The sequence below is a fragment of the Perca fluviatilis genome, chromosome 9, assembly GCF_010015445.1.
Source record: "Perca fluviatilis chromosome 9, GENO_Pfluv_1.0, whole genome shotgun sequence".
Taxonomy (NCBI): Eukaryota; Metazoa; Chordata; class Actinopteri; order Perciformes; family Percidae; genus Perca; species Perca fluviatilis.
The window spans coordinates 8468487-8612665 of record NC_053120.1 but is presented as its reverse complement, the minus strand read 5'-3'; the positions used below and the strand labels follow the sequence as shown (position 1 = coordinate 8612665).

The 144179-nt window shown below is 39.6% G+C and overlaps 1 protein-coding gene across 2 annotated transcripts; it reads left to right on the top strand.

The window, feature by feature from the left end:
* Positions 1-73412: 73412 nt before the first annotated feature.
* On the top strand, positions 73413-126286 carry brinp3a.1 (bone morphogenetic protein/retinoic acid inducible neural-specific 3a, tandem duplicate 1). Of its 2 annotated transcripts, none has more exons than XM_039811859.1 (8): positions 73413-74042; positions 74367-74674; positions 94041-94231; positions 97042-97226; positions 114346-114451; positions 114896-115132; positions 118202-118424; positions 124682-126286. In XM_039811859.1, exons 2-8 carry the CDS (start codon positions 74421-74423, stop codon positions 125796-125798), a joined length of 2313 nt encoding a protein of 770 aa, XP_039667793.1. In that variant the 5' UTR covers positions 73413-74042; positions 74367-74420; the 3' UTR covers positions 125799-126286. The 2 variants fall into 2 exon arrangements, with proteins under 2 accessions (XP_039667793.1, XP_039667792.1); XM_039811858.1 differs by having other exon boundaries at positions 73414-74042; positions 74364-74674.
* Positions 126287-144179: the final 17893 nt, after the last annotated feature.

Genomic DNA, 144179 nt, shown 5'->3' with positions numbered 1-144179 from the left:
AATTGCAATTGACATCTGGAGGTTTATGAACATTGCTGATTTTGTCAGGACAAATGTGTTCTACCCTTGTAGTGTGAAACATATACTGAAGATATGTTTTGAGAATGATGAACAATAGTCAACACTCAGTTCTAATCAGTATCAATTCCTTGCTATCATTATTTGGTTCTAATTGTACTGCAGTGGATCTCTTAAAAGTTTCTTTTCTCCAACATCAATGTTGTGTGTTGCTGCACAAACAAGTGCTGCAAGCTGCTCCTCCCTCTCAAGTTCTTCTTTGGCACAACAAGGGTAAAAAAACCAAAGTATGATTCACATTTGTGCTGCAATATCCCTCATGAGTGAATGCAAACAGAAAATATTTTAGTGTGCGATGACTCCTCATCTATGCTACATCATTTAGTGTGCCCACCACTACTTTGGCTGAAGAAGAACCCACAGGAGAGAAGGTTGTTTAATGTGAGAGCGACAGAAAATGACAGTTGTGACAGCTGATATGCCAAGCTTTAGATACAGCAAATGACTAAAAAGTGAGTGGCACCATTCTGGAACAAAGTAACCTCTTTGATTGCTTTCTACATAACAAGGAAGCTATGTAGTCAGTCAGAAGAGATATGTCGGAATAGTGGGTGCAACAAAGAGAGACAAGTCTAAAAGTTGAACTTTAGCAGGCAGGTGTCAAGAAAGTTCCAGGTTTAATGAATACACATTGTGTTCAAGGGTTGCTACAAACTGTTGTATGCTTTCATATAATAATATATTTGGGAGATTTCATTCATCTTTCAGCCTACTGACCATAGAACCAGAGAAAAATGTACGGTACATAAACCTGACGGGGGGGGGGTCGAACAAGTAAGAATTAGTTTTAGTAAGTACTGTAATAGGGGAAAAACAAACTTGGTTCATCAATTGAATTTTTCCTGACAACTAGCTCCTTAACACTCAAATGGGCTGTTGTTACGACTTTTCTAAGTTTGCAGAAGTTTCAAGAGTGTAATGTTAATCACAAATGAGCAGTAAACAGCACAGCTCGGAAATGTTCTTGAATTGAACTTTGCAGGGAGTTTATGGAATTAGAATTGTATCAACTTTGTACATTAGACAGCAATAATGAAGTCATTATGTTTGGGTAAAAATTCAAATGGAAATTGGCCATCAGAAACACGTAATGGGATAGCTCTGAAGTCTCCGCAGTAATGAAGAAAGAGAAGTCCCTTGATTGTAAAGTGTATGCAGTAATGGTTCAAATTTTAACTTGTGCAATTAGTCATGCCCACCTTTGGCCTCTGTTCAAATCTTGCCTTGGCCACTCCTTACATGAATGTCCCTGCCCAAATTAAGTCAAGTAAGAACCAAATCAATTAAATTAAAATAGATGTTCTGTTTTCTTTGCATTCCTAGAGGAACAGAGTCTTTAGTGTGATTTTCTTTGAGTTCAGATGAGGAAAGCACAGAACCGTTTCCCATTATGACTCAGCAATACAAGACATCTTCCAGGAGGAGACGTTTTGGAGACAAGAGAATGCCTGCATTTACCGATAAAGTCGTGTTGACTGTTTGCCGCAGCTTCGTCGTTTTGGCCGTGAGCAGAGCTTTACCTCTGTATCAAAATGTAAGAAGTGACTCCCCCACAAATCTGCTCACAGCACAACAATCACAACTTGAGATGAGTGCCAATCATGTCAGCTTTCACGTGTGCAAGGGGGATACAAAAAAATATATACTCTGCACCAACCTATCAGAACCGAAAGGCTGACAGGCAGACGTAATCTCCCCAGGAGTCTGAGCTCTGTACTGTGGATGAAGGATAAGGGGAAATGGAGGGGTGTGATGGAGTGCTTGGGGGTGGATAAATGGATGGCTGGAAGGATGGATGGATTTAGGGGAGGGGGTGACAGAGGGAGGGAACTCTAATGCCCTCGTTCTTTTGATTTTAGATAACTAGTGTCTGTGTAGTTATCCAGAGTGATGAACATACACGCCCTATACACACAAATGCATACGCAGAAGCACACGCACACTCTCACTAACGCAAAAAAATACACCCACATACAAACTCTCACATACTTGTCAGATAAGACAGCTTTGCATCAGGGATCACTGCTCACAAGTCTAAGACCAGTGAAATCCCGCTCGAAAATCCTGCTGCTATTGATGCCAGCGGGGAGTCCTGTGAACAGCGCAGCGTGCGCCTACACTTTGTGCGTGATAAAACAAGCGAGAACTGTCATGGCCGATAAGGAGGGGCACTTTATCTCTGTATCAAGCCTTATCCTGATAAAACCAGTCATCTACGAGGGCACACAGACAATTTTATGAGCAGCAGTGGCTCTATACTGCACACCGTGGGACGGATGCTGTTTCACAGCAGCATTCCAGAGTTCATTTTGCCTTTGTTGCTGATGACAGCAAATGATCCCAGGAGAGCTTTTTGATATGCCCGTGATACGCATTTTATCTGTATTTGATCTCTTGAAGACCACCAAGCACATATTGTGTACTTGAGGTTATCCCACACACAAAAAAGAAATGTGTTTGAAAACACTTGTGTTTGAATTCAACTCACAACTTTTGCACTGTGACACTAACTTCCTCTTCTGACCCTTGCTGTTCTGGACTCTACATGTCATGCCCCCTAATAAAGCAGAAATGTCAAAAAAAGTAAAAGAAAGGTTACTCAGCTCTAGGTTCATTTCATAACACAACAGCTCTGCATATGTTTTAATATATTCAAAGGCATTTCTGTATTAAAATCCTAGACTTAAGATGTCAAAGAAAGTCAGATGATTAGAACTAAGGTCAAAAAACTTGCAATAGTGAACATGACATCAACAATATATTTTTTTTTCCAATGTAGTCTTGTTGAAAATCTTTTATTTCCATGATTGGGTACTTCAAACCGGTGTACATTTCAAATTCCTCGGCCGCAAAAGGTTAGCATGTAGCTATATCAGTTTCGGGTCCCTTTTAATCTGGTTGCCGGGAGAGGAATGATCCTAAACTACCATACTGTACTTGTAAATGTGTGGGAAGAAATCCCAATGTGGTAAAATGCAACTATTACTAGTACATTATAAAAAAAACTTGGTTGTTGTTTTTTTTACTGACTTTGTACAGAGACTCTCTAGATGATCTGCACTTTGACTAAAATTTTGTTGAAGTTGGCTTTTTTACCATATTTTTTTGGTATGGCCAGTTGGAAAGGTCATTTTGGCTTAGTTTTTTCTGGAATTATTGGATATACTGGGATGACTTTAGGGTAGTGTTGCTTTCGTCAACAAAAATTATGACTAAATATCGTCATCAACGAACCTTTATCACGTGACGAAAACGAGACGAGACGCAACGTAAATGTTGGTCATGTGACAATATCTATAATAAAATGTATAATGCAATATTGTTGACGAATAAAAACAAGACTAAATGTGGTTTATAAAATAAAAACTATGCTCAAATGTCTCTTCATTGTCATTGACCAAAACGAGACGAGACGAAATGTTATTACGTTATTTTGTCTCGTTTAGTAGCATTATTATTATTATTATTATTATTATTATTATTATAATTTTGCTGTATTTCTTTTCCCTGTGTCTCACTTCAGGGGCTGCATCAGGTCGCACTCAGCTCCCACTGCGCAGATGCAGGCAATGTTACTTCCTCAAGCCATGTTGTGACATTATTTCTTTTAGAAGATACAGCGGTGAGTTAGAGAATGAGACGAGCGTAAACGAAAACAAACAAAATTAAGTCTGACCCAGAGAAACGGACCGTGGCCAGCCAGCCGGAGTTCGTCTTTGGGAGAAAAAGAAAAAATGGTATTTGGAAAAACTTTCATTACATAGAAGTGGAAAAGAAAACGGAATGTGGGGAGAAATGCGGCCACAAAATCACAGGAAAAAACACCACGAACCTTAAGAGACATCTCAAGACATTCCATAATGAAATTGAGATAAGTCAAGACATTAACGTAACGTTACTTTCTATTTTAAAGCTCATGCCCAGGGCCGGCGCTTGCTATAGGCGAACTAGGCGATTGCCTGGGGCGACAAATGTGTTGGGGGTGCCCTCTAGTGTCGCCCTTAGGCCTACTTCCCATTAATCATAGAATTAGAATAACGCGAAATAAAACATGTTTATTAAACATGATCATCCTAGGGCGCCCCCTCAGCCACACGTTTACTTGTCAACCTGATTATTAGGTTGAAGCAGGGATGATTACTGTCGATCGTTTACAAACCGGGGGCGTACGTACGGGCAAGTGCCCGCTGCTGGCGCGTTGATCGGAGAGGTGAAAAATGAAGCGGTCTAAACCCTCTGGTGCACAGGGACGAAAACGGAAAAAGGAAGACGAAGAAAAGAAAGCCAAGTATAGAGGTAAGTCTTCTCATCTCAGCCATTAAAGTGTCAAACGAAATAAATTTAGTATTGTGCATCACCTAATATTTGACGTTTCATTGCTGTCACTAAGCTATCGCTAGCTAGCAAGTACTAAGCTAGCTATCAAGCTACTTTGCTAGTTTGCTTCGAATTACTAGCAAATGTAACTTCACTGATAATCTAGCTACATGGACGTAAATGTCAAAGACCACCGGTATCTGGATAACATATGCTAGATATGAAAAGTACAGTTGCTCTTTACATTCATTATAAATGGCATAAGTTCTGTTTAGTGAGTTCATAGCAGGTGCATACACACACAGTAAACATTTTGGTGATAGTGGTGGTGTTCACCCTTCTGTACAGTTGCCCTCCAGGAATATACTAAAATGTGTGTTTTTTAATTTAATTTATTTATTTATTTTAATTGGCCAGATGCACTCAGGCAATATTTGCAGAAGCCGGCACCTGCTGGAGAAAGGATGCCTAACCCTTCATTTTCACCTCTCTCTGAACTTGGTAAATACAACTAGCTAGTACTATTGTTTTTTTTTGTTATTGTTATTATTGTTAGCAATTATTACTTTTATCACATCACATTAATACTACTAATTGTAATCAGTATTATTTAGCCTTGTAGCAGCCTAATAGTAATAACAGTAATTGTAATTTATCTACTACAAGTTACATGGTCAGATAAAATGTATTTGTACAATGCAACTATGTGGTAGGATGATAGAACTGACCAAATGCAATTATGTAACAAACAGCATGGATAAACTGTGTTTAAATACAGCTGCAGGAGAAGGGACATCCAGTAGTAGTGCTCCAGGGACCAGTGACAGACAGGCCAGGAACCAGGGCTGGACTGGCCATCTGGCATACCGGGCATTTTCCCGGTGGGCCGACGGGCTTTTGGGCCGAACCGCCGATATAAATAGGCCTTTTTTTATTTTTTGGCCGGGCCGGCCCATAAAGAACTCACTGCGGCCCATTGGTTAATTTTCTTTATTGGCACTGGCCTGACCCAATCAAATCCAGGATCCCCCTTCCCCATTCCGGGCCGCAAATTTACGAATCCCACTATGGCCACGCCTCCCGGCCCTGAGACACGAGCTGTAGTTATGCTGGAAGTTTAGCATTTACGTTAAAATGGACAAACGACCACCAAAGTGCAAGGGAGGTGCAGAGAAATTACAGGAGAAAAAGATTAAGAATCTCCATCCGTCGCAAAACCGTCGGGACATGTTTGGGGCTGTAGTAGCTTCTTCAACATCAGCATTACCTGAAGTAGAGGGGGAGGAGGAGGAGGAGGAGGAGGAGGAGGAGGAGGAGGAGGAGGAGGAGGAGGAGGAGGAGGAGGAGGAGGAGGAGGAGGAGGAGGAGGAGGAGGAGGAGGAGGAGGAGGCTGGCTATACAGAGAAGCAGAAACAGATCATGACAGGGAAGAAGCCGAGTGACCATGACAGGGCCATGGGAGCGAGTGAGGAAAAGATGGAAGAGAGAGTAGATGACGATGTGGTAAGGAGTAGACAAATTAACACGGACTTTCATGAAGTGTGTGTGTGTGTGCACGCGTGCCACGTCATAATGATAACAAGCAGTTTGGCTGTAAAAAATTGTGTTTTGCTAATGCAGAATTTGAACAAACCGTTGAAAGCATCCAAACACTATCAACATTAATACAATTCTGTTGAAACAGTAGAAACAAACGTGCCCCAACAATAGATTTCCCCTTCAACAAGAAAAAAGGATCTCCAGACTCCATAATACAAAGTAATATGTTGCACGCCGGTGTGCAGAAGTTAATATATTGAGATTCTGAGTCAGTATTTTAAAGTTTGTCATTACTTTCAGATTCCTAGTCAATATTCTAAGTTACTTAGTCAATATATTGAGATACTAAGTCGATACTTTGAGATATTGAGTCAATATATTGAGATTGTAAGTCAATATTTTAAATGTTCTTATTGGTTTGAGATTCTTTGTCAATATTCTGAGTTACTAAGTCAATATATTGAGATACTAAGTCAATATTTTGAGATAAGTCAATATATTTAGATACTAAGTCAATATTTTGAGATAAATCAATATATTGAGATACTGAACAATATAGTGAGATATTAAGTCAATATTGAGATACTAAGTCAATATTTTGAGATAAATTAATATATTGAGATACTAAGCCAATATATTGAGATTTTAAGTCAATATTTGACAGTTTCTCATTACTTTGAGATTCTTAGTTTATATTCTGAGATACTAAGTCAATATTTTGACCAGAGGTAGTGGTGACTTGAACTTCTACTATATCTAAAATAATTTTGTAGACCTACAATGGATTTTGCCACTAAATGTTGGTGTTAACTTTTTTTATACAATTTCACAAATTTCTACCCGGCAGAGGCTGATTTACCAAAAGGATCCTTTTAAAAAGGTGTAGCTACTTTACAGTTGATTATTACCTGATATTTAATCTGCATATATTATTATTATTTTTTTCAAAAAGGAGCAAAAAAACTGACATTATAGAACGGCTTGTTAATTGCTAAGGCAAAATTAAATGATTTATTAAAAATGTAACAACAATAACAACCACTGGATAGGAAAAGGGTATTTTACAACAACTTTGAATGCAGCACAACGCTGGCGGGGCGAATTTCAAGTGAACGCAACATCTGTGTTTTTCCGACAACAGCAGCGGCACACTGTCATATGTTCCTCTCCAGTGAAATACAGACAGACACACTTTTACACCGTTTAGCTGTCAGAATTTTAACTGTTTACTCCAGCTGCTAGCTAACGATAGGCTAACGTTACTATGCTGTTGTTGAGTGTAGTGTTAACTAGCGTAACATGCGGCGATGTTTAGGTTGCCTCTAACGTCCGTTTTTTGAGCATCCCAGAGAAGCGCAGGCATTTCAGTGGCACCGCGTTGCAATTCGGTCCGGTAGATAACGGTCGTATAAGGCACGGTGCCGCTGTTAGCACCGGGTCTCTCCTTTTCTGTCAACGATGTGGCGAGGAGGTAACGTTAAGGCGGAGTTAAGCCAACGTTAGCTAACTAACAACCGGCAGGTTCACCGTGCTTTCATGCTGCATTGCTTCCAGAGAACGAGCTGAAAACGGGCTGGGTCTAACGTTAGCGGTCCGCTGACCGGTATTGCGGGGGAAAGAAATTATCGTTTCAAATCTGTAACATAGACGTAATGAGTGGCACATGATGTGAACTAACATGGCATTTTAGTTTGTTTGAGTTTTAACATGTCCAGTGGGACAAGTAAATTTCTCTTCCACTTGCCCTACAAAAAATCCACTTGTCCCGGACAAGCGGACAAGCCTTAATGTCGAGCCCTGCGATCTATAAAATCAGTGTTGATATAAGCATCAGTGTTCCTTGAATGGCTTAATTAGCTTCTCTTGTATTGGTGCTCTTTTCCAGGGTATATACTGTACTACTTTCAGCTTTATTGTAGCTTTTGGGAAGGGTTATAGTTATGGTTATATTATTTAGCAGACACTTCTGTCCAAAGTGACAAAATATGAATCTTACAATAGTTAAAAATAGTTAAAAATTAACAGTAAACTGTTTTTAAAGTTGCTAAGCCAATATTAAGCAAAATAGTAATAATATCAATAATGACAATACAATATCAATAATAAAAACTAATAAAAATACCATAAATATACAAATCATAACTCTAAGAATGAATGAATTATTAAGACCAACAGATAAGTCTTGACACCCCTCTTGAAGGATCCCAAAACAATTAATGACCCAGTTTACTGCAAAACACAACTTGCATTGAGTTGAGTTAATTATTAGTAATCATCTTTTGCCAGATCCATACTTAAAGTACAATAGAATAGAGCTGCAACTAACGATTATTTTCATTGTCAATTAATCTGTTGATTATTTTCTGGATTAATCGATTAGTTGTTTGATCTATAAAATGTCAGAAAATGGTGAAAAATGTGGATCAGTGTTTCCCAAAAAGTCCAAGATGACGTCCTCAAATGTCTTTTGTCCTCAACCCAAAGATATTCAGTTTACTGTCCCAGAGGAGAGAAGAAACTAGAACATACTAACATTTAACAAGCTGGAATTAAAGAATGTTTACTTATTGTCTTAAAAATTACCCAAACCGACTAATCGATTATCAAAATAGCTGGCGATTAATTTCAAATTTGACAACTAATTGATTAATCTTTGCAGCTCTACAATAGAAACAGGTTAGCACGTATTACAATGCATTAGCTTGTTTTCTTAAAGAAGTTCAACCTCATTCATGATCATTTCACTTATTATATTAAACACTGCTTGTCTGGCTATACAATATGCTTGAATACAGATGAAGGTGAAGGGACATCCAGGACCACATCAAGCACTCAGGGCACCAGTGAAACACAGACGACTGACACCAGGGACACGCAGCCTGAAACAAGTAAGACCCTTGAATACTATTTATTCAACCACAATTTAAAACTTCTGTTACTTGTTTCCCAGTAAAACCAAGTTGACATTCTTCATTAATTTATCTCAAACACTGCTGGTCTATTATACTCTATATGCTTTGCTATAGTAATGTATAGCTTTAGCACAGCATAGTAATGATGTACATTTTTTATATATGTACTGTCTGTTGTATTATACTTATAAGATTATTATATATATAAACAGCACAAACAAAATAAGAACATTTGATGGATATGGATAAAATGAAGAGTACATTTGTTATTGCATTTTTGCTTGACATTGTGTACCCCTATTAAAGCATTAACATCAATTTTGCATGTATGCATTTGCCTTTAGGTGAAGGAACAACAAACACAACATGCTCTGCCACTACACTGCCGCCTGCAGACACCTCACCCTCCGCAATTCCTGATATCCAGGGAGCACCTACAGATCCTGCTGACTGGCCAGCCCTCTGTGATGCTGTAAGGACAGAGTTAGTTAGCAAAGGACCATTCCAGACCAGTCCAGACTTTACATTTCCAAAAAGAGATGATCGGAGAAGCTGCCACCACAACCACTTCTATAGGAAATTAGTAAATGGGGAGAAAATCAAGAGAACCTGGCTTGTATATTCAAGGAAAGAAAATACTCTGTGGAGAGAGGAGCCAGCCATACAACATACTTATCAAAGGATACTCAAAATGAACTAATTGATTGCATTGGTGAAAACATTTTACACTGTATGTTAAAGGAGATAAAGCAAGCCAAATACTACTCAATTATTTTGGATTGCACCCCAGACCTCAGCCACATAGAACAGTTATCAGTTATAGTTAGAATGGTTGCAGCAGATGACACAGACACCCCTACAGTAAAAGAACATTTCATGGGGTTCCTTGAGGTGGAATCATCCACGGGAGAAAGCCTCTCCAACCTTATTCTGAGAAGACTGGAAGAGTTTAACCTTCCCTTTGAAGACTGCCGGGGACAGTCTTACGACAACGGCGCCAACATGAAGGGAAAGTCAAAAGGCGTTCAAGCCAGACTTTTGAAACAAAATCCCAGGGCTTTATTTGTCCCATGTGGAGCACATACATTAAATGTTGTTGTTGCGGATGCAGCAAAAAGCTCCACAGATGCAATTAACTATTTTGGCTACCTACAGAGCATCTTTACACTATTCTCTACCTCCACACAAAGGTGGACCATCCTAAAGCACCACGTCAAAACTGTGAAATCCTGGTCGGATACAAGATGGGAAAGTCGCATTAACAGTGTACAGGCTGTGAGATTCCAGACAGCAGAGGTGAGGGAAGCCCTTCTTGAGGTCAGGGAGAAAGCCACTGATTCTATGATTAAAACTGAGGCACAGTCTTTGGCTGAAGAGGTTGGGTCATACCACTTCTCCATTTGTAGTGTTGTGTGGTACGACATGCTGGCCAAAATTCATCATGTCAGCAAAGCATTGCAGTCAATGTCTATGCAACTGGATGCGGCTCTGAATCTCCTGAGGACAACTGAAGCCTCTCTGGTCAGCTACAGAAGCACTGGGTTTGCTTCTGCTCAGGTATCTGCAAGAGATATGTGTGAGGAGATGAATGTGGATACTGTCCTAAAGCAGAAGAGGCTGAGAAAAACCAAAAGACAGTTCTCTTATGAATCCCCTGATGAGCCAGAGGGAGATGCGCTAAAGAAATTGGAAATTTCCTTTTTCAATGCCATTGTTGATGTGTCAGTTACATCACTGCAAGAACGCTTCAAGCTCTTGGGTGATGTTGAGGACAAGTTTGGAGTGTTGGTGAACTTTCCTAATTTGCCAGAGGAAGAACTCGCAAAGGAGTGCGAAACCCTCAGAAACACTCTGAGCCACGGTGACCATAAAGATGTTGACGGAAGGGAACTGGCACTTGAGTTGAAAAATTTCCCAGTGTTGCCAAAAGCTGGCATGACGACAATGGAAATTCTGAGTAACTTGAAGGAGAAGAAACTTGAAGAAGTTTTTCCAAACATGTGGGTGGCCCTAAGAATTGCTGTCACACTACCTGTGACAGTAGCTTCTGCTGAAAGAAGCTTCTCTAAATTAAAATTACTTAAGACCTACCTGAGGTCAACGATGAGTCAGGAACGCCTCAATGGGCTTGCACTGATGAGCATCAACCAAGAGGTCTCAAGCAAAATATCATTTGATGATACCATCAATGAATTTGCCATTAGGAAGTCCAGACGAGTCAAATTTTAATGCTGCGTCAATATGAAGGTGAATAGAAATGCCAGAAACAACTGTTCATCTTTTATTATTTGAGATAGGGATAGAACTACAAGAACTTCAATCTTTTAATTTTGTGGGTAATGCGTACACTATCCATAATAGCACTTTTGTTTGTAAAGGGTATAGTTAATACAGTTTATGGGTCATAATTTGCTAAGGTGTCCTTGCAGGTGCTTAAGAGTGTTTTTGCACAGTTTATGGAGTTAATCCAATTTGGTAAATATCCTTGAACATTATTTGTAGCATTTTGTGTATGAACAATTTATCACAGTTGATCCTTCAAGTCATAATTTACTTGTTGAAGTGTGACTATAAGAGCATTTTTGTTTGTTCATCCATTGTTTGAGTCATAATTTGTTAAATATCATTGGCCATTCTTCTTATTCTCTTTCTGTATGTGCAATTTATTAGAGTGTATTATTTAAGTCATAATTTGCTTGTTGAAGTGTTGGAGTGACTATAAGAGCAAGAGCATTTTTGTTTGTATAGTTTCTGGAGTTCATCCATTCTTTGAATCACAATTTGTTAAATATTCTTTTATTTTTATATATACTTTTTCAGTGTCCCTAAAAGCACTTTTATTTCCACAGTTAATATTGTTCATTTCATGTTAAAATCCTTTAAATATCTTTAATTTATGTATGGAGGTAGACCTTTTTTTGTTTTTTAACTTTTTAAGATTTAGATTTCTCCTATGAGCACCTTTACACTTCATGGAGTTCATCCATGCTTTGAACCAAACTTTGAGTGTGTAACACATTATTTAAAATAATAAAAAAGAAAAAGATATGAAACTATTCTGGTGTTTGTTGTCCATGCATCATTTATTGTTTAACAGCAATGTAGAATAGTAGAATGATAAGTGGGTGAAAAAACTGCTATACAAAGTAAAGCAGTTAAGTTAATATGTTTCTTCAGTAATGTTAAGTAATGTAATATCAATTAACATGGCAAAGCTCGCTATGGCAACGGGGGGGGGGCACAAAACTCAATCTCGCCTAGGGCAACCAAAAGGCTAGAACCGGCCCTGCTCATGCCAACTCATGAGGCTGTGGGAAATGTGTCTCATTTTAATGTTTGCTTTAGACGTTAGCCACTGAGACTGACGTGTGTGTGTGTGTGTGTGTGTATTTGTGTGTATTTGTGTGTATTTGTGTGAGAGAGTGTGTAGGTTCTTAGTTCCTACCTGACTGAGTCCATGTGTACTAAGCATCCCTTGTTGGTCAACATTTTGGTTTTGTCTATACTACTACAGTGCCTTGCGAAAGTATTCGGCCCCCTTGAACTTTTCGACCTTTTGCCACATTTCAGGCCTCCAACATAAAGATATTAAACTGTAATTTTTGTGAAGAATCAACAACAAGTGGGACACAATCATGAAGTGGAACGAAATTTATTGGATATTTCAAACCTTTTAAACAAATAAAAAACTGAAATATTGGGCGTGCAAAATTATTCAGCCCCCTTAAGTTAATACTTTGTAGCCCACCTTTTGCGCGATTACAGCTGTAAGTCGCTTGGGGTATGTCTCTATCAGTTTTGCACATCGGAGACTGACATTTTTGCCCATTCCTCCTTGCAAAACAGCTCGAGCTCAGTGAGGTTGGATGGAGAGCGTTTGTGAACAGCAGTTTTCAGTTCTTTCCACAGATTCTCGATTGGATTCAGGTCTGGACTTTGACTTGGCCATTCTAACACCTGGATATGTTTATTTGTGAACCATTCCATTGTAGATTTTGCTTTATGTTTTGGATCATTGTCTTGTTGGAAGACAATTCTCCGTCCCAGTCTCAGGTCTTTTGCAGACTCCATCAGGTTTTCTTCCAGAATGGTCCTGTATTTGGCTCCATCCATCTTCCCATCAATTTTAACCATCTTCCCTGTCCCTGCTGAAGAAAAGCAGGCCCAAACCATGATGCTGCCACCACCATGTTTGACAGTGGGGATGGTGTGTTCAGGGTGATGAGCTGTGTTGGCTTTACGCCAAACATAACGTTTTGCATTGTTGCCAAAAGTTCGATTTTGGTTTCATCTGACCACAGCACCTTCTTCCACATGTTTGGTGTGTCTCCCAGGTGGCTTTTGGCAAACTTTAAACCGACACTTTTTATGGATATCTTTAAGAAATGGCTTTCTTCTTGCCACTCTTCCATAAAGGCCAGATTTGTGCAGTATACGACTGATTGTTGTCCTATGGACAGAGTCTCCCACCCCCGCTGTAGATCTCTGCAGTTCATCCAGAGTGATCATGGGCCTCTTGGCTGCATCTCTGATCAGTCTTCTCATTGTATGAGCTGAAAGTTTAGAGGGACGGCCGGGTCTTCGTAGATTTGTAGTGGTCTGATACTCCTTCCATTTCAATATTATCGCTTGCACAGTGCTCCTTGGGATGTTTAAAGCTTGGGAAATCTTTTTGTATCCAAATCCGGCTTTAAACTTCTCCACAACAGTATCTCGGACCTGCCTGGTGTGTTCCTTGTTCTTCATGATGCTCTCTGCGCTTTACACGGACCTCTGAGACTATCACAGAGCAGGTGCATTTATACGGAGACTTGATTACACACAGCTGGATTCTATTTATCATCATTAGTCATTTAGGTCAACATTGGATCATTCGGAGATCCTCACTGAACTTCTGGAGAGAGTTTGCTGCACTGAAAGTAAAGGGGCTGAATAATTTTGCACGCCCACTTTTTCAGTTTTTTATTTGTTAAAAAAGTTTGAAATAGCCAATGAATTTCGTTCCACTTCATAATTGGGACCCACTTGTTGTTGATTCTTCACAAAAAATTACAGTTTTATATCTTTATGTTTGAGGCCTGAAATGTGGCAAAAGGTCGAAACGTTCAAGGGGGCCGAATACTTTCGCAAGGCACTGTAGGTACTTATATTATATTGACTGGATTAAATAGAATTGCATTACTAAAAAGAGACTAAAATACAATTTTCATTGACTAAAACTAGACTAAATGTCATACATTTTCGTTGACTAAAACTAGACTAAAATGTCATCAGTTTTCGTCGACTAAAACTAGACTAAAATAGTCTAGTAATTCTGACTAAAAAGACAAAAATGCTCAGACTTTTAGTCGACTGAAACTTGACTAGACTAAAAAGAGTATAATTGTGACTAAAACCAATAAAAACTAAAATGACAGCTTGACACAAAGACACAGCTTAACTAGAATTAAGCTGCTTACACATATAGCCGATGGCCGACCGTTGACAGAAAAGCCAGTCGAAATGATCGGTCTCCAAAAAGTGTTGGTCCAAAAAGTGCCACAGAACACACCAAAAAGACGAGACGTAATACATCTCAATAACAGCAGGCGGCGCTACTCTGTATTGTTCCCCAAGAAATGAAAACCGGCAGCTGATTGGACGAACGCGTTACATGGATTTGTTTTCTCTGGAAATTCAAAGCCAGACTGTCATGGCGGCCATTCAGAATACGATCTCATATTGTACTAAAATAGTTCACTGAAACGTGTTTCTGAAAACATTTTAAGCGAGAAATAGGCCGTGCAGTTGCTGAATCTGTCTTCATTTCAGCTCGACAAAGGTCAGTTTAAAAGATTTTCGTCAGATTTTGAGAGACTCTAGTCACGCTCATCCCGCTCGTCATTTCCGGGTGAGTCCCGACTGCCCTGCCAGCGACTGAACATGTCAGGTCGGCCAAAATGAACGCCGACTGCCCCCCAGACTGACGACGGCACGGGACACACCGAACAGACTCGAGTCACTGACCTCGCCAGACTGTCTAACGGCCGATAATCTCCTTGGTGTGTCAGCACCTTAAAACTAAAATTAAAACAGGCCGCCAAAAACAACACTACTTTAGGGCACCTTGGCTTCAGCCAGTCATAAAGTGTCAATAGGGATGGGTGTGAAGTGGTTTGAATGGGAAAAAAAGTGCCATGACCACTACAAAAACACACTAACACCCCTCATGTGCCCTCTTGCTCAGTGCCTGGTGTTGAAGTGCTTCAATATGGGGCGGTTGATTATTATATAGTTGAAATACTTAAGTCAGTTACTTTTTCCTAGGGGTTTCAGATGGAGCACTAACACAAAGTATGTAAGTGGTATAGAAAAAGATGACACAGGAGAAGTAGCTTTCAGAGGGTAAAATGGAAGCACATTTGTGATGTCAGATGGACAAGGAAAGGACAACTGTATGATATTTCTGAAACACATCAAGCAACCCGGTCTCACTCGAAAGCGTACAAATAACACGGGTTTCTACCTGTGAAATACGTGCATTGTGTACGCGAAAGTGAAATTCTACGTGCATTACATACGCGGAGCGCTCCAATTGAAGTAATGGGGACCGGTGCGTTTTTATACGCATGCAGCTCGCGTCACCACGTTGTGTGTTATCGCGAGAACAGCATCACACACAAAAACATAGATATGGTTGGGTTTAGAAAAATAATGCAGGGAAAGGCTTTAGTAACACAAGAAAGTCACAAAAACACACTAATAAACGATTGGGTTTAGGGAAGAAACATTGGGGAAGGCTTAACAAAAAAACACTACAAAGTTGCAAAAACGCGCCACATAAACACGCTAATAAACGGCCTAACAACAAAAAAAAAAACGCATGCTGAAAATCGCCAAACACGTGATGCTGAAACACGGGATGCTGAAAATCGCCAAACACGGGACGCGAACCCCAGTCTCCTGGGTGAAAGCCCTGTGTTTTACCCATCCACCACCCTAACCAACCTCCCACGTCCCTTTATACTATAAATGCAGTGGTTTCCATTACTGTAATTGGAGCGCTCCACGTATCTACTGTACGCACAATTTCACTTTCGCGTACACATTGCACGTATTTCACAGGTAGAAACCCGTGGTATTTGTACGCTTTTCAGTGAGACTGGGCTGCATCAAGCATAGATCCAGTTATGCAAGGTTAGTGGCTACATACAAGTAACACCAACAACAACAATGGAAAGAAAGGGTAGGAATCAAAAAAACAGCAAAGCTTTACACAAGGGCTTTTATTGGACATTGTGTTTGTTCTCTTCAACACCTTTGGATCAGTTTCAAGGTTCATTAAGATGAGTGACAACTTGTCACATCACAAGTGGTGAAATAGTAAGTTGACCGGCTAAGGGAAAGGGGTATGCAAAAACAAAAAAACAACACTGTGAAGCTTTACATCAATAATTTGCAGCAGAACTTGCAAATACAATCTAGTGCCTTTCTTTTTCAGTGGTTCAATTTCTTGCCAAAGTGTGATACGAGTGATACTTTGTACACAGGTGGCAGGTTTGCAGAGAGGGATGCTTTCGACCTGTAGCCTTTATTCCCTCGACGCAGCACCGAGCACAGCTGTGACAGTCAGGAGAGTTTAAAAATGTAATTTCCGGAAATAATGCATCAATTAAAATTAAATGCCACCCATAAACACGGACTAATCTTCTCCTTATTTGCATTTTGTAATGTATTATTCCAAAGCATTTATCATAGCATGACTGAATGATTCCTGTGCTTAATATTAAATAGCATCACATCCATCCATCCATCCAACCTTTCACTCACTACTCCACCTTTACAAATAGAAACAGAGTACAGGGTCACCATCGTTAGATAGGGATTTATTATACACAAGGACATTTTTGCATGACTGTCACGGCATAACCAACCCTGAGACTGGTTCGCTCACCTTTTGTCTAGGTTTTACAACAAAGCTTGATTTTTACTTGTGCATTTGAAAACCACAGAAGCTAATGCTACACCGCCAGAATGGAGGCACGGATTTGGGCCTACCTGGCTTCCCGACTCCGGAACCGAGTCCTCTGCTGCTCTGCGGGCCAGCACGCTTCTCGTTCCCTTGTCAGTCAGCGTCACATCGGTTGTGAACGATTGTAACGGTTCATTTGGTAAACATTAAAGACATGGATATAACAATATCAGGCCTGTTCTTATAAACCATACGTACATATAGCTACGAAAAGTAAAGCACTGTAATTTGTAAGCGTTTTTTTTCGCTGCATGTACCACAATATCTGCTGCTGTATAGGAACGTTGTGTGCCGCGTACGAAGGAGGTTGGGGTGGATGAGTGGGTCATAAAACAACGCTTTCAAGATGGGGAGACTAACCCCCTAACCCTAACCCTGTTCCTTGGAAGTGTTTTAATCCAAACCATAACCTTTTTCCTAAACCTAACTAGTCGTTTTGGTGCCTAAACTTAGTCATTGTCGCATAACGCTCACATTTTGTGACCTAAACTTAATCGTAATCTCCTCCGAAACGACCGGCAGCTTACGGTGCTCTGTACCCGGCTCACAGTCACCTTTTATTGGGTTAACTGAACCACCAACTACCAATGTTACGACGGAGCACCATGCGGAGGAGCAGAGCCGGCGTCGCGGAGCTCTGTAGCGGCTTAAAACAACTAGGGACTGCCGCTCGTTGTCAGGGAGCTTGTAGCCAGCCTTATTAGCCGGCCTTATGTAACCAGCCGGCAGTCACCTAGTTTCGTAGGATATATTGGTGGTGTGCATACATTCTTGTACTATATAATATGGACCCGTTCATGAGAATGCGTTGCAATATAGATAGGGGGAAACGTCTATTAGCTCAGGAAACGCTAATCCTCTCATGCAGCCTGTTCCCAATGTCACATATCCTCAGACTGAACTTTGCCCTCTGTTTCACTTCCCCTTTGTGAGCTCTGTGATGCAGATAAACCACCGCCCACCTCAGATAGCCGGTCAATTACACTAAGCCAAATTATGATGTGACAATGACCATGAAAGCAACTTCATCTGTGTTCAAAAACTGCAGATATGTGTTTACTTTCTTGTAATCACAATCTAGTATTCCTTTGTTTTTATTTTAAAGATAATTTTTTGGGCATTTTTAGGCCTTTATTTGACAGGACAGCTGAAGACATGAAAGGGGAGAGCAAGAGGGGGGGGAATGACATGCAGCAAAGGACCGCAGATCGGAGTCAAACCTGGGCCCGCTGCTTGGAGGAGGTAAACCTCTATATATGGGCGCCCGCACTACCAACTGAGCTATCCGGGCACCCTAGTATTCCTTGTTTTAACTGGAAGTGTATTCCAAAATTTGCCAGAGTAGCATCCCTCAAACACATCACCATCATGAGAACTATGAAAAATAAATAAAAACCTTAAATAAACATGAAATCAAAAAGTACATTCTTTGACAACAGTTGTCCTTGAACGGGCAAATTCTTGGCATATCTATGAATGTGTTATGATGAAAAGCCCACAGTAGACCATCAATCATTTGCCTACATTATACCATAAATCTGTTGAATGGCTGAGGTAATGACATTCACTCTGTTAATACATATCAATCTGTCAAACGGACTAAATAAACAGAAAATGGCATAGACATTAAATGAGTTATGCTAAATCATCGTGCACGGTATTTTACACATGCCTTTTCATCTCGATCAAATAACCACAGCTTAATTTGAACTAATTGGGCAGTGGTGGCCCAAACATAAGGTCACTGGTTCAATCTTATAACCAGTAGGAAAAGGGAAAGTGAAAGTCAGTGGTGTTTGCCCACTGATGTAGTGGCCTTGAGCAAGGCCCTCAACCACCTGCTCAATGTCCAATTGATCATACAGGCAGCTAAAAATAAAAATATAAAAAGATAATAAACAAATATGAGACAATTTAACTGACACTTAATCTAAATAACTTACATTGACTAATCTTCATTTTATTGTATTCAGTTATTTTGCCTGTGAAGCACTTTGTGACTATGTCTGTTATAGGTGCTGCATAAATAAACTTTACTTACTTACTGACTACAAATGTAGGAAGAAACTTGCCGAGAGAGAGACTTTTTGTAGTTTGGGGTTGTGTTCAGAGAGAGAAATGAGCTTGGACAGCAAGTTTCACACACTGGAGACTCAACATTTCTGTCATCCTGGACTATAACATTAAAATGGTGTACTAATTATCTTGTTTCCACGTACTGCTTGTGCCAAACTGCAAAGTAAATCATGGCCACTGTAGAGGCCTTTACCTCCGGTCATCTTCCAGTATTCCTTGATACCAAGATGAAAACCAAGATTGCTTTCCAGGGGACTTAAATTATTAAACAGCAACATGAAATCTAATTCAGAGTGATAAATGAAATAACATTAAATTAGAGTCCGAGTCTATGCAACCCAATCGTTGCTTGGAGGGTACAGAAGTAATGGTGTGTGTGAGTAAGTGAATGTGTGTGAGGGTGTGTTTTGATGAATGTATGCCTCTCTCCGGTTGTGGCTGTAGGCTTGATTGGCTCCAGAACATTGCCGTCTCCCTGGCATTGACTCTCCCTCTAGCATGACAAAGGCCAGCACTTTGTCCATTAAGGAAGGAGAAAATGATAGGTTTCTGACAGACCTTTATACCAAGGGAACAAAGGTGAGACATTCTCCTGGAAACATATAGATTATATAGGCTCTATTCACATGGGAATAAAAGGACCTGCGGGGGTTCAGCAATTTCTAATATTTGCAGAAATTGTGACTTAAATCCTGTACAAAGCTCCCAGATATATCTGTAAACTATAAGATCAAAATTAGCTATCAGATTTTTAGCAAAACAGTGCATCAATCAAGTGTGAATCAAATGCTGTAACTTCAGCTGTGCATTTTATTTATTTTTATTGTTAGGTGTACTGTTATACCATCCTCCTGTCAAACAGACAGTCGGGGGTGGACTTGCCATCTGGAGAAGCGGGAGTTTTCCCTGCGGGGCAGTCAACCTGTGAGACTAGCAACAGTTATCCCATACCATTTGATTTGGCATTAGAAGGACTGGCTGCCTCCATACAGGTGAATGCAAATTCATCATATCTGAGGTGTCCGTCTATCTGCCCCCGCCAACTATACTTGGTACATTTTGTCTTTCACACACTAAACTGACAATGACTGTTCTGTGCATACTTTGCTTCAGCGTGACTGAAGCAAAGTAACTAATGCTGTATTTAGGTGAAATTTAATTTAATTTTAATGTTATCATTTTTATTGATCCCTAGTGGGGAAATTACAATTTACACTCTGTTTGGTAGAAATCACTAAACACAGGTCTGAAATACACACATGCTAAAGCTTAGATTGGGCCCAAAAAATCAAGCCCGACCCTACCCGAGCTGGTGCACGTTGTGTCCGAGCCCGGCCCGGCCCGACACATTAACTGTAATTATGAGCCCGAGCCCGATTTAACGCTGTTTTTTTGTAAACAGCGTTATTTGTTTATTCAGAATGGAATGGATCGCAAATGGATCCGAATGAAGAAACGTAAAAAATACTCAACGCATTTCTCTGTCAGGGCTTGCCTCGCCCTCAGGGGTATGCTTGGAGAAGTAACAAAAGAGGACATTGAAGGCTGACTATCATCTTTTCTGCCATGTCAATCCTGCTACATGTGTCCGAACAAAGCTAACACGTGCTCAGGACCTATTCTTGCACAAATGGAGAGATGTCAGAGTGAGTGGGCTGCCAGTGCTGGATCAGCGCCTTGAGTGGTTGGAGGGGTAAAGTGCCTTGCTCAAGAGCACCTTGGCAGTGCCCAGGAGGTGAACTGTCATCTCTCCAGCTACCAATCCACACTCCGCACTTTGGTCTGTACGGGGACTTGAACCAGCATCCCTCCGGTTCCCAGCCCATCTCCCTATGGACTGAGATACTGCCACCCCAAAAAAACTACTTTGGCAGCAATTACTTAGCAAAGGAGTGTTTTTTTTAATTCAACAAACACATTTTGTTATCAGAGTGTTTTATTTAAAAGAAGCTACAAATTGAACATATAAACAATATAATAAAGCAAACCAGAGGTGTCCAGAGCCTAACATGACTCGATGAAAGTGACAAATTCCTGAGTATATTTCATTTTATGTTTAGGTCAGGTTAGGGCCTACAGTATAAATAGTACTTTTTAGTTCCATGCATATATAGTTAGTTATCAGTTTTTACTTATGTGTGAAATTTAACAGCACACTTTGCCATGTGAACATCCTGGTGTTGGAAAAGAAATACAACTTCAACAGCGGGCACGTGTGCCCAAGAAACATCGTTGGGTGCACTACAGTATATGGTTGCTGAAGGGCCACTTCTGTCTGTAAGATACGGCAAGCTACAACACCAGCCAACAATACCAGGTTGATGCAATAGCAATAGCCTTGACAAATTCAACTAAGCTTCTGAAGACCCTCGGCTCGCACTCTGCGGACCTTGGAGCTGGTGGAGTCTGTCAAATGTGACGGAATGTCTGAAAAACTTCTCAGTTCTGTGAATGTGAATAATATACTGATTTGAGAGCAAGAGACAATAATGGAAAGAAAATACTTATGATGCAGCCTCCTCTGTGGTATGTGGAGATGACCTGTGACACCAAGTTTCCACCACCAGGGATGATGCCACTCAAGAAAAGTCTCACCAGTTATAGTGGCAATTTTGTTCATCAGCAACTGAAATTGAAGAGGTGGACTGACTTCCTTCTGTGCCACTTCCTTACGTTTCCTTGTGGGCTGTAATTCATCACTCAATTTTAAATCTGTATTTTTAAATGCTGCCACAGATCTAATTTCCGACAAAACAGCAGTTACATGTGTCCAAGCCTTTCTTTGGAGAATCTGACTATAAACAAGAAAATTAATAACTGCTTGGTGTTGCACTGTTTCATTAATTTTAATTTTAAAATATTAACTTTGGGATTTCCGTTGGCGGAGATACTGTATGCGCCAAAAATGTTTGCCCACATGTTACCTTAATATAACAAGGAATAAAGTAAGTAGGGCTCTCTGAAAGGATTGTCTATGCTCCCTAAATTGCCAAGGTGCAAGCATTATACATTGGCCTGTAACATTCCATATATGGAATACTTCGGTCTGTATGTCATAGTCTGTATGGACATACTTTCAGAAGTAGAGCAGCGGGTGCAGAATCTGTGAGCTGGTGGTGATTGAATATTTCATGTCATAAAGCCACTGGAGACATGCAGTGGAATCTACCCTGGAAAGTTTTGAATATATTTCCAGCACATACACTTTTTGAGAGATCTGTAAAATATTGACCTTACACTTTAAAGTTAAATATTCTATATACAGCATTCAGAACCACTAGATGTCGCACTAGAGCACCAGCAGCTCAGACCAAAACAAATGGGTGCATTAGCAAGGGGGTAATGGGTGCAAGGGGGTAAGCGTCTGTCAACAACCCATAGCTCCTATGGCGCCATTTTGATGCTAACAAGAACTCACCCTCCGTTAGCATTCCATTGACTGCCATTCATTTTGACGTCACTTTGAGAGCAAATAACTTTACATCTGAAGCGTTTAAAGACTTTATTTGTCCATTGTTTATTTCTAAAGAAATGCGAAATGTATAAAAGGATCCATTACTTTGTACCTCAAGTTATGGCTCCGTAGCAGATGTTTTTGTAAAAATAGGCTAACGATTGTGTCATAACCACGCAACTTTGTGTCTCATAGTAGAGGAATTACCGTATAGTACAGGAGAAGCTTGCAGGCAGTTTTGACTTACATTAGCTGTTTAAGTTTAATTACTAATGTTAACTAGCATTTTAGTTAACAATAGTTAGCCTTTCCTTACAATACCCTTAATTGAGCAGCATCGCTTTAGTGTCAGATAACGGCCATACTATTTGGACTTTGGGTTAGATTTTTTGACAGTTTTAAGTGGTTTTGATGAACAATATAGGAGAGGATTTTGGTGATGATTGATTGTTGTTTAGGTACATTAAACCACGTTAAGCTTTTTCACATTAGGACTTATAAAGCCAATGAGAACCGTGGAGAGTCAACCCCCAGCCGCTCCGCTGCCCTGCTGTGAAGCAGAAACGCTTTATGTCAGATAACGTCCATAATAATTGGACTTTTGGTTAGATTATTTGACAGTTTTCCATGGTTATGAGGGGTAATATAAGAGAGAAATTTGGTGATGATTGATCATTGTTTAGGTACATTCAACCACGTTAAGCTTTTTTCTTACAATAGGCTCTAATAAAGCAGAAACGCTTAATGTCAGATAACGTCCATAATAATTGGACTTTGGGTTCAAGTTTTTGACAGTTTTCAGTGGTTATGAGGAGCAATATGATAGAGAAATTAGGTAATCATTGATCATTGTTTAGGTACATTAAACTACGTTAAGCTTTTTCCTCGCCATAGGGCCAATGATGAAGAAAACATTAACGTGAGATAACTTCTACAATCGTTGGATTTAGATTTAGTTTTTTTGAAAGACTTAAGTGTTCATGACAAGATATGAACATAATAAATCTGGTGATGATTGATCGTTGTTGAGATACATTAAACCACGTTAAGCTTTTTCGTTAAGCATTTTTCTAGATATGCCGCCTTCCAGGTGTTTTTAAATTATCTCATAATTACGAGATCTTTTCTGTGACTGATTTTGCTCTGGTGTTGTTTGTTTCTATTGTTCATTGAGTCATTTGTCCAGAGTCCTTTCCATTTCACTGATGAGGTGCTCTCCACAGTTCCTGTGATTGGGTATGCTTCATTTGATCCTTACCTGCAACTCCACTTCATTATGAGCAGCCAAACATGTCAAAATAATTCTACAGCTTTATTTACCGCGTCCCAATATACTTTCAGTCGGAACTGCCCAGCGAAGTCATGTGATTGCGTACATACTGTCTCTTGTGCATGTGTTCTGTGGGCTGCATGTTTCCAGTTTTACCACCACAATCTTCTTCCACTGTGACTCACAAGCTAATCCATCTGCTATAGATCCACTAAAACAAACAGACCATATTAACTGCATAGATTCAACAGCAATTTCACTGCTCTTGAGAACACGCCACATTTCCTTTGGAGTGCATCACTAGCCTAACGCACACATGCGTGTACACTACATCCAAGCTGCAGAGTCTTTTGATCTGTACTACGCTTCCTAGAGGGCAGGTGAGTCATTCAGCCTTTCACCGCCTGAACGTATGTGTTCTTCTGTGTCTAGCTCCTGCTTTTTTATGCCCTTTCTTCTCAACCTTCATATGCCCACCTGAGTGAAGAGGCCTTACCACAGGGTGGGGATCAATGAACTGCTGTGTTGTGCTCAGCCAGCTTAGGATCTTATTTAGAAGCCCTCCAGGTGGGTAGGATCAGTGGCGCACAGAGGGAGAGAGGCAAAGCCAGCATCCATTATTTATTTCTTCATTTAACACTGGCAGCAGGTTCCTCACCCACTTTTATTTGTTCAAAGAGTAGTGGTGTATGGGGTTAATTCTCTACAGGGGTTAATATTGGGAACATAATTGGATTCCTACACCAGGACAGATAGGAGTTTGAAAGATAAGGCATGTGTTGTAAACACACTAAGCCCTGTTGCTGATAAAAGATCTATTTGTGCCGCCTGGTCTTTTGCTCTTTTTGCTCTAATGTCTAGTGCATGCCAGAACAGGGTGGCCTGGTGAAGCTTATTGATCTACTTTTACATCTTCAATTAGAGGAATGACGAATTAGTCCTTGCCAATAAACCATAACTTATTGTCTCCATCACTGTTGGCCAACTCACTTGTCCATCCATCGCTCTTCTTCACTGCTTATCTGTCCAAAAACCAGATGCTGCTCTAATGAGAGCTTAAGAACAAGCTGCTTTGTGCTGTGGGAGATAAAGCTCCTCAGAAGAAAAATAGGACTTCCTGCAGGTAAAAAGTGGAACTTGAGTGACAGCTGCATCTGTATCTAGGATTGCTCTGTGTATAACTTTATACGGCCTGATAGTCCTTAGAGAATGTATTTGAGGCAAAACTGAAGAAAACTTCTGTTTCACTTTTATTTTCTGATATTCAAAGTGAGAAGGAATACTTTTTCTGCATTCTAACTTAATTAGTAAGACTGAATTTCAATGTCTTTTAACACTCATAACAAATCCATGTCTCATTATAACAATCCAATTCATTTATTCAGCAGCTGATCAAAACATAAATTTAGCATGATTACACCAGCTACTAGCATCATATTAACAGTACATTACCTTGCAAATAGCCTGGCGGATACAAAGTTTATTGTCAAAATTGCAAGATAGGCCTGAACTTAAAATACAAAGTGGAGAAAAATGCCATGCCAAAACACCTCTGATGTTAGAAAAGATGACTGAACAAATGGATGATGAAATGTAGATCATTCATATAAAATTTTTAGGTATCTTTGCTTTGTAGAAATAGCACAAATTCATTTTATATTAGGTGTAGCCACATGAGACTTCAAGGCTTTTGAATAATTGTTTTACAGTGAAAATAGCTGCTTCTATAAAAGGGAATTCATTTAAATGTGCACCTTTTTACACTGCCTAAAGGGCCAGTGCTAAACAACTCCCTTTACTGGGATCCTGCAACTAAAAATGCTAAATGATCTGTTATTAAAATACTTTACCTATGATAATCACCACCACTGCCCCCAAATGGTTGAGCAGTTACTGTTAAACTTTTAAGCTCTAATTAAAAAATAGAAAATAAGAAGAAGAAGAAGAAATGCATTCAGCAGCTGCGCCCCCAGGGATGAGATCTGTCTTCCATTCTGTTGTAAATAGAGCACACCTAGCAGCTCACTGTAGAATAATCAGGAATTAGCGGATAAATGCAGCAACTGTGAAGAGTAATACGAGCCTGCATTGCTCCTGCACCCTGAGTTTATAAAGCGCTCTCCCCCCAAGCTTGTGGCTATGCTTCTGTTTGAATGCAAGATTTAAAAGTCTCTGGAGAAGCACAGTGTAAGAGGTGTTTTTATGTCAAGCTATAAGCTTCCACTCAAGATATTTTATACCCTTTTAGATTCCTTCTTTTTTCATCTCTGAATGCATATGAATTGTGCTTTGAAAATAGCAGGGTGGCAGTGTGAAGCTCTGATTGCTGCGTAATAAATGAGAGAGAGAAACCACTTGCGGTGCCACAGGCTTTGACAAGTAATTAAGGGCAACTATGCCACAGCAGACAATGAATGGTGGGCCAAATATTACAAATAAACTAATTCAGGCACAAGACATTCTACAACAATTACCATATTTGCAGCAACTGCTGCCTGTTTCTTTCTGTTTATGAATAACAATTCAGTCTGTTTTTAAAAGGGGAGAATTATGCCCCATGACACACAGTATTTCCATATTGTATCCTTTGTCACTCTTGCCACAGTGGATACCCGCACAATTTACAGCCTCTATCTGTAATCTGCAGCATTCCACTGGCAGTATTAGGCGCTGGTGTGAAGGTGAGGGACACAGAAGAGGCCATGGCCACATAATCACCCTCACATGTCCTTCAGCAGATGGAGTTCACCCCCTGTGCTGACAACAGTCATCATAGCAGCTCTGGACAGCCTCGCTGGAAATTGAGTGTCAGGTATTTACCTGAGCGGATTAAGCAGTGGCCCAAAGATTGTACTGGTTATTTCTTTAATCCTTGCAATTCTGCTACAGTGTTGCTGTCCTTCACTACCATGTAAACACTGCCACGAGCAGTTTGGACCACACACATTTTGTATTGTGGTTGTTGTTTTTTTCATAGCAGCAGACATGACCAAACATGTTACGGCATGGAACTCTCCATTATGTTGTTTCACAGTACTATTTGTGAAATGGGAAAATACCACAAATCATATTATGTGCATATTGTAGTTGTTGGAACCGATCAGTATGTTTAAACTGATCTTGGACAAAGAGGGCACATGTGGCCACCACATGGCCTTCTCAGACATAGAGATGGGCCTTCAGTCAACCCAAAAGCCCACAAAAGTCACACTACTATGTAAAAAGTCTTAAACCTGGTGTATCTATCTTTGGATCAATCCTAAATTCATTTATAATTAGATTTCAATCAGGAGACTTCATTTCTGATATGTGATGATTTATTGTACATGTGCGTGAAATGTACAGTACAGTCTTTGGAGATTAGACTCCACCATCATTTAAAAATTCTGAGAAACTTTTAAAAAGGGGTAGGGCCGAAGTATGAATCCCCGATGGAGTCTAGGCACTGATGGTGGCGTGAGGGGCCCGAGAGTACGGTGGCCGGGAAGTGCAATGCAACATTACAAAGAATGAAACACTTTTACATTTTGGAAAACAAATTTACATTTTGGAAAACAAATTTACATTTTGGAAAACAAAATAACATTTTGGAAAACAAATTAACATTTTGGAAAACAAAATAACATTTTAGAAAACAAATTTACATTTTGGAAAACAAATTTACATTTTAGAAAACAAATTTACATTTTAGAAAACAAAATAACATTTTTAGAAAACAAATTTACATTTTGGAAAACAAAATAACATTTTCGAAACAAATTTACATTTTAGAAAACAAATTTACATTTTGGAAAACAAAATAACATTTTAGAAAAACAAATTTACATTTTCGAAAACAAATTTACATTTTAGAAAACAAATTAACAAGATGCAAAACACTTTTACCAGTCCCGAAACAAATTTACAAATGACAGATTCTTCACGGAAAGGGAATGTACCACATACCCGGAAGTGATGAGGTGTTGATGGCGCCAGTCAATTTGTGTTGTTGTGAGTGAGTATATGGCGTGAATGAAGTTTATGGTGACTTTACGTGTGGTCGGTGTTTGGAGTTTTTATATGACGCGGACCTGACGGAAACACAGGAACGTATCGACAGCCGCGCCGGTTCGGAAGCTACAGCAGGGGGCAGCTGAGTCCGTCTGCAGCTGCAGGACCTGGAGCTCACTGCCCATTCCTGGGAGCCAAAACCGACACCACGCGCGCTGGAGACCCAGGCCGTATTGCTGGGCCCGCTGGAGGGAAGGGAAGCCGGGAGAATCAGATCCAGGACTAAACGGAGCGGACTGTCACAGCCTGCTGAAGTTTAAATCACAGGTTTCCTAAAGGGAGTCTGGCGGGACTTCGGACTGTGGACGACGAAACACGACTTAAAGTCTCGTTAAATAAATAAATACATGCAGAAATAAGTGAATCATTAGTGGGGAGTGGGCCTGGTCTGTTTAAACTTCACTTTGAAGCAGAACCTCTTAGTTCAGAAGGGTGAAGTTTCCGTTTGTACTCATATCTGTGAACTGATTATAATACATATTCTTTGTATTAACACATTAATTAGTCTCTTTGTCTTTTTGTTTAAAAAAACTAGAACATCGCATGAGATTTTGACGATTTATAGTGATTTTATTTCCGTTAGACCTTTGCCTACATTGGCGCTGATGCATTAAGGACGGCTCATAGACAGTATATAAGGCAGTGCCTCCCCTGTTCCAAGATGGTGGCTCTATTGACGCATTCGATCCATAACTGCCGTAGTCAAGGCGACATGTGTCAAAACCTCATCACTTCCGGTATGTGGTACATTCCCTTTCCGTGAAGAATCTGTCATTTGTAAATTTGTTTCGGGACTGGTAAAAGTGTTTTGCATCTTGTTAATTTGTTTTCGAAAATGTAAATTTGTTTTCTAAAATGTTATTTTGTTTTCCAAAATGTAAATTTGTTTTCTAAAATGTAAATTTGTTTTCGAAAATGTTATTTTGTTTTCGAAAATGTAAATTTGTTTTCTAAAATGTTATTTTGTTTTCCAAAATGTAAATTTGTTTTCTAAAATGTTATTTTGTTTTCCAAAATGTTATTTTGTTTTCCAAAATGTAAAAGTGTTTCATTCTTTGTAATGTTGCATTGCACTTCCCGGCCACGTACAACAAGAGGCCTGCCGGAAGAGGACCCAGGAACCGTGAGGGCCGAAGACCGGAGGAGCAGGGGAGGAGGATGGTGGTGCTCGTATCCTGAAATGACAACTGAGCAGCAGAAAGAGAGACAGGTTTAAAACAGGGAAGTCGTACAGTGATTGGCTCGTGAATTTCATGGCCGCTTCTGATTGGTTAAGACTAAAATGAACACCTCTACAGCTGATCCATTCAGTGGAGTGAGGAGTGATTATGTTTAGGAAGTCATCCTGAAAGAACTTGCGCTCAGCTCCATTTCCTGTTTGATGAAAACCTTTTGGAGATACTATTTTTGTTGCTGTTATTAACAACTTCAAATTGAGACCTCAAACTTTTTTATTAAAAAGTACTGTAGAAAGTGGATGAAAACACTTGAATTCCAGTTAATGTCATTTCTGAGTCACCAAACTTGGCATGCCATATATTGTTTTGTGTTTTTCTTTCTTTTTTCCCCCAGGATTGGGCTTGTTGTGACAATGCCTTGAGCCAGTAAATAAGGTGAGTGAAAATTGAGCAACAACAGCCTTGTGATTGTTGTCCACTTGTTGTAGGGTGCTGCTAACCCCCAAATTATTTCTAGGTTCCAGCTGCAGGCTGCAGTTTTCTTAGTAATAAATTCTGAATATCAGCAATATCAACTATCTACACTTTTAGAAAGAAGAATAATATCAGCCTTCCGAATTCTATACCAATCTGTACCTAGTTTGAACTGTACTGTAAAAAGTACTATATGCAAGTACAGCACACTGTGCAGCACCCAAGCTGGCACATTGTTTTATTTTGTCTTTACTTGGTAAGTTATGACGACTTCGGGGAGGACAGCAGTGTCTTACATTAGGGTGTTGTTGCTATGAAGGATGGCTGATGTTGGTTTCATAATATAAAAGTTTTCAGACAGTCCTGCTGACCAACAGTGTATGGGTGCAACCTCATGAATCCTTATTTTTTTCACACCAAAGAGTGTTATGTACATCAACAGCTTACAGTTGATCTGATGGATTTGCCAGTTTAGTCTATGAAAGATCATACCAGATTACACATTAAATTGCAGCTAAACATTTTGCAGTTTTGGATGTGTACGTTTCAGGCAGCCATATTCATTGTGGTACTGTATGAAAATCAATTACCAGACTTGAAACTTGCTTGAGCTCTGTAATCCATCACAGTGAAAGTCAAGTCTGCATTAATATTTGTCAAAGTTAAATTACTGGTGTTTAATAATAGGGTACAGACTTTTCCAATCAACATAATTACAAACTCCTGCATGGTAGAGTAGAAAAGGTACACCCTAAATTATATAACATGCTTTTGAAAATGATTGGCAAAAGTATAAAGTACAGTGATAAGGAGCTTTTCCTGTGCATGTTCTTATCAGCTTTTCTAAAGAAATCCAGTGAAACGTATCCTACATTGTGTGTTACTGCATTTAGTCTTTTATGAAACATTACTATTTGAAGTTTTTTCCTTCCTAATGCAGAGCAGAACTTTACCTCAGCCAATGAGGTTATGTTTTCTGTTCGGTTTGTCTGTTTGTTATTGTTTTTTGTTTGTCTGACTGACAGCAGGATTACAGAAGAACTATTGGCCTGATTTTCGTGGAACTTGGTGGAATGGTGTAGCATGGGCAAATGAAGAACCCATTACAGTGTGAAGTGTATTTGAATCACAGGGCGCATACACAAATAATTTTTCACTTTAGTTAACATTGCGAGATATGGCATTTTTGCTACATTCACATGGTGTCGGAATACTGGAAAAAAAATTGTTCCTGATCATATTTCAATGCTCACCTAATCCTTTGCCCTCCGTTGTCACTGGAAACAGCTATCAACAATTTTTTTAAATACAACACGTCATTTTAGCGTCCATGTTGTTTCCACATTATGACTTAAAGCTCATGAACATACTGACGTTAGAAGAACAACTTTCCAACTCAGGAAATGGGACCATCCAATGAGCAAGTGAATGCAGCATTGGCCTTGGCAGAGGTCTGCATTTTTGTTGTTTTAAACATGAGTTTGCAGAGAGGGCACACTCTACATCCTCTATATTGTAATCCAATTACACAAAAACAGTTATAGAGATGGAAAATTCATATTATACATTTCCAATTTCCTTTGCTGTGTATTAGTGCAATTGCTTTTCGCTGCCACACACACATACACAGATAGTCTTAATATTTGCATGAACATGGTTTCAGGTGACCAGGACGTAATGCTCATTATCCACACACTCATCACCATAGGAGTAGTCTCTATCCATGACGTTCCACTTCCGGGATTGCTCTGTTGCCGCCAGAAATTCTGCCTGATGACACTCTTTTCGGCCGGATGTCCTTAGCTTCTGCTTTCTTTGTGTAGGAATTTTAAACTCCGGTGGATTTCTGAGGACTATGGTTAACTGCTCCTCAGATCTCTGCAGGGTAAATCCAGACAGCTAGCTAGACTATCTGTCCAATCTGAGTTTTCTGTTGCACGACTAAAACAACTTTTGAACGAACACGTTCCACCAAAACAAGTTCCTTCCCGAGGCTATTTTGCAGCGGCCCCATGGCTCTGTCCAGCACTTAGCGCCGCCCACGATGATTGTGATTGGTTCAAAGAAATGCCAATAAACCAGAGCAGAGTGTTTCTCCTATCCTGGAATGCTGTATGAACTAGCAAGACCCTCCTCCTCAGTGCTGTGAAAGAAGGTCTGGCAAAGCGAGACTACCATAGGAGCGACCCGGGGTCAGCTTTGACGGGCCTGTGACTCATCACCGAGCAACAAGTCCACCTACCAGCAGCAGTTGCTGTGTGTAGTTATTGTATGTTGCGAGAACACCACAGTCTTTAAGAGGGGAGCCAGTGAGGCACATATGCAACATGACCACAGCAGGGGGCCAACAACACTCAGCATGGCACATCTCATGGCTGCAGTGACAAACTTCAATTCAACCCCCTTAAAACCTAATCCCGGGTTGCATCAACCACTGTGACTGCTTGCTTTCTGAATACTATTCTCATGACAGCATCACATCCACACTGAAGGTTTAGGAAGGCATTAGTAAAATTAACATTTGGCAGCTCATAAATGTAAGTGAGGAAGCTTGTTATGTCTGTGTTGTTACTGCTTTTTGAAATGCATACGCATGCAGGCGAGGCCCTCGCTTGGTCCTTGGGGCATGGCAAATAACTCAAAACTGTATACACTTTCATTCCCGCACTGCACATTAACAAGAACGATGGCAGCTGATGCATTTGAAAAGAAAAAAAGAAATGTAATTGAGACTGGGTGTATTGGACACTCAGATATTAATTTCTCAGAGGGCAGGGCTTGCTGCGGGGCATCAGATAAAATGTAATTAGGCCCACATTTCATTTGAGAGCTTCTGTACTGCAAACATAGACCTGAGGTGAACTCAGGTCGCTGCTTTGATGATAAGTAATATTGGATGCCAAGCGATGTATCAATCATGCCCGTAGGCTAGAATTTATAATTGGTATTCCCTACTGTAGACTGTAAACAGCTAGAATAAAATGCATTGATACCTTATTTGAGACATGATACTTTACTTTTAGCACTATTTAAAGGAACACGCCGACTTATTGGGACTTTGTCTTATTCACCGTATCCCCCAGAGTTAGATAAGTCCATACATACCCTTCTCATCTCCATACGTGTCGTAACTCTGTCTGGCGCACCCACCGCTAGCCTAGCTTAGCAGTGATTTGCTCGCAGAACTCCAGGCAAACTCTCTGCTTCTCACCACGGGCCTTATCAGGTGCTGCGAGCAAATCACTCCACCCAAGTAGCAGAAGTAGCAGTGCTTCACCTTTCTTAAAATACTTCCCAATATGTATACGGTTAGAAGATGTCTGTGTCTCATGTGACCTTGTTATTTGTACACGCTGTGACTATACACATCACAACATGTAAATAGGAAAATGTTGGCGTTATTTTGTCACTTATTGGGAACAGTAGGCTAGATGGAGCCGATTACCTCCAGGATCTAGGCTAAACTAGGTTAGTCGCGGGGGCGTCAGACAGAATTACGACACACACGGAGATGAGAATGGTATGTATGGACTTATCTAACTCTGGGGGATACGGTGAATAAGACAAAGTCCCAATAAGTCGGCGTGTTCCTTTAAGCATACACCATCATGCCAAGTGAAACACAAGAGAATTACTGCCCCATAACTGTCCCTCTTAATTCAGTTTTAGTGATTCAACAAAGTGCTTTAAGATAGTAGCAGCTATAGTGACAAAGTCAAAAGAGTAATCTAAACCTTTACTAAGTAATCTAAACCCAAGGTCCATTTACTCATATCATCATATCATACAAGATACAAAATTCTCAAATCTTTGCTCTACAAAATTATGTGAATGTATATCAACAGTTAGGGAAACATTAGTCGTTTTTCCTTTCATGTATTTTTATGCACATTTTGAAGTATTGCAGTAGAAAAGCTGGATGGAACCGCAACTAACTCATATGACTGATCAGCTGATTCTGCTGTCAGCGTCTTCATATTCCCATAACGTGTCTTCGTCTCAGGACTGCGTGCAACTTGGCCAATAGTTACGGACATGAAAGAACAATTCAAACTTTCTAAATTGAACCAAATTCCTGAAGACCTTGCTTCATTTTTCTCTCGTAGATTTGTTAAATGCAGTCAGCAACCTGTACTTATTCTACTCTGTTTACTGGCAAATTACAGCCTGAGGAAACGCTGTAGGTTAGTTTATTCTCCCCAAACCAGTTGATGGAATCTCACCTAATTTGCCTTTCTTTTTTGCAACATTTCAAATGTTCTCTTAAAATTTGCTTGCCAATTTAATGCGAACACAGCTACTATGGTTTGGGTTAAAATGACTTCAATGTTAGGGGACCTCCATTTTCATGGTTACAATAATAACCTCTTGTATGTGTATCGAAGATGCTCCTCTGTGTGAATCAAGTTTTACATTTTCATTGAATTGTTTCTCACCTTTCTAATCGGGTGCAATAATAATATCTATATTCACTTATATACAGTACAATGTATGTTTACATTGCACTTTTGCAATTCAAACTTTATCTTACAGCGGATTTCTCTTTGTATTGTTCTTGTACTTTATATTTTATAAAAAAAACATATGTAAATAGCTTTATATTTCCATCGTACTTTTACTTGAATTTCTTATACTTTTTGTAGAACTGACTCTAAAAGCAATGGACACAAATTCCAATGTACTTGTATGCATGTTTGAAAGAAATGTTGCCTTGTGGTTAGATCAAGTGAGTAAGTGAACCTTGGGTTGAGCCTGTTTTCTCAATGGCTGCGTGAGAACAACTGGTCATTGCAGTCTTCAAATCAACTGGTTTTAGAAGTCCCAAGGTCAAGGTATAAATGGTGGGGTGATCAGGCTTTTGCAGTTGCTGCCCCGAGACTCTGGAACAAGTTACCCCCTGATATTTCCACTATTACATATGTAGCTCTTTTTAGGTCCAAACTCAAAACCTATTTGTTTAGAATGGCTTTTAATACTTAGTTGGTGTGACAATGTCACTCTCCTCCTCCTGTTTCTATGTAACCATTTCTGATTTTACTCTTTTCTATGTTTCATTCTTTTTGTTCTATGATATGTTGCTTTATTCTTGTTTTCTGATGGGAAGCACTTCGGATACCTGCTAGTTGCTGTAAAGTGCTATATAAATAAATGTTGATTGATTGATTGTTTCAAAGGTCAAGAATGGTACATTTTGTTCATTTCCACAAAGCATGTGTGTCAATGACAGTAAAGTAATCTAAGGCAGCTTTTTTCATTTTTTTCTAAATGGATATAACCCTAACCCTTAAACCTAACTTTATTAATCTATTTACAAAATATAATTTTGTACATGAAATAATATACACAAATTATATAGGTTTTGGTCAGGTTAAGTTAATCAAGCATTTGGAGCTCTGACTGAAACATTTATTTTTAGACCATGCAAGATCAAGCAGGGTTTTATGTCTTTCATTTCATATCCTGTATCATTGGATCCACCTATCGGTCCTGGACATACAGGTATCCAAAGATTTTCTGTCGAAGATTTCTATTGAAGTAGCTACCAGGGCTCTGCCATGCTGCCAGAAACTTATCTGCACCACCTGGTCTGAACGTGTGAAGCCCTCTGTGCTCCAGAGACGTCACAGGCTAAGCCAAAGTCAATTACTTGTTACCCTCAATGGCTGCTGTAAGTGGTCCACAATCATTATAATCTCAGGTTTCAGATCTTCATGGAAAATACATTTTCTTCTCAGAAAACAAAGAGTCTTACTTCAAGCTGAAATCCTGAATAGCAATATTATGAGAAGGTCAATTGTACTGGAGCATATAACATTTTCTGAATGTCTTACCAGGAACATTGCTTGGCTTTGGGTTCACTTCAGGACAAGTGACTTTCAGGTAGAACAGAAATAAAAACATCTTACGTTAAAATGCAAGACAACACAATGCGATACAATAGCATATGTACTGTAGGAGATTGTATTATTTCTCCTTGCTTTAATAACTCTAAAAGAATGAAGAGTTGAAGGCAGTGATACAGCTCAGTGTTATGAAGCCATAAAGCTTTCTACAGCCGAGTTCAACATTTACAAGACAAATCTCTAAATGTGCCGGTTTGATTTGATTTTCTCTCCGACAAAAACACAATGCAAACATAATAATGTCAGATGCCAAGATTTAATATCAGTATGTTGGAGCAGATAGTTCCTAATTGATTGTTTACTATTGATTGATAATTAATATTAAGTGTTTAGTATTTTTAGATTTAGTGTCATGTGGGTTTTAATTAATTTCACAATTTTGCCTTAACTGTGTTATTATTTAACTTGATTACATTTATATCTATGGGTATAGCATTTTTGTAACATCAATTTTAAGAATAAATTTTCTTTCTTGTTTAGTAATGTCACACTTTTTTATTTACTAAATATTCCTGCAAATGGCAGAGTTATCTGCTGGTTGGAGCCACAAGGCACTTTCTTAGCCCATTGTGCAGAGTAATGACATTTATCATAAACAGCTGCCTGCTTGTGCCACATCTGAATGAATTCCAAAGTACTTGCCACTGTACTCCTGTAATATCATACGGTAAGTTATATTTCCACTGATAAAAAATAGGCAAATCACTGCTTAATCCCAAAGTCATACATTCAATATTGAATATAATGTATCTCACATTTATGTTACAGCTTACATCGCACTTGCAGATTCAAAGGCATTTTGTAAAGCGGGCAGATGCATTAATCTAAACGCCACAACCAACCTCCCCCCATTCCCTCTGTGCACACAAAACAATCTACAATCTGTTTCCCCCGTGGTGGCTCCTCCTGACTTATGCAGAACTTAAATCTTGCCAGAGTAATTTATGACTTTCCCTTCGCGTTGGGTGAATCTCCATTCTGCAGTAAAAAGAGCCAGCATAGAGCCTAAGATCCCACACATCATTACACAGTACAGAGATAATGCAACCTGGCTGACAAGTCCTGCATGTTTGCTCTACATATCGAACTTTATCTATGTAGTTATGAGCTAATTTGGAAGGAATCCTACCAGGTCTTCAACAGTGTGAAGATTATGGCTCTGACGCTTTCATGGGTCACTGGATTCACACAAGTTCGGTACTTCCAGAGGACTGGAATGTCATCGTTTGCCTTTCCTGGTGAATCACAAGGACACAGTGAATCATGATTAGGTGTGATATGCCTGTGGATGCGGTAAAAAAAAAAAAGCACAGCAAGTTTGGAACTGGCAGTTATATATGTCCCAGTGAGTCATGAAACAAACCTGAATTTAAATAGGAATATTATTTGCATGTTGTTAAATGTATAGGCTGAATGTGCAAATACTACTTATGTGTGATGAGCTATTGTCTGGCCGCATCGGAAAAAGGGTTACTGTGATGCAGCTTTAGGGGGCATTGAGGCGCACCACCCCCTGTCCTGAATTGAGCAATTTGGAGTTGTGTTGTCCACATTGTTCAGCTGTGATTGGCTTGCGGGACACTAATAGCCACATTTCGCATCATTTCCAAATCAATTGCTGTGGCCTATTTGCTCAACGTTTGTGAACAAACAATCAATGTAACTGAGAAAATAAAACATGTTTTTTACTGTGTGGATACCTTTCTGCAAGTGTCAACAGGGAGTCAAGGTTAGGACAAAGTGACCAACAAGTGATACATACAAATGTCATAGCTGAAGGCCATCAAAAAGCTGTCTATAAAGTAGGCTATATATTATTTAATCTAAATTGATTGAGTCAGTACAGTTCCAAAGATGGAACAATACATATAAACTAGTGCCTCAATTTAAGATCATAGTGACCACAGAGTTGATGTAAATTCAAGTCAGTTGCACAGGATTTGTGAGATCACTGTCAAATAAAAATATGTTTGACCATTTATTGCAGTTGTCGTGGTAGAAAAAGAGAATATAATTTAGCAAGAGAAACAAGGGGGATGACAAAGTTACGAAAAGATGGTAAGAGATAATAACAATGACCAGCTACAGAAAAGAAATGTTCATGAAGAGGGATTTCTAAGAATCAGAGATTGATATAATTATTTTTACTCTCATCTGAACATTTTAAATATTAAGAGTGGCAGTAACTTTGCATTATAATTTACAATTTACTGCAATAATATGCACAAGTGAATTTCTTGACAGAATAATTTTGCAGATTCGACCAGTACTGATTCTGTTAATAGGCATGATACATCATAGTATACTGTACGCCTAGTTCTTAGACACAAATTAAGACATTTTGTCTTCACAGACCTTAAGATTCCAAGTTTTAAATGTCAGTGTTGGTTACACAAAGATTCCCAGGACCTTTGGAAATGTTTAGAAAATGTTTGCTCAGTGCTAATTTTATCATATTGGTATGTTAAAGTTTAAGTGCATAACTTTATGATATTAATGAACGTTACGTTCAAGCCGTGGCCAAATGAGTTGCTACAAAGCTAATTAAGACTATCAGCTCCACAAAACTCTCTCTGTATTTCTCAGCATGGCTATGTTCAGAACATTGTGTCTGGCGAGTAAAGATAGTTACCTCTTCTGAAGTGTGCATGTTTTTTTAATCATCTGTGTCCTCCTTGGCTACTAGCAACTGCGCGATCACGGCAGGCTTGGATCATATGGACGCGCCGACCGTTTTGTTGTCATTACTTAGAATTCATCATGGGGGTGACAGAAACTACGCACTGTAGCTTTAACATTAAGGAAGGCACATCATTCTGTTGTCTTCAGAAAGAAACCCAGACAGTCCAAATGGCTGAGTTTCACTTCTGAAAATTGCCCTACTTAGTACGATACTTTGATAAGGATTAAGGCCCACATTGTGTAGTGTTCTACATTTTTCAACAAGGAAACTGATGCCAGTATGATTGCAATAGTTGCTGCTGTCTCTTTGATTCATTATCAGCCTCAGTACCAATACCTCACCAGAGGTCTGGAGGTCAAATGCATTTCAGGTGTTTTGTAATTTTGAATTCCTTATTGATCAACGTGCATGCATCTTTAAAGTAAAAGTAAAAGTTGGTCTTTTTCCCATAAAAAAACATTCTGCATTGGAGCTTGTACCTGCAGATGGCTACATTTTCTGTTAGATCATGTGAAAGAGATTTGTTGCTGTGTGCCAGTGTCACACTACACATGGAGCAACCTGGATTTAAAGGTCATTCTCTCCGATTGCATTTTCACCATTCACTGCTGAGAGACGTGGCGGTTTATCTGCAGGTGTTTCAGACACCAGGATGGTCAGGAAGATGAGACGGCCATCTTTCCTGTAAGTTACTGATTACTGATGATTGATTTCAGAGACAGAAACGGATAAATACAGAAAGGGAAGTTACCGTGGAATGCTTCTGTGTCATCCAGCTTTCAAATAGTAACTACACAGAAATATGGATTATCTTGGCTGAATTAGTATTGGTAATAAAAGGCACACAGAGGATCTGGAGAATGCAAAGTAATGACAACAATAGAGAAAGGGGGAAACGAGGGGAAACGCTGCCTGCACATTCGTTTTAATGGAGTTTGCTCAAGTTACATTTCTTCTTGCACAATAAGCAATTTTTGCCCAGTCGATAAAAGCCGCTGAAAAATTGTTTACTTCCCTTGCAGGTAAATCATTTCAAAATTGGCTTGATATTAAAGCATATCCCTGAGAGCATGTATGCTCTGGATGTGGGTGATTACAAAGCAAACTGCGGCAACCTTTCTGGACATCATATGGACCCCTGTACTCTTTCTAATTAGGTCTATATCCCTCCAGGACACAAGATAATGGCCAGGTGTGAATGAAATTTGGAGGTGGATTTATGCCCCGGGTCTATGTCAGATGCTGTGTGTGTTAGGTGAATGAAAACAGTTCATTTGTAAATCTTGAAGTGGGAGTAAGTCATGTTATTAACGCATAATCTTGTTCCTGCCCTTAGTAGTGTCCAATGGCTCCCAAGAGCTGAAAGAAATAGGTATGGCACTATTGTTTACTACTTTTGTGCGACACTCTATTTACATTACATTTACATTAAAATGAAAAAGGGATACTCAAAATATGTCGCTATGCTTATACTATATTTGCTTTAGTACTGTTGATGGACTCAAATCAACGTCCGACAATGAAATTCAAGAGGAGCTTTTCACAGCTGGCAAAAATTTAAGCTAATTGTGAATGTTGATGAGACAGCTCCAGGAACATCTGAGAAAACAAAATGTTAAATATAAAGTCTTTGGGAAAAACGTTCTGCAGCTTAGGCGCTCATCTTTTCAGTGATTAAATGTCATCTTGATGAAGTTACCCATGCTGCAATCCAAACTGATTTTTAGCCACACTTTACAGTCTGGCTCCTTCTGTACAGCTGCTAAAATCTTGCTGTCATGGTGACCCTGTTTATTCTCCTACTCCTTGGACACAAACACACTCAGACAGCCTCAGGCTGCCTATACAGTACATGATCACCGGCAGAATCACTTTGCAAACGGCACGCACCACTGCTGTCCTACAGAGAGAGGGATAATGGTAAACCGTACTGCAATGTTACCTTGAGTGTTGAATCCTGCTCAGATTTTAAATTGTTTTTATTAAAATTAGAGTACAGCTGAAGGAGAAACTTAAAAATGAAGGGTGTCGTTGACTCCAGTGATTTCGGGATCGAGTGTGATTTAATAAGTATCCATTTTCAACAGTTGATTGAAAATTATATGATGGCAAATCAGCAATGAGCTGAGCTCTAAGCATTGACTGCCAATCATCAAACAGCGTGATCCCATATTTGTGTCTGGAATGCATTGCATCTCAAAGCGTTCAGCAATCAAATATCTTGTGGTAATGTGTATTGCCTTTGGGTCTGTGGCTGATGTACTGTATTTTAAATTTTTTTTGTTCCCCTTAATTTTTACCTGCCTCTTTGTGGCCAACAATTACACTCAGATCTGCCATTAAAGAGCCTTTAAAACAACCTGCCTTATGTATGCCATAGGGTCCACAGCTTGTCTGCCAGAAGTGTAACATTTAGATTTAGAGGGACTTTTCAGTACACACTTGAACAGCCTGCAGAACGGTTGTACCAACCCTAAGAGGATGGGTCTAAAGAATTTTTAAGAATTTTCCATCAGCTTGTTTATGGTGTTCTTCCAACACAGTCTCACGGCAGTTTGTGAAATGGTCACGTCATTTTTAATGTGCACACAGACATATTTATAAAAAAAAATTCGTGATGGTCAGCATGTTTTTTAAACTAATGTATTTCAATGGGAAGCATCTTTTGTGATCACAGCGCGATTCTGTCAGTTGGGCGTGAAATAAACACGATCGCCGAAAATTCCATGATGGGCCCACGGAAGAATTCCGGGTTGGGTTTAGGAAAAGAAGAACGGGGAAAGGAACGTGACACGTGGGACACGATCTCCAGTCTCCGGGGTGAAAGTCCTGTGTTGTTTGACAACCAACCTCCCTACGCAGATTTTCGGCCTTTCATACTACTTGCTACCGTAGTCGCTCTTAATACATTAGTTTAAAAAACGTGCTGACCATCACAAAAAAAACCCGACATAAACGTGTCTGTGTACACAAATCAATAGATTAAAATACATGACCATTTCACAAACTACCGTGAGACTGGGTTGGTTCTTCGTAAGGAAAATGTCTGTCCGTTTTGCGTTCTGTAATAAGCAATACATGCACAACTAAAGAAGGATACATGCACAGGATATATTTTATGGTGGTCACACACAGTTGATGCCACACATTGCAGCCCTATTTACTTCTCACTGAAGGAACAGATTCTGTATTTCTCAGTACCCCTCTGAATATCACCACTGCCTCTTTTCTGAAGCCTTTCAGATATCATTCTTACTGAAGGATTGGTGTTGCTAAAGGATGTTTTTCACAATAAGGCATGGCGCATTACCATAGCCAGCCTCGGTTTACAGCCTGCAAAATAAATATTTCCCACTGTCAATAAACTACCAGGTAAATGAGGAATGTTGGGAAGATTTAAAGAGTGAGGAGGCGAGTCAGATAGTCCTGATTATTGAGTTGTACATTTTCTCCCTCACTGTGCATTTGTCTTGTTAGCTGTTCATTAATAACAAACCGTGCTTGGGAAGTAGTTTGTCAGCCCTATCGCGCCGGTCTTTTCTCATATACGCCATCATTCCAAACCCTTAGTACAGTACGTGCCCTCCACTATGACCCATAACTCCAACTTAATCAACCTTGTGCGGAGAGCACAACGAGTACATGAATCACAGCAACACATCAGCAGGATTTCTCCTCTCACAGAGGGGTATACAGTAAACAGACACCACCACCACACATTCATGTTTTGAAATATAAATTTTGAAGCAAACACACACAACCACACATGAAAAAAGCTGCAATATCTATTATAGCTTTTCAGTGCTCTGATGGATAAAGCACAGGCTGTGCCAGAATTATTGCTTCAGTGTGTTCAACACTGCAGGGACCTCTAAAAATAAATGAGCAAGCAGCATGTAGGAAGTGTCGTTGGATGGTTATTTAATCAGTATTCCTGTTTAATAATACCGTAGGCTCCAGTGTATGTCAGTGTTGCCGTCATTGCTATATGAACGCGATTGGCACGTTAATGTCTTTTAAGGGAAACACACACACACTCAGTAGCTGTTGGCGTTTGTTACCTGCTATTACCTGTACTTGTTTAGTGAGGGATGGAGACATGGAAAGAAGCGGAGGATAGCTTTGCTCTCTGCCAATACTCAATCTGCGGCTGTTTGATCATTACATTTAGTGTTTGCATACCAAAAAAAGAATTATTGAAAAATCAAGTATTATCTGTTTTTCTACAATCTTCATACCTGGAAGAGCTAAAAAATTAAATAAAATAAAAAAACAGCCAGAGAAACATGGTGATAGTGGAACAAAAATGCAAGCAATATTGACGATGATGATAATAAGAACAAAAGGGAGAGGAAATAAAACAGAAGAAAATGAGGATACGGAAAGAAAAAAGAATACAGATGAGGTAAGGAGAGGAAAGAAAATAAAAAGAAAGATAAGGAGAAAGAGAAGGAAAGCGGCATGTAAAGGAGAAGAGGAAGGAACGTGGAAATAGAAGAGGAGAGGGAGGGTAAATGAAAGGAAATGGAAGAAAAAAAATACAATGAAAGATGGAGCAGAAAAGGAAGCAGGCAAAGAAGAAGTGGAAGAAAAAGGAAACGAGAGAAAAGGGAAATTAAGGTAAAGATAAGGAGGAGAATGAGAGGACAGAAAACAAAGATAAGCAGGAGGTGAAGACAACAAAGACAGGAAGCGAATGAAAAATGAGACAGAAGGAGGAGCAGAAGGAGAGGAAAGAAAAGAAACAAGTAGAGGAGAAAAAGAAGGAATTAGAACTGAAGAGGAGGAGAGGAAAGAAAGAGAAGCTAAGAAAAAAATGAAAGGAGAAGCAAATAAAGGAAAACAAGAAGGAAAATGAGACTGAAGAATTGAAAGGAGAGAGAAGGAGAAATATACAGAGACAAATGAGATGACAATAATGGAAAGAGAGAAAAGGAGACAAAAGAGAAGACAGAAAGAAAGAAGATGAAGATGCACTGATGGGGAGATGGAATGAACAAACTGGTGATTTCCACCCCTAAGAAATACCAGAAAAAGAAGAAAGAGAAGGACACAAATCAGAAGCAGGAGAAGAGGAAGTGGGCCAAACAAGAGATGAAGAAAATGGATGAAAATTCAACATCAATATAAAGACAGTGTGCATGCGTGCATGCGTGCGTGCGTGCGTGCGTGCGTGCGTGCGTGCGTGCGTGTGACTTTGTGTATTTCTGTGCATCTGGTGGAATTACTAGCCCTTTTAAAATCTCTTGTTCAGATTCCTTTCATCTCCAGTAATCCCTTTCTCTTTGGAAGTGCAGATTAAGTCCATGTATGGCCGACGAAAGTCTTCATCCATACGGAAACTCCATCACCTTCAACTCTCACCGTTAGGAACACCCAAGCAACCAAAACACTGGGTGCCACGCAGACATGTTCGCATGTGCCTGCGAAGAGAATGTTTATCTTGTTCTTGTTCTGTACGAGACAGACGGTGTCATTACATATGCCGCTGCCATCGCTGCCAGCAGCACAGCCAGGCACCTCTGGTTTCCATGGAGGTAATCTGCAACGGCAGAGGCAGGCTAGATTATGGTTAGGAGATGAGACTGTGGGCTGGCCACGGGCATCCCCCCAAGCTTTTGTCTGTCACGCTGTTTCACTGAAGCGCAGGGCACCTCTTTGGGGGATGAAAGGATCTATCTGTCTGTAACCGAGCTCGCAGAGAGGATGAAATGGATTTGGCTGGAAAAAGGCTGGGCGCGGCTGGTGAAACATTTAAACATCTCTCCTAGACTCGAGTCGGAACAGGTGTCCAAGGCAATCATGTAGCACTGAATGAAAAAGACAACAGGCCCCACGCAGCTGACACAGAAACCTCTGTTAAGGGTGACAGCGTAGCATGCGTACAAAGCCAAATGGATTATTGTTGTACAGCAATTTAGCATTTTCAAATTCTGTATTTCAACCGTCATTTCCTCGTTTTTACAGAATTCTCATTCAGGATGACTTTTGTTTACCATGAAAAAGCAAATGTGTATCAGCAAAAGCAACATCATTAACCTCGTATGCTGCTACATTTCCATGATACCATCTGTCTACTCCCAAACTTCATCACCTCTGTGTCAAGGCTCTCTGTCCCTTTTGACAGATTTTCTGCAGACATGCCTAAGCATAGAATTCTCCAATATCCATTGCGGTCAGTGTATTCTGTGAAGCATGATTTGAATTTACCACAAACTGTTTTCTGTCTTGAAGTTCCTTGAGTTATTCTCATTGAATTCATGTACCTTCAAATGCTGAAACTACCATTTACAAACAAATGGAAAATACAGTATGTGTCGCCAAGAAAAGGTAGTATTATTCTTCAACAGGCCATGAATCCAAGAGAGCTGCTTCTGAAAATGAAAAAAGAAAATACGACAGGTATAAATGCTTTTTAGAGATACTTTTATTTATGTTGGAAGTCCAAAAGTTTGCAAAGTAATGACTGCAGCAAAAGACATGACATTTTGATTTCATTTAAGATGAAGAGAAATGACAGCAAAGGGAAGCACTCGAGAAAGCCAAATAAAATGTTTTGTTTGACGGCAGAGAACAATGTAATAAAAAAGGAGGAAAGAATCTACCTTGCTCCATCTATAACAGCATATCATTTTATTGAATGTTCAGTAAAGAAGATTACTGTTTCATCAAGCTGCATTTCATGAGGTGTATATAACAGAAAACAGTATGTGTATTTCATAAAACCAAGGTATCATGCAGTGCTTGAAAACTGTGCGTGCCCAGATGGAGGACAAAGTTTGCCGACCCATCTACTTCTGCAGTTTTATATAGGTCTAGTGTGAAGAAGTCAAACCCCTGGAGGATAGTGTGTCAGTGGTATGCATTAGGCAGGATCTTGCCTGTGGGGTGAAAGCATACAAGGTCGGGAAAAGCATTTGTGTTGAAGTTGCTTCAGTGGTAATGAAGTTGCCAACAAAACTGGGCTGCAAGTCTTTTGATTTTCTCTCTTAATGCAGTGTATGGTCTTCATCTATACCCATTAGAGCAGGCTGTTCTCATGAACCATTCGTATATACAGCTACAAAAAGTAATGCACTGTAATTCGTATGTATTCCAAGTTTATATTACTGTGTGACCCCCCCTTTGACTGCTGCTGTTTGAGACCACAAAGATCCACATAGGGAGGAGGTTGTGGTGGATGGGTGGGTCCTGAAACACAGGGCTTTTAAGCAGGGCAGTGCAGTTTGTGTCCCAGAATAAGGTAAGGGGAAAACACAAGACTTTCACCATGGAAACGTGTGTTTGTGTCCCTAAAACAAAGGGCTTTCAAGCAGGGGAATATAGTTTGTATCCTAAAAACCCAAGACTTTTACCCAGGAAATGGGGGTTAAGTGTCCCAGGAGTACTTTTTAATGGGACCGGTGTTTTAACCCAAACCACAATCTTTTTTCTAAAGTCGTTTTGGTGTATAACTGTCGTCGCCGCATGGTGATAATCTTATGTCGGCTAAGCTTAAAGTGATGATTCTGAGTAATTCACCCTAGGGTCCTTTGCACCATGACCTCGAGCCAAACAACCCCCCAGAAGCTTTTTTCACCTGGGTCTAACATTGGGCGAGTTAGCGTAGAGTAGCGTTAGCCGCTGAATAGCTTAGCGCAGGGCTAATGGACCCACGTTTGTATCTCTTAAATGACCCCACTAATAATGACCGAAATGATACCAAAGGTCTACACTAGTATATATAGGTTATGCACTCATAAAACGATGGATTGGAAAGTTTGTAAGTACACCAGAAGTTTATGTAAATAACACTTGCCTACTGGCTTCTGCTCTCTGCTGTTGTTGTTGCTGCTGTGAGACGAGTGCTTAGGGACATCTACAAATTACAACACCGAAAGAGATGCAACAAAAATATTTTTTTAATTTAACTTATTTTTAAAGTAAGTGCTGTAATATAACTAGCAGGAGACAAGTAATAATTGAGGTAAGTTTGGAGACATTACCTTATTTAATCATTAAATTAATAAAACATTTTTGTTGTATCTCTTTTCGGTGTAGTAATTTATAGACGGCCCTAAGCACTCGTCTAACTGCAGGTAGCAGCAGCAGCAACAGAGAGCTGAAGAGAGCAGGCAAGTGTTTATAAACTTCTGGTATACTTACAAACTTTTCAATCCATCGTTTTATGAGAGCATAACCTATATATACTAGTGTAGACCTTTGGTATCATTTCGGGCATTATTAGTGGGGTCATCTAAGAGATACAAACGTGGGTCCATTAGCCCCGCGCTAAGCTACTCAGCGGCTAACGCTACTCTAAGCTAACTCGCCCAGTGTTAGACCCAGGTGAAAAAAGCTTCTGGGGGGGTGTTTGGCTCGAGGTCATGGTGCAAAGGACCCTAGGGTAAATTACTCCGAACCATCACTTTAACTACAAAGGCCAATGACAAAACGTTACCTCGAGGAGACCGGTACCTGGCCCACAGTCACCTTTTGTCAGCCCAAACTTAACTGTAAAAACTGCTAAATTTTACTGTCATGTGACCTATCAGCTTAACTTCATCACGTGATTGGTCGGCGGTCGGCGTAATTTCATATGATATCGTACGAATTGTTGTGCATGGGTTTTCGTACAATATCATACGAACCAGTTCATGATGCCTTGATTAGAGACGGTAACACTTTATAATTTTGTAATTAATTATATTTTATCATTAGTTTAGTGTCATATACAATAATAAGTTTATATATTCAGATAGATAGTTAATACTTGGTTAATAATTGTTTTGTAAACCATCTATGAACATTATTTGAATGGCTATTATAAAGTTGCAACTTATACTTATAACAATAAGTTAGTGATTAATAAATGGTTTATAAAGCATCAAGTAACATTATTTTGGACCCATTAAATCTTTTTTGGTGATCTATAAAAGAGATGATTATTTGATTATTTGAGCAGTGATAATCGCTATCTAAATAATGTTTATGGATGCTTTACAAAGTCTTTATTAACCATTAACAAGGTATTATTTTCATCAGATGCATCTTTATAATAGACATCCAAATAATGTTTATTGACGGTTTATAAACGATTTCTTAATCATTAACAAAAAATTAATATAATTTATAAAACGTTTAAGTTTAATTAACTATCAATTTACCATTTATTAGCGATGGTTGTTATAAGTGTTACCCATTTGGGTTTTAATGCAGGATTCAAATTTGGTTAGCTTTGAGATACACATTTGTGCCACTAGCCATTTTGCAAACTATGGGATTAGTTTTGTGACTTTAATTCCAAGCAAACCTTCTCAAGTATCAAACAAAAAACACTAACTCAAGCAAAAAAATTGTCTATCTACAATTTCATTCAATTACATTGCATTTCAAGCATGATTACTACACATTTGTTGTTTCGTTGTGTTAAGTTACTAGCTAGCTAGCTAGTAAAGCTTTTTTAAGTTAGCATTTAACGTTAGCTATACTGCTAAGGTTATCTAAAACTTGTAGCCACCGGCTACCTTACTGAGCTAATTTACCATGGGAATCATGTATTCTTCGTGAGGCCTTACTCAATGGAGCTGTATTAATTATCGTCTTCTCTCTGTAGAGACCAGGACCCTAGCAGAGCTACGATGCTCTCCCAGGTAACCTTAGGTTAGTAACGTAGCTATATTATGGTCTATTAGGAAAAATTATTATCCAGCTCACTAATACTAGTTAGTATTCTGACGCTTCTACTGCCTCTGGAGCACCGCCGATGGTCCGCCGACTCATTGCTATCTAGTCGGCGGATATATATATATATATATATATATATATATATATATAGGCCTGATAATACACAATGCTAGGGTATTGGTTAAGTTGTACAATGTAGAAGCTGTCAATGTAATATATTATATATAGAGTTCGACACATACATTAGATAATGTTCCATCTTTACACACTGTTTCTTCTTTCTTTGCACTACCTTAAGATGGCAGATAATGGACATATTTTTTAGCGCTGTAAATGTCAACAATATTTAGAATTAATGCATAGTGTTACTACTGTCCAAACTATGTACTTTAACTAACACACCAGGCCCTTGACAAATACTTTGCTTAGTGATCCTTATGGTTTGATGTGATGTGCATGTGTCCTGGTGGCTGGCCACATCTTACTTTACACATGTAGTCAACGTGGAGGTAGGAATCTAGAAGTGTGATCAATAATATTCCAGAAATAAGTGTTCCAGTAGTGTTCAGAAAAGCTGAATACATAGCTGAATGTTTCTAGAGTGCAGGCTTTATTACAATTATTTATTATTGAGCTAATTTCAAACACTTTTTATCATCCAATAAGGTACTTCAAGCTTTACAATAAGAAGTCAAGGAAGTGAAGGACTACAGCCACATCCCAGCCCTTCAGAGAACTGTCCTGCAGCAAAGGCTGTCGTCCAGACTGGAGCGGTGGGCCGTCAGTGAGCTCAGGAGACCAGATGATCCCAGGCGTCCAGGAGTTGTGTGTGATATTCCTGCACCACCCTCAGAAGTGTTGTTGCAGAAACAAGTCAGCAGAGAAATACAGCTTGCCTCACTGAATATGTGAAATATATACATAACCCAATTACTCAGTATGTTTGTGTATTGTTGGTGATGAAAAACTGACCCTGACCTGTGATGTACTGCAAATAATGAGTTCCAGCTTCTTCTACCACCGGGGCCCCAGCATAATATGTTCACTTCATGTATGTGAAGTTTTATACTGGACTAAAAATAAAGCATTATAATAGTCTCAACCTTATTTCCTGTTTAATATTAACCAATATGAACCAAACAGACAAGGGTGAATGTAAAAAAATGTTTTAATATATTATGTGCATTTTAAAATATAATTACAGTAAGACAATGTAAACACAAATTAAATTACAGGACAGTATACTGTAGTAGGATATACTGACATACAATGGACTAAGAAACTACAAGTACACCAATGAAAACTTAAGAAAAAGGTTATTGTAAGTGTTAATTGAGTATCTGAGCAAAATATGATCAATACATACGCTATTGGTCTATACCCTAGCTGTTTGAAGCCTTCGCACACAGTGTTTTCTCCACAGAGAGACCGAAGGCTCCTCTCCCTCTGCTGCTCCCACGTCCTCCTGGTTGGTCTGCCTGATGTGAGCTGTGATAGAAAATTACAACAAAGTTTCTTACACAAATCAAATGGTAACAAACTTCTTACTGATAACTGAGGCTTCCGAGGTTGTGTGATTTACAATTAAAATAACTTGCTTAAGTAGCCATTAGGAAATGTGTAGGCTTTAAAAACACTATGAACACTTTCCTTCTGCTGACCTGCTTGCAAATTCAACAGAAGACATGTAATTAGAGTTAGGATAGCCAGTCTTTGTCATAACTAGGAAAGTACAGATGAGCACAAAACTATAAAGATGAACCAGTTAAGCAGTGCTAACACTGCATTTGTACTGTACAGTATGTGTCGACCTCTAGATAAAATACATTATATTCACAGCTTCTACATTGTACAACTTAACCAATACCCTAGCATTGTGTATTATCAGGCCAATAGCAACCACAACAATTAGTAGTTAGCTGGATAATAATTTTTCCTAATAGACCATAATATAGCTACGTTACTAACCTAAGGTTACCTGGGAGAGCATCGTAGCTCTGCTCGGGTCCTGGTCTCTACAGAGAGAAGACGATAATTAATACAGCTCCATTGAGTAAGGCCTCATGAAGAATACATGATTCCCATGGTAAATTATTAGCTCAGTAAGGTAGCCGGTGGCTACAGGTTTTAGATAACGTTAGCAGTATAGCTAACGTTAAATGCTAACTTAAACAGCTTTACTAGCTAGCTAGTAACTTAACACAACGAAACAACAAATGTCTAGTAACCATACTTGCAACATAGATCACAGATAATATATATATATGATCAATACTTACACTTTATTAATTTTGTAGTAATCCGCTGTGGAGTGGCTTGTGTGTCCTCCAGACCAGACTCTGAGTCTATGACGTTAGTTTACCTGCACTGAGGCTGAGCTGTCACTCAAACTTTCCCTTAACACTCATTAGCCAATGGGGACGCACCCCTGTAAGACCCGCCCACGTGAGATTTTTTGTGTCAGAATCGCAAGCAAAAACTCAGGGAGCGCAAAGGAGAAAGCTGGGAGCATGACTGCAAACGTGATGGAGAGAGCAAAAGACTGATCATTGAGAAAGAAGCAGAGGGAACTGTAAACAAAAGGACATAATATCAAACAAATAAAAGACCAATAGTTTACAACTACACAAATGTTTTGTTTGTACGTTTTAATTATTTTGCTTGAGTTAGTGTTTTTTGTTTGATACTTGAGAAGTTTTGCTTGGAATTAAAGTCACAAAACTAATCCCATAGCAAACCATCCTGACAGTGTGCACCAATGCCAGTAGACCTTTCCTCACTATGTCATCAAGCTCCAATACCAAATGCAAATGAATTTCACCGAGCCTCTTCCCGGTGTGACCAGGCAATCATGATGCATTCATGCCACGCCAAACCTATTTTTTATTCAAGCTTGGCAGTATTCACCATGCATGAATGGGCTCCATGTTCTAAGACGGAGCCCATTCACACCACTGAAGGTTGCTCACTGGGTGCATACCCAGATAGTTTTTATTCTTCCTCAGAATCTTTGAGCCCATAGAGCGCATGCATTAGAGTCTTTGCCTGACTGAGTCCCCTGACTTCCGGGCTCTTCACATCCATGAAGAGCATGAGAATAATTTAGTTATTTTAAGATCAAATTATATAAAGTGTCACATTTATTGGACCTAATGCATTCTGCAACTACAAACAGCTATTTTGAGGTAGGTGTTAGGCAAAGATAAAACTATTCAATGTTTCACAGTGGTGTCTTTTGTAGGGAAAAACTCTTTACCCTAGGCCCCTGTTCCCAATTATGTGTTTGTTTGTTTGTTTGTTTAATTATTAATTCAGTCAAATGTTTTGTGTCTCTGAAACATTATCAATCAGGTTATATTAATAACACAAGCTTGAATTACTACTTTTATTAGTTTTTTTTACATTATATTTCTTAAAAGATGATGTGTTGAAAGGGGTCCACCTATTTTGTGTGTTGTATTGGTTTTTAGGGTAGAACCACTGCTCAATCAGGGATAGTCAAAACAGGTTTGCATGATAATGTCCTCTTAACAGGGAGGGACTGGGCACTGTTAAGATGAAGGGGGATAGATCCAATAGTTCTGCAGTAAATTTCATTTTATTAAATCCAGTGCGCTCATCAGTATGTACAGTATGTGCGTCCATAGGTTCATTTTGATGTCAACAGTCACTGAGACATCTTACATCAATGTCTTGGGAATTACTTTATATAATTTTGATGCTTGATCTCTGTTTAGCTCACCCTGTACTGACCTGGGCAGGTGGTAAGTTCCAGTTAGGTGAGGCTGAGTGTCATTTACTTGAATGAGGGAGCGAGGTGGTGGCAGGTTGCTGTGAGGCTGCAGGTTTCATTAGTTTGTATTCAGCTTCATTTCATTTTGTTGAATTTTTTTGGATGTTTGGGAATTCAAATGACTTCAACATTGGACATCATCTCTCATACCAACAGTTAATGTTGCTTTCTTTTCACAATGACAATTATCTTACGAAAACCTTAGACTTAGACAAGTGTGGCAAGGAGTAGTTGCCACACATACAGGTAATTTGGGTTGTTTTGGAAGGAACAAACACATTATATATATATACAGTATATATATATATATATATATATATATATATATATATATATATATATATATCTTATGAAGACCTTTACATTACTTGAAAATTGGGTCTTGGGTTTTGTGGATAAAATAATTATTTGCTTATACTTCTGGCTGTTTTGTAGCCTAGAAATCTAGACGCACCCTAGCGGCAGCAAATTTTTAAGTAATTTGCAGCCAGGGTCGTCTAGCAACTCTCCATTGACTTGCGAGCTGGAAAAAAACAAATTCTAGTTGGGCCAATCACATTGTGTATACAGTCGGTGGGCGGGCTTAACATAATGACGGCAGCGTGAATTCTCTGTTACTTAAAAACAAAGAAGATGGCTGCTGCTGCTGGTGAACAGCGGTCTTTCGAATCGGCTTTGGCTGCGACTCTGGAAGACTTCAACTAGCGTTGCTCTGCCTGGTTGTAGCGCTATCCTATTGCGTGCAGAAGGAATTTAAAAGACAACCGTTTATCCCGTCCCTCGGATTGAGCCTTGCCAATGGTGAGTTCCCAGACCCAACATGTTGATGTGTGTCTGGCTTGTCAGGCTAGCTGTTTTGCCCTGTCATGATCATAATTTACCCATAATTACCACTACACCACCGGTATCCTGCAATAACAGAACAAATAAATAACAGAATAAATAATGAGTTTGCTCCATTTAGAAAACAAACAACTCATTGTCCTTGGGGGACTGTGCAGTACTTATTATTTGTGGAAATATTCAAAAAGCAGAAACACTCTACAATGCAACAAATAAGAACCTTGGAGGAAAAATGGATTATAAAGGACATTGAAAATTGAATGAGGCAAAGAGGTCATGAAGCCCCTTCTCTCAATAGTTATTGTTCTGGTTGTTCCTTCAATGCACCATGTCGAAACAAATGGCAAAAAAACCCTGAGTAAAACACAACAGGAGCCCATTTATTTATTGTCACAGGAAAGGTCCCTTTTCTCTTTCTATCTCTCTCTAACAGGTGCTTTACTTTTGCCTTATAAATCTATCAGTGATGAGGCATTGGCATAAAGTTGAAAGTGGCAGATGGAACTCAGCTCAAGTCTTCAATAATCAACCTACCACTGATTCTGGTGCATGTTTTGTATACAGTGTAAATACTAATAATAGAGGTAAAGAAACAACTTGAGGTACACAGTGAAACATAAATAGGAACAAGACGTCATAAACCAATCGAGAATTAAGTATTCCCATCAAACACACATTCACTGGCAGTCTTTTCTAAGATCTGGAGGTGCACAGTGCTCCAGTTTTCACACCATGCAGCTGTAATTTTCTACGATATATGCTGTGAAAATGACTTGAACATTATGCAGAGACTTTAATTCCGTCCATCACAATGAGAGGCGCACAGTTTCTCCTTCTTCCCTCGCTCTCCACGAGCCTTCGAAGTTAACAGAAGTGTTGGCACACGGCTCTCTGGCCAGGCGGGGAGGCATCTTTTGATGGGAATGGTGATAGAAACCTTGCGGTGGTGTTGGCGGTAAGCCTGTTGTGCTCTGCTGGACAGTCATTTTCTCACCAATTTGACATGCATGGCATTTTGTTATCTTGCAAGGACGTCCTGTTTCGAGAGTAGATTATTCACTGAATGTCAAGGAGGGATACTGCCTCCCCTCCTTTCTTAAGGGATCCAGAAAGCTCAGTGACAATGATCCATTCTCTCCCTCCATGTTTTTTTTTTTTTTCTTTTTAGCACAATTGCACTTAAGTTAATGACAGTACAGTCAGATACAAAAGTCTCCATGCAGGCAAAGCTGGATACAAATGAATTAGAAGTGCAGATAGAAGGTGATCTGAGGGATTTTTTTAATCTTGTAAAACTGTTGGAACAATACATAAAACAACCAAACACTAGCCGTGTTTCCATTCAGTATTTGTATGCCATTTTAAATATTGCATTAGAAGGCTGAATGAAAATGGCTAAATCCATAAAACTTACTCAATTGTGCAAAAGAAATTGTCATGCTTGCTTGAGGTAGTTTTTGCCATTGTCGAAAAAGAGTTGATGCATTAATTGGTATATGGAAAAGCTTTTGCCGAATAAGGTCTGATGTAGCGGACATTTAACTCACGTGACTGATCAGCTGTTTCTGCTGTTGACGTCTTACCAGGTATTCCCAACGTATCTTTGTCTTGGGAACAGCATGAAACGTGACCCATACTCATGGACGTAAAAAAAACAATTCAAACTTGCTAAAGTTAACCAAATTCCTGAAGACATCTCTTCATTTTTCTCCAGTAAATTGGTTAAATGCAACCTGTACTACTTCTACTCTGTTTACTGGGGGATTACAGCCATGCATAGACTATAGCACCAACTTCTGAGGGAACTATGATGTAGCCTAGTTTAATCCTCCAAACCAGTTGATAGAAATACACCTTATACTCATTTATGTTTTGGTCACATTTGAAAAGTTCGCTTAAAATTCACTTGACTATTGAATGGAAACACAGGTAGTGAGAATAAGCTAAATATGACTAATTCAATGGTCCTGAGTCAAGGCAAAAAGCTTTGTTTTAAAAATAGGCCCATGAATTGAAAATCAAACCTTTTTTATTTGCATGTTTCTGCAAAAGTTCCGGCTACACTTCCCAAAACAACATTTTCACAGAACTAATACCCCTGTCTGTTAGTTCAAGAACGCTCGCCATCATGGACGAACAAATCGACTGTTTTGCGACACAATTGTAAACTAATGTCATTGAAAGCATTTTAACAATGGACAAGTGTTATATTTCTGGCGAAGACGTGTGTTACCTTGGTCTAAAAGGTAGGTGAGAATTTATTCCAGCCTTCAAAACTGGGTACAAGAACATTCCAGTTATGTGGGAAAAATCACTTACAGCTAAGTTGAAATGTTACTCAGTTGTTCAGTCCTGCAGGGCCGGACTCCCACATGGGTCCCAACCTGTATGCTGGAAATCTTTTGGCTTTGTATGTTAGCGCTGACAACTGTGGAACAGGGGAAGCAGAAACCTTTACAGGCACTGAGCTGTTGTGGCCTAACAAATGGTCTTGTAATGGCACCAGTCAGAGCTCAGATATTCAGCACTGAAGGCAGTGACATTTCAGAGACCTTCTGGAAGCTAAAGCAACAGCTTCAGCCTGGAAGTAAAAGAGCAATTATCTTCTGCCACCAGACAAATATCTGACAATTCTTAGGCTTTAGTGACTTCGACACTAAAGACTACGGTTCATTATGATGTCAAATGTAATAGTCTTATTTGATATCTAGTTCAGACAGACATAGGTCAGAAAACATACTTTGTTAAAAAAAAAAAATCTCAGTACAAGGTCCAGTAGTTTCTGTTCTGAACCTTAACCTTTATAAAATAATAATAGCATAAACTCTGTGTTGGATGGATAGATACATACTCTCAGTGAAAAATGTTGACACTGGATGCATCAGTATACAGTTGTCACTGGTCACCATTGACTTTTTCAATATTTAACCAAGTTGGTCAACCAAATGCTATGAGTCACCTAGGCATAACCATAAAAAAAATGTTTATCATTGCTCTAGGCGCCCCAAGTATATATTTTTGAGAGATGAAAGAAATATGTTGAGTGTGTTGCAGGTACATTCAATATAAACATTTTGCAACGTTTGCAGTATCGGATGAAATATTTCCTTGTAATGTTGATTTTATAAAATGTAATGCGGCCAGCATTATATCTCTTTCAAAAGATCTTTGCTGTTGCACATGGGTAGAAAATAAATAAATAGATGCAATTTCTAGCAGACAGTGTATCAAATTGGCATTACAATACCACTGCTTCATTCAGCAGCTATTAAACTACCAGACTATTGCTCTACTGTTTGTATTGTTATGTGTTTTGCTTTTGTTCTAATCTGATTAAAATGTCTATAACTGTCGGGGGATTTTGTCATTTCTTGCTGCCTAACTGCCCTCGTACACACGTATACACACACACACACACACACACACACACACACACACACACACACACACACACACACACACACACACACACACACACACACACACACACACACACACCCCAGTGTGTGTAATCCACAAGATTTTCGTCTCCAGGCCAGCCACCTAGCTAGCTATCTTTGCAGTCTGCTCACACCCGCACAGCCCTCTCCTTTGGACAAACACAGCAGTCTCCTCTGTGATGGATGTGGAGTCTAAGTGCCACCACCGTTTTTAGCCTTCTAAATATTTCTGCTCTCACACAACCGCCTCCATGAGCTTGACACTGGTTTCTCTGTTTGGCCTCTTTGTGTGCAATATTTGCACCTGTTCCATCTGTCTCTCCGCACAGCACGTTCCTTTTCTTTCTTTCTTTTAGTTTTTTTGCCATTTGTTTCCTCTCTGTCTGTCTCACAGAAAATCCACTGGAAATGTATTGAGGGAGCTATGCTAATTTCCCTGACAATAGTGTGGGTGAGGAAAACATATTGCCTGTTATGGAGAAAATGTGCAAGCATACACAATACCATGCATATGTTTGCGGGCATCCATATGTTAGAGTGTGTTCCTCTTCTTCCCCGTCTGTATGTAAATGTACTCTGCATGCTCCTCTGAGATCAGCGAGTTTGAGTTTATTATGGCTCAGATGATGCAGCATTACAGGAAGCCCATAGTGCCAGACATGGTGCTCTTGGTGGCCCTTTTTCTGAGATTTGTTAGAATAAAGATTGGGATCTATTGCAGAGGGCAAGCTGGCCGACACTCTTGCAGACAGGGAGGGAGGGAGGCAGGTTAAAGAAATATACCAAGTTTTTATGAGGCTGAAGAAAATGTAAATTCTAAGACTAAAAGAAATCTTAAATTATATGCAACCACACGTGGAGGTTTTCTGTTAAGAGACCAATAAAATTCATACAAAATACAACATTAATAAAAGGTTTTAAATTAGTGGGACTTCTTTTGTTGCATCAACAAAAAGTGAAGGTTACAGAAAACTCTATACTGCTAAATGTCACTGTGCATAGGATGGATGAGTGGGTTGCATATCTGAAATAAACTTAATATGTATTGTATAATTTATCTCCAACCGTACATTAGTACAAGTACATGACTTGTATATGGGGCCACTACAACTCAGCAAATGTGCAACATCCATAAGTGCAATATCTCAGCAATTTTAACTGTTTGATATGCGTCCTTGCACCATCAAAATTGCTACTTTAATTTTGTTGTACAGTTGTGCACTGACAATGAAGGAATTCTATTCTAATGACAGCAAACTCCCAATCCAATAGGCTCTGGTATCAGCTACATATTACATAATGCATTTTTTTAATTGACTGATAATGTTTATATAAACCATGATTAAAACAAGATTGTTTGATTTATACCCACTGTGCTCTGGCTGCATCAGTCATAAGGGGCATGTTGAAACCAGCATTAGCACTGTGTAAAAAAAGGATCGACGCCTCATTCAAAGAGGTTTGCATGGTTTTTTCTTTTCATACTTGAACAGATTTTGAGTTTGACATTTATGTAGTTTTGTTTTTCACCAGCCTACCAACAGGAGCTATATAAAAACAACAGGTGGTTGAGATTTGAGAGGTGTGCGCTTGTCGGCTCCTCTGTGAGCCTCTGTGACCTACTGTACAGTTACTCATTACACCTTTGCACACCCACATTTAGACCTGCAGAGGCCTGCATCTTTGCAAAACCATAATTGCAGCCTGAAAAAAACAGCCAGCAGCTTGTGAAGTTAAGATATCCACCTGACTATGCGCATCACTCTTACCTGACACAACAGTTTCAGACTGGCACAGCTCTCCCCAGACACTGTAGACAGTTTTGTCAGATTCTACTGCCAGTATTGCACAAGAAAAAAACACCTTTGCCACATTTGCTCTATGTCATTCTTAAAACACAAAAGCAAAAACTATGTTATTAAAGAGACAAGATGTTCACAAGGGTTCAAATGTTCAGCTGTGTCATTGTGTATAAAATGTAAATACAAACCACTACAAAAATGTTTTTATGAAAGCTATGACAGACACTAGTTTCCCATAATGCAGATTTCAGTGTCAATAGATGCTCAGTATTAAGTGAATCAGTTTGGGGCGGATGGCAACAAATGTGATGTGTCTTCTTTTTTTTGATTTAGCATTTACAAGCAATAAAAAAAACATACAAGCCACCGGCATGACCCAAAGGCATAAGTCTTGGTAATAAAAGTTTTTTATAGTGTTGTAGTGGAGCACTGGAGAGACAAATGGCTGGGACATAGCTGATGGTCACACATTTACAATCAAACCATCCTCGAAATGCTTGGTCCTGATTCAAAACAGAAGCTCAGAGAGTCAGCTTCAGACTGCGGCAGCCACAAACAGACCATGAAGGGAAGACATCAGTGCTGAGCTGTTTCCTGCCTCTTTAGGGAGGAGAGAGTAATGCCGGGAGACAGACTGAGAGTCAGAGATGCACTGAAGGGTGTCAATATAGTACAAAATTGAATTAAAGTGTAATTAGGGAAATCATTACCTGACACTTCTGCAGTTGGGGATTTGGTTAATTTACTGAACAATCCTTCAGCGAATGGACTGTGTCTTAGAAGATTTTTATGTCAAGGGTGACTGAGTGCCTGTAAGTGGTAAAGGATGAATTCATAATGCACTCCTTAATAATGGAACATAGATTCAATCAAATCTGCTTTAAAAGTCTTTATGCAGTGTAAGAAAAGGCAAAGTTGGTGCTGACGGAAGCATATTTTTTCCTGCATTGAAGCGTAAACAATAACTGTGAGGGGCAATTTATTGCTCCCTGTATGCTTTAAAACCGTAGTCTAAAGCACTCAATTCATACTTCATCATTATCATGAAGGATCTGAATGACATAAGTTATGGTACATTTACTTTCTGCCCTTTTTTCATTATTCATTTATATAATCAGGTAAAAGTCTCTGTGAGATTAAAATGTAATTTCCAAGAAATACCTGGCCAAGAGGGTAATATTAAAACATAAACCAGCTAGGTGGAGGGTGGGGTGTGGCCTTGACCAACTTCTACTTTGCTCGTTTGAAAGCCATGATATCTCTTTCTCATGGGTGGGCCAAATTCTCTGGGCGGGCAAAGCAGAGAAAGAGGAGGTAACCTTGCTGCTTTTGACCTCATAAGGAGGAAGATTCCAGATCGGGCCATCTGAGCTTTCATTAACAGCAGTATCATCAGCATAAAACTGGTATAATGCAGTTGATGCGTTATCACAAAGATTATTTGTAATAATATTAATGGTCCTAGTATAGAACCCTGAGGCATGCCGCTTAATACAGAGAGAAAGGAACAAGACCCAGCATATTGAAACACGTTCTTTACCTAACAGGGAGTTGCCAAACCAGTTTACAGCTTGTAAGCCAGTACTGTGGTGTCTATTAACCCAGAAGACGTATTTAACTGTATACAAAGCCTTTCAGTAGTTGATGCCTTTAGATATACATCTGGAGGAGATCTTTATGACATTGTTGCTTGCTACGCACTGCTCTTTTTCAGGCTAAACAACACACAAGTTACATGACCGCAATTAGCTACAGAGGGTCCCGCTGGGGGGAGAGATTTATGAGCAGGTGCATATTTTTGTATGTATATTTGTATGTGTGTGTGATCTTGAAAGTGCTGCACTGGGGCAAAGCAGTGTGCGCAATGCTATTATTTCCACAGAGGGGGATCATTTGTTGCTCCTTCTCAAGTAATTAATTTATACATGCCAGTTAAAAATAAAACCAGGAGAGGACCCTTGTGAGAATATTAAGGGAGGGGAAGAAGCTGGAAGGGTGTCAAAACATCTGCTGGTCGCACTGCAGAGCAGCATCCACTAATGATCAAAAATCACAGAAAATACTAGTTTATGGGCTCTTAGTAGTGGTGAAACATTGTGTACTGTTCATCAATTTATTTAGCAGCAGTATGGACCAAAACATTTTCCTCCTCGGGGAAAATAAATGAGATGTTAAATCCAGAATCTTGATGCTTACCTGAATTGCTCTTTTGGATTTCTACTGTGAATGAAACCAGCAGGATTTCCAAGTCCAGCTTTTCAGAGAGATATGGCCACTGAGTAAATAAAGTCTTATGCAGGGGGGGGTGAGTTTTATATGCAATTTTAAACAAATCTAGTCACCCAGTGTAAGGATACAGCCAACATGCGCCCTTTGGGTAATGATGCAGCATCAAATAAAAAGGTGTGGAAAATATGACCTTCAGTTAGTGAATATCATGAGGTAAATAACCACCAGTAAGAAGAAAAATCAATCAAAAGCATTTCCTTTTTCCTCTTATTAAAATACCATTTGCACGTATATACTGTGCATCAACATGATATCATTTGCAATGATGAATACTTTAAAGGAACTCAAAAATGATATTCTATTGCACAAACAGGTGAAATCACATTCCACTACATCACAGTGTATAAAACAACACCATAGGCTGTTTGTATAAGCAGCTTATTACGACCTAGTCTCACATTGCCAGACCTATCCCCACATCGCTGTTGAGAAAGGTCTGGCTACACCACACATACAATCTGGCATAGGAGAAAGAAACTTGAAAACCAATCACATCATCTTGGGCGGCGCGAATGCGGTGGCTCTACAAAATGGGCTCGGGAAGAAACTTGTTTGGTGGAACATTTGCACCCCGCAAAAGAAAACACCACATACAATATTAAATGAAATTAACTGTTCACACAATACAGTAAGTTGAGCTAATTCAATTAGCTGGATACATTGTTAAAGGTTCCATGACATGGTGCTCTTTGGATGCTTTTATATAGACCTTAGTGGTCCCCTAATCCTGTATCTGAAGTCTCTTTCCCGAAATTCAGCTTTGGTGCAGAACTACAGCCACTAGAGCCAGTCCTACAATGAGCTTTCCTTAGTATGTGCCATTTCTGTGTCTGAAGCTATTGAGGAGGAGAGTGGGAGTGGCAAGGTGGATGGTGGGGGTGTGGCCTTGACCAACTGCCACTTTTCTCGTTTGAAAGCCATGATGTCTGTCTCTCATGGGTTGGCCAAATTCTCTGGGTGGGCAAAGCAGAGAAAGGGGAGGTAACCTTGCTTGTTATGACCTCATAACAAGCAGATTCCAAAACGGCTCATCTGAGCTTTCATTTTCTCAAAGGCAGAGCAGGATACCCAGGGCTCGGTTTACACCTATCACCATTTCTAGCCACTGGGGAACCATAGACAGGCTAGGGGAACTCATATTAATGTGTTAAAAAACCTCATAAAATGAAATTTTCATGCCATGGGACCTTTAAACGTAATTTGCTTTTACTAGTGTATCACCGTGTACTTCATCCAAAGCAATCCTTGCCAATCTGTCCCAAAACATCCCAGTTAGAGTAAATGCTGTAAACATATTCTTTATAAATCTTTACAATCATTCCCCGAAATAACCAAGCAGGCCTGCCTTGCACCATCCCAATCTTCTTCAAAACTTGCAATTTTCAGCGTATAGCCTGCTAGCTTGAAAGTGAGAGCGGAAAAGTGAGCGCCGCATGTCAGGCGATTATCCTGGAGATGTACTTCTGTTGATCCAGACTACTGTGAATGTAACCAGCAGGATTTTTAAGTCAAGCTTTTCAGACATTCCCATGAAAGCCGTAAAAATATTACATATAAAAGAGAGATATGGGCCTAATGCAGGGAAGGTGAGTTTTTTATGCATTTTTAAACACATCTAATGACCCAGTGTAAGGATACGACCAGTGTGTGCCCTGTGGGTAATGATGCAGCATCAAATAAAAAGGTGTGAAAAATATGACACACTGGACCTTAAACATAGTTCTAATGTTTTAGGTATTAGGTTGGTTTAGGAGGTAGAACGGGTTGTCTATTAATCGCAGGGTTGGCAGTTTGATCTTTTGCTCCTCCTGTCAAAGTGTCCAGACACTGAACCCCAGATTGCTCCCAATAAGGCAGGTCAGCAACTATGACATGTATCATTTAGAGGCAACATAGTAAAGGGCTTTGTCTGTTAAGGTAGAAAAGCACCATATAAGTGCAGAGCATTTATCTTCTCATACTTCTTATAATTTTATTTCTCTTTTACATCTCCCTGGCCTGAGTTGAGACAGCTCAAGTCCCTGCAGCCTCCCTTGGTGTCAGTCATTTTCTAGCAGCACCCTCAAATCACAACCTTCCATTTATTCGGTGTTTGTGATCACATGTAATTTGGTTTTCTCTGCACTGTCCCATTCTTGATGGCAGCTGATGAGGTCTTAAGAGAGCCAGGCCTTTTATTCTCTGGAGAGCTTGTCCCAAAACAGCATCTGGCCATGCCTCACAGCCAAACATGCGTGTGCGCACACACACACACACACACACACACACACACACACACACACACACACACACACACACACACACACACACAGTCTGTCACACAAACTGCCACACAAGCGCTGAATATACTATATTTAACCAGTTCTGTCCGTCTCACTGCTGCATTAGCTCTAACCATTCGTCCATCTGCAGTCACTCCATTAAATCTCACTGCAGTCTGTTGTCTGCTGTTTAAAATCCCACTGCTGTGTAATTTCAGTATTGCATGGACATATGGTCTCTGATATAATGATATTATGTTGTTCCAAGTATAACTCAAAGGAGAAATTAGTCTTTCTAAACCGAACTATAAATGATGAACATTGTATGAGACAAATTGGGGAAAGACACAAGAGATGTGATAATGTTTTTGCAATATTCACAGCTTTAGGACGTACCATAAAAAAACTCCATATCTCCGTTTTGTTAAGATTTTATTACATTTTCAACCTCAGCCACCACATTATCTCAAATATAGCCTGCAGCAAACGACTGAGCAATACCCACAATTTGTTAAGGTAATTGTCTCAGGAAATTTTAAATTATTTAATTTATCTGGTATGACTACAGTACGGAATTAGTGTGAGAAAAGAAGAGAAGAGCAGGTGAATTAAATGCTATCACGGACAGTTATGAGTTTACCAAACAATGCAAATTGTATTCGCTCCACAGATAAAGTTTGTATGTCATTATAACTTAATGAGTTTGCTGCTTCAGGTTCTCCCCCAAAACAGTTTTGACCCATAACGAGGTCAGTTGAGATCTAATGTGAGCAAACAATGACCATTAAATTACTGCAAACATCTTGTGCAGCACAATCAAAGTATTCAAGAGTCCAATATTTACCTCATTATCTCCTAGATGTTCCCCACTCACAATGCTCTGGTGGCCCTCCTCCAAGTGGAAAATTGCTGCTGCTTTCTTTAGGCCCTCTTTATGTGCGCAATCTTCCAAATTTAAAAGGTCTAAACATGACATGCAGTAAATAGATATGATATAATCCTTAGACTTAAGTAGTTCATTTGGCATTTATTTTGGTGGCTACCAAGCTGCTTGGTGCTGCATTGGCAGAATTACAAGGCAGTGGAAAAAATAAGATTAATTAGCATTCATTTATTTATTTTGGGGACAGTGGAATAACTAAATGCAACATGGATGTATGATCAACTTATTAGGTTGTCATGGCAAATGGGTTAGAAATCAGTTGCCTATTGAAACACTAGCACATTAGCATTCATTTGGAGTCTTGTTTATAGCCATCTGATGAATGTAAGTTCCAATTTTTACTTTCCTGTAAGCTCTGTTTTGGGCTCTACCACTATACTAACTCCTCTTTGCAATTTGATGCTGGACAGGTTTTTGATTTAATGGGCCCTATTTCAACGACGTAAGCGCACGGCGTGAAGCGCATGGCACAGGTGCATTTAGGGCATGTCCAAATCCACTTTTGCTAGTTTGACGGAGGAAAAAAGGGTCCGTGTGTTCATAGGTGTGTTTTGGGCGTACCATGCAATAAACCAATCAGAGTATCATCTCCCATTCCCTTTAAAAGCCAGGCGCGTTTGTACTTTGGCACATAGCTATTGTGATGGCGGATTTGCATCGTAATATTCTTATTTGTAATCTTTTTATTTGTAATCTTTTGCATGTTTGTGTGCTGCTGCGCTTCCCTGTGTGTGTGTAACAAGCATAGTGTGCGCGCTGTGCACGAGCCTAGGCTCATTTTACTAATTCACTGTTAAAATAACAATGAAATGCTGCGCTATTGACTTTAGACAGCAATACGCCAAGAATGCACCTGAACACACCTCCCTGTAAGACCAGCACACCCATTGGTGCAAAGATGGGCGCAGGTGCATTTGCTATTTAAACGACATGGGCGCTGGATGGGAAATTGACAACTGCGTCAGTCTTAAAATAGCAAAGACACTGCGCTGGGTGCAAGATAGGGCCCAATATCTTCAATGTGTTTAGAATTATCGTAAATAATAATAGTTGATTAACAGAAAGTTTACTGACAACAACAAAGTGGTTTTTCATTTAAGCCAAAATGCTCTTACTTTTCTAAAATAAAATACAAATAATATATTCTGATCTCAGCTGGTCAAAAGTGAAAATAAGCTGCTTTTATGATTTAAAAATATATATATTTGGGTTTTAGACTGACAAAACAAGTACCTTGGGAAATTTGGATTTCTGCACATAATAGCCTTATAGTTACTTGCAACCATAGTTTAGTGGCTTAAAGTTGTTGTAAACATGGAGCATCCTAAATGCATGGTGAATGGAGAGAAAATAATGAAGTCAATATTGAACTTTTAACACCCAAAGCTCCATTGTTTGGCTGTACAGTGCTGTTTATGCTGTAGGGTTATCAGAATAATTATTTGGTCATTTGTGTCCTTTTTTTGGAACATTTCAATTAAGATACAACCATATTTAGTGCTCAGACTGACATTAGTCTGAAAAGTAGATTTGTCATTTTGGGATGTATGTACTACTTTTTTGAAAGGAGAAAGAAATGGGAAAGAAGTGTGTCTTACGTGCAGTGTTGACTGTCATACAAAGTAGACTAATTGTACTAAGCCATTTGGGCCATTTGCATACTCTGATGACAGTTACACTCACAATGGGTGAGCAATAGCAATCCAATCAGGCTTGTATACAACATGTTTGCTGCATGGAGAGGATTGGAGCAGAGCTCCTGGGTATTTCAGCTGGACACTGCACAAGACTGGAGGCTGTTGGCTGAGGTCATTTATCAGCAGCCAGCCACCACAGACAGAGGCCCGGCACATTCTATCCCTGACCTATGTTCTCTATAAACCGAGACAATGTCCTACTAAGAATCGTTTTTTTCCTAGGAAAAGTCTCTCTATCACTGGTGAATTGTTTGCTTTTCTTTCCAGAGGGAATGAATCGTCCTTGCCCCCCCCACCCCCACCCCTTTCAAATGCAGACCAGCATCAAGGGGGAATAACTCAGAAAAGGTAAAAACAGAAGAGGAGAGGAAAACAACGCTAACAAGGTTTATACAATGGGTAGTGCCAGCCAAGCATTCTGCTTGGTCAGATAAGCATTCTTACCATGTTTTATGAGACCCTTAACAACATTCAGCCCGACAGGAACAAAAATGAAACTGGTTGCTAAGCTAAAAAAGTGAGCTATTGTGTTAGTCAGGGAGATAAGTAACCATTTGTATCTGTGTCTTTATTTTTGTTTATTTACATTACTTTACAGGGATATTTCAGCCAATAACCATATGTTAAACAACTGAGAAACAGCATGTACAGCAATATACTACACAGTGTTTACATAATGCACTACTAATAAATATTGGATGTCCTGTAGATGTCAAGAACTCGCACTCAACAACGCACTTCCTTGGGTCCTCAGCAATACACCTGCCAAGTGCGAAGTCGATTGGATGAACGGTTTTCGGGAAAATCGAAGGACAGACATACAGACAGAAACACAGAGATTCCTTGCTTTAAAGTTATATTTATTTTGTGTGTTTTTGATCATTTATAATGGCAGTAATGCCCATGTTCAGAATAGAGCAGCAACATCTTCACAGCTTATTACCTGGTGTCTCGACTGCAAGCATGTCACAGGTGCTTTTCGAAATGAGGGCAAAAAACTGAATATTATGTGCATGTAAACGTAGTCAGTGTCACATTAATGCAATCGGCATGCAAGTATGACACTGACGCAACGTTTGTGGTGAAGACAGCGGGTTACGGCATCTTTATGCCTATTGTTAGTGTGTAAAGCAACATCAGTTCAACAATTTGGATGATTGTGTCAATGCCTTCCTCACTATTATACCGACTATCACTAACAAGAATGCAACAATATAGTACACTGTAATTGCTATAAGCACATCTTGAAAGCCAGACATGCTGGAGATTGCCATCTGCTTGTAAGCCCTCTGTTTTTTCCTGTCAATAAAAATGCAATAATGTTTGCTCTTTACTATACAACACAGTATATATTTCAATATCTGAAGTTAATGGGTTTTTAACCGGAGTGGCCACTTTTGCAAATAACAATTTTGCTCTTGCAAATGAACTCAACTCCCTGATGAGGTGAAAAGTCTACGAGCCTCAACAGTGGGGAATGATTTCACACAGGCTCCTTATCATATGGTATACACACCAAATACACGAGCGCACATAAACACACCGGCTGTCACTGCATTCTTGACTGAATATGAAGGAGGCTGTGAAGAGCGGTATGAACCTCTCCCTTTGTGGATAGACATTTCATTATTTCTCTCTCTCTATCTCTCTCTCCTGCTTCCAATATACTGTACTTGCATTAATAGTTAATGTGTACAGCAAGCATATGATATGAGACAATATACAAACAAAAATGAATGACAATGAAAAACGAAGAATTTATAAAGAGCATACACTTCAATACTATATAAGAACAGAAATAAAGTAGGTCTGGTTGATAATGGATCATGCATACAAACTTAAACTGCAAAACTTATGTTCAGTATACATTACAAACAAACACATATGTATGTACTGTACAGAGGCACAGTATTATTACATACTTTATACATTTCACAGGGCTATATTAGACATGTTTTCTCTCTGAGAAAATGTGTTTAACTTATGTAGCTCAGCGTACATTCTTTCAGGAAGACCTAACTTTTTATCTATGCTCTCTTCTAAATCAATCAGCTGTTGGAGGCGTTCACCTTCCTGTACACCAATCAGAATCAGCCTCGAATTCCAAGGGCCAATCACAGCGTCACAACCCCGCTTTAAATGTGTTTCTCTCCCTGTGCTATCAGCTGTCTTTTCAGGCAAAGCGTCCAACCCTCCACCTCCCCTTCCACCTCCAGTCTTCGTCTTTTCCAGCTGACTGCTCTGGAGCCTCCTTCGGCCTGGTCTCACCACCGGTGTCTGGATTCCATCGGGGGGTTATGATGGTTCTCTACCCCTATAAAAAAACTATTAGTATAAACGATGGAATCTAACCGCCAAAGACACAGTACACTTTATTATGCTATGTACAATAAACTTTTGCATATCTGCAAACAAGTCTCTCCTGATTGAAATATGTAACTTAAGTAATGCTGCCTAAAAGGTAAAAGTGAACATTATCTATGTGGCAATTACATTTCCTCCAAAATATATTTGGTATGTTGTAGAGACGGGGTTGAAAACAAATTTTGACAACGTGAAACAAGACCATAAATGAAACAAATGTTAAATAACCTAATTATGATAATACAACAGAAATTGCTGCATATTGGATCACACATAGGTGCATGCAGATGCACATATTGTGAATACAGTCGCGTTCACACATATTGTATATATTTAAACATCACTGTTCACAACGTCTCATAAAACATCTGTTTCCTGTCTCAGCTGATGGCATGTGAGGATGGAATCTGCAGATATTTGTGCTGTTTCTGTACTTTGACAGAATGCAGACTTTCTCCTCACAACTGCATTCATAGAATTTTCACACATACACAACTTTAGAAATAACGAACTACTCGAGAAAAGTACACACATTAACCGCACCAACCTGGCAGAAACATTGTGAGTACAGGCAGGGAGGAGGACACACCTATGAAGAAGGAAAAAAAGCCTAAAATATATAAACGATCACAGAATTTGGTTCGAATATGCTACAGTAATCTAGACAAGTTGTAACCATTTAAGAAAAGAAAAGAGCATGACTGACATGAAGGATGAAAAAAAAACATGCACTGAATCCATGACCAACATCTACTATTAAGCCATGAAACAGCCCTGCAGCACTGATCTATCGCCTATTGACTCTCCTCTGTGCACAAGACAATAATGTGTCTCAAACAGTCAGACAGCAACACAAGACCTCACAGTGACCAGCATTTATTGTACTCAAACAAATGCTTGTGCAAACCTTCCCTAATATTAAAGAAGCTCAGCTTTTTCTTACGTTGATTAATGGCGAGTTTGGTGACCCAGATGAGCAATAAGTAATGCAGATTCTGATTAAAGTGTTGTCAGGCTACTGGCTCTTTAAATCACCACATTATATATATGCCTCTGACTTCGCTGAGATATGTACTTTGGACAACATTGAGTGAGGATGTTTTTTTTTTTTTTTTTTTTTTTACAATTGACTGGAGGCAATTTATCATTTATTGAAACACAGAAGCAGTTAACTGGCATCCTGTGCCACTTAGTGCTACTTATCCGAACAAAGAAGATACAGGGCCCTGTTTCAACGATCTAAGCGCACAGCGTGAAGCGTATGACGCAGGTGTGTTTAGGGCGTGTCCAAATCCATTTTTGCTAGTGTGATGGTGGAAAAAAGGGTCCGTGCACCGGGAACATGATTAAAAAGGGTTGTACTTAGTGTCATTCATTAATTCATAGGTGTGTTTTGGGCGTAACATGCAATAAACCAGTCAGAGTGTCATCTCCCATTCCCTTTAAAAGCCAGGCGCGTTTGGACCTTGGAGCATTGCTATTATGATGGCGGATTTGCACCGTAATATTTTTGTTTGTAATCTTTTGCATGTTTGTGTGCTGCTGTGCTTCCCTGTGTGTGTGTAACAAGCATAGTGTTAAAATAACGATGAAATGCTGCGCTATTGACTTTAGACCAGGTTTTTGTCAATGGCGCGATCACTTCCCGCTGCCTCAAGACAGCAATACGGCAAGAATTCACCTGAACACACCTCCCTGTCAGACCAGCACGCCCATAGGCGCAAAGATAGGTGCAGGTGTATTTGCTATTTAAACGACGAGGGAGCTGGACGGTCTTAAAATTGCAAAGACACTTGTGTCGGGCTTTGCGCCGCGCTGCAAGATAGGGCCCGCAATGTCTTATCCATTAAAGCTCATAGACGGAGATAATGTTGAAGATTTATTTTTGATCACAAACAGATCTGCCAAAACGCAGGATTTCTCCCATCCCGTAGCTCACGAGGAGAAAACAAGTAAAGCCGATACTGCTGTTACAAAGCACTGACAAAGGCTGTCAGGTTTTCAGGCTAATTAAAAACTCAGCTTCACTCGGTTCCCTGATCACTCCTCACGAAGACCCTTGAGTGGCATCAATGAGCACGCTCAGGCTTAAGTGAATGTTTACCTCCCCTAATGACTATCTGTCTCAGTGCTGAGTAAATGCATCTGCCTCGGTCCTCTCCGCCAGTCGTTAAGGTTACACACACTAACGCAGAGACGAGACCTCAGCCCCGAGGTCTGTGTAGCGGCTGTTTGTCGACTCTACACGACCATTTTGCAGGTTGTTGTTATTTTTGCTGTGCATGGTGATTGCTGGACAGCACGGCGGCTCAGCGGTGCACAGTGTTGCTTAACACTAAGAAGAATGCTAGTTTGATTCCACACCTCTGTTTTGTCTGCTTGAAGCTGCGTGCACGTGCTTCTTTAAAAAAAAAATGCAAGTCAGGTTGCTGGAAGAATCTGAACTGTCGGCATGTGTGAATGTCTCTTTTATCTGTGTTTGCCCGGTGATAGAATGATGACCTGCTCCTCGATGATGAGGTAAGATCAGAGGTGCTGAAATTCTTTCATATGAATGGCCAAAATGTATTTGGATGGATGAAATAATGTGGATGCAGATGATTTAATAGGTAAGTTTAACAGCACTGTGCGTTACGTTGCCGTAAAACTCAGACTAAGTACTTATTAGTCTCACATTGCCAGACCTTCCTCCAAAACGCTGCGGAGGAGGGTCGGCCTAGTCCACACAGCATTCCGGGATGGGAGAAAAACATGCTCTGGTTTATTGGCATTTCTTTAAACCAATCACAATCGTCTATGCCGGACTCGTTTTAGTGGAACATGTGTTTGTTCAAAAGTTGCTTTAGTCGTGAAGAAAACTTGGACAGATAGTCTAGCTAGCTGTCTGGATTTACCCTGCAGAGATCTGAGGAGCAGGTAACCATAGTCCTCAGAAATCCACCGGAGTTTAAAATTCTAACACGAAGAAAGCGGAAGGTACCGGACATCCGGTGGAATTTCCGGTGGCACTGGAGCAATCCCGGAAATGGAAGGTCGTGGCTACTAAATACTTGTTAGCTGCACAAAATGGACGTTTCGTAGTCACTACGGTTAGGATTTTACAGCACTTTCAAAATAAGAGAACAAGCATGAACATGTCAAATGCCATGGCTGGCCAAAACAAAGGGAGCACACTAACTAACATAGTCCTTTTTCCATTCACAACAGCAGCTTCTTTCAGCTAAAAAAAGCTCTTAAAACCGACTGTTTACTACCTGCTCACCACCAAACATGCGGACACACAGGAAGATACTAGCTGGAGAACAAAGTAGAGCATTCAACTTAAAAGGTGAAGATATGTCAATAATGTTGCACTCACAACTTGTTTTGTGAAGTTATTACAGGTTTAAAGCTATACTGTGCAACTATTTTTATTATATATATTGTATATCTATTATGGCCATGTTTACAAAACAGTGTCCTACGGTGACATTTGTGCACAGCAGCTTGAGTGATGCGTTTTACGTCACCTCTAACCCCCGTTTTCCACTGGGCACGTGCTGCGTTCCAGCTGCGTTTTGTTCCCTCCTCCACCACGCGCCATACCACAATGGGAGCGTCTTGCCTGCCCGACTCGCAGATTATATTATCTCTACTTTGTACTTTACAGAAAAATCACATGTTTATTAAGCTACCCACTCCAGGCACTTGTACAGTTAACTCCATGCCTTCTTTTTTCTGGTGTTGTCTTTATAAAAAAAGATCTGTGCTATGGTATTATGTTTTTCCACCTTCCAGATGAATCTCGTATCGTCTGTGGTGTTGTAGAGGAGACATATATGATATTGGGCGGCGGGGGGTCTTTTGGTAAATTGACTGGATGCTCTCTGTGTTTCGCTTGCTGCTCGGCTGTCCGAACACCCCGCGGCTCGTGTGAAAATAGACCTGGGGCGTATCTTTAGCGGAGTGGAGCTGAGAGCCGCTTCACGCACGCTTCTGGGCCGCGCCAGGGCATGACTAGTGAAATATCAAGCACTGACTTGAATGGCCGCGATTGCACGCAGGGGGCCGCAACGCATCCGGAATGCAGTGACGCGCCCAGTGGAAAATAGGGGTGAGAAAGGACAACAGAAGCGTTCAGCTTTGGAGACAAAGAGGACATAAAAATAACAAGATAATTACCTCTTCTGAAGAGTCTGAGCAACTGTGTGGAGGAGAGGTGGGGGTGGTGCACTATCCCCGAAGGCCTGCGTCATGTGGATGTTCCGACAGTGTTGTTGTCATTACTTAAAACTCCTCATGGGGGTGACAGATACTAGGCACTATAGCTTAAAGTGTGCATTTCATGTGCATTATTCCTGGGTGCAAGACAACAACAAAACAAAAAAATACATTAAGGGACAATAAAGTAAAAGCTGAATTAAAAGAAGCTAATCATAACTCTGAATATGATAGGAGAAAGATAGGAGCAAGATGGTAAGAATGATTTTTTTTGTTGCCATTACTGGATGGTGCTAGTAGTAATACAGCAGAATGCCAAGTAATATTTCTCCATAGTTTACACATTTTAAAACCTCTGCTGAATGCGGTTGCCAAGGTTCCGCTTTTGCAATTTTTGGTTACTGCGGCCTCAAGGGAATATGGCTCCTTATTATAGGTCACTGCTCAGCCGCTGTGACCTACACTTTTCCTGCACCTATCTGAAGCCATAATGAGCCCTTTGCTGTGACAGTCTCTTTGATTTTTCGTTGTGCTGTTGGTATACATCTGGCCTTGCATGAACATCCTTATGTTCCATCAGTTCTCTTGCCTTGAATGTCCTGAAAAGTAATAGGCAAGCACAGCACAGCACAGTAGGCTACACACGTAAATGTATCTCATCTTGTACACATAAACATGTACGAAATGATGAATGATTTATTTGAAACGGTAAATATGAGCTGCGGGGACTTGTTTTCACTCTGCTCATTTGAGTTTGGGGGCTCTGGAACCTAAAAAAAAAAAGTGTTCTAAAAACTGCCTATAATGCAATGTGAAAGTAATGAGCCGTGGCACTCTCCACCAAGAATCATCTTTTATTCAAAACTTTAAAAAAAAACAACTTTAACCTGTGCTTGCAGACGAACTTTAAATGGTCAGCTTCAATGCAACTTGGAAGAAGAAGAAAAAACAGGAAAGTAGAAAAGATCCCCATTCAAAAAACACCACTATGTAGACCAAAGAATGTCTGTTTCTATTATGTAGTTGTCCTTCACAAGTCATCATGGCTGCAAGGCAGGGTCAGAAGAAAAGCCACCCAATCCCGAGACATGATGATGAAACCGTGACAAATCAACTCATTCTTTCACTCCAGAATCTGCAAGTTGCCATGCCACGGGATTTCAGTTTCTCTTTGAGTTTGGGAGCCAGTGAATCTCGCGACTCAATGGTGTTCATTTCTCTAATCCAATCCCTGTATAAAACCTCCCTTTGAACGTCTGCAGAAAAGCTGAAAGGCAGCACATATCCCTCCCTTCGTTCGCCTGCTCCCTGCCTCTCTGATCCACGCTCAGTGTCCGACGCACAGGCGCGCGGATAGAGCGGGGATAGAGCAGATCTAATTAAGTTTGCTGATGGTGAAAGTGATGATTGCTCTCTGCAGGAAGAAAGGGAGAAGGAGGAAGAGTGCAAAGGAGATAACGAGAATAACTGCAGGGAGGCAGAATACACCCTTCTCTTCTCCTCATGATCGTCATCATCATCACCACAACCATCGTTTAACTCATTATTAAATGATTCAAACTTTTTATTAAGATTCATTTACACAATATCATAATTTCCGTTATTTTTTTTTTTACAATCTACTATTAGCAGATTGACTATACATCTATTAGAGTCCTAGAATGTTAATTTATCCAATCACAATGCGATGAATTCAGTTTTTCTTTGAACAACTCAAATGTTCCCAAACATATGCTATGTTGAAGTTTCCGTTTCCTTTCCTTGATAATTAAATAATTATTTTGTTATTACAAAATTGATTGTGCCATTCTAAATCTATTCGCACAATTAAATAGAATTAAATAGAATTCAGAAATGTGATGGCAGTCGACTTAATAAAAGTTGACGTGCTGCTTTTTTTTTTATCCCTATTTCCTCTTTTCTCTCCATCCTGCTTTGAATCTCTATTGATCTCAACAGCAGGTAACTTCGGTTGGGTTTGTACAATGAGGCATCTGACTCAAGCACATCGGCATCCTCTGACCACCCCCACCGCCCCCCCTCGGAACACCTCCTACTCTCACTTCCTTCAGTTACGTCTCAGCCAACCGAGAGTGTGCTCGCTGCTGGAATACATTGAATTGTGGTTGTATGGTACATGGGGAGGGAGAGAGAGTGAGAGAGAGAGAAAGAGAGAGAGAGAGAGAGAGAGAGAGAGAGCGCCACGAATGCCATTCACACATTCAGTGCGCTGGGAGTCCAGGCACCGTCAGCAGCTTCCCGTGCGCCCTGCATGCGCTCCGAGCGCGTCTCTCCAATAAAGAGCAGAAATGAGTTAGAGGGTAGCAGCTTTAGCGGCGCTCCTCACATGCAGGTGGTCCTTTTGGCCCCCTGCACATTCATCGACTCCAAAACCTACTGGTTTGTTTAAAAAAATTAAGATGTGGTCTATCTGGAAGGTTTGACCCTGTGCGCAAATAGAGGCATCGTGTCCGCTGCGACTCTTTCCGTTGGATTGGACCTATAGTACTTACTGCGCATCGTCTGAGACTCTCCGCTGGAACTATATGGCACTGTGAAAAAAAAAGAGGAGAAGAGCGCGCTCGGAGGAGGTTGGATGTCATCTTCTGTTTCGCTCAAGTTGCGCTGCCCCTAATTGTGCGTCTGTTTCCATTTGTGGCGATAATCCTCCCGCGAGAAAGTCCTTTGCCAATGTCGCCGCGTCTGTGCGCCGAACCGAACCCAACTTCACGGTCCTATCAGGGGATTTTGCGGAGACTAATTCCGACCACTCACGGACCACAACACTTACAGAATAAGGTAAAAAAAAACAATAACGGAATTGTACACATTGAAGCTTTTCTAGCATCCAATTTAAGATGAATATACATTATTTAAAAATATATATTATTTGCTTTATTATGTGCATTACGCACACGCACTGTATTCACTAAAACCTCTAAAACTATAGTGACCCTTTTCCATCATTTATGACTCAGCAATACTGGAGAAATGCAGCTCTCTCAGTTCATCTTCATCCCACTCATGCCCAAACCAAAATGACAACCTTATTGTCCTCTGCTTCAGCTCCTCTCCCTCTGCTTCAACTCCTCTCCCTCTCCCTCTGCTTCCTCCTTCCAGCAGGACTCATCCGGAGTGCAGGGAGAATGAGGAGTCACCGGGGCCGGGGGAAGCAGCATGAGTGGCCCGTGCATCTCCATTAGACTGACGGCCCTCATGTTTCTATGGAAGTGGTTAACATTAAGCCTGCTCCAGAGCTGGGTGTCAGTAGGGGCCAGGGCGGCGGACCCTGTCGGGGCTGGCTTCAGCGGCTCCACCGGGCCACTGGGCTGGCTCCTGTCGGACAAGGGACCTTTTCACCACTCCCAGGAGTTTGTCGATTTCACAGAGCGCTACCAGCAAGGATTCACCACAAAGTACAAGATATACAGGTGAGGGACAGTGGACAACTGGGGCCAGGGATGACTGTCTGCATGGTCTGCAAAGCTCAGATGCCTGTGGGGAAGGTTGTTTGTGAAATGGACCAAATGCAGAGCATGTTGTGTAATGTCTTCTAAGCCTTCTTGTGGCCTCGCTTGGAAGAGAAGAGGCGTTTTTTGCAGGATCTTTAGAAAAGTATAGGCAACAGCTCACACAATACTTTTTTTTGTCTATAAAAGATGCAGATTTAGTAGGTGGCAAAGTGTGGGATGATGCGTTGAGACGATTACTTAGTGGAGTTGTACATACAAATAAAAGCTCTGCATGTGTTCTATACATATGCAAGCTTCTCTGGGTGTGACTGGCTGCTTCCTCTTTATGTGGGCAGCAGAGACATATGGTTTGATACAAACCCTCAGAAAGCTGCATATCAGATGGAAACTCAAAGTGGAGATACCGCAGGAGGGTTTGGGCAAAGCAGCGGGATGTAACAGATATCTGACTGAGCCTGTTGATGTGTGACAGCGGGTAGACAGGATGGCTTCAGACGTGTGTGGTGTGAAGTATAGTCGATTTTTATAGAAGCAGCAGGGTGTTGTTTTAAAGCTTGCTACGAGGACGTTTTTCTTCAGGTTGAAAACTCCCACGTATGAGTTCACAGGATTTTAGATAGTTGTCCATTTTTCTGTCAAGCAGATATATAGCATGACAAACTATACATGTATGCTGTTTCAATTTTTTTTTTTAAATAACACAATTCTGAATCTTGCATTTCAAGAGAAAGCATGATGATTTTGTCATTTCACACTTCCACCAAAGTTTACCAGCCATATAAAGTGAATGACTTTGGCTACGTACAGTACACGAGCAAATCATACTGTAACAGCTGTAATCCTCAACTGTACTCAGCAGGCTTTCTTCATTTGTAAGTCGTCTGTGTGTACGTAAGCGTGGGTGTGTGTTTGTGCTGGTATTTCCAGAGTTTTATTCTTTAGGTTCTGAAGCATTTAAACTCAACACCCAAACTCAGACTAATAACATTATTTTAGGTGATTGTTCAGTGTCCATTTAAGGCAGTAAGCCCGGCAAAGTGTTTGTGTGTGTGTGTGTGTGTTATATTCATGTTTATTTTACAAAGTCCCATAATAACTGTATTTTGCATACTTTGATGTTTTGACTTCAGGGTCCTCTAGAAGTTAGAAGAAACTTCTCTGATCTATAGTAGAACCTTTTCAAAATGCATTTTTCATGTGGAGTAGCATCATTTTTTTTGGGGGGGGGGGTCACGATATTGATGTACTGTTTTCAACCCGACAACAACAATAAGGTGACCGTGATCGGGCGTGCATTCTTGAGTGTCTGTATAAGTGGCTGTGTGTTGTGCCAGGAAAGTGTTGATGAGAGCGATGCTAGCGGAGCATCCGCAGCCGTGAAGTGGAGAGGCTGAGTCCAGCTGAACAGAGGTTTGACTGACACTGGCATTTAGCAGCTGACAGGGGTGACAATGCCAGGCAAAGATAGATAATGTAGCGCTGTTGGCTTCCTCACATCCATCACTTCCTCCCTTGCTGCCTCTCTGCTGGCCTCTTCTTTCCGTCTCTCGCCGTGTCTCTATACCTCCCTGTCTCCCTTCCTGTGTTTTTGTCTTCGTACCCCACCCTTAGCACTAAAGTCGAACAGATATTCGCATACACAATATTCACAGTTTATCTAAAACTCACATGGGAATTGTCTGACCACTTTCATTTCCAAAACTATAGCACTAAACCATTTTTAGCATTCTGTAACCTGAAGTATGACTACTGACCTCTATCAGCAAATATCCAGAAATGCAAACTTGACAAGTCCATAACCCTTCTTTCCCCTTGAGATACAGTGGCCTTTTCAGTTTCCTCTAAAGAAAAGTAAGCTGACTAATTAGAGCAAAAAACCCAACTCAAGTGAAGGGGAATATTATCAGTTTATTAAAAAGTGGAATGCAATTCCTGCGTTGTCGTTTGCTTTCCTTGCCTTGAAAAGGCAAGTCTTTTTAGTCTTTAAATATCTTTAAATAGCACCCGAAGCACCGCCATCCGTCGCTGAGCAGTCGAGGATGCCAGTTAGCTGAGAGCTGAAGAGATCAGAAGTGCCTTTAAAATGCAACGGGCTGCACAGTTATTTATTTTTTTTGTTCCAAAACTGACTCGTGAATTTTTATAAAGCCAGGATAATCTAGGCAAAGTAATCTTTGGGTCATTCGTATTGATCACCAACACTGTTCTGCTTCGTGCAGACACATTACAGTCCTTTATGGGTCAGTAAAAGTCTTGTTATTGGCTCTTGAATTGTCACCGCTATGGGTTGTAATCCTAAATCCAAATCCAAATCCAAAAAGGCAAACTGGCCTCTTGTAGAACTAATGAGCAGCCAAAATGTCCTCAATGTTGACAGTTTTCCTCAATGCTTTTGCATAATTATTTGGTCCTTGTAGCTGTAGAAAAGAAGCATATACACGCAGGAATAGTAATACAAAATCACTTTTCATAATCCACCAGGTTAGAAGAAGTTTAAATAAAAACATTAAAATCCAACCTCTATCTCAGCCTTTGTCTCCACATCTATCTCTATTTTCTCTTTTCTCTCTCCCAACCTCTCGCCCTCCCCCATTCTCGCTCTTCCTCCCTCCCTTGCCGAATGATCTCAAACCAATTGCTCTCCCTCGCTCATAAATATTCTCCAGAGCTCAGTTGGCCTTTACCGTCAGGGGGCAGGGCAGAGGGAGTCGGGGATGAGGGGGAGGACCGGAGGAGTGTCATTACAGAGGTGTATCCCCCCCTGCTGGCTGGTTACTGCACCGGAACAGCTTGTAGCCATTTCTAATTAAAAAAGAAAAAAAAAAATGTTAAATGGAAATTTTAATTAATTTTTACAACAACCTTTTGTCTTCTTTTTGGTCTGCATTAAAAGAACAGATTTAAAAGCTTGAGAATCACAGCGTTCTGTCACAGCGGTGTAATGTGAAGCATTGTAACAAAGTGATTTTCAAACTGCAAATCCTCTGAGTGAAAGAGGTTTTCTTCTTCTCAAGGTCTCATCAAATGCAATAATGGAAGTGATGAATTAATGGATTCAACGCCTTTTAAAAGCAGCGAAACACAGCCATAGGACGCACTTAATATGACTTCCGCTGTGATTGCAAAAAAATGCATGTGTTATGTCAGGCATAATGGCTGGTTTTAAAACACTTATTCATTCTTTTATTCTTTGTCTTCTCCTACGCAGGGTTGCAAATCTCTTAAAAGCTTTTTGGCATTAATTTTATACTGAAAGCAGTCAGCTGATTGCATATTTCCTCGTTTGCCAGATACACCTGGGTATATTCGAAAAAGACAAGACTAAAGCAATTAACAGCATTTCTTTATGGACTGCTCTTGCTGTTCACCCTGATGGCATGAGTTCAAATTAAAGACATTTTTGTGCAGTTGTTGCTGTTACGTACGGAACAGAGGTGGAAATGTGTGTAAAATGAACAAAAGAATGTTTCATTTTATAATTTAGAAGCTTGTGGAGTTGTGAAATCATTCCTGTGAACGTGAGAATCTCTTGCTCCATCATTTCTGTAGTCGAGCCGTAGCCACAGACAATAGCATATTAGTCAAAATGTCAGCTCCTCCTTTCTTCTTCTTCATGGTCCATAACTTTTTTGTCACGCCTCATCTGCCGTGCTTTCTCCTTCTCTTTTCTCCTGTGAGCCAACTGGCTATCACATTGACTTCATGTGATGTAAGGAGTCATCTCTTGTAATTATGGGGTGATTAGTGTATCCAATATATACAAACAAATGTGTTTGTAGAGAGAATAGTATACAGAGGCATGCTGTTACAATACCTGTGCTGCACACGCGTTATCATGTCATTTAGATTTGGTGAAAGTATTCTGCTTTTTCTGTCTCGTGTTTGTGATAATGCTGTTGTGTTTTAAATTTAGATGAGACAGAACATTTAAACGCGATTATACAATGGGATGTATACAATGGGTATACAACTGCATACATGGAGCAATGAAGAAAAGGAAAGAAAAGAAGAAGAGCCTTGAAGAATACCATACTACGGTCAACCATGCCATATATAATACAGTAGGTGTACATAGTGACGCACTAACGAGGCTAAAAAACAGCCCTGGACTTTCTCCCAAATAGGCCCATCATCCGGCCATTCGTCCCTAGCCGTGTGCGACAGACACTAGCCAGGATGTCCTGATACTATGCCACAATCCTGTAGCCTATCAGACAAGGTATTCACAGCAAGTAACAGCTCAAAACCAATGATGATAATTGGGGTTGTGTTTATTAATAAAGCCTCAGCCTTCAAATAAAAACAAAAAATGTACAATGCCATTACATCTGCAATGAAAATAAAATACAAATAATGAAATGTCACTGGCTACAGAAACCCCAAACACAGGTTTTTAGGCTTTTGCTGAGGATGGTAAGTAAAAAATTGTTCCAGGCTGTGACTATCTGACTTGGGCCGTTTGAAATATTGTGATGTAGCGCATCCTGGGACATCCTGGCACTTCCCTGCACTCTCCCTGTCATCTTTTGTGCTGCAACTATCTTCAACCTGAAAAAAACAAATGATTTTAAAGATAAGTTATTAGCTATTATTGATGATATAATATGTGTTGCTTTGTGTTAAAGAATTAGCATTGAATAACCTATATAATATTTTGTCAATGTCATATTACACTTTTGATTCATATTAAGGCTGTGAAATGATGAAAATTACTAGGCCCTATCAATTTTGTCTGTGAAGCTTTCACAAACAACCACAGTTCCACAATAGTAAACCCAAATATGAAAGACAAGGGAAAACTGCACTCAGAAAGTGCAAGCTAGGATTTTTTGGTTAAACATTTGGTTAAATTTGGTGAATTATTTAGCCCCCTTTGTTTGTTAGCATGTTTAGAGTGGTACCAATGCATGCCTGATGTTTTCCCATTTAATTCAATACCTTCTTCATCCTAGCAGCAAAAGTGAGCTCACTACAACCTCTCATATACAACGAAGTGAAATCGCGGTCAACCCGCGATTCATTTTTAATTTGATTAATGTTTCAAATTAACCTAACATAACTTATTAAATACGTTAAGTTTGACAGCACTAAATGGCACGATAATTTTATAATCATAATGCACACCCATGTTGATAGCGGACTATGCAATTCGCTAAGATAGGGATAAAGGCAGCCTATTATAATGTGTCCTGCTCCTGGCACTTACCAGTAGACTACCTCTTGCTGATGTGAAATTAACTCTGCTGTCCGTCCCTCATGACCAGTCACGTCTAATGATGTAGGCCTAGTCTTCTTCCTTAGTTTTTTTTTTACACGTAGCATATAAGTGATCGTATCAACGCCACTTGCTGTTGGCTGTTAATATCGCTTTATTAGACTTTTTTTGTTCTGGACATTTCCCGAACTTTGTCAGTCCGTCCCTGGATGTACTGGAAATAATGAATATTTAAGACCGCAATACAAACTCTTAAAGTCTTCCATTCTGGTAAAGGCATGTTAATTATAAATATCTCATTTTCAAATCAAAGGGGCAACTCGACTTTTTGGGAATGTTTTCTTAAGATTCAAGGCGTGATGTTGTTGTTGCTGTTGAGAACAGTTGGGTCAGCAAAGTATTTGATTTTACATGCTGAGACTGTGACCTTCCCTATTTTCGAAAACTCAACATTGTTTTCTGTGCACCATCTCCGTGATATTTTCCTAACCTTAGTGTTTGTGCCTCAACAAAGCAAACTTTCATATCAATCATTCTGTAATAATTTTGGACAAACAATTAGCAAGGCCAGATCAAAAAAACACATTGGGAGGCAATGATAAACCTCTTTAGTTGTTTAGTTTGGAGGACTTGTTGGGAAGATTGCCTTAATGGTTTGTGTTGAGACCGAATGGGACATGAACTGTGGTCTCTGGATTCAACGTAGTCTCGCATTGCCAGACCTTTCTCCACAGCACTGCCGATGAGGGTCTGGCTAGTCCACACAGCATTCTAGGATGGGAGAAAAACGCATGTCTTTAAACCAATCACAATCATCATGGGCGGCACTAAAAGCCGGACGAAGCAATGGTGCCTCTGCAAAACAGCCTCGGGAAGGAACTTGTTTTGGTGGAACGTGTACGTTCAAAAGTTGTTTTAGTCGTGCAACAGAAAACTCAGATTGGACAGCTATTGGCTAGCTGTCTGGATTTACCCTGCAGAGATCTGAGGAGCAGTTAACCATAGTCCTCGTGAATCGACCGGAGTTTAGAATGCCAACACAAAGAAAACGGAAGGTGAGGGACACCTCCGGAACAATCCCGTAAATTAAATGTCGTCGATATAGACTAGGTTCAACGTAACAAAACCGTACACCCAACTGGAGTCTCTGCGGTGATATAACAATGCTATACTTCCACCTCAGCTGCTAAGAGAGGACACATAATAATAGCAGGACTGTTAGATGTTCCTTGGCACTAAATTTCAAACATAGGTTGTTTTAAGCAATATGAGAATAAAGATATATATATATATATATATATATATATATATATATATATATATGATCACGTAAAAAAAAAGGTAGGTAAAACTATTTGACTATTCTGACTTGGTATCATTGCAATAAATAATAAATAAATTTATTGTTGGTGCTATGTTTTTGTTAAATGCAGAACACATTCCAGTACTGCCCCGCCACTTTCCTGGCATACGTAACCAAATCAATCTGACCTTGTTGTAAACAATGTAGAATGCCGTTGCAGGTAAAGGGCTGTTGATCCTCAGTGCAACGGTCTCGTTTGTTTGAGATCAATATATTTGTGTCTGGAAATGATTATGGAAAAGAGTTGTTTGCAAAACACACTGCAGAACAGACCCAGAGAGATAGTGCATACCGAGATACACTTTTCATCGAACTGCAGTTTTCTCTCATGCATGAATGACAGATTCAATGACAGAGTTGTGGTGGAGACCGGTGTATCGTCCTCCACTCAAGAGGTTGACTGTGTCTCCGGGGCAGAAGCAGAGCAGCCTCCTCCCCATGATCACCAGCAGCAATGGCAGTGACGAGGACTTCATCCAGCACGAAGCTTATGGCTTCTGACAAGTGTGTGATGGGAGAGTTATCAGGGCCAGAGGTCCACAGAAGCAGAAGCAGCTTCTGTTCGACTATATCTTATACGGATGGCCTGAGATTTGATCATTGGGGTAGAGTCTGTACCACTTTCAGTAGTTTTTTTTTGTCCCCTAAAAGTGTACTTACAGTTGAGCAAGTTTTTACTTTAAAAACACAATTTTACATTGTAGATTGGGCCTGAAACGAAGAAACGCATGGCACCTTCCACTAACTGAAACTGTTTTCTCATATGAACTCCAGACAATATCAGGAGAATCACGTCCGGAGTTTTCCTTTCACACGTTTGTTTCTTTTATTTATTTTGAACATCAACATACTGTAATTCAATCAGGAGAGACTTCATTGCAGATATGTAATGATTTATTGTACATGTGCGTGAAATATACAGAACAGTCTTTGGAGATTAGACTCCACCATCATTTAAAAATTCGGAGAAACATTTTTTTTTATTTAACCTTTATTTATCCATGTAAGTCGATTGAGAACAACTTCTCATTTGCAACAACGACCTGTCACATTCACACATTCATACCTGGAAGCTGCCCAGTATAACCACAGTCTGATCTGCTGGCCACTGAGCAGCAGTTGGAGGTTAAGGGCCTTGCTCAAGGGCACTTCAGTGGTGGTAATGAGGGAGGGACAAAGCGCTGTTCTTTCACTTTCCCCACCCAGATTGTATACTGTCGGTCTGGGGATTGAACCGACGACCTCCCGGTAACAAGCTCGCTTCTCTAACCTTTAGGCCACCACTGCCCCCAAATAAAACAGAAATATGAACCCCCCAATGGAGTCTAGACACTGATGGTGGCGCGAGGAGCCCGAAGACCAATGCTGAAGGCTGCCGGGAGAGGCCTGCTGGAAGAAGACCCAGGAGCCGAGAGGGGCGAAGACCGGAGGAGCAGGGGAGGAGGAGGGTGGTGCTCGTATCCTGAAATGACAACTGAGCAGCAGAGAGAGAGACAGGTTTAAAACGGGGATGTCGTGCAGTGATTGGCTCGTGAATTTCATGGCCACTTCTGATTGGTTAAGACTAAGTGAACACCTCAACAGCTGATCCATTCAGGGGAGTAAGAAGTGATTATGTTTAAGTCATCGTCCTGAAATAACTTTCGCTTAAGCTCCATAAGACGAAAAAAAGAAGAAAAAAAGGTTGAGAAAAAGACAAAAATAAAACAAAGTCATATACAAATTAATCCAAATCCATAAAAAAATGGATGAGTTCGAGAAGGAGCAGGCAGAAGCATAATGCTTATAAAGTCCTGCCTCTCCTTTACAATATCATATTATTACATAAAAAACATATAGATAATACACAATTTTAAATCATACAATAATCCAATAACTTAAACAACATACAACTATACACTGTGTGTAAATTCCTTTATGTATTGGTATTTTATGTATAAGTAGTGTTTTCTTGAATCTATTTTGAACTATATAATAATATGGCTCTGTTTGAGCTCATTGTTTAGACCAGGAATCTTCAGAGTCAATGCAGGGGGGGCCTCCAAATTATTGTTAATTTTTGAAAGTTTTTTCAAAAATTAAAAAGTCTTAACATGAATCCAACATATTATTAACAAATATAAATCAACACTGCTTACTGGCCTATAGGTGAGGCAGTCACTAAGGCCATCCACAGATACAGTTAATCCTAAGGATTCACTGTGCCACATGTATGTTTAACATTAAAACATGATTTATAAAAGCATGCCAACAACTATTAGTTTATTTGAATAGCTTAGTATTCTATGCAAAAAAGGTATGTATAAAGGCTTTAGGCCGCCCTACACGTTATTGTAGGCCCAGTTTAATATGCAACTTAATTTTATACAATATACTGTATGTAGTAGGGGGTCCCTGCTCTGTCTCACTTTCAGTTAAGGGGTCCTTGGCTTAAAAAACGGTGAAGACCCCTGGTTTAGACCATTCTACAAAGTCACCCCACAAACTAAAATGTTGCGCACAACAGGAGATTGGCCGTGTCAGACATTTTCTCATCGGAAATACTCTGTTTGGTTTAGGAGAGGGGTGACGCCTGGGTAGAGCGTGCAGGAGGCAGGACATGACACTGATTACACTGTGTCACTGTGTTCATAATTTAGTCATGAACAACCAAGTCTCTTTCCGTTCGTTGGCCCTTATTAACAGAAGTTCCTGAATTGCGTCATCTCTCCAGTTAGATGTTTTTCTTGGCGTCTTTGTGTCAGTGACCCTTCTTTTTCATCCTTGCATGTTTGTTTTCTTCCGGTTTTGCCCCAGCCACATGATAGAAACGTCATCATCACGCCCACTTGCTCGCTGTGAATTTTCCGCACAATGAGCTGCTTTATTCACACATTGGCTCGATCGGACGTTACGCAGACTTCGCACTTGGGAGCTGGCAGTGCCTTCTTATACAGGTCCTCTGTGTAATATCTAGACAAGTTCAGGGTTGCAGTCCATGTGTAAAAGGGGCGTAGAATAATCATTCCCAAATTTAAAACTGGTGGTGTCATGATGCAATGGCAGGATGTCTTTTCAGTGTACAGGAAGTTTTAAATCAAAACTTTCAATGTAGATTTAAGGATCACCAATAACTGCTCTTCACAGCACAACTTGAATACAAACAATTCAAACAAGTATTTACCGTCACTGTATAATAATATTTTATAATTTTAACTTTTAGATAAGAAAAGGTCATGAATACGGTTTTACACTTATTTAATAGAGAAAAGAAAAGCTTTAGTTTGTTTTACGGCCTGTGTCACTATTCTTGATAACTTGGCCTGTCCGCCTAATATTGAGATATTGGTAACATTGCTTACCAGTGATATCATTACAAAATGTGATCATAACTGAAAGGAATGGCATTAAAAATGAGACCCAGATTAGAATAAAGCATCTCAAAGCATATCAACTGTTAAAGTGTTAAACAAGTAAGTGAGAGCGCTTTCTTGCAGGTTGCAAAACATGAGGTGCGCCGTGCTGCTTTTTTTGTTAAATCCTTGTATTAAAAAAAAACTAACAGCTTGCTGCATCTTTCTAATTGTTATTGTTGCTAAGCAGCCGCCTCTGAATTCATCCCATTCGCAAATTCAACGCAAATTCAAATTCAACGCAAATTCAAATTCAACGCAAATGATGTCAGGTGCTTTTAGATAGACACGTTGTACGTTAACCACCACAACGATTAAACACATTAGAATTTCTGATCTGAGTTGATGTTTTTTTCAACTCGAGGCATTCAGAGCGCTCCAAAAACACAAGATGCATGGAGTGGAAAAAAACGTGAGGCACAATGAAAAAGCAGTGCGCAAAAAGCCACACTCTCATTGAAAAGAATTACAAAAAAACGTCCTACGGGCACTCTGCGTGATCAGGGCCTAAGTGTAATAACAAAAATGGCATGTATGTGGTGACACATTGTGTGCAGCTACAGAGATTATAATTTTAAAAAGCCCATGCAGGCATGTCATTGACAGAAAGCGACTGTGTCATAAGGAGCAGGATTTAGCATAGCTGGTGGCTCTTCTATCTTCTGTTCCATTTGTTTGTAAGTGTGTGTGTGTGTATTTGTGTATGCACAGCGTGTATTAACAGTATGTACATGCCTCATTATGTAAACAATGTGATTCCAGGCATTCCTTGTTTTCTGTGTGAAGAGGAGTCTCTTGTCAACAGTGTTATGACAAATAGGCAGTACAAAAGGGATCAGTAGGCTTCATGTCAGCAAATCATGCTCTCCCTCTCTTTCTCTCTCTCGCTCTCTCTCGCTCTCTCTCCGACTTGCCCTTGCTTTCTGTTATCAGAGGTGTGGTAATATTCATGGGAGCTACAAATCAATAAGCAATTGCTTTTTTTAACAAAACTCACCCTCCTATTTTAGCTGTCTTTTCATAAAAAAAAAAAGTCTGAGTTTGAATTGCCTCAGTATGCTAAAGTACGGGAAGATTGCATGTTGTTAAAGCTTTGCTTAAAGGCAAAAGAAAAGAAAAAAAAGAAAAAGAGATAGCCACCATTTTACATAAGTGGTTCACTTGGTGAAAAAGCAGTAAAATGGTTGTCGGTTGGAGTAATCCATTCAGTCAGAGACATTTACATCAGGGAAGTTACCATTTACAGATAATAGTTACACTATAAAATTTGGCTCATCCTCAACAAGGAACACACACACACACAAAACACTACATTAGTAAAGTCGAGGTCTGTTGAGGTGGTGGATGCGGTTGCAGCAGCATGAGTGTATCAGCAGCAGTGGCAGTTCTAGGGGTGGCAAGGGTTGCCAGTGCCCCCTTAATATTAAGCCTTGACCCCTCTCTTGCCCCGCTAACTGTGGCAAATATTTTCCTACATTTTTCACCCCATCTTTATCCCCGAAGATTAGATATTATTCATATGCTGTGATAAGTAAAATGTAGGCTAACACCGAATTAGTATTCTTGTGTTTATTGTTACACGAGTATCATTAGTCTTTTGTAGAACCAAACCTATGGAGGGTTTGTGGTATGTAACACTTGTGCTTTTATTTGGTACCCCTAAAATTGCATGTGGCTCCAGCCTGGCTCCTCAATTGGAAATGGTCTAGAACCGCCACCGATCAGTAGAATAATTAGTGAGAAGGTTACTAAGGCCACTGTGTACCCCTGGCCTGTACAAATATGATTGGATGTTACTGGTCATCTGGTAACCAAGCAGCCAATGAATGAGCCACTGATGGAAATGCATGAATGAAGAAGCTGATGTCAATCATACTGTAAAAGCATGCTTGATTATAGCAAAAACAAAGAATTTTTTTCTTATAAACCAACGTATAAAATATAATGTGATTTTTATTTTAATTCCATTTAATGAGACTGTATTAACCAAAGAAAAGACAGCAATTGGTTGCTTTTCTGGTGAGGGCAGTTCAAATAAGGGTCATCAAAATGAACTACCATTATGTTTTCCTGTTTGCTGAAAGTGACTGTATGCCCAGACATCCACCTCGACCTCCTCCCACAGAGGTGTTGGGGTGCTACTTCCACTTTTGCTTCTCAGCGACAGCAAAGTGCCTGACAGGAGACTGCGATTTGCTTCCTGTCTCCTACAGTCAACCCTATCCTTTGAAGAAATACTTGTGCATTTTGGGAAATATGTTTATTGACTTTCTTGCAGAGAGTTAGCTGAGAAGATCGATACCACTGTCACATCTGCACGCTAATTATAAGCTCCAGCCAGCAAACCATTATCTTAACTAAAAAATTGGAAGCAGTGGGAAACTGCTAATACTCTGTACAAAGTTTTTTTATTTTTTTTATATCTTTATAGCAGCACTACAGCTCAATGAATAATGCGTTATATTCTCATTTTGTATTCAAATCTAAGTGTAAAAAAGTTGTGCTTTTATTTGGAGTTATGTGGTGGGCTTTTTATTGGCTGGGAGCAGGGAATTTCTGGCTCTTGTTAGGGTTGCCAGGCAACCAGGGGATTTTCCTGAATAATGAGTAATAAAGAGTGACTTTAGCCTCCTTTAGCCCATCTGTCGAGTATTATTTTAGAACAAACCGTAACATTTTGAGTTTTTCAATGACACCAAAGCAGGAAAAGAAGTAATATGTAGTCAGATCTATGTCGATACAGTTAGGGCTGGCCAATATATCGATATTATATGGACATTGATGTTTAGGACTAGATATCGTTTTAAATTTTGGATATCGTAATATCGTGATAAGACACAAGTCTTGTCTTTTCCTGGTTTTGCAGGCTGCATTACAGTAAAGTGATGTTGATCACACAGTGATTTTCTGATTTTACCAGACTGTTCTAGCTGTTCTGTTATTTGCCTTAACAAACTTTGTCATTATATCAACTTTATTGATGATTATTTATCAAAAATCTCATTGTGTCAATTTTTTGTGAAAGCACCAAAAGTCAACCTTACATTATCGCGGCAATATCGACATCGATGTATTTGGTCAAAAATATTGTGATATCTGATTTTCTTCATATCGCCCAGGTCTAGTTACACGTTACACGTAAAACGTTTATTTGACAGCTATTCTGTTACTGTTATGAGATGTCCAGTAAGTTGGACTCTACTTCAACCCTTCAGCGTAGGACTTGGTTGCTTCCTTTATCACCATTTTGCATCCCCAAATGCAATTCATCCTAATCCTTTACAGGAGTTTTAGAATGTCTGTGGCAATGATAACAGTCTTAGTAATCGAGTGTTTGAAATGCAGACTTGAGTAACACTTGGTAGCATCAAAGACATGAAAAAGCAAAATGAGCAAGAAACAGTATGCTGTGTTGTTAATAGGACCTCTCGACTGGTTTAATAGGATTTTCACAAATTAATGGTCTGATGTTTGTTTGATCATGTTGGAGAAACTGTTGGTGTCAATTCCGTGAAGCGTTCACAACCAGCAGCTATTAACTACATCATTACACTCTCTTCTCTCGTCTTGATCTCGCTTTCGTTCCCTGTTTGTCTCCACGGTGGGTGGATTACCAAAAGACACAAGTCTCTCCATCATTTCTCCCCCATCCTACTTCCACTCTTATTTGACTCTCCAGCTTTCCTGCTGTTGAGACTGTATCATCAGAAGCCCAATTTGCAAAGTTGATGGATGCCAATATGAAGGTGCCTTTAAGGAAAATGCACAAAACCGGCATGTGTAGAATTTCTTTTAATGTTGCGCAAATGAAAAGCCTCTCTGTTTGTAATTCTCAGTTTCTAAAATAATGTGTCTGTGTCTAATGGTCCCTGCATATTGAGAAGGATCAATGTCACATCAGATTAAACCAAGAGAAGAAAAATAGCAAACTTCGAGAAAGAAAAATTAGAATCTGAACATTGAAAACAGCAGAGCAGTTGCTGTTACTGTAGCTTGCAAGGTCTTACATATTAATGTAATTGGGTTTATCTTCCTGAATGAAGCATGAAGGACTTTTCTTCCATTTTTGCACAATTCTCTTTGGGGAGGTCCTTGAAATAACATTGAGTCTACATCAACCGACTGTTTTGCACGACGGGTTATTTTGGTATCTGGGGTAACCCAGCTACAAACACACATATGTTCTCGCTTAGGCTTCTCTTGATGATAAACTAAAGTTTGTCTATCATGGAAAGGTAAATGTTGGGTAGCTTGTGAGTTTCTTTTCTCTTTTTCTTCACTCACAAAAATGCAAACCTTTTCCAATAAATCTAATGATTTTCTTTCACCGGATGCCATAGCATTTGCTTTTTGTCTCCTGCCCCGTTTTCTTTTCTTTTAATCAAATGCTGTTTTCTGAGAGCTTTGGTTATTTAAAACAAACAATGTAAAAAACGTCAAACCAGTTTTGTAGCAGCCATTTCTAGATTTTTCAGGCCTACCCTGTCTCCTAAAAACTATCTTTATATACTACTGATACTACAAGCTTACATCATGTGGGACTCAAGATGAGGAACATAGTCTCCCGTGTTATATTGCTACGATTTGTAGACAAACTTTCTTCGCTGGGAAAAACGTTGCCAGTGAGCATAATCTGACCAACAAAAACTTGATGGATTAACAGAGAAAAATTTGTAAAACAAATTTGAAGTATACAAACATTTCTAGGAGACGAGGGTGTCTGTTTATACAGTATGTCACATAATTCTTAAGTGCAATGAAAGACAACGATGTAATTTAAAAAAGTTCAGAGGTGAAATGAGACTTTTCTGAGTCAGTTAAGTCATTTAATTAACTTCCTCCCCTTTACACCACTTTGGCTCAAAATGAATGTGCATTAATTACAGAGAATAAAAAAAACTAAATGTATCCCAATCCACAGTTTCTCCAGTGTGTAAATATTGTGCATTTGCTTTGTAAATCCAGAGTTGTGATATGTAAAGCAATGATCTGGACATAACTGCTGTAAAGTCATTACACAGTATCTGAGTGAAACAGCGAGACAAATGAGAGATGAAGGAAAACTGTCTTTAGAGGTAATCAGCCCGCTGTTGGAAACAGTGTATGCATGCAAATATTCGGAACACCTGCAAAGATAATTCAAGTTATTTTTTTCTTTCCCTTTTGTTTTTCTTTGTCTTCTTTCTCCGTGACAGTCTAATGTTCTGATGATGAGTTCAAATGAGAATGCATCGTAGCTCAACACATTAACCTTAGCATGAGTGAGACACCAGCAACAGAAGAATCGTAGAGCTCATTCGTGCTAGACTAATTAACTTGCAGCTGAAGAGGGATTTTAACCCTAAATTATATATATATATATATATATACAAAATGAATCTACTTGCTGTTTGGAAAATAGTGTACATGAACATTGTGTAAATTGTTATCATGTTACAGATGTTTTGGTTTATGCATCAATACCATGAAGTCCTCACATTATATCAGTCATATGTGACTTGTGTGTAAAGTCCATAAATGGGCCACAGAGTTGTTCAGGTTAATAGGAACAAACAACGGAATTCATGGGCAAATCTCTCTGAAAGATTTTTAAATTGACTATGCATTGTTACCTGATTTTGCATTTTGTTTTTGCCCGGAGTTTTAAAGATGTGGTGTGGCCCTGTGTGGTTTCCAGTCATTTTACAGAATTATGAAGCCGTCATACCATAACTTGCGGGCTTTTTATAAACCAGAGGATCAGACTTTAACCCTGCAGAATGCCTTTGTTTTTCACAAAGAATAATGGCATTGAGGCTGATCTAAACCATATTTTATGTGGGCCAGTACCACTGTAATTGTGCATGTGATATATAATATCACATAGAACCCATGTACAGTATGCCATTTTATTGGAATTTCACTTGGTGCTTAAACAAATCGAAAAATCTAATTAGAAGCCATATTGTTATTGTTATTGTTATTGTTATTACCGCCAAGAAGGTTATGTTTTCGGTTTGTTTGTCAGCATGGTTACTCTAAAACTCCTGGCCCATTCAATCATGAAATTTGGGTGAAGGGTGTAGCATGGGGAATGGAACAACCCCTTCAATTTTGGAGAGGATCCGAATCACAGGGTGGATACACAAATCATTTTTCAAATTATTAACAATGAGAGATAGGGGCTCTCACACTGCCCTTCTAGTTTTATAGTAGTGTTTCAAAAAGTTTGAAGTAATTTACAAGAGGCTCCTTTGTCCTGAAAGGCAGTTTTACATTTTCAGATGGCTTCTGTAAAATGTATTTTGTGTTATTAAAATACACAATGATGTGTCGTGTGAGTGTCGTTTCATTTTCAAGACAATTTCCCTGTTAACATGCCTCAGGAGATAACATTAGTAGTAGCAGACATTTACGGAGCACGCTCAGTCACATACTGTACTGAACAGACACAATCTGCAGTGCTATGCTCGGTAGCGTGTCTTGACTGCATCAGCAGGTTATTCGCTGGGTTGATTCCCTGATTTGTTATGTTGGGCACCAAGCGACGTCCTCAGGCTGCCTGTACGCTGTGATGGATCTGAGACGTGCTGTGATGGACAGGTAGCAGCGTACAACTCCCCCTGCTCTGATCACGGCTCCTTTAGCTCCTGCAGCTCCAGCTCGCTCAAAGGGGAGTTCGGCGGGGTGGGGAGGGGGGGTAGGTGTAGATGTGCAGCGACCCCCTGCTTCACAGAGCTGCAGGTGAAATAAACCTGTGTGTGTCTGTGATAGGCTATTTCAGTCACTCAGCATCTCACCGAGAGGAGTTAAGGGTGAAATAAACCTGCAGTCTTCCATAAAACGAAAGATCCTTTGGTGTGTGTTTGTGAGTGGCATACAGAAGGTGAGGTTACATTGTGCATGTGTGTGCGTACGTGTGTGTGTGTGCTGTATCCGCCAGCTTAGCCGTGGCACCAATCATAAATGTCCATCAGCGAGCAGCACGGCGAGGCATTGTGTCGACTGTTGAACACGGTTAAGTTCTCTCCCTTTCTCTCTGCGCTGCTCCCTTCTTTAGCCAGGCCCCAGCGGATGGAGAGAAACACTAATGGCCGCTCGTTATGAAGAAACACAGATATGAAACGGGCCTTAATGAGCTGTTTTCTGTTTGTATTTTTCTCAGGGGGGTCATTGTTATTGGTGAGAAATTGATTGGCAGCTATACCCGCGCCCATGGGGGCTCTGCGATATTCTGGGCGATAGCAGAGTTGTTGCAGCAAGGACAGCTTTGTTTAGATGTTTGCAGCTGCAGGCTGCGTGAATACATGTGTGTGGGCAAGAGTGTCTTTGCATGAGGGAGTTGGTGTGTGTCTGTAGGGTGTTGGGGGTTGTATATATGTTAGAGAGAGAGAAAGACATCAGGAAACCCAAAGTTCCTATTTGCTACTTAGGAAACGGAGGACGAGCAAGCAGTGTTGGAAGACAAAAATGCTGTAAACAGTTTGTCACTTTGTGCAGTCCTGTCTGTTGCAGAAGCAAAATGTTTGAATGGGATTCTGCTAGGGGTTTGCTGATATAGATAAAGTGATGCTGATGTTATTGAAAATCTCTGATAAATTGCACAGTTTGTTAAAATCAATTAAGACTCCACATAGATTAATCAACTAGATGGGAATGTCTGTTTTTGGCTAATCCAGTGAATAAAATAGCTGACAAATGTAAAGTCACTTCACATTGAAGCAAAGCTATAATCTAATGTAACAATAGATAGCCTATTTAACCGCCACCCATCAATAAACCCACAGATAATTATAACCCACCTGCAATGCTTTTTTTTACGCCACAGTATGGTTCAGTCTCAGTTCCCCTCAATCCTGTTTCCAGCAGCAGCAGGCAGCTATTTTCAGCAAACAAGCCACTAAACAGCAGACAGACAAAGCTAGCGACTAGCTGGTAAAGAAAGTGGAACGTTAAGAAACCTAAAAGCCATATATTTTACTCAGGAGTTGGTGGAGACCAAATTAGAGTTTAAAAGTGAGTAAATATTGGACTTTCGCTCGTACAGTAGACGAAAACACAACTCCAAATGAATGTTGAATGTCATTTTTTCACTAGTGTCCCAACATTGATGAATGCAGTTAAGATTGGATATAAATTGTAGAGTAAAATATTGTGTTTGTCTCAGTTCATAGGCCATTGTCATATTAACCAATAAATTGTAGAACTGGGAGGTGGCTGCCAATCTGTCTTGTTACAGCATCCTCCAGACTGCATCTTCGCATTATCAAATAAAAAAAATTTAAAAAGATGAAATGGTTGAGTGTTAAACAAATTATTTGTTGATTTTCTCCGAAATAACTGTAATTAAGTCAAAACTTAGTATTTGCCTGAGTCTTCTCACATGTGGGGTTGTCTGAGTCATGGCTATTGTTCAGCTTATATTGAAGATGTTCATTCCTCTCTGTATTTAATTCTCAAAATGAAATTACAATATTTTTTTGTTTGTTTTGCTTTCGATGTGTCTTGGTGGGAGGTGGGAGTGGAGAAGGTGGTGAAGAAGATATTTGTCTTTCTTATTTATAATGTAATATTATTTAAATAGACCTACCCAGCACTTCATCTGAACAAGGAGGGTAGATGTAGAGTTTTGAGGAGAGATATGTTAATCAGAAGAGATATGGTTTGTGTTGCAGCCATTCTCTGACATAACATGGTGTACTTTTACATGTAAATCTCAACTTTACAAATCAAAAACACATTCAAAGGCAAATTCATGCAAGTGCATGTCCGATTTCATTTGTGTCAACCACTGACCCAACAGTGATTGAAAGGTCTACCATTTCTCTAGAAACATTTTTATTACCGGCTGCATTTGGATAGCGCTAATCTATGCATCACGCAGCAGCAATCAGTCTGCAATTGGTAGATAAAGGCAGCTGGCATGCTCCAAGGCCAGGCTGAGTATCAAACGACTTCAGTTGAAGCCTGTTACCAACAACAGAGGCCCTGAAAGCAGCAAGACTCCATCCATGATTATAGCCTGTCCAACTATAGCACCTCCGAAACAGATGAGAAAAGATTACGCTATTATTTAAAATTGGTGGAGACTCAATCTTTTTTCCTCTTATACATTTTTTATGGTTCGCCAGGAAAAGATTTGAATGTGAGCGTCCATGTGAGGGGCAAGCTGTGTTTCGTTCACTCAACAGTGGGTCAAATTTTCCTGATTTTCAAGAAGCAGAAAACAATAGAATTGTTGCATTTAGTCTCTGAATCATCCATATGTCTTGCTTCTGTTGGACCCTTGTCCTTTTCTCGAATGTGCCTGCATGTAGCATTCATGTGTTGTGTGTCCTTTGCTTACTCTTAGCATGTGTTTCTGTGACATTGCAGGGAGTTTGGCCGCTGGAAGGTGAACAGCGTGGCCCTGGAGAGACAAGAGAACAATGGCTTTCCTTTGCCGCTGGACCCGGAGTTCCTCCAGACCATTAGGCAGCTGGGAAGAAGGCCCAGTCTCAGTGCCATCACTGACAACATTATCAAGAAATACGGAACCCACTTCCTGCTCTCTGCAACACTGGGAGGTAAATACAGTAGACAGGCTGTGATTCTCTTTGTTTTTATACACCTACCTTAACACAAGGGGGAAAGCCCAAGATTAACATGTGGCCCTATTCCAAACAGGAAACCTTTCAGGAACCTTTTTAAGGCTTGTGAAACTTTACCAGTATTTCAACTTGAACAACCAGGGTCTAAATTCAGTAGTGAGTGAAACAAAATGTAATTATACTGTATTTGATCATTGTTTTAAACACTCACTAGAACTTTACTACTTTGGAGGACTCTGAACGTCTCCTTTCCAACAGCTATTCATACATCACAGTCATGCAGCAGTAAATTACAAAGAACTACGCGATGAATCTGCATCAAAGAATTGCTCTAATTAACCCATTATTTGTTCACATGTGGCGGAAACCCTTAAATAGGAAAAGGTTAAAGGGACTTTTTCCTGTTCCGAATATATTCAACCACAGTGTCCTAAGTTGGAACCATGTCATCAACATCTTTCTCTGCTTGTCCATCATTGTTGCTGTAGTCCAGTGTTTCTCAAATGGGGGTATGTGTACCCCTAGGGGTACTTAGGAGGACTGCAGGGGGTATGTGAGATATTTAACAAAATGTTTAATAGTTACAAGGCTGTTGTCCAGAACATTGTTCCTCTTTATGTAGAATTTTTTTTTTCCTACCAAAAATGTGACATTTGTGTCCCCTTCTTTGGACCTATTCTTGCCTTCCTTCCTTCCACTGTCCATCTACTTTTTACAATTTTCTCACTTGTTTCTTCTTATGTCACTGTTTTTGAAGTTTGTGATAATATTTTGACCTATTCTTTCTTCTTTCTTTCTACCATGTTTTTCCAAGTTTTTGTCTTTTTTACAATTTTTGTCTCTTTTTCTCATTAGTATTTTAAATGTTTTTTTTTTCAGTTCCAAGGCTGTTGTTTAGTAAATCTATCGCTGACAGCGCTGTACTGTTCCTCTTTATATACACTTTTTGTTCTACCGAAAATGATTAGCGCTGGTCAGGGGGTACTTGGCTTAAAGAAACAATTTCAACATTATTGAAAAAAATTGAGAACCACTGCTGTAGACCATCAGCTATCAAATGAAGGAGAATTGGCATACAAGAGTGATCTTTTAAAAAGGAGTAGCAGTTAAACATATTTGAAGCTCTAAAGCTTCTTGTGTGCTCAAACAACTAAATGTGTGACAAAATATTGTCTCAGCTGTGACTGTTGGATTGTTTTGTGGTTGTTTAAGCTCATATTGTCTGATTCAACATGTACAATGGAGTTTGGAGTTGTTAAACAAAAAGAATCCCCAGTTTCCATAACAATGGATGTGAGTTAGCCAGAGTACTGTGCAGCAAAGCTCCCGTGGCTATCGGCTGCACCATCCCTTCCAGCTCCTCTGCTGGCTCTTTTCATCTTGTGTCTCTTGTGCATAAACTCTCAAATCCATGATGAATACCAACAGTATTTAAAATAGACTGAAAAGACAATCACGTTTGTGTGTTGCAAACAAAAAGAAAAAAGTACAGGAGCTAAAGCATGGCCTGATATTACCTACAGCTGAGGCTTTCAAAGTAGGAGGTGGGGCTCCCAGGAGGGCTCCAAACTGTTTAAGGGGGGGAGGCTCTGTGAAAGGAAGTGAAAAAATATATCCCATTAGTTATGGCATTACTTGTCAAAAGAATATCATATAGAATAGCCTAAATGTTTGATTTGGTTAAAGATATAGTTCAGACATACAGTAGCATTTGAGAATATTATTGTTTGTCTCACTTTCCCAGAGTCAGAAACTAATAAACGCCTGAGGACAGCCTTTTTTATGTATTTGGTGTACTTTGAAGTTGTGTCAAACAGCAATATTAGGCTATCTTGGCTCAATTGTTGAGTGTCTATGGGATCAAATAACATAATCATGATGGGCTTTTCCCATCCCATAGGAATCCAGGAATTGAGCGAAACTAAGCAAGTAAACTAAGCTTTGTCTGAGAGAAGGCCCACAGTCTTACACTTTGAAAACCCCTGACACAGTGGCAAGGAACATATAGGTAGTTTGTACCTAAGCAGTATGCAAGTGTTTTAAAGTTGCTTAAATTAGCATATTTTAGCGTTAATATTTCTTGAAATAAAATCTGAAGTTACCAAAGGAAGTTTTTTTTATAGAAGAAATGTGTCAAAATAAAGAAGCTTGTTGCAATGCAAGTAAGACTATTACACCATATTATTTCTGTAACTTTATTTGTATTGGAAACATGTTTTTATTTTATTTTTTAACATTTTCAGGACTTAATAATGTACAAAGTGAATTAAAATTAATTATTAAATTTTTTTTCACATTTTGGTGGAGACAAGCGCTAACCTATATCTACACTGTATCCCCAGTGGAAATGTACTTTGTTAGTTCTAAAGTCTTTCCAAATTAAAACCAAATTCCCCATGAAAGCTAATTCTGTTAGAAAAGGATTTTTCCATTGATCTTTCACTCTTTCCACCGTTTGTCAATACACTGTGCTCTGAAAGCTTTTGCTCTGTTCATATTAAAAGACTTGGTGTTTCATAAAGCATATCAATTTGTGCACTATACTGTAGCCACAGACTTATCACAATAACAAAATGTAGACCACAGTATAAAATGACCAGAGGCAGCTACGTTTCTAATTAGCTTTCCACCTTTACCATGTTTATCTGCCTATATAATTAGCGCTGGCAGGTGTTAATGGGTTAATATTTATCACTACACCACTGAGAACAGTGTGTGTGCATGTTCACAGGGGATGAGTCATTAATGAAGTGTGTGTATGTGTCTGTGTGTGTACGTATTCTTAGGGGAAGAGTCATTAATGATCTTCGTGGACAAGCGGAAGTTGAGTCGGACGGCTGAAGTGAGTGAATCCAATGGCACAGCTGTGACTCTGGAAGCTCTGCACCAGCTGGCTGCCTCCTACTTTATTGACAGGGAGAGCACCCTGCACAAGCTGCACCACATCCAGATCGCCTCCACTGCCATCAAGGTAAAAGCTTGCTGCTCTGAGTCAAACAATTGCCATAAAAAAAAAAAAACCCTTCTCACTCCCAACTTGTAAATTACTGACACTTGCTCAGTGGCTCTCAGAAAAAAATGTGCATCTAAATGGAACGCACCGCAGCAGCTGTAACTGTGAGATGACGTAGTATTAAGAGCGACCACGGTAGCGAGTAGCATGAAAGACCGAAGAAGAAGATTGGTTGGGTGGTTGATGGGTTCAAACAACACAGGACGTTCAGCGAAGAGACCTGCGTGTCACTGGAAAAAAATACTTTTTTGTAACCCCACCCATGATCTTTTCCTAAACCTATTTGTCCCATTCTTGTGCCGCATGTCATATAAACGTACGTCCGACCCAGAGCATAAAAAAGTGACGCCAGGAGCCTCGACCAAGCGCGTCTAAATATGACGCCAAAGGGCTGCAGGCGAAGCCCGAGAGCATCAAATAGTGACGCCAAGACTCCCGACCCTGAGCGTCAAAAAGTGGCGCCATGAGTCCCTACGAAGTGCATCTAAATATGACGCTAAAGAAGGCTTTTGTTTTTTGATGCGATGGGAGTAAAAATTGTGTTGAAAAAGCAGGTACATATTTGCCAGAGCTTTAAATTGTCCTTATTGTTGGATTCTTTTTCATGGATGATTACAGCCATTACATGGTGACATTGTTCAGATTAGATATTGTTTTAGTGGATAAACGTAATTGTTGTATTTTTCATAACATGGCAAGTGGTCTTGATTAGCTCACTTACTAAAGAATTAATGAAATCATAGCCAGTATAGAGCATTCAAATGTGAACTCTATCAGCAGGTTTAGCTCATATTAATGAAAAGAGCTATTATTGCCACCCAGGGTTTAGTTTTTTTCTGTCTCTGTGGATTTAGTCTCCAGATGTATTTAGCATACACCCTTTCAACCTCATTCCCTACCGTAATTTTATTTTTACTAGCAAACATTACAAACATTACTAACCAATAACTCTATACAAATTGAGTTATAGAGTTACCGACCTACATGACATTGAGTTTATACAAATCATTATTGTGATAATAGAATATTATTGGATCTTTACCATGAAATATTGACTCATATTGTTTTATACTGTGCATGCAAACCTACCGCCATAATGAATGTTAAGAAATCCACTTAACGGCAGTTGGTTTGTAGTTTTAAAGCTTTGTTAATTGTTCTGAGAGAAGCTATTCACGCTTAGACAAGCCAAAGATTTATCATATTTTCTTTTTTTGTGGAGTATAGTACGTGACAAAATATATTTTTTTTTACAGTAAATACAAAACGTAATTTTGCTGTTTATGTGCTTGTTATGGTTTTGCTATAATAATGGTGCTTGTTGGGTATAAGTGTTTGAACAAATTAAGAAAATCACACTCTACAGTACTTGCAAAGTACTTACCAATTACTGTATGCAGTTGGTGACCCATCAACAGGCCCTCATTGACCTACTCTGGCCTGCTTCATATGCAGAATAGCATAATGCTGCACATCATTAAAACATCATTTTAAGGACATAAAGCAGACCAAACCCTATATGGAATGATGAACTTCAGCTGCTGTTCTTACCATTTTTAATTAATGAATCCTTCATAGTGAATGCACTTTTAAGACCTCACCTAATGTTCTAGCCAAAAGCCCAGTTGCAGTAGTGATAGTTTCCTAGGTTACCTCCGGTGACTTCAGGAGCAGTACTCCTACAAATACATATTTACACAGTGCAATTAACGCTGAGGAGAGCTCTATTACTTAACAGATTTGCTTCACATTAGATCCTAAAACTGCAAAATATGTCTTAAAACAGTGGATCAAAATTTTTCTTTAAAGCAACCCCCCACTCTTTATGCTAAGCTAAGCTTACCAGGTGCATATTTACCATACAGACATGAGCTGGTATCAAGCCTCTCATCTTACTCGCTGCAAGAAATCACATAAGCGTATTGTCCTGTCACACTATTCCTGTTAGCTAAACATTCAATAAAGTATCCTAAATGGTTAAATGTTAAAACATATGACATCATGCACTGATTATGTTTTATTTTTATTTTTATTGTTTTTATTATTTTATTTACCTTTAGTTGCTTAAAGCACCCGATATATGTGTTGGCTACAGAGGGTTTTGTCTCAAGATGTTTCCTGAGGCTATGTTTAGATGGAAACAATCTGAAGAGAAAATGCAAACATGGCGTTGCGTTATCACTTATTATACCATGGTCTGGGTGAATACTCGATTCTGATTGGCTGCAGGGTGTCCATTAAAAAGTGATGTAGGACACCTACTAAAGGAGTTCGGTGAAACTGACTGTTTACTGTTCTATATGAATGCGCTACATTAAATGAATGAATGAATGTTTATTCGGTTACTGAACATAGAACATAATATGTACAGCAAATTCATTAGAAACAAGAATGGTAACCGAAAAGGTGTAGGCTGAAGCCATGGCTTATTACGCCTACCCTACGCCTACCCTAAATCAAAAAGGAAATGTGGATTTATTATTTCCAAATCGTCCTCTGAATACCACAGGATGGCACTAAAACACACAGGCTGCAAGAAGTAAGTTATACTGGCCCTCTGGACTGACTCAGTTTCACAGCGAATATATAATAACGTTATCTCACATCCCGTTCACTGTTCAGCTTGCTGCTTCAGGCTGCGCCGGTGCAGCCGACAATAACGTTGCACATCGCGGATCAAATTCTTCGTAAAAGTCGTTATATTGTTTTGGGGACAATGACATGGCTGGATAGCTAACTTGTCTTGTTGTTCAACATACTGTCAAATAATTTTTACTGATTGCCAACTGTACACAATGTTATTGACTTTGGATCTTGCTAGCATAGAGTTAGCTTTCTGGCTCGTAGCTAGCTAACTATATATGGATTTTACTCTACTATAACTATATATATTTATATAGCGGACTATATAAATATCTCCGGTTGCTAAGGGAGGCAAGTCGTATCTAAGGTTCTTCCTAATTCCTGGTGGAGAGAACAACGTTTACATTGCATAAGAACCTGATGGATGGGAATGATTGTTCCAGGTATTAGTCAAACCGTCAGGCGTAACCAGGGAAATGGATTTTTTGTTTGGATAAACTTTAGATTTCGATTGTAAAACTAATTAAAATATGAACTAATGTTTTAAAAATATGTTATTTGGCAAGTGACCATGGTATAAGCGGGTTAATGCCCTTCGAGGTGTCCATTGTCAGGTACTAATTACTTATTCCACGTTTAGACAAGTGTTTTGGGGGGGAAATCTGACTGCATATGGTGACGCAAAAGTGTGTGAAAATCGATGAAGTTTGCACACCAGGCGGCTAGGTGGTAGTGTGAAGCACTGCCACACAACACCACCAAGTCCCTTCCTTCTACTTCTCTCCCTAGTAGTGCAAAACCAAAACATGGCAAGGCGTACAACAAAAGCTGATCATTTTGTCTGGACAGACGAGGAGGTGGCACAACAGGGTGTGGACTGGGAGTCCTGCCAGTCAAAATATATAGACATATGGACCGAATTTCTTCAGCAGTATCCTGTACCTGGAGGGACGTCATATCCACACGAGAAAGACGCTATCTGTCAGATATCATCAAAGCTGAAAGCCATCCGGACCAAGTATAGGCAGGCTGTGGATACCCAACGGTATCCAGTGATTACTGGCCATGGGCGAGTAATCACTCTATATTTTGATTTCTGTAACGAAATATGGGGTGGGTCGCCAGCCACCACAACAATAGAGGCTGCAGACCCTTTTACCCTTTAGACGGGAACGCGACAGTGGAGCGTTTTTAAGATTTCCACTCTGGAGGGTGGTTTCACTTTTTTGCATTTTTAAGCCCCAAAAACGCCGTCGCCGTCTAAACGAAAGGCACATCTGATAAAACAGGGCCTGAGCTTACTTGGTACCATTGATGAATTAGATAGTTTTAGACAGTGGTTTTTGTTAACAAGTCTTCCAAATTAAACAACAAAAATACGTTGCTTGTCTATACGCTCCGGAAAGGCACATAAAAGCGTTTTCTTTCTACTCACTATCGACAGGAAAGAATTGTTTGTCAGCGCCTTCCAAAACCATTAAAAAATCACTGTTTGATAAATCCAACCGAAAAACTGCTTGGTTAGGGTTGGGGAATTATCATGATTTGAGTTCAAATTACTTCATTAAGCCATTAAACCAGTGTTGACTGTCGATAATAGACAAGGAACAATCAGATTTCTTTTTTTTTTCACCGGAACGTATACAGTATGTCGTTTGTGGGCAACTCTTCCCTGCAGATGACACATTCTAGGATGATACAACCATTATGCAAATGTGACTGCGACGAGCAAACCATCCCATGAACAAGACACTTTACCTTGTGTTGCTTGCTCTTAAAGTTGCTGTTTTAGTTTCTGTGCACCTGGAAAACGTTCTTGCCGGGAAATCAGTTTTTTACTATGAGAACTGCCGACCGTGAATGAGCTGTCGTCGCCAGTCTTAGATGCAGCATAATTGCAGTGTACTTATGAATTTAAATGAGATTTTAATGTGTATTGTTTTTCATTTTGATACTTTCTAAAATGTAATATAAAAATGAGAATGCCACCATGTTTTTTGATGTGGTGAAGCATTATTTCAAAGTAACAGTCCCTTTGTAGGTTACTATCTTACAGCTGGCTTATTTGTTTGATGTATTAGGATTTTACTTGGAAATTTGACATGCTGTTACAAAATATTGTAACCAATGCTCTAACCGCAAAAGAGCTGCGTGTGTGATAGAGATACATACTTAACTCAAAAAGATCTCTATCTGGACATGGGAAAATGTCTCCTTTCTTAATACCAATCAATATACAGTCCCACTTTTCAGATCCCCTGCACTATTATGAAATAAAAGCTTTGATATGGAAAACAATTGATAATGTAAGGACTTGGTAGCTATGATGAGCCAAACATGTAGCTGAAAAATGAAACTGAAAGTCAAACATTCCTTTTAGTACAATAACTTTACTAGCCTATATAATTAGTAGGGCTAGGATGATTTGATTCTTTCACAATACATGGGTGCAGATTCGATCTGTATCGCGATTTTCATTTATTGCGATTCTAGAAGTATTGTGATTCAAAAGTATTGAGTATTGAGTAATTATTTAGCTGGGCGGCATTGTATGCACTCTACAGTGCTTTAAATGTGACTATGGAGTAAACGTACACTCAATGAGAGCGAGCAGTACAGTTTACTTCCCTCTTTGCTCTTTCATGTGTGGACAGGCTCGTATATGGAGCAGCATGCTATGCAGTTCAAGATATGCTTATGATGTAAATATCACCTTGCATCTTATACTGCTTAATACCTTCAGGGTGTGTTCATTCATCACTATGTCAGTTGTTATCAGGCAGAATGAATTGAATCAGCTGAGTTTGCCCTTCGCACCGCAGACTGAATTCTCTTTGCTTTCTGAGGAATGCGTTACCTCACATCGCTTTAATGTGTTTACACTCACTTGTGGTAAAAAACAGATTAACGTCATGGAATGCATGTACTATCAGCAACCTGCAAACAAACCCACATCTGAGACACTGTCAGCTTCTTCAGTCTTTTTGTGCTGTCTGCTGTGATTTCACAAGCCTCTGCAGTGGTAGTTTTGAGATTGGATGTACCACACCCAAACACATCTCGCCTGACTAATAGATCCCCATTTATTATGATTTTTCTTTAGATCTGTGGTGGGATCTGTTTTGTCTTTACTGCTGTGTCTTTTGGTAAAACAAGTCCTTCAACTCATAGGACCACATAGGTCATTTGTTTCTAGCCTCTAATATGACCCGCAGTAGCATTTCCAAAAATAGCACCCCCACTGGTGGCAGCAGATCAACACATGCTTATATCTAAACATAAGTACCCAGTAGTAACCAGTAGTTTGGTTATGTTTAGGCAACAAAACTACTTGGTTAGGTTTAGAAAAAGAAAGTGGTTTGGTTTAATATAAGTATGTTTGTAATTGTACTTATGTACGTACAGTAAGTGGGTTAGGGTTATGTTTGGGGTTTAATGTTATTGGTTAATATTTATTTTGCCTGCTGATCCAGGTATGATGATGAAAGTAATAAAGACTGGAGCAGACATCAGGGGTGGTGGTGTCGGTGGTAAGGTCTCACCTCCCACTCGGGTTCAATAGGAAAAGAAAGTTGTTTCGTTTAAAATAAGTATGTTCGTAATTTTACTTACGTATGTACATTAAGTGGTTTAGGGTTAGGGGTTAGGGTTAGGTAACTAAGTTAACTTACGTACGTTAGGTAAAATAAGTCAACATTAACATTTGTTTTCACACAGGACACAAACAGCGGTCCTCCTGGTAAAAGTCACATGTTTGTTTGACCCATCCACTCCGAACTCCTCCCTACGCGGAATTTGAACACAGACTTTAAGTACAAATGTATTTGTGATACGTAAAAAAAAAAAAATAGGACATCCTTACATTAGAAAAGCTAGAACTAGCACGTTTGGCACATGTTTTGCATTTTTTATTGGTGACTGAATAATAATATAAAATCCTGTATTTATTTTGTTACTATTATTATGATATTATTATTAGTAGTAGTATTTGTTACCCAACGGTACCTACCAAAACAATCTTAATAAGATAAAGTGAATATGGGTGTTACAGCAGGATTTCTACAAAGTGTTTTGTCCTCCACACATGTTGCTAAGCTTGTAGTGTGCAAGACCGGTTTTGAAATTGCATTCACCTCATTTGGTCAAATATTCAACTGGGTAGCTTGATTTCATATCATACATGAAATGTGAAAATACTAAGTAAAACTGGCCTCCCCTTCACACCCCTAATAATATTCTGTGATGCAAGCTTACAATTTTCTATTAATGTACATGCCTAGACTGTACATAGTACATTATGCAGTCATCAGGGAGTAGGGAGCTCTAACACAGAACTCCATTGGAAGAGCCGAAACATCATGGTCTATACCCCTTATTCTGTGTAGCTGCAGCTAAAGCGCTAAATTGCTTGCCTTTTTCTGAGCTGCAGCCCATTTTTCATTCACTCGTCCTTAGTGATGCCCTGCTATACAGTCCATCAGAGATAAAACTTTACATTCTCTAAAGTGAATTGGCAAGAGGATGTTGAGCTGATTTGGCAGCCGCCACTGAAGCAAAGTGCTGCTAAAAACCACTGATTGAGATGAATAGAGAAAGAGCCCTCTAGGGTACGTTTGTTTGTAAGGCATTTTCAGGTGACTGATGTAAAATATTCAGAAAGTCAGCAGCCTTTAATTCCAAACATGGGTTTTTACTTCACCCCGATGAAGACGGATGCCAAAACAAAGCTGCCTCTAAGAAGAACACTGGCCCCCTGGTTTTAAGAGATAACATATATTAAATGGTAGAAATTCCTGGTCTTAAGGCCAGAAAACACTGAGTGAAGCAGCCAGGGGCGTCAGACTGGGGGGAAAAAGGGGACTGAGTACCCAGGGCCCTCATGTAAGGAGGGCCCAAAAAGATGCTAGAATGAATAGCTGTGGATGCGGGGAGGGGCCCATAGAAAATGCCTTTCTACAGGGCCCAGAATTTTGTGCTACGCCTCTGGCAGCAGCACTGGAAAATAATCAAAGACGGGAAAAATAAGATGGTAGTGCGGGAAAAAAAATGGTCTACTGCTACACAGTGTGATGAATCAGCCCCTCCATTTCAGTAATTTCCTTTGAGAGCCTCCATCATTTGTCAAACATTTTGTGGTATGAGTGTCATACGCGACTGAACAGAAGAGATGAGACGAGTACAGACAGGCCTCATTCAGCCAGCCTTTCAGCCCAGTATCGAGGTGCAGCTGTTACACAGGAAATGCTGCATCAATCAACGCTCTTACCTTTGATTTGCAGTCCAGGCTTCTCTGTATTGGAGATTCATTAAACTAAAGTTAGGAGGAGAATATCATTGATGGGGAGGAGAAGTGATGAGGAAGGTTTGACCCAATTTGCCGCGCGAGCCTTGATTGTTCAGTCAGTCGTGCGACGTTACGCTTCATTTGTTGGCGTGGAAGAGAAACCATTCAGAGGCGAGCTTCAGAAATCAGATAATGGCTGCTGAGGAACGGTTGCAGAGAACACGGCTCCATGAGTTTGGGGGCAGTTTTGATGGCAGGATAAACAAAAAAAACAAAAAAAACAAAGCGATCCGTTATCACAAGAGTTGATGAATAATTCATTGCGGGCAGATTTGTTTTTTAGCATCTTCATTATTCAGAAAGGAACGTCAATGTCCTTTTTGTCTTTTCGCCTTGTCTTCAACCACTTCAACCTTTGAGATCTATCTCTTCCCTGATATGTGAAGGGTTAAGAAGCTCTGATAATTGTACGGGATAAATAGATGGATACGCTCCTGGTTTTAGTCTTATATCTGACTTCCGATGTCAAAGAAGTTCACTTCTTCCAGCTGTTTGTCATTAATCTGCAACTAGTTTAAAGAAGTGAAGCCTGAAGAGCACAAATAAATACACAGAATCACATTTGCTCTCTTGGCCCTTTTAAAGTGACTGGTACTTCTTGTAAAATAGCATAGCTTAGCTTCCCTTAGAGAGTCTTAGTGAACATAACACCACATACAGTATTAAATTCCACCTTCTACCAAAGGTTCCCCTCTGCTCCCCTGTGGCTTTGAGGGGCTTTTTTTCTCTTCTTACAAACACACAATAATCTCATTTTGATGTTATTTTCTTCCCCTTTTTCTTGCTTAAACTTTATGAGCTTATCCCTCGCTGGTTGACATAAGATTGTAAGCCAGTGCAACAAAGTGGTCTTAAAACATGCATTGAAATCCTCAAAGACTGAATAAACAGCCGGAAACGTATCTCAGATGCTAATGGGGATTTGCACATCTACTATGCAGTGGTGATTATGCCAACGATTCTTGAAAGGTGCGGGGTATGACGCGAATTTGAAATGACTGATGATTTTCATGAAACATTAATACTATCTCGTACTTTTTTTCCCCAGCAAGCAGAAAGTGCAGCCATTTAAAGCCCATTGTTGCTCACTCTGACAACACAAGCTCACTAAGTGACATTTTATGCTGTTTTTTGTGGAATTATTCATATGAGCGATTTGCAGCAGTGATGAATCTTCATCACCAAAACCCTCCTACCTAACTGGTCTTATAATAATATTAAAGCCTTACATTTTTAAATAATGGATGTGCCTCAGAGCCATGTGTATCAGTGGACCATGTTAACAGGCTAAGTGCTGCTTCGCCCTGCTGAGGCCCCACACCAATAACACAGAGGCTATCTTCTTTTACATGCTGTGCAAGATCTGATTTAGATAATACAGGTATTTTAATTGCCAACTTATCATAATTTCCGTTTATCATGTTCATTTTATTCAATTTATCAGCTTTTAAAGTTCAGTTCTGGCTTCTCAATCAAATCAGATAGTATATAGTGATGATTCCCTGCTTATTCAAGTTTTAGAGAGAGAATGGTAATACATTTTATTAGTTTGATATATTAAACATTTCCTATTAATTAATGAACATTTGTTTTATGTGTGTTCTTGTTTATGTAATCCTGCTTCCTTTCTTTGTTTGCTATGTCCTATACTTGCTTTTGCAACAACACTAGTATTTTTAATATATTTGAACTTGAGAGTTCTGTGTTCTAGTGGGAATACTCGGCCCAACCATATATCTCCCTCTGCTATAGAAAAAAAAATAACTAGCAGCTGAGCTGTGTTAAATCCAGTTTCGATGCCGCATACTGGCTGTGGGTCTAACCTGCTCCAACAGTTGAAACGACACGCCCTGAGCCACCGCGCTGGGCCGCTGTGTTGTCTGGGAGTGGAACTATGTCAACTTTCCAAATGGCAGTGTTTCCCTGAACAGTGCGTCTGGCAGCAGCCACAGCTACATTTTCACAGACAGAGTGTAATATGAAGCTAAAAAGGATGCCTTCAGGGCTCACTTGGGAATGTTTGCGTGCCGCTTGAATATACAGACTGGTGACAAATTAAAGGCAAAACCTGAATAAATGAGTGGTGAAACATAAAAAATGTAAATGCTTACAGGGCATGAGAGAGCTATGTGAATGGTTTGATGAAAATACATTTGCACTTCCCAGATCTCACCTCAGTTGAGTACTTATGGGATATTTTAGATGCATGTGTTAGACAGCCCTCTCGACCACCATCATTAAAAGACTAAATACTGTAAGAGGAGAACAAAAGTATTCATACCCTCTAACAGAGTTCCAGACTTGGACAAGGAGCACTGAAGCTGTTAGAACAGCTTGCGGTGATCAACGACCTTAATAAAGTCCCTTTCACACATGCACTGCACACCTGATTATCTGAGCTGAGCTGTATGTGAGAATGCAAGTGTCCGTTTCAGTCAGATTGGACATGAAACTAACCCAACTCCCCAGTACAAAGACTTCAAGAATTCACATCGAGCAAGTGGGTGTGTTGATGTGTCTATCATGACAGTTAGGGTTAGTGTTGGGTTGTAACCCTAACCCTAACGGACCAGTGTTTTAACCCAGTGTTTTTTTTTTTTTAGATTTCTTTATTTAAAAGGGACAACGCACATTAATCAACAATGTTTCCAACATGTAAATGTGCCAGATTTAGCCATACAGGCAAATTTTCATCTGCAGTCCCTAGCAGGTTGATGGCTTAAAACAAATCCAAATCCAAACCACACATTTCTTTCTAATACTCCTTTTGGTGCCAAAACGTAGCTGTCACATCGCCGTTTCACATGAACCTTTTGTGTCCGGTTGACTTAATTTCGTAAGATATAACAGTTTAATAGATTTTCGTATGATATCATACACACAGGGTTTCACCCAGGAGCCCATGTGTGAATAGAGCTAGTCATTGGAGAATTCACAGTGAGCAAGTAGGTGTGGTGATGTTTCTATCATGAGGCCCTAAAGGACCTAACCTGACTCCGCCAGATGGATCGCTTCGCATTTGCTCGGCATATCCATCTGGGAACTTACCGTTGGAGAACTTTTGGGAAAGGGCGAAAATACTGGTTAGCTGATTGGATAAACCATCTGTCTATCACCACCTATGTTGGTGATAGACGGCGCAAATCAAGCAATCAGATCAACGAAGCGTATGAAAATACAACCACAAGCCCCTGCTGCTGCAAACAAAGCATAGCTCGTTAGCTCAGCAAGCAAGCAACATGTCGGTAAAGGATATTTGCCGTTTGTGTAACGAGAATTTAGGAATAAAAGGCACCATTTCAGGTTCCCGGTCCATATTCCAAAAGAAGGATCCAAGAGAAAAAAGCATTAGCGAGCGGCTAAGAGAATTAGGGCTACCGCTGTCTGAAAATACTGGTTAGCTGATTGGATAAACCATCTGTCTATCACCACCTATGTTGGTGATAGACGGCGCAAATCAAGCAATCAGATCAACGAAGCGTATGAAAATACAACCACAAGCCCCTGCTGCTGCAAACAAAGCATAGCTCGTTAGCTCAGCAAGCAAGCAACATGTCGGTAAAGGATATTTGCCGTTTGTGTAACGAGAATTTAGGAATAAAAGGCACCATTTCAGGTTCCCGGTCCATATTCCAAAAGAAGGATCCAAGAGAAAAAAGCATTAGCGAGCGGCTAAGAGAATTAGGGCAACCGCTGTCTGAAAATACTGGTTAGCTGATTGGATAAACCATCTGTCTATCACCACCTAAACCCGCCTCAAAACCAACACTGATTGGTTGGTCGTTTGGCTCCAAATTTTCTCTATCTCAAGATGCCAGACTGATCTGCGAGTGGAAAACTGGAGCTCGCGAGATCAGGACGGTCTCACGAGGCTATAAAGGACCAGTGTTTTAACCCAAACAACAACCCTTTTTCTAATCTTAAATACTAATTTTGATGCCAAAACTTAACTGTCACCGCCATTTCACATGAACCTTTTGTGTCAGGTCGCCTTATAACGATTGCATACGTTATCATATGATCTCATAGACACACGGTTTCACCCAGGAGCCCATGTTTGAATAGAGCCGCTCAGTGGAGATTTCACAGCGAGCAAGTGGGTGTGTTGACGACGTTTCTATCATGCAGCTCGCAAAACTGGAGGAAAGCAAACATCATAGGGTGAAGAAGAAGGGTCATTTACACAAAAATAACAGCAATGAAAATGTCTAACTTTAAAGACAACGAGATTTGGGAACTTCTGTCGGTAAGGGCCGACGTTCAAATCGTCAAGCAACAACAAGAGACTCGGTTGTTTATGGCCAAATTATGGACCTGCTATGTCCACACCTTTGTATTGATTTTTCCAGTAATTTGTCACCAATGTGTAGTTGACTTGCTCACCATTACCCCCCCTTTTTCAGAGCTGTGGTGTCATATTGTATAGGCCTATATGCAGGGTGTGAAGCTTAGCATTGATCTGATGGTAACTGAGCTTTTATCACTTGGCAGCTTAAAAGCTTGCTCGTTCAAGGATTCTGTGCACAATGGTGATTGGGAGAAGACAGACAGATACAGCACAGGAGGAAAATGACTTTAGCTTAATGGGAAACTGAAATGGCTTTAGCTTGGGTGAATTTATGAATATTGATCATTTGCTTTATTAGAAACAAGTTCCAGGTTTGCTGCTTTTACCACCATGGTCGCTCCAACATTGAACATCAATATGCTCACTCAGGATTTTGATTTGTAAAATTGTAATAAAAAAACACACTCCTATTACTATGGTGATATTAATCTGCAGCCATATCAGTCAGCCATAAATACATTTAACAAAGGTAAAGAATTTAGAACTCTAGAGGTTATACAAGATCTATTTTCATGATGAATAAATTCTGAAGGAGCATTTGAACAGTGAGGATACATCAAAAGGCAAGCCTAGGGGGCAAAGTGAAATTCATAATGATAAGATAAACAAGTCACGTCCACAGCATGTGTAAGCATAGCAAACTGCTTATTCTAGAAAAGCCTTTAAGTGCAATTAAATGTTCCATTAAATGCAGCTGTTAGTTATTCCAACACAGTCAGCACAATTATCTTGTAGTCAATTATGGCACATTAATACCTCCCCCCCCCAACTGATCCATGTCATTTGCATATAAAAATTTAGTTTTCTTGCTTTTAGCACTTAAAAAACCTCATGGGATCTTGAATGTAGTGAAATGTTTTTTTTTTTTTTTGGGGGGTTGATTTCTAAAAGAGAAGGCTGACACACATGCTCTGCTCCACTGGGTTCTTTTTGCAGATGGTCTCATTGCTATGCATAGAAAAAGACATCTTTAGATTTGCATTTGGTAAATTTTCCCCTTTAAGTTGGACATCTGTCTGTGTTAGAAATCAATCTGCAGATCCCTAGGGAGGCTGCTCGGATTTTAATTAATTGTGTTAACGCCTTAATAATAAAAAAGAAGAATGTAAGTCAGTTACTCTCCCACACAGCTCTGTCTGCCTGTCCTGCCTAAAATGATATCTTTATATTCAAAAGACAACTTCTAAGGGATTGTAAATTGAAAAACAGTAGCTGTACTGTATGTTGTAGGAGACAGACAGAGACAGGGTGTAAAAAGTACATACAGAGCTTTGATTCATCCTCAGGTCTCTCTGTATTCACTTTCCTCATTGACCTTGTAGATCAAAAGTAGATGTAAAAAAAAGACAACTTTTCTACCCACAGCGGCAAAAGTCTTCCTTTTTCTCCTGTCTGGATATTACAGTTGCTGTCATTAATCTAGCAAGGAGATGTTATTACTTTTGTTTGACCTTTGAGAAAATATTAAAAGAAGACACCGTCATGGTGTTTGGCAATAATTCGCAAGTGACGATCGAAGGAGATGGATTTCCCTTTAGGTTGGCAGTTTACCTTTGCTGCCCGTGGAGCCTGGATATACAAGCGTGCTCCAAATCAGGCTTTTGTCAAGGATGATTGAGCTGAGATTGTGAACAATCTAACCATGATCTCAAAAGGACAGGAGAGTTCCTACTTGAGTTCTTTTGTGTGTGTGTGTGTTAGTGTTTTATCAGCACAAATCTGGTGTTATGTCTTGGAGCCTTGGATACGGTTCTCTATAGTTATTTTCTTAAGTATCTTTCAAGACTTGCAGCAAAAGTTGTGAGATCTATCCATGCCTGTTTAGAAGGGAAAGACTTGGAAGCATGAAACAAAAGTTTAGTCCAAACAAAATCCAATACATTTTTATTGTATTCATGCAGTGTGTCTCAATAACCTTTATCGTAAGACAGCCTATTTTGAGCTTAATTTAACCTTTTAACACTGTTCCGGTCAAAAATGACCGATTTATACGTTCCCTGTACCATAAATATGGCATTTTTCATCAGATTGCCTCAAGACCTGACGATATCCTTCACAAAAGACATCTGAACACATACAATTCATTTCATTTCATTCATTGTGACTACTTTCTTTGAATTTTGAGAGATTTATTCAACTTGGTCACACTTTTTTTGTTTACAGTCAAAAATGACCACCATAGGAAATGAATGGGAAAGAGTATAATTTTCATCCAGGAGATGAAAGACATCTCCATACACACACTCCTACAACTTTCCTGTGCTTGTGTGCCCATACACATACTTCATGTTGTCAGTTCATGTTGTCATGTTGCCACTTGTGCATGTGAACCACCAATGTTCGCACACACATGCATGCACGCACACACAGAAACAACCCCACCCACACACACACATGTTGTAGATGTTAATGCTCTAATAAGGTTCTTTATAAATGTTCTATTAAAAGTACTTTTTTGTCATTTTTATTGGTATTTATGTTAAAATAAGGAGGTTGATGTGGTGGAGCATCCCAAAACACAGGGCTTTCAAGTAGGGAAGTTGGTGGCCCAAGTTGGGAGTTGGTGGCCTGGAAGAAGTTAAGGGGAAAACACAACACTTCAAATTTTGTTTTTTCTTTCTAAAGTTTGCAGTGTCTGTCACAGGGTGCTGGTTCTTTACCAGTGTAATAAGGACTAAACAGAGCATGTTTAGCATGAATCAGGTGATTCGAAACTTATTCCTTATGGAGGAATTAGACGTTTTACAACTGATCCATGTCACAACCAGCCCCAGTCTCCCATACAAATCATGGGTGATGTTTTTATGAATTTACCAAGCAAATTGCTGTGTGAAATTGCAAACGTCCCACAGCTCTTCAGCACAGACATAAGGACACAGTAATGTTTACTGTGACTGTTTATTCAGACAAACACACACCCTTTGACAATCAGGACCATCCCTGCACACCCACAACTCACTGCAGCTGCCCACAGGCCTCTGTATGTACACATCTTTCCCTTTTTTTCTTCTCCTACTCCCACAGTACATGGCTGAGTTAATTACCTTACTCAGAATAGGTGTCTAAACCCCCCACCCATCTCCAGCTGGTGCTTCCAACACTCCCACTCATGACAGAGCACTCATGGCCAGACCATCCTTCCAGTGCTTTCTTGTGGATCGAAGCTGTCTCATTGGATATAAATCCTTAAACGAGCAAAAAACATTTTCATCGCTAATTATATACACATAGCTGTTGCGTGACAGATTATCAGACGTACAAAAATGCCATAATGACACATGGAGTGTTTACCAGTGGCTGGTAGATAACCCTCTCTCAGCGCCAAACCAGCAACTTCTGCCAACTTGTTTGGCACCTCACTTCATGTCGCTGAACCGTTTTCTAGATTTATATAAGAGTTCTCCTGGGACAAGAGAAACTCTTGCTAACCAAATGTGTTTTTTTCCTCTTCAGCTGTAGTAATTTAATATCCTAAATTTCGGTAGCTTACTTGGGGTGTCATGTATTCTCACATGGAGACTTTACACCTCCCACACAATTAACCATGCCTGCCCTCCCCTGTTCTCTCCATCATCACATTGTCAGACTGCCATTGTAGGAACTGCACTCTTATAAAGAGAATGAAAAAAGGGTGACTTTGACATGATTGAAGTGTTCACACCTACTGACAATAGTAATCCTATTGTAGGTCTGTCTTCATTTTGCCACAGGCTCACCAAAATTGCAAAAAAAAATGTTACACAATGTGATCTCCCATCATACACCTTCGACAGAGCTTTGTGTTGCGCGCCACAGATTTGGAAAATAAATCCAGAAAAAAGGGGGGAAAAAAACCTACTGTTAGAAATGATCGTGAAGGTTCCATAATCATAATCTTTTTAACCCATTTCAGCCCACAATTTAGTATTTTATGTGAGAAAGTCATAATTAACCTCAAATGTACTAGAAGCTACCTGCAATGATATACTGTATAACAACAAGGGATGCTTATTGTGAAAGGACATTCTAATTGTTCAACCACTAAGGGATAATTAATAAAATAAAATTAATTCCGACAATGACTTTAGATATATCAGCAACTCTGTGTTGATTTTGAATTTTCATGTTTGGGGTTGTTGCTGTGTAGGAGATGTTAAAAAAAAAAAAAAAAAACATTGTGCAAGTTCAATACAGCTTAATTGGCGGAGTACTCCTTTAAGCCACATTTGAAGGATGAGGCCCACAATTTACAGGTGTTTTTTTCTTTTTGCCAATCCTCTCATCACATTTCAGTCTGTGTAATCCTGTAACAATATTGCATGCCTCATGTAAAATATTGCCCCAAGCAATTACATGAATCCTCAGGTGCATATGTAATTGAATATGACTTAGCTTACACTAGCATCACAATATATATTAGCATCTTATGGGTGTCATGGGGGCATTGTAATATGGGAAACGCAATATAAAGATGAATTTGATAGATGACACCACAACATACTCATTGTGCTTTCCTCCAGGGATCCTTATCACAACTCAATGTCCAGCCCACTAGCTCACAGAATCGTTATCCTAGTTGTGATTTGAACAATGGAGGTCTAAATGATGCGTGATATATATATATATATATATATATTTTTTTTTTTTTTTTTCTTAGAATAATAGAATTTTATTCTGCAGGACAGTTATGCAGGTGTTCTCTCTTTTTCTTTTTTTTTTCCTTTATCTCGCTCTCTCTCTCCTTCTCTGTATATGTAATGCCATTAGTGGGTTTCTTTCTAAGTATGGATTATTGTTATGTGCTTCTGTGTTCCTCCCTTTAGGTGACTGAAACAAGGACGGGCCCTCTCGGATGCAGTAACTATGACAACCTCGACTCTGTCAGCTCCGTTTTGGTTCAGAGTCCTGAAAACAAGATTCATTTGCAAGGTTGGCCATCCATAATTGAACTCCCCCAATTTCTGATGGAATTGTCACAGTGTCTGTTCTCTGGCAAGCTTATAACTGCAGCATGAGAGTGTCAGAACGAATTTAGCTTCAATCACTCTTTTGCTTTTTTTTTTTGCCATGCATGCTTGCAGAGTTCTGAAGTGAATCGCAGACAGTAATGATTCAGAACAAAAGTAGCAGAACTGTGGAGTAAAAATAAAACTTTAAGTGAATTTCAGCACATTGCATGTGACGCCAAGCACATGTGAAGCGTGGCAAGCAAAAAAACAAAGAAAATGAGTGCCGGCCTTTAGTGATTCACAGATCTAGCATACACCAGCCATCTATACACATTTCCTGCAATACCTAAAGTCCGTACAGCTCCTTCTTCATTCATCCATGTGACATTTCTATGTTTTTGTCCTGTTTTTGTCCTTGCCTCAGGCCTTCAGGCCATACTGCCAGAGTACCTAAGGGCCAGGTTTGTGCAGGCAGCTCTCAGCTACATCGCTTGTAATGAGGAGGGCCAGTTTGTGTGCCGGGACAATGACTGCTGGTGCCAGTGCGCCGTCAACTACCCACAGTGTAATTGCCCCAAGGTGGATCTGAGGGCTATGGAAGCCAGTGTGCTTGAAATCCGAGATTCCTGGAACAGGGCCAACCAAGACTTTGAGGAGTCAGGTCAGTGTGTTTTCTTTTTGCACTCATTCAATGTCTGTGACCCTCCCACTGACAGCAAATTAGACCCTATTGTTAGAGGAGGCGATGGGCAAAGAAATGAAAGGCCCAAAAGCCTGAAAATAAGGGGCAATTACATCCAATCTTTGTGATGGGATTTCAACAATACACAAAGGAGCAATTCTTAAAGCAGCATCTTGCAAAATTATACCAAGAAAATACAACCACAGAGAAGACTATCTCATGCATATAACTGAAATGACTTAGATTTTACTACTTTTAGGTGTAGTCAGAGCCTATAAATTCTTACATAAAACACCATAATGTTAATGTAAAGCACATTTACATCTTTGTCTCTTTGGTAGGTTTTCTTTGAAACACAGTCATTTGACATGACTTTGTTGCAGCTGATGTTACAAAACAGCATTTTTTTTTTTTTTTGGACAATCTACTAAATGAAATGGTGATTGTCGTGTTACAGCCAGAGATATTAAAGGCATAGCTTACTCAGTAAAAACGGTGTAGAAAAACCTCTAAAAGTCATCTCACAGTGTACGTTGTCAAATCACCAAACCCTCTACTTCGCAATGGAAACAACTACCTTTTGCTGCCATTTGAGCCTGTGTGTGTGTGCAGAAATTGCACGGTGCAAATCTGATGTCCAGAAAATGAAAGGGTAGCATTTACAGTAATGTGACTGGGTCAACAGTGATTCAGTCAAATGAAGGTTTTTCAGTACTCTAGGCGAAGCTGTCACACTCCAGAAACACCCTACAGTTTCAGTAATCTGTTAGCAGCCTATGATGTAACCTGTGATGTGACACTTCGCAGCTCAGTTGTAGCCATCTGATCAGTTAACCTTATTTAATGTCAGCTGGTTGACATGGCAAAAACAGGCACATCAGCTAACTATTGTGCTTAGGTATGAGTGTAACAAAAATATTCCGTACAAGCTTTCAAACAACCTTTTTGCAAGTTGATTTTATTAATGAATATAGGCACACTTTGAATATTACTTCAAATGTTGCAGCTTCACAGTGTATTACTTATTTTTCTAAATGTTCCAACATAGCTCTGTTTCATTATTGAAACTGTGAGTTGCATCCACAGGCCCTGAGGGCATCTAGCTGTTTCAGTCATCCCCAGCCCTGCCTTAAGCTGTGCACCTTGCTGGCTGAGTGTGTTATTTACTGGCTACATGCTTCTCTACTGAGGGCAACTTGATTAGCACACAGCTGGCAATAACTTAAGCAGCAAGGTGCCCTAAGATCTGCAGTTGCAGTGTTGTATTAAATAAAGAAAAATAAGTAAGTTCCCTCGAAACCCCTGGGGATCCTCTTGTGTATTTTATCTAATACATACAGAACAACTAATAGCGGCAGAGAGATTAATAATCAGGACTCACTGCTTAATAGTGAGACTATATATATTATGGCTGGATCAACGTCTTAATTATTGAAAGCTGTATAATTCTTCACTGTTTTACACGGTTTCCTGGTGATCTTTACCTTTTTGGTGAGACAAATAATAGAGTCATATTCATAATATTATATTGAAATAGAAAGACGTCTAAGGTCTGTTGACCGTAGGGCGCAATATGTACCAAGTCGGGGTAAAACAAGTACAGATCCAAGAGGTCAAAGTACTTTAGAATATTCGTTTTCAAATTAATTACATTTGCTTAAAATTAACCCAGCAACAAAGGCACATTATTTATCAATTGTAACCTCATAATTTAGCAATTTAAGAAGAACATTAAGCCAATTAAACCTCTTGAAACACATCATTACCCTCCAACCACAATTTATTTTTGAACAGTGCCCAGAATGTGTCTGTACTTGTGCACCTCCGAATCTGACGCTGTCATCTATTTTTGAAATCATACAAAGGGGGAGCACATGGAAATACACAGTCATTTTACAATGATCACATACATATAACACGGGTTGAAAAACAAGGACGAAATCATAGCTGTGTTTATTTAAAATAATTACCACCCTGACCAGGCACTTTGTAAAAGTACTGTCATTTTGAATGTGGTTAAGTGTAACTTTGTTCCCTTTATCCTTACTTTTGTTTTTAATTGTAATTACCTTTTTATACTTTTCATTGTCCTTTTGCATTGCACCCCAATATATATATATATATATATATATATATATATATATATATATATATATATATATATATACATCTTTAGAAGAAAGAAATGGGCATGTGGATTGGCAGACAGTGGATGGAAAGTGCTCAGAGAAGAAGAACCAATGCCTTTTTGGTTATGGTCTTTTTAGGGGGTTTATTGATCCAAAAAATATTATCTATTACATGTAAACCCCCTATATAATGTAATACAAATAACAGTAATACGGTATATCCAAAGGCAACATCTTAACTAAACATCTTTTCCCCTCAGGACAATGTCTCTCATTTTAAAATGTAGGTCACCCAAAGCACCCACACATACCCTTTTAATATATTTTATTAGAAGCTGTTTAATCAACTTATTAATTTCATAGGAACATGTAATACACCTTGCATAATCACCAGGGAAGTCATTGACACTTAATTGGTTTTCTAATCAGATGCTGTATTATCAAGATAACGATAACTAATTACAAACAGTGGAGTCATTTTCTCATCAGTGTTGCGCATCACATCGGTTTTCCATACAACCAATCATGATTACAGTGATGATGATATTGTTATTGAATGCCTTGGAAATGGAATCTGTGCAGCTCTGAAGGGCTGCCATATATTATCCTCTGTGCTGCTTGTCCATAATTTTTCCACACAGACAGATCAGCAGAAATAGCCCTGAATAAGTTGTTGGCCGTTCATTAATGGAAGAAAAAAAAAACTTGTCTTTAGCTCTGTCTTTTTCCATTAGCACGTGCGTCAAACAATATCTCTTCCAGTTTGCCCCGCAGCTCTGGAGCCCTATGTGGCCTCTGCAAAAATGATTCTCCCATTTGGTCTGATTTAGTCAAATAGTTGTAAGGAAGTGAGGGAGTTAGTTTGGCTTGTCTTGGAGAAGTGTTCAACTCTCATCGTGCATCTCTCCGTGCCTTTCAGATGAGTTTCAGAACTTTGTTCGAAGGCTTCCCACGTTCTACGCCCTGAACACGTCCGCCATCCAATACTTCTGGAAGATGGAGCCGACCATTCACCAGCGCTACAAACAGCTGGAGCTCAGCACCCAGCAGCTTCTGAGCAAAGCCAGACGCATCGTCAACAAGCTCTTCACCCTCAGCAAGAGGTGTCGAACGCCACCTAAAATCATTATGCTGAGGGAGAGGTGAGAAGTTGATAAGTATTCCTGCTGACTTTTCTGTTAATACAGACGTGGAAGTGCGTGAGTGAGTGTGTGTGTGTGTGTGTGTGTGTGTGTTGTGTGTGTGTGTGTGTGTGTGTGTCCGTGCGTGCGTACGTGTGTGTGTGTAAAAATAAGCAATAATTCCAAAGCCTGCAGCCACATCACAAGTCCTTTCAAGCAAGCTGTGAACGGCAGTGCTCATTTCCTTTCTTCAGCCAACTCTGTGCGCAGCGCTTTGTTATCCCCTCAACTATGCAATATGCTAATAATGCACACAATATATTAGCGCTTTGATATTCAACTAAGGTCCTACTGAAGTGAGCTATAGTGTCACACCTGATGACTTGGCTGTACTCCCAGCCCAGGTCTTATTTACATCCAGGAAATCGAAGCCATCCTCCTGTGAAATTAAAGTTTGCAGTGTTTTAAAAGAAAATGCTAAGTTTGGGAGATTTTCCTGTTGGTTAACTAGCCTGTGATGAAATCATAGGCAAGAAAAAGTTTCCATGTCCCTTCATTCAATCTATTTTTGTGGTTTTCACAGAATTTCTTTTTTTCATATAGTCTGCAGACTCTAAGCTTATAAAAAAGAAATGTGATTTAGTCAGTATAGCTAAAGCAGCCAGGCTTATTTTAGGAGCTATTTCAGGTAAGAAACTAAATATGTATCCTGTACAATGTGATTTTTAGCTCCAGCTACAGTCCCTCATTGCCCACCATCTTCACCTCCTAAAAGAATATAATCTCTGTTCATTCTTTATTCCAGCATTGTATCAATCACCGATCACACCTTAGATACAGAACATGCACAAGCTGTATTGCTAAACTTAGAGCTGCTACATAGTCTATTTTTTTTTATTGCCTTTATAAAGTTTTAGCATAGAGCACAATAGCCAGTGAACCACAGAGTTGGTGCACACTGTTATGGGATATTTACTACTAGGACTTAGATCTTAGACTTAGAAATTGCATTTGTCCTTATTTACTATTAGACTGAACCAAGATTTTAACCGACACTTAAATGAAAGAAAAGCGGCACAGCTGAAAATTGAGAGTTTGCTCTCATGCAATATGTATTTTAAGGCGGTTAAGGAGGTTTAAAGGCGCAAAATATGGGAGGAAGGAATGGTAATTCAAATAGTCTATGCACCTGAGTTATCACTGTAGATTGACTCCTGCTACAGAGGAAACTGCATCTGAAATGTAATGTCTGGGAAAGACAGGTGTAAAATCTGCATAACTGTTTTATCAGACACGGTGTGAGACAGCCAAACACAGCCAGAAACAGAGAGAGAGAGAGAGAGAAGAGGTGCTAATTAAAAGATGCATTACAACGTTACTGTCATCGTTGCGATTTTCTGTTATAGTTTTTCCTGTTTTATTGTGCTAATTTATTCCCCGTTTCCTTGTTGTTTACTCTCTCTTGTGTTCTCTGTTTACCTTGTTTTCATCCTTGTGTATGTTTTATGTTTCAGTTTCCTGTTTTATTTTGTAGTCTGTTTTCTCCCGTGTCATGTCTTGTTTACTTCCTGCCTTGTGTTTTCACCCTCGTTACCTTGTGTATTTAGTCCCTGTGTTGTCTTTGTCTGTTGTCAGATCTTTGTTTGTGTAAGTTTACCCCCTTTGTCTCGGTGTGCCAGTTCATTTTTGGATGTCTGGTCTTTTGGTTCCTCAACGGGTTTTGGTTCCATTTTTGCCTGCTGTCTTCAGGACTACTTTTGTTGTATTGCTTTTTATTTTATTACATCCTCAAGCTCACCACTGCCCTGCTGTCTCTGCATTTTTGGATCCACCATTTCCCTAATCGTAACAGCAGAGCTCTCCTCTCAGCAGCACAACACAAGACAAAAGAGCAGCAATGCAACACCCTGTTATGTTTCACACAACCTTTATGTTTCCCGCAGGCCCCCCCTGCCTATTTCTCATGACTTTGAATGGCTCAGCAGCTCCAGTCCAGTGCAGTATGATTAAATGAGCCAGTATTAGTCATTAAGTAAGATGTGATATTATCCATTTACAGAAATAATCCAGTCAAAGGAGTTTTAACAGTTTAACTAATCTCCCACATTTCCATAACTCAACTCAATCATGGATCTCTTTGTTGAGCTGACATCAGGCTATTTAACTTACAGTTCCTCACACATTGTAACTGGCCATTAGTATGGTCCAGTAGACTTTAGAAATCTGTTGTTTTGTGTATTCATTTCAATTATTGTATTAAGGCTGTGTTATTACAGTACATGTCCTGTTAGTTATATTATAATGGCTGGTACTTTTATTTTGAAGGAGTAATGCCGGTAGGAGGCAAAAAGACTCACTGTAGAATACTGTACAGACTGGTCAGTACATGCGCCTACCTAAAACACTAACTAATAACTGATGACAATGAAATTAGATGATACAATCAGTTAATTGCAGGATATGTGGAGATGAATCCATGAATAAGGGACATCCACATCTACACTGATTCTATTGAGTATTTCTCACCACTTCAGCTGGAAAGTATCTGGGGCAAATTTAGGAAGAGCAGTACATGCAGCAATGAGGTATAGTGAGAGTGATGAAGGTAAATACTTAAACTGGATATGTTGGATTTTGCTGTGATATAACCTGGTGCTCTCGAAAGATCTGAAGAGTTTGTGGTATTTTATATCGGTGAGGTTAAAAGCCCAGCAGTTAGAAAAAGGATGCAGTCCCTCCTTTGATTGAAATATCGTATTTTTCTCTGTATCAAAATATTTTCATTGTGGGATATAATTTAAAAACTTGGAATTAAAAAAATCTGCACGAAAAGACATGTCTGACTTTGACAAACCTGTGTTTTAAATTATTGTAAAAAGAAAATAACTTCCTCTATTTCTTTTTTCCCTATTGTCTTTATGTATGTAAAGACCTAGCTCATGATGGATTCTTTAACCCTTGTGTTGTCCTTCGGGTCACCGGGACCCAAAGGACAACACAAGGGTTAAGATAAATATATATATATATTCATATATCTCTGCAGCCATTATTTATGTACTGAAGCATCATGGTCTATGTCAGATGAAGAAAAAGCAAACAGAAAAATATGATTTGCTTTGTAACTTAATGCCAAAAATCAATTTTGGAGTTTCTATTGTTACTTTCTAGTACAGTCTTGGAAGATACGGACAGTATGCTTGTTTTTGGTTTTGAGCTGCTGTCTGAGAACACAAGGTGTTAGTATATCAGTGATGGAGCTGCACAAAACAACAGATGTGTTTTTTTTTTGGGGGTTGGGGTTCACCAAGTAAATAAATATTGCTTTTAATGGAAAAAATGGAGCGCATCTTCTGTGGAGAAAAAAAAGTTTAGCTGACTAGTGAAAACTGAATCCGTAGCAGAAGGAGAAAGTTTGTGTGATGCATTGATCAGTGTGAAATGAGCTGACAGACAATGAACAGATTGCAGAGTGAACACCCAGCTTCTCTTGGCCCGTACTGCACACTGCGTCTCCATGACAGTTTACATGTCCTGCTGACACAATGCGCTTAATGATGGCGGGACAGCTTCCTCTCTCTTGCTGTGCACAGCCTCAACTCTGGAGGTGAGATATGCACAACTGACTCTAACTGATGAGTTTCAGAGAAGCTGGATACCGTTAAGACTGTTAACACATTGTAACGACGTCCACAGATTTTAAATTTGATGTTTTGAGAAAATGTCTTTTGCTCCTTTAATTTTTCCTCCATGTCACAGTCTGCTACACACAATGACTACACTCACTGTGATGTTGGAATATATCGTATAAGTGGCTTGCTGGTTCAAAGCGCTTGTGTTTCTGTATAGACTTGGCTCCACATGATGCTCGTCACAAAAACAAAACCCCCAAAAAACAATTCTGTCACAGTTTTGGCTCTATTCTTTCTACACGTTTAATATTTGTCAATTAGCCTTGTGCAAGTTGTTTTTTATATATTTATTTACTCGATTAAGATGAAATGGAATGAAAAATATGATTATCCTTTTCTTCTTTTTTCCTAATGCAGCAAAAACTGACATTCATTTATTTTGTAAGATTTCTCAGTAATGTAGACACTAATGACGTAAAGGTATTACATGGTTAAGTAAAACATGCAACTGCCTTAAAAATGTTACCTGCATGTATACAATTTTACCATTATCACACATAGCATACAGTAGTATGACATTATCACACTAACTTTGCAATTTCTGTGCAATTCTTGCATAATGATTATTTCCTGGAGCCCCAAATAGGTAGCCTAGCTCTGCCCTCCTACGTACTTCCGCTCAATTTTTCATTTTCCTTCAGTACTACGTCTGGGTTTGCGTTATATTCGCGGGTTTTCTCCGACCAAATTTTTGGCGGTCCAATCAGCAAACAGAGAGAGTGGCTGAGAACGATGACGTTGAGGTCGTGTGCTACTTAATTCTGTAATGGCGGTGGAGAAAGATGCGGTCCATTGTGGCAACGCTGCAGAATATCCAGAAGTTAAAGCCCGAGCAAAAACAATCTCTGCTGAGTTTTGTTGGTGGCCATGATGTTGTGGCCCTCCTCCCCACGTGGGTTTGGGAAACGTTTGATTTTCCAGTTGGCTCCGTTAGTGGTAAAGGAGTTGGCTAACGCGATGCTAAGCCTCGACCAAACGTTAGCGATTGGTTATGACAGATCCAGAGTGGCTCTGGGCAGATCCAATGGTTTTAAACTTCAACAGAGTACCCGCCTTCAAGGAAATTAACACTTGTCAATGGAGAGTGGCCAAACTCTCTGTACAAATGAAATGTACTCTGGTGAGTCTGGTAGGACCAGGCTACCAAAATAGATAAACCTTTATTTAGAATTGCTGTTATACGCCTCATATATTTCATAACTGGGTAAACTTGGCTGACTTTTAATGACTTTGATCTACAGTAATATTCATCATTGAAGTTATAATTCCCAGAGCCGCAAACAACTAACTAACAACTGTTAGGACTAATGTTTTTTCCTTCAAAAATAAGTTTTTTTTAAATGTAAATTGCTTATACATGCACCACAATGACAAAACTGCTAACTCTGCCAGGGAATAAAAGTGGATTCAGAAATGTAACAGATGTGAACAAGGAAAATGAAAGACTGATTTGGAACATTATATTCTTGTCATGCAATCCATCTGCTTCTATTTTTCATAAACAATCTCAGGAATTTTGATTTACCATTAGAGTTTGTGTCTCAGAATAAATTAAACATGGCAATTGTTACTATTATAGTCCTAGTCACTGACTCTCAATCATTTCTCTAGATTGAATCGTGTATCAAGAATACAGACCCTGATGTTTTAAAATCAGATATTCTACGTGGTTATCATTTATGATGTTAAACTACGTATGTTCATAAAGGCCCAGGCCAAGAAATATTTGCTTCATAAAGTTGGATTATATATGAAACATTATATTCCGCCAGGGTTGGAGCAATAGTGGTTATTAATGAGAAAATGATTTGTTTGTGTATATGTCTGTGATGATACCAGCACCAATCAAAATGTAGAACATAGCAATCACAATCTGATTAAAGTTGTTGTCTTGTCAGTTTGTTATACGTTATGTTATACAGAGTTCCATGTTATACAGAAAGAGAAAATAGGGATCCTGATAATAAAACAAAATATATATATATATGTATATTTATACTATATTTATATAGATAGAGATAACTGAACAATTCACACAGGGTCACAGGATGAAAACTTGGAAAATGTATTTCATATTTCATTGGGTCTTTAACTTTATATTTTAAGACCCAATGAAACTACGATACTTATTGTATTTATTATTTAGTCCCATTTAAAGATTTTCTCTTGAAATGTTTCACACACCATCACGTAACTCAAAATAGCTTCTATGCGGTCATTCCCCCCGATGACAATCATTTCTTTAATTTACATGTTTCTGTGCAAGATGGACTTTTTTATTAAATACTTTTTTATTATATAGATGTATTCAAATCTATAGTAGTCTTGCATTGCCAGACCTATCGCCACAGCGCTGTGGAGTAAGGTCTGCTACACCACATATACATTCTGGGATAGGAGAAAAAAACACTCTGGGTTGTTTGCATTTCTTTAAACTAATCACAACCGTCTTGGGTGGCGCTAAGTTCCAGATGCACTTTGTCCATAGCAATCTTGTTGTTTACCATTGTGAACTTTTGATAACGGCTTTATCCTGGAAATGTAAATCTTCTAAAGTAAATCTCAAATAGTGCTCTTTTTCTGTTGCAGGCCATACAGCTACTGGCTGAACTACATCCTCTCTATCATGTACTGCAGTGAGAACAACCACATCGGCTCCTATCTGGAGGAGACCAGAAGCTGCTCCTGCCCCTATGAGCACCCCCCCTGCCAGGGTGTGATCCCCTGCACGATGGGCGAGGGCACCTCCTGCGCCTCATGCTCCTATGAGAACCGCTCCCGCTGTGCCACCTGTAACCAGGGTTACATGCTGAGCCAAGGCATGTGCCGCAACGAAGTCCCTGACTCCACCGATCACTACATCGGCTTCGAGACGGACCTGCAGGACCTGGAGCTGCGCTACCTTTTGCAAAAACGTGACAACCGCATCAGCATCCATGGGATCTTTGTCAGCAACGACGTCAGGCTGAATAACTGGTTCGATCCGTCATGGAGGAAGAGGATGCTGCTGACGCTGAAAAGTAATAAATACAAGTCAAACCATGTCCACATGCTCCTGGGGATGTCTCTACAGATCTGCCTTACCAAGAACAGCACTCTGGACCCCATGCTGTCTGTGTATATCAATCCGTTTGGGGGCAGTCACTCGGAGAGTTGGATCATGCCCATTGACCAGAACAACTACCCAGACTGGGAGAGGACTAAATTAGACCTTCCCTATGACTGTTATAACTGGACTTTGACTTTGGGCAACAAGTGGAAAACATTTTTTGAGACAGTCCACTTTTACCTACGGAGCCGGATCAGAGGGCCCACAAGTACCGGGAATGGAACTGCATATTATGAACCCTTGGAGTACCTGGAACCTGGGCGAAATCTAGGCTATATGAAGATCAACAGCATCCAGGTGTATGGCTATAGTATGCACTTTGACCCGGATGCGATCCAGGACTTGATTTTACAGCTTGACTACCCATATACTCAGGGATCGCAGGACTCTGCCCTGCTGCAGCTGCTGGAGATCCGGGATCGGGTCAACAGGCTTTCCCCCCCTGGAGCTCAGCCTCTGGACCTCTTCTCTTGTCTGCTGCGGCACCGGCTCAAACTGTCCACCACGGACGTTGCCAGGATCCAGGCAGCGCTGCAGACTTTCAGTGCCAAGCAGCCCAACTCGATTGAATACGAAACAACCAAATTATGTAGCTAATAAGTGGGCGGGCGGCCACGTGCACAGATGGCAGAGCAGTTATCACACAGGCCCGAGGATAGTTAAGAGCAATTCTGGAGCCGAGCGAGGGACATTTGGGGGACATTTTCATTGTCGTCATGGATCTCAAGAGTGCATTTGAGATTCTCATGTCAGCTTTTCGTATAAATTTGTACAACATTGTAGAATTAAGGAGGATTTCACCAAACTTGCCTCATAGCTTTTTTTCCCTCTTCTGGTGAAAATAATAACTTTGACAGTTAATAATATAAATTTAAAACTCTATCACCACTGATATGTTGCCGTGAAACGTGTGCTGACGTTTGTAGGTTGCACAAATTTGAAATCGCTCACATACGTAAACAAAAGCTTTTGCTGATGAAGTATTACCCAAGCAATGTAATCATCTCATAGATATAAATATTTCAACACCAGCATGTTTTTTTGTTTGTACTTTTCTCATCACATTTATTTCCCTGTTTTGAAAAAGGCCCTTTTTTTTAACTTCCAAAAAAAGGGGTGTTTTTTTTTGTTTTTATTTTTTTTTTTAGTCCATATTGTTTTAACTTTCAATAACAAATCTTACTCCTTTTTTAAACTGTACTACACACTTTTTAGAAAATCAAAAATAAACAAAATCAATAAATAGATGCTGTATTACTCCAGATTTGCTGAGAAAAAAATGACACCATGATCACAATATATGTTACATGTGCTTTTATTTTTATAATGCTGTTGTTTGTGAAACAAAAAAAACAAAAAAACTGTCAATAAAATGTATAATACAATTTGTTAATACACTAAATAAAAACATTTTTATGTGTGGTCTATAGATGGTGTACTTTTCATGCAAGAGATACTTATGACACACAACAGTTTCACAGCTGGTGTAATTATTGCCATTAATATAGAGTCCATTACATTTGCATGCTGTCACAGTGTGACAGCATGCATAATACAGAGGCACTGGAACTTGAATTAAGCCTTTTATTAAGGTTATAAATATCACCTTTTCCTGCTATGGCATGTAAAATGTCTGCTGTGAAGAATATGGGCCCTGTTTCTAACAATGAACAGCTGAGTTAGCTTGACTTACTGTAATTGTCAAGGATTTGACACAAGCCTGGATTTTCTAGTTATTCTAAGCTGTTTTCAAATGTATCTGGGTCTGTTGTCAGAGCATCGACTCCTCAAGGCCAAACCTGCACAAGCACAAGCTAATTCACTGTTAGCTGCAAGCTAACCTAGATGTTTTAGGCAAATCCTATAAAGTCATTTTTCAGATACAAATGACTGCTTTTAAATGTTAATAAGGTAACAATTTACTTGAAGGTATCTACATAAGAGTGACATGACACAGTCATGACACATGAACCCTAACCCTAACTCTAACTCTAACTCTATCTCTAACTCTAACTCTAACTCTAACTCTACCCATAACCATAACTTGTCATGACAAAAACTGGATGACACTTACTGAAAGAAACGTTATGTCATAAACGTTTATGACTTGTTTATAATGTTTATGACACATTCATGACAGTGTCATGTCACTTTTATGTAGATACCTTCAAGTAAAGTGTAATCGTTAATAATGATGATTTTAGATGAGAACATATAGACCATTAATAAGTGTTGGTGTGATTATAACAATTTAGTTTTCAAAATGAAGAAATAAATACCTTGGATGTGCATATGCAAACAAGATTTAAACACACATAAAAGTTTCTGACTCTTAAAACAATGAAACCAGAAAACATGGCATTCAACTATTACATAATGATGAAAATAGGCCTTTTGTGAAAATTATGGCTTATTGGCACACCTGAAAAAACACAGCCATCTTTAATGTTATTAGTAACACTTGTGCTTTTTGTACTATGACAAGTCAAAATGACTGCTATGAAAAAGCATATTTCTCATTTTGAACTCTAACGATTTTGAAACATACTTGCAACATACAAAGTAAGATTATACACAAATGTATTCCTCTGGACATCAGTTCAACATATGAGACCTCTAAAGGACAAAAGTGTTTTGTCTTGTGATATAAAAGCACTTGACAGAGCATTTCATACACGCATGTTTGAGATTAAAGCTACAACTAATCACCTTTTAGCTGATGTTTTTAAGATATGCAGCATTGCATACCATGCTCTGTAGTAACAGGAGGATAATTTCTGTGCTTTAGATCGCTTTCGGATTTATGCTGATGGATGGCTGCTGGAGGCAGTGGGGAAGACACAGCAACAAAGCCCGTTATCTCCGGTGATTCTTTCACTGGTTTGTAGTCTGTTGTAATTTCTGGGGGTTTATGTCTTACTCCAAGCCGTGAAATATAAGCATCACACTCCATGTCCCCCCTAGTGCTTTGTGCTGCCGACTGCTCCACGCGCAGCCATTCCCTTACTCCCTTCTGATCTTTAACCATGAAAGCAGTCAGTGTGGAAATGCAGGTTCAGAGACTCAAATTGCCCAGAGTATTCCCCATCATATGTTCAAAAGGCAATGATACTTTCTGCAAGAGATGTAAAAAAAAAATGCAAAACACTCCTTCCTGCTAGCATAGTGGAATAAAAAAGAAAGATAAGTTGGAAATTGAAAGTAGAATTTTGACAGATTTCTTAACTGCTATTGTTTTGACTGCCATTACATCAGCATAAAAAACTATTTGTCAATTTGTTATCTTAATGTTTTTTTAGTATTTCCTGTACAATCTAACCAAAATCTGCGTGATAAATTACTGAACATATTCATCTGCAATAATAGGTACATTATAGCTTAATGATGCGACCCAGTGTGTGCTGAGATATGCAGCAGCACCCAGCGCCCCTGAACGAGAGAGAATGAAGAATGGATTGATAGAGTGATGAGTGAAAGTTGCATTTTGGAAAACACAGTGCTATTCGGCTAGTACCGACATACTGTAACATTAGCAGTTGTGTGGACAAACATACATGTTTTTGCTGGTTAAATCAAGTCTCACAAGCATCAATGTTTCATTAATTTCTTTTCTCACATCTGAACAAAACCCCTGTAGCATATAAATACTGTAATAACACCTTACTAGCACAGATCTTCCCCCTTCCAACATTTATTGAAACACAGCGTTAGCCTTATCATGCACCAGAGTGTGTTTTGCTTTTGTCATATTTCTCTGCATTGTGATTTGGTTTGAAATTACCCATGCATTAAAACAATCTAAAAAGCGGTCCGTGTGGGATGCGTTGCTCTAGAATCCATGTGACTCAGAGCAAGCCAACGCCTTGATATGGATTCACACCAAAGCATTGTTATTTTCATTAAATCACAGGTCCAAGTGGGAACAATGAGGAAGACTTGAATTGTTTATTTTTGTCATACTCAGGGAGCCATCATAATCCATCAGTTGAAACAAAGAAGAAAAATAAAGAAATCAAAGTCCAAGACCAGTGTAGACAACAAATGTTAAAAATGGGACCTTTAGGTATTTCTGCCATGGCATTAAATACATTAAACTCAAGTGCAAGTGGTAACTAGAGTCTCTGGAGTCATTTATTAAAATTAGGCAAATGTGCTTTGTACTAAATTTAAAAGATAAGATTTTCTTAGAATTTTTGCTGCTTTGGTGATTAGGACTTCTTATATCCATCATCAGACGCTGAGACAGGAGGTCATTGATGGCAGCTCTGTGATTATTTGGGACATGGCTGAATAATGCGATGTTTCTGTCAATGCTTAAGGGACTCAGATATTGGCCTTGAGATAAAAAAAAAACAGAAATCAGAATTGTTTGTTAATGAAATTAACAGAAATTTTATTCAAAGCAAATCTGGAATAAAGCAGCTTCAAAGTGTGAATAGATTGTGTTTATTAAACATTCTAGGTTTTATTATTCAGGGTTAAAGGTTGAAAGAACCTTTATTTTGGTTTTTGTAATTCAAGTCTTATTTTCTCAAAGATATAACCCTGACACACACAAACATGCTCATAAAGAAATGTTACAATGTTAATGCTTCTTCTAATAAACCACACTTTATGTTGATGTTGATTGCAACAAAAGTGACCCATAAAATTAAACACAATTCTTTAAAAGAGACAAGGTTGTATGCAATTGAGCAGAGAAATCCCTGACGTTTTGCAAAGTATCTTACTTCTTCAGAGGAATCAAGCAGAATGGAGGCAGCCAGGGTTGTATAGGTATGTACTGTGGGAGACAACATCAGACAAAGGGACATGCCAATGACAAGACTACATTTTTAGTTTGAGTGTTGATTAATGTGCATTGTCCCTTTTCAAATGTATTATTATTGTCACTATTATCACCCATAACATACATTAATTTAGTTCAAATACATAAACACATAATATCAATTCAAAAGAAGAAACATTATGTAATTCCAAATAAAACCTTAGAGCAAAACTAATTCCAAGATCACGTGCAATACCAACGCATTCTCATGAACGGGTCAGTATCATCAGTGTTGGGACAGTTCACTTTCTACATGAACTAGTTCAAAGTTCAGTTCACAAATTTTAAAATGAACTATAGTTCAGTTCATAGTTCATACTTCAAAATTTTGAACTAAGTTCACAGTTCCAAAAATGAACTAGTTCATAGTTCTTTTTTTCCATATGTTGCTGCGAGCTATTATTTTTCAAAATTATTGCCACAGCTCATATAGAACCACAGACTGCAATTATAGTTTTAACACTGAAACTATGCGTCAGATTTCATCTTCATATCCAATCAGTTCAACGTGCCGTTTCAGGTTTGCTGTGGATGTGACTGAAGTGCGGATTTTCTTTGTGAAAGCCGGCGGGCAAAGTTTGCACAGAAATGTACGATTTTTCCCATGCTCACCGACCTTGTCATAAAACTCGTTTAAATGATCATACGAAGCCTCCTTGCTGCTGTCGCCTCCATGCTGCTTTTTGTTTTGATGACTCATGCGGCGGTGCGACACTGGTGGCTGGTGTTGCCAGATTGGGTGTTTTTTCCGCTACATATGAAGGCCTGGTTACGGTGTGTTTTAGCCGGGTTTTGGCCTGGAAGGCTCTATAGAAATCTGGCACCCTGTTGAACGTAGTTAAACTGAGAGAGCGTGCCGTTCACAGACACCAGAATGAACGGGTTCACAGTAACGTTCATCAGGCAGTAATACAGTACGTTCAGTTCACGTTCGCCCAAAATATGAACGAGTTCATGAACTATCGTTCAATGAACGTGTTCAGGCACAACACTTACGAAAATGTATGCACACCAAAACGTATGATATTCTATGAAATTAGGAGACCGCCGGCTGGTCACGTGACGCCGGCTGGCTACGAGTTCCATGACAGCGAGCGGCAGTTGCTAGTTGTTTAAGCCGCTACAGAGCTTCGTGACCTGGGCTACAGACCTTCGTTGTATCAGCGGTAGATGGTGGTTCAGTTACCCGAAAATAGGTGACTTTGAGCCGGGTATGGAGCACCGCGAGCTGCCCGTTGTTTCGGCAGGCATTATGGTTAAATTTAGTCCACAAAACATGAGCGTTTTGCCGTGACAAAAGTTAGTGACTAGTAAAGATTAGGATAAAGATTGTGGTTTGGATTAAAACATGCATTTCCTGGGTGAAAGGCTTTAGTTTCCCCCGGGAAGCAAACTCTTCTGTCCTGTATGTTAACGCCCACCCATCCACCCTGACCTCCTCCTTACATGTTCCTTTACAGCGGCCTTCAACGTAGTGAATAAAAAAAATTAAAATGAAAAAAAACGTGGAATGCTTACGAATTCCAGTGCTTCACTTTTCGTTTCTTTTTGAACGAATGGTTCATGAGAACAGGCTGGGAATACCCATGTGCAGCTCCACTTCAGACTAGCAATCAAAGCTGATACTCTACAGCTCAACATTGAGAGGCTATTAAAGCTTTGGGGGCAGTAAGTGGGAAACGTTCTTCAAGTGTTTTAGGCTGAGGTAAATTATGCATCTTGTTTCAAGTTTTTGGTCTTCGGAATTTGTCAGTTTCAATCAACTCATTAGTTAAAGAGCACTGAAAGCTACTAAAAATCCTCAATGATGAGCTGAATGCCATATTATTTTGGTGAAAACTATCAAATATCATACTGTTTAAATATGCATGCCATTTCACTATGTTTACATGCATCTCCTCCCAAAGTAAAAACCAAGACATTTACAGGATTTGGTTTCACTGCCCTGCCAGTGGTTTCATACTATTCTACTAATCTACAGGTGTCTTTCATTTGCTGAGAAATGAAGCATTGCATCAGCAAAGACAGGAAAGAAGAAGTCTGCAAGCTAACATGGTTATAATAAACTATCATGTTTCTTTCAGTGAATTAATAGCAACAGTCCACCTAAACACACTGAGATGATTTTGGTTATAGGCACACACAGAAAAAAATCACTCTATACCAACACATCCTCATACCTAAATGACAGAATACTTTGATTTCCAATGATTCTGAAATTTGACATATACAGTATGACCATTCTATTAACTGCCACGCGGTGGCCATTTTTAAACATATAACCGTAACACGTGACAGGGGTGGCTGTTTTTTTCATGGGACTGAATCTAAGGTAACGGTCGTTGTTTAGTAGTTAAGGTTGTAAAAGGAGCTAGTTGAGTTTACACATCAACTATTTAGGGTAAGGAAATCATCAGGCATTGGCTTAAAAGGAGTCACATAAAAATGCTAAAATGACGCGGAAACTTTCTCACCCGACTTCCTTGTTCGCTCTTGTGATATTTACTTAGGCAATGATAGGTCGCTGCAAAATGTAAATATGGGTCGTTATGAGCTGCTTGTACAATCAACCTAAGTGCTTGTTTTCTTGGTCAGGACCAGTGGTGTAATCTATGTGATACGCAGGTATACGTAGTATACCCACTAAGAAAGCTCCAGGATTTCCATATACCCACTTACAAATGCTCAATGACCCACAACAACATACTTTCTATTATTTATATTCCATTTTTGATATATTTTGAATTGTCATCTGTGGTTCTTTTCTTCACATAGGCTAATAAAGGTATTTCCACTGTAACCTGGTGCATAAAAGTGTATCAGAATACAGGAAATGAAGTTGTTGATGCTCAAAACTCCTTGTGGGAAACACCCAGACCCCCCCCCCCACTATGAAATGGCCCCAAGCTTTTTCTATGGAATTTCAAAGGTTAACCCTAGGGGCCTTTGATTTTTATCAACTGTGACTGTCAGGTATACATTTACTGTTGATCCACACATCTAATTCCAGCAGTCTCACCACCCTGAAGGTTATTTTTACTAAATGTTAGCATTATTTTTAATACTCTCTACCAATCACTGATCTGATCACAGCTACTAACAGTGCATTAATGTATTCTTATTCGAAACAGTGCTTACCAAAATCCCTTCATGTTTACTTTACTTTACCTTAATTCCCTTACCATGAGTTAAGTTATACAAATACATTGAAGTTTAAGTTGGAAGTATTGTTAAGTAGTAAGTAGTTTTTTCAAGAGGCAGTGATGCAGTTAGTTAGATAATTTCTAACTGGTAACCACCAACATGTCAGAAAGGTCTGTTGGCACTTTGACATTTCCAGTTGAAAATTAATTTCAGTGCTCAACATTGTGTCAGTCAATTACAATGTGTCACGATGACATTCAGCCTTGATGAAACTAAATATTGGTGTGTTTACATTTCCTGTCAGTAGCTGGGGTGCAACCATAAACTGTAAATATTATGCAACTTACGGTTATTTTTAATCAATTAAATGTTTAGTCTATGGAATTTTTTCTTTATAGTCTGAAAGTTATAAAGACAAGCGCGTTTTGCAAGATTTCATGTGCTTTCAGTAGAGCAAAAATTATTTCAATATGATGTATTATTTTTAGTAGTGGCTCTAAACCTGCTAGCATTGACAGCACTTCTCAGTAGTTTGTGAAATGGTCACGTTATTTAATCTCTGGATTCATGTACAAGGACACGTTTTTCTAATTTTTTTTGTGTTGGTGAGGACGATTTTTAAACTAATGAATTTCAATGGGAAGCATATTTCGTGATCACAGCACGACTACAGTAGCGAGTAGTATGAAAAGCCGAAAATCCGCGTAAGGAGGTTGTTTGGGGTAGTGGATGGGTCAAACAACACAGGACTTTCACCCCAGAGACTGGAGTTCGCATCCCGATGTAAACCCCAACCGTCCCGTTGTTGTGGCGCATCGGCATCCCAGAGACCTGGGATCGCGTCCCGGCATGTGGCGTGTCTTTTCACCGTGCTTCTTTTCCTAACCCCAACCGTACCGTTGTGGCGCATCAGCGTCCCATTGTTGTGGTGCGTCGGCATCCCAGAGACCTGGGATCGGGTCCTGCCGTGTGGCGTGTCCTTTCCCTGTGCTTCTTTTCCGAAACCCAACCTCCGTATAGATGCTTCTCATTATGTGCTGACCACACGAATAAATGACATTCTCAGCAACACAAAATAAACGAGATAATCGTGTACGTGTACACAAATCAATATCTTATTATACAATTAAAAATAACGTGACCATTTCACAAACTGCTGTGAGAACGTGTTGCCCTTAGACATGCACACTATGTAAGTATCTTGAGCACAATCATGAGGTGTGTGTGTGTGTGTGTGTGTGTGTGATATTGTATTGTTAAGTAGTTTTTTGACTTAAGAAAGAAATTTCTTAAGTTTACCGCATAAAACGCATTCATTCTAATTGGGGTCATTTTTGACCCCACTCATGGAAGAGTGTAGGTATTGGTAGGTCATGCATCTAAGGAATATCTAACTATGTCACATGAATTGTCCATGTGTTAGATTTTTTTTTCTCACAACAAATCAATCCACCATTTTTCATACTTGGAGGTACAGTACTCTTCTCACCCACCTGACAGCTGTTGGGTCAAAGTACTGCTGAATATTAGGTTTCAGGCTCTAATGTAGCAGAGTACACAGACACACATATCACACTCAAAGGAAAACATTAACCTCAGCACAGACAGTAAATGATGCAGTAACACTGAGCAAACACTACATGTATACATGTATACAGCTTTGTTTAAAACAAACAGAAATGTGATAAAGTTCTAATGCTGAATGTGAACAACTTTAATTCCAAAGTGTGATATCCATGTTGTGAAAGTTGACATGAACAGTGATAAAAAACAATCTCATTTGGCCTCAGAGTAGAATTTACTCTGAATGTGATTGTTATCATTAGTTATTTGTAGCAACAACTTAGACAATATAACCATCTTTTCCTTTTGTAATGTTTATTTTATAGCTACTTTGTCATGCAAGAAAAGGTTTGTCTACATGTCATTACAATACATTGGGTCTATTTCTTCTTTCAATGATGGGCTTACAACTCTCAAGTAGCAGCATTTACCTCCTCAAGAGACACATGTTCTGTGATTCGTGTCAAAATATTTCCGCAATCAGCATGCGCTGCTTTGCTTTTATTGTTCAGCATTGTGTTGTTTCTCCTCAGCCTAGTACTAGCTGCAGTTCCCCACAGAGCAATCTGTAAGGCTCTTTGAAAATGTACTTCATAGTTCACCACACAAGCTGCAATCAGACACAATTCCCAAAGTGACCCAGAGAGTCACAGCCCTTTCTCCAACACAATGCAAACTCATAATGCCTTAATAGTGGCACTAAAACATAATGTTAAAGGATGAAAGTGAAATGTGCCGTCTGCACAGAATGTGGTGGGTGAAGGTGACAATATCATCATCATCTCAATGCCAGATCCTCAGAGAAAACATTCCCTCGGAAACTTGAAGTAGGCGGTGAGACGCGGTGTCCTCGGGCCGGCAGAGACAGCCTGTGAGAGTTATTCAGTCCATATCACAATAAACGTCTGAAAACCTAAGAGTATTGAAGGTTATTGACATTCGTGTGGCCTACCTACAGTGTACTTGAGCTGAATATTTAGAGAACAAATGTTTAGAGGTATAAGTTATTTTTATGCACATTATGCTTCCTTGCCAGCGGGGGTAAGTGAATCTAATTTAGCGGCAATAAAACTAAATTAATGGACTACAAGCATCGGAGCACATAAAGAACTAATTCCATCTGAAAGTAACATTAACACAGAGAATATGTAATTGCGAAAGGGGTCTATAAAAATAGTGATTTGGTCGGCCGAATGCAAATGTCCCTCAATCAACTGCCACGTTCTGTTCAAGCGTGACGTACAAAGTGGATTTAAGGCAAGCATTTTTTCCTCAAATCATCAGATTTCAGAATAGCCCCGAAGTGACTCAAATATTTGGATAATGCCGTAGAAAGAATTATAAACCATGTGGACTTTGGAAACGGCTTTGAGGCTGTGTGTATCCTGTTCTGTTGGTTGCCTAAAGCTGCAGTAATGGACCCACATTGAGTTGGTAATTAACTCTACAGAGCGTTTTAGCCTCTTTTAGCTCATAGTTTTGAAAGCTGTTTGTTAGTTCTTCTTTTTTATTTCCAAGTGCTAAGTGATTGTAATTCTGTTTCAGTCTTTTCCCACCCCCTTTCCCATGGTGCCGGTGAGCCAGGTGTGGGCGAAGTGTAGTTCTCCAGAGACTACATGCTCACTATCACACCCACGTTTGAGCAATCAAATCAAATGTCTGAACAATTCAAATCCCAAATCCCACCTGAAATTATTTTCACATTTTCTGTCTCTGAAATGTGTCATATTAGGCAAGTTAAAGAATAAACTGCCATTTTGTGGCATCGTTAAATATTAGGCTACATATTCAACTGAAAAACAATGCAGACCCTTTAGGTAATATAGCTGCTTTGGATTGAAGAAAGCTGATAGCACACTTGTCTAGAGTAACATTTATCAAACTTTTAAAAGAGGTTTAGAAGCTCTGATGTGAAAATTGAGCTATTTTTGCTCTAGGCTTTACAAGGGAACAGGAGGCGTCACGCAGCTCTTACAGTTCTTATTAGGACTCGGAGCCCATTTCTGTGATCTCTTTTCATTCTTTTAAGGACAGGAAAAGGATATGTGAGGCTGAAAAGAAATACTACAGTAACAAAAATATGTTAACCTCATTTCTTTAGAAAATAAAACACGTCTCTTTTTGATCCTGCTCTCTTATCAGCTACTCTTTGAACATCACAGCTTGCCCTCTTGCCCAACCTACTTATGCATGCCAGCAAAAATGTATTTTGTGTCCATTTCTATTCCAATTGCTTATGATAGCAGGAGCGCCATGGTTTCCTCTGGGGCCGAGAAATGCTCATTTGAAAAATCGCCCAGACGTGCATGGAAGTTGCCAACCTCAATTTTTGATGCAGTAGCTCATTTTGTGTGTCTTCGTCAGGAGTCGCAGCCCAGCCCCACCGGAGGCCCGGCCACACTACCCAGCCAATTAACAGGGCCTTTTCCTACACCTGCCCACTGCCGCCATGTGTGGGTCTGCAGCTCCACTCCAGGCCAGGGAGCAATCAAAGCTGATGCCCCACTACAGCTCAACTCCGAGAGGCTAACGGAGCTGTGGTGGCATTTAATGAGAAAAAGTTCAAATGTTTTAGGCTGTGGTGAAAGCATTGTGTTCTGAGGTTTTAGTCTTCAGGATATGTCAGTTTCTAACAACTCACTAGCGTAATAGCATTGAATTCAGCTTTTTCTTGGATGGAAGATTAGAGGATGATTAGAAGGAGAATTACCCAACATAAAATCCAAGGAATGAACTAGCCTGTGATGGACTGTGTCAATATCATAATAATTTGTCTTCTAACGCTAAATCAGTAATGCTAAATGCTTCTTGCAATTATTTAATTATTAATAGCAACAGTCCACATTTACACATGGATGTTTCAGGCTCTACCTTAAGTAAACAGATGTAAGTAAAAAAATGCCAGATATATACTGATAGTATATTGTTAAGTATAGTATAACAATGCAAAATCAGCCTGATGTTCTGGCATCTAAAATAAGTTACATGGAAATATGAAAATACGGAAGCAATTTCTACTCCCAGCTAGCCCTAATCAGTACTTACTCCTCTCCTGAAAGCGGTACTTCCTGCTTCCTCCCTGCCTACACACTCTCTCCTTCACCATCTCCATCATTTATTGTTAATAACCACTTGCATTTTTGTCAATAACATTTTGGAACTTCCATGTGTTCAGTCTGACTGCAGCTAATGGAGTGAGTAATGTGGCGAATGCTGCCTGACTTGCAATTGCATTATGGGGCATCTGCCTGTGGGAAGGAGAAATCTCAGAGTAAGAGAGAGCACACGCACTGTGACTTTCAAAAAATCAGTTTATTGCTCCAGGTAAAATTACACAACAAGTGCACTTCACCTACAAAAACAAAAAAAGCCAACCCAAAAAAAAAAAAAAGAAAAAAGGGGGGGGAAAAAACCCAAACCGGCCCCCCAAAAACACACCACCAAAAAAAAAAAAAACCCACTCCCCCCCCCCCCCAGGAGATTAGCTAGAGTAGCGTTATCAGCTGAATAGCTTAGCACAGGGGCTAACGGACCGCACGTTTGTATCTTATGTAATACCCCACTATTAATGCCCGAAATGATAACCACGCGTCTACAAGTAGTACAAATAGGTTATGCTCTCATAAAACGATGGATTGGAAAGTTTGTAAGTACACCAGAAGTTTATGAACACTTGCCTGCTCTTTTCAGCTCTCTGTTGCTGCTGCTACCTGCAGTTAGACGAGTGCTTAGGGCCGTCTACAAATTACTACACCGAAAAGAGTTACAACAAAAATATTTATTAATTCAATGATTAAATAACGTAATGTCTCCAAACTTACCTCAATTATTACTTGTCTCCTGCTAGTTATACTACAGCACTTACTTAAAAAATTAAATTAATAAATATTTTTGTTGCATCTCTTTTCGGTGTTGTAATTTGTAGATAACCCTAAGCACTCATCTTTCAGCAGCAGCAACAACAACAGCAGAGAGCAAAAGCCAGCAGGCAAGTGTTATTTACATAAACTTCTGGTGTACTTACAAACTTTCCAATCCATCGTTTTATGAGAGCATAACCTATTTGTACTACTTGTAGACGTTTGGTATCATTTCGGGCATTATTAGTGGGGTAACTTACGAGATACAAACGTGGGTCCGTTAGCCCCTGCGCTAAGCTATTCAGCTGATAACGATACTCTACGCTAACTCTCCCAATGTTAGACCCAGGTGAAAAAAGCTTCTGGGGGGGTGTTTGGCTCGAGGTCATGGTGCAAAGGACCCTAGGGTGAATTACTCCGAACCATCACTTTAATATTAGGGTATTTCAGCAATTCTGAAATGTCTCTAAAGCCAAAAGACTCTTATGTTTCACTTTTACTGGAAGCCACTTTCAGGGATGCATTTTCTCTGCAAATAATAATCCAGCACAGTGATCAAAACAAGCAAATTGATAAGCGCTGTCCTGGATGTAAATTAGTGCAAGTGTTTTTGCTCAAGCCACATGAGACACAAGAGATTGAGTGTCGAGGAGATAAGAGGAACGAGTTGTCAGTGTAAGGAGATAAACTGATTAGAGTCTAGATTGGATGTAAAATATGGTCTGCATAAGTAGATGCTGTCATTCACAATCAGTTTGACTGCATGAACAGAAACCCAAGCATACTTTGTTTGTACACACTCCAGTCTTCTCAGTTCTTTGTACGTGATGTGACAGATGTAGAAGTCCCCAGGATACAAGGCCTTTAAGATGATATCCAAGTAATGGAGGACCACTGGTCTTGGTCAATAAAGCATACATAATAGTATTGACTTTTATTTTTGTTTAGGAGATTAAGATTTTACTTTTTTCAGATTTTACTTTCATAAATCCTACCGATTTTGTATTTAAATAAAATCTTGTCTCTAAGCCTGTTAGTGCTCTAATCAGGCCTTCACAAAGAACAGAGATTTTGAGACTGGCAGAGTTACCTTTGCCAGAAGGAAGAAGAACATCATATAAAATGCTGCTTGGTCAGACTAAGATTTGAAAGTCATCTAAAAGGTGATATAGTCAGTTTAAATGTCTCGCACAAGGTGGACTTGTGGTCATAAATCTTCAAGTCACAGATGGACTCACTTGGCTTCTGAAAAGATCATCAGCATGAGATATTATCTTGACAGTGGAGAAGTGTAATGAGTTGCAATATGTTGTGATGCTCTAGAATGGAAAACAATATTTAGTCAATATATGCACAGTAATGCTCTGGCAAGTTTTCATATTGATATTAACTCATCCCTTGATGGATGGATGTGTAATAAGAATCGGTCTGTGCAGCCTGTGATACTTAGAAGTTCAAAGATGATTATTCATGTTGTAAAGTTGCTAAATGCCTTCACATAGAATTGTAGTTGAACTGGCTGGCCAGTGATTCTGTGTGATTATTGTTAATAAAGCACATTTAAACTCAGGAAGAAAACAAGTGCAAACAATCTTTGTAGTGCAAGCTATACTTTTTTTTATTAACTTACAAATAATTTATTTCCCCAAAATGTCCTGTGTCTCCAGTATAGAGAATTAACTGGAACCGTCAGTTGGTTTTAATTCAACTCAAACTGCCATCAGTGATCAGGACTTATCGTGATCAAAATAATCACATTTCTGTGAATTCTAGAAGATAGAATCCGGCCCATTTGACATTCCCACTTTCTGCCAACTGGATGTCAACATGTTAGTGACATATCCTAAAAAAAAAAAAAGTCTAACAGTGTTGTACTCAAGATCGGTCTTGGTCTCAAGAAAACGTTTTGAAGGTCTCGGAATCGCATTTTCACTCAGTCTCGGATTAAGAGGACTCGGGATTTTATTTCAAGACCTGTCAAGACCCCATCTGCAGGGATATCACTAAATTGCCTCTGCATTGTCTAATTGTATGTGTTAATGTCATTACTATGATTGGACGTAAAACTTCCTGCTTAAAATGCAACCAATAACTTGACTCATTTCTAATTTGAAATGTGTTACTGTTAACCCCCTCTCCCCCGCCCCCCTAACTTGGTATTGACTCAGTCTCAACCCCTCAAAGTCTTGGTGATGACTTGGTCTCAGTTTAGGTGGTCTTGACTTAGGGTTGGGTATCATTTTGATTTTTTCCGATACCGGTGCTAAAACAATACTTTTAAAACGGTGCCGATGCCTAAATGGTGCCTGCTCCGATACTTAAAAAAATAGGGTAATAGGGAATAGGGTATTTTACAATAACTTTGAATGCACCACAAGGCTTACTAGTTTCAAGTGAACGCACCGTCTGTTGTTTTTTCGAGAATGGCAGCTACACACTGCTGTAACACCCTTTACACTGTTTAGCTGTCAGCATTTTAACCGTGTTTAATTCAGCTGCTAGTTAACGGTTAGCTAACGTTACCTGCTGTCAAGTGTAGTGTTAACTAGCGTCACGTGCAGCGATGCTCCTGCTGCTTCTAACGTCTGTTTCAGAGCATCAGAGAGCAGTGCAGAAGGCATTTAAGTGGCACTGAAATGAGGCACCGAAATCTGCATTGCAATTTGGTCCGGTAGATACTACTACAACACTGATGTCTAACGTCTAATGTAATAATAATGATAATTGCTTGGAGTACCATAATATCCCACAGCTTTCCCTACTAATTTGTCACTATTTGGAATAGGCCAAATTTAAAAAAAATTCCATTTCACATTGTTATACTGTATAAAAACAATATTCCACTACTTGTATGCATTAAGCCCTTTAGCTTTGGGGCCAGAAATATATAAATAAATCAATTGCTAGCAGAGGAAGTGCAAGAAGAACTCTATCTAAATTCAGTACTACTGGACTGCCAGGACAGGGAAATGCAGTTGTATACATGTTTTATTTTTATGTATTTTTCTGTAAAACAACTGTATGAAACTCAGCTGAATGTTAAGAACATTCTGAAAAAACACTTGCTCTGTATGAAAGCAGTCTTTATTATACATTTTGTTTGACTACACGAGTTGTACATTCTTATGATTATGTTTCTGGCACTACAAGAAGAAGCTGTCACAGTCTCCAAACAATATGAATGCATGCTGTTTGTCATCCAAGCCGGGGCCATTTCTCCAGGGTATTTTCCCATTTATGACAAGATATCTTCTCACTCTCTCTCTTGCCCTTTCTATTTCTTTAATATATGTCCTGACTTGCGGGCACTTTCTCATAATTCCTATCTTGATATCTGCCACTGTTAATGAGTGGAGGGACTCGAGTTGCAGAGTTTGAGCATTTGGATTAATGTGGTGCTGCAGCGGGGAAGTGTGGGAATAGTGCGCGCTCTCACCGTTCATTACTGTGGATATATGACATTTTAAGGCTGTGAGAAGCCAGGCTAATGATGCTGCTCGGTAAACACTGGAGACTGCCAGCCACTGCACCTGAGAATATTCCTCTAATAGCAGGGATGTCAACATGGTGACAGGTTCACCTCCTCTGTACCCACTGTACTGCTGGATGTTTTTTTTTTTGTACAGCAAGTCTTACTTATTCTGTTAATTGATACTGGACACATTTTTGGAACACATGGGGTGGACGCAATAACAGGAACACCTGTGCAGCATACCATCATCAAATGATAGAATAATGCCACATTGTCTTTGTTTCCCAAGTTTATTTTGAGTCAGCTGCTTTAAATATGGGGACCAAATTGCTCACTGAAAATGTGTTTTAGGCATCAATGCTTTTGGGCCCATAGAGCATGAACATGAGAATCCTTCACTGGCTGACTCTCCACACATGAATTGCATACAAAAATATAGTTGATATGGGTCTCTTTTTTTCTTTTTCATTGGACCTAATTGGATATGTGGCTCTTTTTTTGTGACATCTAGATCTAGAAAGATGCTAGTTAAATACTTGCTTACTTACTACAGACAAAGTCATTTCAGATTGTTTATGATTCTTTGTATTTTTCTGATTGTGGCCACTACACAAATGTCACCTGGTGTGGTAGAGTGTTTACTTTCTCTTCTTCACTTCATCTTTAAAATGTTTATCTGTGACATGCTAGATATGTAGTACAAGAGTACCTTAATTGGAGAAATGTGTACGCCACTGAGTCATCAAATTGACCCAGTAACATCAGTTACACAACAGTAAAATGTGCTAACCTTGGATATTACTAGCCAGCATGAGCAGTGTTGCATGTTGCAGTCTGACAAAAGTTGAGCAACTTTTTGCCGGTGGCCTCTGCTTTGGCACCACTACTGGCTCGATGGACTGGTTCATTCAAATAAATGAGGGGGCTGCGTTTTCTCAATGTAGGGCTAATGTCGCTCTGCAACTTTTGATTTGCAATAGGAAGTGTTATTTTGTGATATTTCTTCTTTCAAAGGTGGTCTACTTAACACCTTTCAATATAACCCAGTTTAGGAGTTCATCAATTGAACATAAAGAATAGATCTGTAAAAAGTAAGACAAGAAGTTGTTGTGTGGACTACGTCTTATTAAATAAAAAGTATTGCCTTTCACCTTAGTTTCATTTGACTGTTAGCTATGAACTTTTTATTCACACTAGTATTGATATGACCATGCAAACACTAAATGGGCAATGAGGTATTTGTTGAAAGGCATTGATCACCTCAGAGGCCTGACAGCAAGTAATGTCACTGTGCAAATGGAGGTCATTTTTCAACTTTATCGGGTCTTGCCCCATCGGCAACGCAGCAACATGGAGTCAGCATAAAAAAAAAACGCCTTCGGGAAGCAAACCCAACCTCTCTTCTGGGAATAAAATATGCCGTCCAAACACAGGAAGTATTTATCAAGCCTCAAATTGATAATGTCAACGGCCCGGCATAGCCAGCAGCACAACCCGACCACTTCACATCTGTAGCTGACCTATTATAACTCCAGTCTGTTTCACAAAAAACCTTTACTTGAGCAGGAGACAAATTATCTTTTGATTTGAAATGGACCATTTCCTTAAATACCTGTATTCCTAATGAGTCCCCCCCCCCCCGCTCTCGCTCTCTGCTTGTCTTGCTATTAGTGTCCAGGGAGCTAGCAGCGAGCTGCCCGACTGCCTGAGTGATTAACTAAGGCTTGGGGCTGACAGGCTAGCTACCCCTGATAGAAGCAGGAGGGGGATAATGTGGGGCTTTGTTTAGCAAGGCGTAGAGGACAGGAGAAAATAGTGGATGGGTTAGAAAAGGAGCAGGGAGGAGGGGGGGGGGGGAACAGGAGAAGGAAGAAATGATAGAGAGAAAAACAAATGAACGGAGTGAATGCGGCGTGAGAGGAGGAGAAGGAGTGAGTAGCGGAGTGGAAAGTTGGTGGAGGGTTGAAGATGAAAATATAGGAAAACAAAGCTGATGAGGAATCTAAAAGAGAAAAGAGTGGAGATGGATAGAAAGGCTGCAATAATGAAGTAAAGGATGATGGGCCATCGTAGGGAGAAGTAATGTGAAAAAGCAGAGGAGGCCCAAGGGG

Bases quoted from the DNA above. Each gene is read 5' to 3' on its own strand.
- brinp3a.1 (XM_039811859.1), top strand. From the start codon at position 74,421: ATGAGTGGCCCGTGCATCTCCATTAGACTGACGGCCCTCATGTTTCTA. The intron at 74,675-94,040 runs GTGAGGGACAGT...GTGACATTGCAG, and splicing joins ACAAAGTACAAGATATACAG to GGAGTTTGGCCGCTGGAAGG. The intron at 115,133-118,201 runs GTCAGTGTGTTT...CGTGCCTTTCAG, and splicing joins CCAAGACTTTGAGGAGTCAG to ATGAGTTTCAGAACTTTGTT.